This window comes from Tachypleus tridentatus, chromosome 1 (assembly GCF_004210375.1).
Source record: "Tachypleus tridentatus isolate NWPU-2018 chromosome 1, ASM421037v1, whole genome shotgun sequence".
NCBI lineage: Eukaryota > Metazoa > Arthropoda > Merostomata > Xiphosura > Limulidae > Tachypleus > Tachypleus tridentatus.
The window spans coordinates 84,094,757-84,207,359 of record NC_134825.1 but is presented as its reverse complement, the minus strand read 5'-3'; the positions used below and the strand labels follow the sequence as shown (position 1 = coordinate 84,207,359).

The 112,603-nt window shown below is 33.2% G+C and overlaps 3 protein-coding genes across 4 annotated transcripts; 1 reads left to right on the top strand and 2 right to left on the bottom strand.

Moving 5' to 3' along the window:
- Positions 1 to 16,815: 16,815 nt before the first annotated feature.
- On the bottom strand, positions 16,816 to 28,594 carry LOC143254151 (homeodomain-only protein-like). Its single transcript, XM_076508953.1, has 2 exons — positions 28,296 to 28,594; positions 16,816 to 17,218 (listed from the first exon to the last, which is right to left on the bottom strand). Exons 1-2 carry the CDS (start codon positions 28,464 to 28,466, stop codon positions 17,141 to 17,143), a joined length of 249 nt encoding a protein of 82 aa, XP_076365068.1. The 5' UTR covers positions 28,467 to 28,594; the 3' UTR covers positions 16,816 to 17,140.
- A 2,296-nt stretch (positions 28,595 to 30,890) lies between these two features.
- On the bottom strand, positions 30,891 to 56,810 carry LOC143254123 (uncharacterized). Of its 2 annotated transcripts, XM_076508923.1 has the most exons (7): positions 56,460 to 56,810; positions 55,624 to 55,722; positions 48,518 to 49,100; positions 44,812 to 44,953; positions 39,385 to 39,639; positions 38,833 to 38,973; positions 30,891 to 31,091 (listed from the first exon to the last, which is right to left on the bottom strand). In XM_076508923.1, the coding sequence occupies exons 2-7, from the start codon at positions 55,716 to 55,718 to the stop codon at positions 31,081 to 31,083; spliced, it is 1,227 nt and encodes a 408-aa protein (XP_076365038.1). In that variant the 5' UTR covers positions 55,719 to 55,722; positions 56,460 to 56,810; the 3' UTR covers positions 30,891 to 31,080. The 2 variants fall into 2 exon arrangements, with proteins under 2 accessions (XP_076365038.1, XP_076365032.1); XM_076508917.1 differs by lacking the exon at positions 30,891 to 31,091 and having other exon boundaries at positions 38,585 to 38,973.
- Positions 56,811 to 57,902: 1,092 nt separating this feature from the next.
- Positions 57,903 to 89,732, top strand: LOC143254093 (uncharacterized). The gene is made up of 11 exons (XM_076508867.1): positions 57,903 to 58,016; positions 67,773 to 67,863; positions 74,527 to 74,710; positions 75,866 to 75,925; positions 77,668 to 77,721; positions 80,387 to 80,470; positions 81,695 to 81,752; positions 82,688 to 82,752; positions 86,420 to 86,479; positions 86,770 to 86,824; positions 87,759 to 89,732. Exons 1-11 carry the CDS (start codon positions 57,962 to 57,964, stop codon positions 87,830 to 87,832), a joined length of 840 nt encoding a protein of 279 aa, XP_076364982.1. The 5' UTR covers positions 57,903 to 57,961; the 3' UTR covers positions 87,833 to 89,732.
- Positions 89,733 to 112,603: the final 22,871 nt, after the last annotated feature.

The window sequence follows — 112,603 nt, the reverse complement described above, 5'->3', positions numbered from 1 at the left end:
GGTTTAAAATTATGTAGAACAAATCCTTAAATGAAGAAGTTTTATATTTTGTCTCTAATATCATGTATCACAGTGAAAAATATACTTACTTTAAAGTATTTACAGATATACATTTTTAGAATAGAACTGGATGTTAATAATACGCATCTCAATGGGTGAAACAGATACTTGGATAACTTGGTTTTTCTTCTTTGTATTTGTTATTCGAAGTAGTTGGTAGTGTATGCAAAATTGGATTATGTGTACTGCACTTGAACCTGTAGCCTGATTGGAAAATTTGGTATATGATAATTCTATCTGTCTGTGTCTACATTTGAATTTAAACTCTCACCAACTGTGAGATACAACCTTAGGATATAAACCAGGTTGAGATGTTCTGCACATGTCTAGTTATTTTGTTTTTCAAAAGTTATCCTACTGCTTTGATTAAGAATATTAAGGTCAAGCTGAAGAAATTTTTGGTTTCACCAATTTGGTTCATAAAAATTTGCTGAAATGAAAATAGATGGCCCAACAGTTTGACATGCTGCTGAATAATTGCAGTTAGTTGTTTTAGTGCAAAGATCTAAAGTGAGATGTCTGTCATGGGAAACAAACTATGGCGTTTAGAAGTGTAAGTCCTTATACCAAACATTGACTCACCTTGGGATGATTATCATTAGGCCCAGATTATAAGAACATACTGAAAATCTTTCAAATGATATTTCATTGAAAAACTGTATATAAATATATATGTATAACTTTTTATTTTATGTTTATGATTTGACCCTGTATTTCATCTTTCCAACTTTAAATAATGACAGTTGCTGCTTATATATCAGGTTTTTTTTTAACTTAAATATCTTACTTCGAAATACAGATCTTGTTATTTTTTTCTCTGATATCATGATGTAGATTGTACAGGTAATATGTGATTGAATAGTTTTGCATAACTATAGCATCTACATATCCTAATTTTTATTGTTAGTACAGGTGTTGCTTGCACACCTGTATGTTAATTGATTTTTAATTTTGTTATATTGAGTTAATCATACATACAAACCTGGGAATATATTCATATTAATCATATTCTTGCGTTAAAAACTCAGAACATTATAGAAAGCTTTCTTACACAAATTTCATCAATTTTGCAGTAATAACTGATTGCTTGAACATGTATTGATAGAGTACTTTTTAGTTATATTATGATGTTTCTTTTGTTTTCTAGTTATTATTATGTTTAAACAGATAGTCATTGTGGCTTTTTTTTTACCACAAATTGTGAAATATTTTTATTTTTTATAATCCCGAGCACACGGTAGCTTTCCTACTCCTTTCCATTTGTAATTTCACGCTCTTCATGTTATCATGTGATAGTGCACACGATTTATCAATGGTCAATCCTTTGCTATCCCTAATCATTGCTAGTTGTATGGGGAAGAAACTGCAGTCTATTAAGTCTGAGTTTACATATTGTGACTAGACTGTAATAAAATACTCAAGTCAGTAATATTTTATTGCCAAATGTCAGTAGTTTTTAATTAAATACTATTGCACATTATAAAGCAACTTTTATATTTCACTGAATTGATGTAGTGATTTTCTGTGTTAAGCCTGCTAAATTGCATCTACAGTTCTATTGATATTTTTTACACAAAATAATAAGATGATAATCAGAATTATATTTTCTAATTTACAAGTGTAGAATATATAAAAAAAAATAGCAGAATGCTATAATACACAAAATACATAGGCCCAAAACAGTAAAGATCTAGATAGAGTTATCAGTATTGTGCATTCTAAATTAATAACAAATTGAAGAATTATAATTTAATGAAACATTTTACAAAAGATGTGAAAGAATGAAGTAGGAATTCATTAAACTTTTAAAACAATTTACAGCAGTGCTTCAGCTGTTGAAATTTGTTGTCTTTGTTTTTTTTCTCAGCACAAATATACATAATGAACTATCTGTGCTTTGGCCTCCAAGGGTATTGAAACTAAATTTTAATGTATAATCCCTCAGATTTACTGCTGAGCCAGCAGTAGGGTGGGGCACTGAAGGAACTGAATAATACAAGAGAAAAGCAAGTTTTACAATGTTGTAATAATTTGTAGTTGCTTTACATAAAGCAGTTTACTTTGCTTTTATGTCATTATAAGTTTATTGATCTGTGATTGTGAAATAGTTCCATATTTCCTGTATTACTCCAAACAGTTTAGCTGAGTTGTTTGATTGTCATTTGACTTTCTCAGTTTCCATATAAGTATATATAACTTTATTAATGTTGATAACTGAAATTTATGCAGGCCAAGGTATGGTTACAAGTAGTTTATTGGCCTCTTTCTCTTCAGGCAACACTTCACAGGAATTACAACAAGCTTGAGATAGCTGCTTTCTTGGAAGTTGAATCCCTGTCCACATGTCTTGTTCCTAAAGGACTGACATGGTAGATCAAAATATGATTGTACATGCCAGTAATCTGAATGTCATCAGTTTTGTATAGATCTCCATCACAATTAGCCCCCCAGTGGCTCAGCAGTATGTATGCAGACTTACAATGCTAAAAAGTGGGTTTCAATACCTGGGGTGAGCAGAGCACAGGTAGCCCATTATGTAACTTTGTGCTTAATTCAAAACAACAACAACCATCACAATTAACTGAAATACAACTCGTACTTGTATTGAAGCTTCAAGGTTCACTAGGTGTTTTGTGTGATATCTATAGTTCTTCTCTCTACCATCAAAGAAATTATAGTTGATTTTTGCCAAATTATTTGAATTTTATATCATTTGTAAAGGACATTCTGCTTCAGCATTGCTCATCCAAATATTTGAGCCCCCAGTGGCACAGCAGTATGTTTGCAGACTCACACTGCTAGAAACAGGTTTTGATACCCATGGTGGGCAGAGCACAGATAGCCTATTGTGTAGCTTTGTGCTTAATTATAAAATAAACAAATAAAACAAACTAAGTATTTGATGCCTTATGTCCATTTTAGACTTTTGGTTTGGTTATTTCTCCTAAACTGATTTTTGAGTAACTACATATACATTGAAGCTATAGTTACCAACAGGTTGTTCTGTGACAAGAGGCTAATGGTATCATAATCAGTGAACAAGACTTGTAATGAAATATGGTGGCTTATTACTATGTGGTTGGGGTTGCATCTCAGCCAGTGTTGTCGGTGATCTACACAAAAATAATGGCAAACTCACTACTTACAAATACAGACTCATTCAGGTCCATCATGTCATTCTCTCAGGACATCAACTCATTTGATTGCAAGACGGTGATTCTATACAATATTGTAATAGTGAAAATGGTAAGGGAACACTCACAGCCATGACTTGGCCTGCACAAAGCTCTGTTATAATGTGTTATAAGTTTACTTAATAATTTCACCATCCAGCTGCCATTACTTGTATATGACTCCAGCAGCTGTATTGCTTGTTGTTTTTATAAATATGCTATAACTATACACGTGTAAGATCAGAGAAGGTTTTTCAATTAAGAAGTAAGAACACATCTTTTCTTTAAACCTAATAAAGTATAATTCAGCCCTTATACTTGGTTTCTGTAATCCTTTCATCTTTGTAATATTTTACTCAAAATGTGCAGAACCATAAATGAAATATTTGAATTTCAAATGTTAGCTTAACTATATTGTCAATAGGCCACTTGCATTTAATGTTGAATACTTATTCATATGTTACTAATACAGTGGTTAAGACTAGTATAGGAGTTAAGCACTCATAGTGGACCAGCTAAAGAATCATCACCCTGACCCACAATTAATATAAGCTCTATAATAAGGATAACAAAAATGAAAGAAATCAAATCTTGTTGTGTCATACATCTTTATTAATATGTTTACAGAAAATACAAGATTAATATAAAAGTATTTATTGTAATCACCTAAAGAATTGTTACCCAGATTTTCCACCTGAAAAATCATCACCCTATCAAAGTCTAGGGTGATGATTCTTCAGCTGATCCTCGTAGGTGCTATGGTTATAATGAATGGGTTTTATTTTAGAATTTGGAACTGGTATGTACTTTTAAAACAGTTAGCACTGAAGATGTGCAATTTATTTGTAGAGTTTGCAGGTTGAAGGACAAATTGGAAGCTATTTTAATTAGAGAAAAAGCAATAGGTAAAGAGAAGTGTAAACTATGGAAAATGGCAGCACAATTTCAAGAGGAACAAAAGTTTTCAAATGCAAAAGATACATCAATTAATAACAACTTTCAGGAAGACAGAAACAGTAGTGGATTTAATTGTGATGAGTGTGTTCTGTTGAGCAACATGTTTCAGTCTTTACCTTGTGCAGGTGAAGAACTATTGAAGGGAAAGAAAACAAATTAGACAGAGGAGGATATGAACGGCAAACTTAAGGAGGTTATAGTTAATGCATATAAATTGTTTTTAATACGAATACAGCGATTTTTAGGAAAATCTTGTACAACCTAGAGAGAGATGTAGAAACATATAAACTATCATGATCAACTAAATTGGTTTTACTTCTTCAAGTTTGTTCTGCTGTTGCACCTGTGAAGAAAAAAAAACTTAATTACAACTAATAAAGTATTAGAATATTTTTTAAAAAGTAATATTACACAATAAGTATTCAGAAGAGCTGACATTCTTAGAGAAAACATGTAAATAGGATAATTTGTGGAGTAACTATAGAGAACAGAATTAGGGGCAGAGCAAGAGATATAATGAAGGAGCTAGTAATCATGTTGTCTTTTTTTTTTTTTTTTTTACACATTGATGCTACTGATGTAGGGAAAGGTAGATTAGAGGAGCTAAGTGACAAGTACTGAAGGTTTATAAAGACATTTAAAAGAAAAGTGATATAATTGTGTCAGGGATACTGCCAATAATTAACTGGGGGGATGAAATTATAACTATTCAATATGTTTTTCCTCACCAATTTATTGAGGAACCTACTAGGAAAAGTTAATATTTTAGATTTGTTGTTAACCTCTAATATGGATCTTTGTATGGTGAAAAATGAGAAACATCTTGTGAAAGTGATTATTTGCTATGTTAGATTCTTTGCTTTTCTACATATGGAGATCATAAATAATGATATTTTGATTACACAGTTTAAAAAATTGAAGGAATGTGACAAGAGTTATCTCTTGTATATTGGTTAACTCATTTACTTAGAGACTGATCAGGTGTGGAAAATGTTTAAAAATAAGTTTTCAAGTATTGAAGATAAATGTGTCTCATGCAAAGGAAAGGGTAACTGCAAGTGAAATATCAGGCCAGCCCACAAAGGATGTAAGAGATAAAATTAAAGCAAAGCATTACAAATTTAAGAAATTTAAATGTTCTATTGCTACAGAGATTCAAGAAATCAAGAGAGAGTCAAACAGTGAATTAGGATATTAAAAAATAATGTGTAGGAAAAGGTTGGCTGAAAATGTAAAAGTTAACAATCAGGATTTCATTAAATACATTAAGGGTAAACAAAATGTTGGAGTGGGAGTAGGACCTTAGAGGGATGATAAAGGAAGGCTTATATCTGATGATTATGAGATGGGGGTTTTGTTTCAGTTATTTTTCTCTTAATGGTTTAAGCAGTATTCCTCATTTTGAACAATTTGTAGATGTAAACAAGATGATTGCATTAATTCTGAGTTTGTTTAGAAAACTTTGAGAAGTTTAAAGAACATTAATGCTCCTTGACCAGTTAATACTTCCCAAAGGGCTTTTAAGGAGGTTAGTGAATGTATATGTGAGCCACTTGCTATTACTTTGTGTAAGTTTTTAAGTAATTGGCAGGTGCCAGAGGTTTGGAAGTTGGCTAATGATAAAAATTATCCCTGTAATTATAAGCCTGTAAGTCTCACATAAGTTGCAGAAAGTCTAATTCAAAAATGCTTTGCAAAGTCGTATAACAAATTTTAGAATTTTATTGGATAGTCAACATGATTTCATTAAGGGAAAATCTTGTCTTACAAATCTTGTGACATTCTTTTAAAATGTTACTGTTTATAAAGATGAGAATAAGCTTATAGATTGGATGTATCTGCATTTCCAGAAAGCATTTAGCAAAGTGCCACATAAAAAGCTTATAAAATAAAATATATCTATTTAGATTTGGGGTATAAGTTAGCAAATCAGATAGAAGATTAACAAGCCAAGCAAGGCCAGGTGGTTAGGACGCTTCACTTGTAATCTGATACTTGTGGGTTTGATTCCCCATCCCATCAAACATTTTTACTCTTTCAGTAGTGATGGCATTATAATATGACTCTCACTCCAACTTTTCATTGATAAAAAAGTAGTCCAAGAGTTGGTGGTAACTAGTTGCCTTCCATCTAGTCTTTCACTACTAAATTAGGGATGGCTAGCCCAGATAGCTCTGGTGTAGATTTGTGCAAAAATGTAAATAGAAAGTAGCTGAACAGAAGAAAGCAGAGGGATGTTAAATGGAGTTCAGTCAAAATGAATTAATGTCACAAGCAGGTATCCCAGAGCTTGGTCATGGGACCTTTGTTTTTTTATTATTTATTTAATAACATGGATTAAGGAAGGGTTAATAAAGTACTTACATTTTTTGATGGTTTTAATATCTTGGTTGGATGTTGCTGCTTTATAAAATAATTTAGATCATATAGTGAGTTGAGCAAATACATGTCAGGTTGTAATTATAATTGCAAGATAATGCACATGGGTTTTAATAATTTGAATTATAATTTGGATGGAAATAACCTTATGGAAGAAAAGGATCTTGGTGTAGTGGTTGATCAGTTTCTTAAGTAATATGAGCAGGGCACTGTTGCTAATGGAAGGTATATAGGATTTTAGGTTGTATCTACAGAAATATTGAATATAACTCTAGAGAGATTATAATTTTATTGTACAAATCAGTGGTTAGACCACATTTTGATTATTGTGCTCAGTCTAGGGTTATTTATCTTAGGAAGAACATTGAACTGTTGGAGAAAGTTCAAAGGATGGTTGCTAGAATGGTGTATGGGATAGAGGGATTGTCATGCAAGAAGAGGTTGGAATCTCTTAGATTTTTTATCTTCGAAAAATAAGTTAGGAAAGATCTTATTGATGTGTTTAAAATTGTAAAGGAAGCTGATCTTGTTGACACACTCAACTTCAAATTCAGCTCTAATGAATCAAATATTTATCAAGCCTTCACTTAACACTTTTGCTACCACAAGTAGTGTTAATAATTCCTAACCTAGTGACATTCAAGAAATGCCAAGGAGCAGTTACATTGTCCTAAACTCATATGCCACTAGAGAAATATAGCTTTCAAACATAACTGTCTGTGACCAACTGGTAGGGTACATGGCAACGAATGTGTTATACTCCATTAAATTTACTACTTTCACCATTCCTAACAACAACCAATTCCAAAAACCAACTACCATATTATAAAAATAATGTCTTCACTGAAGATGATTTCTATCCTTTGAAAATTTGTTTGTGTCTCTTGGTCCTACTGTTCTGGCCACTGAGTGTGAGAAAAGATGATGCAATGACCCCACTAATTCCCCTCATAATCTTAAATATCAGCCCTGTCCCTTTACATTTCTTCAAGACCAAGCAATTTTTCAGAGATTTTAACCTGTTATTCTATCACAATCATTCCCTCCCAGCTACCATCTTAGTAACATTCCTCTGAATCATTTCCAATGGCTCATTGTTATTCATGAAGTTAGGAGTCTAAGATTGGAAACAATACTCCAAACGACATATACAATGAAATTATAACCTCTGTAGGATCGTATTCAATACTTCTGTATATACAATCTAAAATCCTAGTTACCCTACCACTAATAACAGCACAATGCTAAGAAAGCTTCTATGAACCAGAACACCAAGATTTTCATCCATAAAATTGTTAAAGTTATCTCCTTTAAAATTGTTGTTGTAGTTCAAGTTATAACAATTGGACAAAACCCAACCAAATTTCTATTGGCCAAGACATCAGAAGAGACCCGTCGGTATTTTTGCTGATAAGTATTCTATGGTTAATAGGCGCATCCTTGTGGATTCTTGTGACGTTAACTAACATCCAAGATCTTCAAATATCAGGTCATCCCATAAACATGCTCGCCCTTTCAGCCGTGGGGGCGTTATAATGTGACGGTCAATCCCACTATTCGTTGGTAAAAGAGTAGCTCAAGAAATGGCAGTGGGTGGTGATGACAAGCTGCCTTCCCTCTAGTCTTACACTGCTAAATTAGGGATGGCTAGCGCAGATAACTCTCGTGTAGCTTTGCGCGAAATTCAAAACAAACCAAACCCATAAGTAATGCCCGAAAATTTTAGACAGAAAGTGCATTATCATTTCTGTCTTTGTATAAGGCTTTAATGACTAAAATATGTCATTGAACGCATATAAAAATGTTCAGACAAATAAAACAAACTCACCCAACTCCACTTTTTCAGATCATTAATCAAATAAACCTTTATTAAGATGGATGTATCTGAGGAGCACATAAGGCATATAATGCTTTATGAGTTTAAAAAAGGCAATAGTACAGCAGAAACTACATGAAACATTCAAGACGTTTATGTGCGGAGTCTTTCGATGAAAGAAAATGTCGAAGGTTGTTTCAAAAGTACAGATCAGGTACTTTTGAAAGCATCAGCTTAAGTGATGCGCCACGTTCACGATCGCCCTCTTGAGTTTAACGATGACTTGCTGCTGGCTGCACTTGATGAAGATTGTGCTATAACAGTTGAAGAACTAGCACAGAAGCTCAATTCAATCATTCAACAATTTACCGTAATCTGCAACAGCTTTGTAAGGTGTCAAAACTTGGAAAATAGGTGACCCCATGATTTGACAGAAGCCAACTTCAGAGCACGAGTGGACATTTGCACTTCCCTGCACTCTCATGAACGTAACTCACCTTTTTTGAACAGTTTAGTGGCTCGAGTTGAAAAATGGATATACACTAATGGCCAAAATTTTAAGGCCAATGAACATAAAGAAAAAAATATACATTTTGCGTTGTGATACTCAACCACTTTTTTGAGTAGAGCTTCGAAAGATGAAAATAAGAAAAGGGAAAATAAAAATAAAAAACTCTTTTAGCATTTAATAGGGAACATGTGAACACTATAAAATTAGCCTAAATACTAGCTGGTCAAAAGTATAAGACCATACTGAAAAGAAGCGTTAATTGGTAAACACGTAACGAAATTTAATCATTTATGTTCAAGCATTAGCGTTGTCAACATCTCCCACTGACATCTCCTGTGTTACATTGGGTAAAAACATGGCAAAGGCTAAAAAGTTGACAGAGTTTGAACGTGGCAGAATTGTCAAGCTACAAAAGCAAGATCTCTCTCAATGTGCCATCGCTGGTGAAATTGGGCGTAGTAAAACTGCTGTTGCTAATTTCTTAAAAGACCCTGAGAGATACCGAACGAGAATTTCAAGCGGTCGGCCCAAGAAAATTTCGCCGGCGTTGAGCAGGAGGATTCGACGGGTTGTGTGGCAAAACATCAGCCGATCTTCGAACCAGACTTAGGCCCTTACGGACGCAGAATGCAACTCATATACAATTAGACGGCATCTACAAGAGAGAGGCTTTAAAAAACGTAAACGTCTTCAAAGGCCACGCCTCTTTTCTCACCACAAAACAGCTCGGTTAAACTTTGCTGAGAAGCACCAAACATGGGGCATAGAAAAGTGAAAGAAGGTTTTGTTTTCTGATGAGAAAAAATTTAACCTGAATGGTCCAGATGGCTTCCAACGTTACTGGCACGATAAGGATATCACACCGAAGACATTTTCTACACGACACAGTGGAAGAGGTTCCATCATGATCGGCCCGGCATGGCCAAGCATGTTAAGGCGTTCGACTCGTAATCCGAGAGTCGCGGGTTCGAATCCCGATCGCATCAAACATGCTTGCCTTTTCAGCCGTGGGGGTGTTATAATGTGACGGTCAATCCATCTATTCGTTGGTAAAAGAGTAGCCCAAGAGTTGGCGGTAGGTGGTGATGACTAGCTGCCTTCCCTCTAGTCTTACACTGCTAAATTAGGGACGATTATCGCAGGTAGCCCTCGAGTAGCTTTTCGCGAAATTCAAAACAAACAAACAAATAATCTATCACGATTTGGCATGTTGGAGAGAGCATCCTTATTGACTGAAGGCCCTAGCCTGTTTGGAAATGATTGGATCTTTTAGCAGGACAACGCTGCAATCCACAATGGTCGCTGGACAAAGGACTTTTTCATGGCAAATAACGTGATTCTTTTGGACCATCCAGCGTGTTCGCCCGAACTAAACCCCATTGAAAATGTTTGGAGGTGGATGGCAAGGGAAGTCTATAGAAATGGACGTCAATTCCAAACAGTGCATGATCTTTGTAAAGTCATCTTTACCACTTGGAATAATGTACTAGCCAGCGTTTTGCAAACGCTTATATCGACCATGCCAAAGCGAATGTTTGCAGTTATTCGCAACTCACTACTGAACCTCTTGTTGGACATTTCCTACCCTGTTTAGGACTTCTTTTTGGTATGGTCTTAAACTTTTGACCAGCTAGTATTTAGGCTAATTTCATAGTATTCACATTTTCTTTATTAAATGTATAAAAAAGTGTTTTTTAATTTTCCCTTTTCTTATTTTCTTCTTTCGAAGCTCTAATCAAATAAGTGGTTGAGTCTAACAACGCAAAATGCATATTTTTCTTTATGTTCATTGGCCTTAAGATTTTGGCCAGCAGTGTATTATAAAAATGTTAAGGGCCGCAGACAATGGCTCAGTGCAGGTAAATTGGCTAAAGCACAGCCCAAAATGGACTTTCACCAAAGGAAAGTCTTGTTAAGCGTTTGGTGGGATATTGTTGGTGTAATCCACTTTCAGTTCCTACCACTCAATGTAACTATTATATCAGACTTCTATTGTCAACTGTTAGAGCGCTTGAATGTTGCCCTGAAAGAAAAGAGGCTTCCTTTTATCAATAATAAAGGTGTTGTGTTACACCAGGATAATGCACGGCCCTATACAGCAAGGATCGCATCTGCAAAGATTGAAGAGCTAGACTGGATTAAATGTTATTTAATCAATAATGTATGTGTTTCATTATTATTAATTACTTCCTGCCAACGATTCACAAGCTTCTGAATGTCACTTCTATAACATTAAAAGCGTTTGAAATCCTTTCTCTTTTTCTAAACCGAAATTCGGACATTACTTAAGGGATGATCTGATACATTCCGCCTTTAGAATGAGATAAGCCATAGATAAAATGTCAGAGATGTTAAGATGTCTGGATGTTATATTTTTCGCGAAATAGTTTGGACCATGTCCTTGGCAGGTACCGATTGTTTTTTATAGTTTTTTTAGAGATGAGTTATGTTTAATAGCAACGTAACTTATTAAATAGCCAGAATGCTTATTACTTTGAAAAGTTTTACTTGCAGGCTTAGGAGTAATGTCAACTGTAAAAACAATATTAAACAAAAGTTTATGCTCAATTAGTAAATATTAATTTTGATGAGAATTGCTGATGTATAAGACGACACTATTTACTATTAACACAATGCCTTATTTTAATCTTCGTCTTATACACAGGTTCAAAGATAGAGTTCCAGTAAGAACTAGCCGGTTAACAACACATTTAATCAAAACTACGTTCTTCTTTTACGAGTGTGTGTTGGCCCGGCATGGCCAAGCGTGTTAAGGCGTGCGACTCGTAATCTGAGGGTCGCGGGTTCGCATCCCCGTCGCGCCAAACATACTCGCCCTTTCAGCCGTGGGGGCGTTTTAATGTGACGGTCAATCCCACTATTCGTTGGTAAAAGAGTAGCCCAAGAGTTGGCGGTGGGTGGTGATGACTAGCTGCCTTCCCTCTAGTTTTACACTGCTAAATTAGGGACGGCTAGCACATATAGCCCTCGAGTAGCTTTGTGCGAAATTCAAACTATTGTTTGTTTTTTCGTTAGTGCGTTGATACGTGCCGCATACAGCGTTACAATGACATATTTGTAATTGTATCATTTGTCTTGCTTCTTCATAACCAAAAATTATTTATTTCACATGCTGGTTACAATTATCCAAGACTATTTTGTATTTGAAATGTATTGGTCTCATCCGTCATACTAAAATACTGCTTATATAAAAACAAGTTAGTTTCTGCAAGGTATTTAGGTTTAGTATTTTTTATAATAGTTTCGCTATGATGAATACTTTGTAAAGCTGTTTATTACATGTTTTGAACTGAAGCCGCAATGAGATGACTGTGACGTTTGAAAGACGGAAAAAAACCACACTTGTGGTTATACTGATTACCCTACAGCGCAGTGTAAAAATTACTATATCTTAACAAAAGTAACATCCTAGATTTATTTGACAATAGAGGTAGTCCTATACACCTAACCTCCAAGATATACATTAAATTTGCTCAACTCAAAGATTGTATTATACATCAACAAATGCGGTATTTAAATTTAATTTGTAAGGATATCTCAAGATATATTGCAGGTGGTTGTTGAAAACACCTTTAGGTAAGTTTGTATAAACATTAGTATGAATTTGTTTTGTTATATGATAAGGCTGTGCATTTTGTTTCATTTCCAAAAATTTTCTAATCACTTTTATCATTTGATAAATTGCAGGTGTAGTCCTATCTGTGTTGGCAGAATTAATTACCATATGTTCTGGTTTTGTTTCCTAGATGGTTAGTGAGTTTTTTAATATCTGAGTTTCTGTTAGTCATATATTCTGCGTTCTCTACTTTCCTTGATTGTGTTTGAAAGTATCAGTATTTGGCGACTAAATTTTATTCTGATATTTGGGTTGATTAGGCAAAAACTTCTACAAGTGATCTATTTAGGTCAGGAAACAGTAACCATACAAGGAAATAGTGTCTTTAGCGTAAGTGGTAACGGAACTAAGAAGCTTATTATAAATTACTAATTGAAAGTTTAAACATGAAGTGTTAATACAACGACGATATTGTTACAATGTATAAAGAATAAACTGGGGGTGTTAATATAACGATGATATTGTAATAATATATAAAGCTTAAACTGGGAGTGTTAATAAAACAACGATATTGTAATAATACATAAAGTTTAAACTGTGGGTGTTAATACAACGACGATATTGTTATACTATATAAAGCTTAAACTGGGAGTGTTAATACAACGGCAATATTATTATAATATATAAAGTTTAGAAGACGTAAAGTATTACTATTTGACGACGAAAGGGTATATTCTGCAGTTCAGTTCTCATATTACAATATAGCTGTGACTATGGCCTAAGACGATTCACTAACAGTTGCAGTTAATGTTACAATTGACAGAATAATAAATAACTACTAGACAAATAATGGTATTACTTGTTGCGTGTATTCTAACTGCATTTGTTTCGTTTTTAAAGAATTAATAGTCAATTTCCTAGTGAAACCTTGAGAAAGATTCTCTAGATGTTTTCCCGCCACCAACCCACACCACAAACTGTTAACATGAAATATTATTAAATATTGGTTTTAAAAATAGCTACCTGTTGTTCCTTAATTAACTGCGTCATTGAATTTAGATTTTTGAATAACTGTGTGATGTTCCATTAATAAACATAAGTCTTTAGAATGGTGATAATTATCGTTGTTAACTTAATATATTAATGGACATGACCTGTATGATGGGGCCCTCCTTCAAAGGCACAGCAGGATGTCTGCGGACTTACAACGCTAGAAACCGGGTTTCGATACCCGCGTGGTAAGCAGAGCACGGGTAGCTCATTGTGTAGCTTTGCGCTTAACTATAAACAAACCATTTTGATGGCTATTTGTATTGTTCCGTAATATAATTTGATATTAAATATGAGCTGTTTAATTAATGGTATACATTTTTCATTAAATTAGTTATTGTTTAACATCTTTGGTTATAGTGTTTGTAGACGAGGATACCTGTCAGATTCTTTGGTGTCGTAGCGTGTATGTGATTGACGTACATGTATGTTATCTAGAGGATGGTTCTAATGGATAGGTAATTCAATAAAAGTTTATATATTAATTCAATGTCCAATAGTATGTACTGTCTCTCATCTTTTGTGGCTCGGTGGTGAGTCTGAAGGCTTATAACGCTAAAATCCAAGTTTTGGTACCCGTTGTGGGCATAACACAAACAGCCCATTCAGTAGTTTTGAGTTGAACAACAAACAAACAATCACAGTATCTCGCACTCGCGTTACATTGTTACCGTATCTTGCTGACTTGGAAAGCGTTTTTCAAGACATGCTTTGTAAGATAATCAACTTAAGTTTAAAACAAACGACTACTAAGTTCAAAAAACCAGACCTTAAGGAAGTGCCTCGTAACTTATCAGCTAAAAAAACAGCAAGTAAAAGTGAGTTCTAAATAAAAACATTTCGAAGTGAGACACATAGATCTGCTAAAGCGTATGTTTGCTAGAAATTATTAAACATTGTTCACATAATGCCATATATACATATTTGCTGCTGCTGATGGTTTGGGGGTTTCGCCGTGGACGGCATATTAAAATCTTGTTTAGAGAGATAAAATACCTAAGGCTGGCCCTGCAAGCACGGGTACATCCGTCACTTTTGTATAGTAAGAAGGCGTTGTTTCGTTGCGTAGAAGTTAAGGCAGGAAATTTTGTAAATGCTCGTAATAATCTTAAGGGTGATCTGCAAGCTAACCACTCTGTCCTTATAAGGTTATGAAGTAATCGTATGCTGGTCATGCGAGTAGATGGCGTCAAGGGCAGATCCGCAATACCATCTGGTAGCAGGTATTAAACGGCTACACAAACACACGCACACACAAAAAGTTTTATTCCATTACCACATGCCACCGAACGTGTATAAAACTTTTTTTTTTTTGCGGATTATTAATTATGCGAAGTTTCGTTACAATCTCACTTTTACGAATAGGACTTACGGCCATGAAGGCGAGGGGGCTGTTTTCACCCTGAGGCTCTCTGAAAAAAAAACAAAAAACGTTACACATATATATATCCTACATAATAAAATAATTGTGCACTATTATTACGGCGTACGACGGTCAGTTGACTAAGGTAATTATATAATATTATTCAGGCGTATGACAGTCAACCGACTAAAGTAATTGTACAGTACATTTCCGCCGTACTGCTGTCGGCTGACTAAAGTAATTGTACGATGTTATTCCGGCATATGACTGTACTGTTTAAGCACTTCTTATTCAATGCTAAGTATGCAAAGTTCAACTGATTGAAAAAGATGTACAGGAGTCATGAGTGTAAAATATTAATCTGGCTAAAATAACTTTGCACAGAATTATTCGCGTATAAAGTAACCAGATTATTAAAATAATTCTGGAAAAAACAAGCACCAACATTATTATTCTAACGCACAACAATCTGCTTTACTATAGCATTTTTGTACTAGACATAGTCGCCCCTTTATAATAATCTTATGCAAAATTATTCTACTATTAATATACTAGCACACACACACACGATATGGTACTAATACTATACTGGCGCGCAACTTTTAGTTCAATACGGTATTCTTCTGACGTTGAATACTCAACAAGTTAATTAAGCCTTTTTCTAATAGTTTACTGCTTAGTTACTATAATCTCTGGCGTAGCAAGCAGTACAATGGTTAGCATGCAGAGACTATATATCTGTGATCCGTGGTTCGCGTCCCGTTACAACAAAAATCACGCTCCGCATTTTGGGGCGGTGAGTAGGTTTCAAGTGCGACGGTCATAACTCTACTATCTCGTCTGATAAGAGTTACCAAAGAGTTGTATACAGATGATATTGCATTAGTAACCATCTAGTCTATCACTTCAAAATTACGTACAGCTAGGGACGTTAGCCCTCGCATAAAATCGTGCAAAATGCAACAATTGTTTGTTTGTTTGTTTTTTTGGAATTTCGCACAAAGCTACTCGAGGGCGATCTGTGCTAGCCGTCCCTAATTTAGCAGTGTAAGACTAGAGGGAAGGCAGCTAGTCATCACCATCCACCGCCAACTCTTGGGCTACTCTTTTATAAACGAATAGTGGGATTGACCGTCACATTATACGCCCCCACGGCTGAGAGGGCGAGCATGTTTAGCGCGACGCGGGCGCGAACCCGTAACCCTCGGATCACGAATCGCACGCCTTACGCGCTTGGCCATGCCGGGCCATACAAAATGCAACAAACAGTGACACTTTGCACAACAGTTTATTAGCTAACAACATTATACATTACTGCTTAAAATCATTTTCAAAAAGTCTGCTACATAATGTCAAACTTAAACTATTTTCAGCTCCCTCCACCCCAATGGCTAACAAGGTTGTAAGTCAGTAGGCTAACGACACCAAAAACTGGGTTTCGATACCCGTTGTGGGCAAAGTACAAATAGCCCTTTGTGTATCTTTATTCTTATCAATAACAAAGCCAAGATTTTTCGAGCAATAAATCAGCTGTAACACTTTATATTAAATTCATGTTAAATTTCGCAAGTATCAAGTGTTTACGAGTCAAATCTGTGTGTGAGAGAAGTAATGGAGCAAAGTTTCATTGATTCAAAGATAAGTTGTTTATTATTGATATATAAATTAAGTTCGATATATTTGTTTTTGTAGAAATTAAAAATATTATTCTAACAACTTGTTTAATATGCTGATCTGGTTTTCATCGTGTATATTAGATATAATTTTTAGTTTCGGAATAAAAGTAAGTCGGTTTCTTCTTCTTGCTATGAAAGGAAACGTTTCCTTTAGGATTGTAATCAATACATAGTGGATTTTTTAATGTGTAGTGTTAGTCCACTGTTAATTATAAAAACACTTGATTAATATTTGAAGACAAACACTGGGTCATCAAAAATAATTATTTTATTTTGTCATTCATAAAACGATAATGCTTAGCATTCTACTTCAATTATGATACTAAGACATTGAGACTTTTACACTAATATGAATGTGAAAAATACTGACAAATGAGCTTCTACGATTTCATAAAAAATATATTAAGTAAAACCTTTATGTGTTTTCGTACATTATTCGTTTTAGTGTCTATATACATACACGCATACACAAAGCTACCCTGTTTTCTTATACACTCTCAACCTATTTTTGTTAATTAATTTTTACATAAAGTAACCTAGTCGCCATCTGGTGTTTTTCTTTTTTGTCAGAAGCTCCGTCATTCATTCACCAACTTTCCATTAGCGGGAAGTCCCTGTTCCTGTCTCCAACAAGCCAATCTGTTCTCGAACCAAATCTGGTAACAAAAAACAAACAAAAAGTAAGGAATGGGCATTGGCTGAAAGCAAAAGAAAAAAGAAACCTACACCCTTACACGTATACAGTTATAAGACACGAAATAACTTGATAAATATCTGTAGGTTTAAACGAAGTAAAGTAGTCTTGTACTGAAGAGTTAGCTAAAGCAATAATAGCAACTTAGGAGAAGACTGGGTAAAGAAAACAGATGTAATTACATAACTCATCAGGCCAAGTGGTTAAGGCGCCCGACTCGTAATTTGAGGGTCACGGGTTCGAATACCGGTTACACCAAACATGCTCGCCCTTTCAGCCGTGGGTGGTGTTATGATGCGTCTATCCCACTATTTGTTGGTAAAAGAGTAGCTCATGAGTTGGTGGTGGGTGGTGATGACTAACTCCTTTTCTCTAGTTTTACACTGCTAAATTAGGGACGGCTAGCGCAGATAGCCCTCGTGTAGCTGCTTTGCGCGAAATTCAAAAACAAATAAACAAACATAACTCATCTCCTATGTTTCTTTTCTTATGTAACTACAACTTACTTATCAGTTTTATACTCAGTTCCCAGGTAGTATTTACGAGAGCGAGTGATATCTGGAATTTATTTGGAAGCCACTCCGTAACTTGTATATCAGTAATGCTTACATATATCTATCTTGACGTTCATAAAACTAGACATCTGGATCAGCACTTTTCATACAATCTATACAAAGTGAATTGTTATTAAGGAGTTCTTTAATATTTGCAAATTAAGTATAAAAAATGATTTTGTGTAGAACGGTAAAAACACACGTATTAAATGCTGTCATCTGTGTATTAAATCACAGTATTAAATACTGTGTTTTTAGAATTTTTGTTTCCATACATTTTAGATCACTGCCACTATTTCAATACTATGTCAGTAATAACTACTTTCAGACAAGAGTTTTTTCTCTGTTTCGGATATTCGTGCAAATCTACAGGGTTTGTATACGCTAATTGTCTAATTTCGATACCCGTGGTTGGTAGAGCACAGATAACTCATTGTGTAGCTTTGTGCTTAATTCAAAACAAAACCGTCACTCTGATAACACACCCATGGTCCCAAAGTACGAAGGGACGCGAATCATACATTCTTAGATTCATAGTCCGGAAGACTGACCACTGAGCGACGATGCTATTCATTGATACAACAGTTAGTAATATCACCACTACAAATAATTTATAACATTTTTTATAAGTTGTCAGGGAAATCCAGTGTTTGTTTTGAATTTCGCGCAAAGCTACTCGAAGGCTATCTACGCTAGCCGTCCCTAATTTAGCAGTGTAAGACTAGAGGGAAAGCAGCTAGTCATCACCACCCACCGCCAACTCTTGGGCTACTCTTTTACCAACGAATAGTGGGATTGACCGTCACATTATAACGCCCCCACGGCTAAAAGGGGCGAGCATGTTTGGCGCGACGGGGATGCGAACCAGCGACCCCCGGATTACGAGTCGCACGCCTTAATCCACCTGGCCATGCCGGGCCAGGAAATCCACTGACAATCTGGAATTTACCAGTTCCGCTAAATTATTGAGAGTTATTTGATAAGTTTTGTGTACTTTCCCTTAAGTGACTGGGCAACAATTTTAACCATATAAAGTAAGGTGGTTTTAAAAGCTTCCTATCACACTGATTAATAACACAAATACTAGTAATATTCTAACGATTGTCCTAATACACCGTTAGGTCAATGTACTTTTAAAAACCTTCAACATTTGGGATAAAGAACTTGTTTATGTTCGAGAAAGAGTGTCGGTTGTGAAACAAAAACTAGCATTGTTCAGTTTGTTAGATCCTGGTAGCTGCGAAATAGCAAGACTATAGACAATTGAAAACCTGTTGAGAGGTACTTGTAGTTGGCCTAATAAATATAGGTAGGAACGATTTGTTACAAATGAAATTAACTGAAGCCGAAAAAGCTTTTACAAAGATATTTCAAGTTTCCTTAAGTTTTATCCATTTTAATTTTTACGTTGCACAACAAATATGTTGATTTCACAAATCTGTGGCACAATACTACCGTGTTTCAAACATATCTCTAAGTGTTACATGTCTGCAGATGTAAAGATATAACTTACAGGCCCATGATGTAAAATATTTTAAAATAACTGAAATATTCCCAGTATTGGTAGAATGTGCATAACTTTCGCAGGTAGTCCATCAGGAACCAAGATCAGTCGATAACCGTTGGATGTCCAAAGTTCATTGGTATCATTCGAAAGGTCTATTTGTAAAGATCTCTATTAGCAATGCCACATTACTAGTTTTCTGTGTTTAATTGCTGACTGAAATATGGTTGTCGTTTTGAAATAATGAAATGACAAAACGACAGATTCTGTTCGACCCAACGATAAATTTGTTTTTGATAAAAATATCTATCAAATTACAACAAAAAACAGTTAATAATAATCAGAATAGAGTTAGGTTATTTTAATCACAAACCCATACATTTACATTGTAATACAACTCAAAACAGTTTGCATACATCTGTGTATGCAGTATGATTATCTGTCAAAGTGCCAGGTATATGAAGGTGTGTGCGCGTGTTTTATTATGTGTAGTTCTGATACCAGCAGTGCATATACTATGCAACATACGTGAATACACACTACCATTAATCATTCTTTTTGTTTCGAAGTTGTAATACTAGCCGTTTTGAACAATTTGCCGAAATTCTTTGTTAACTGAAGAAGACCTAAGAAGGTCGAAACTTTGTTCTCTGTTTTATTAGTAATAGTGTTAATACCCATACCAGCCGTCCCGAGATACAAATTTGCCGAAATATTTCATAGACTGAAGATCACCATGCAGATATATGCTGGTTTTTCTTTATTCACTTCAGGCTATATATTAATAGTTAAGGTATGTTCTTTACTCCGAACTAATACACGTACGTAAGGTTACTTAATGTATTTAAAAATATTAATATGAATAAATAGCCCCCCAGTGGTACAGATGTAGGTCTGCGAATTTACAACGCAAGAAATCTGAATCCGATACCTGTAGTGAGAAGATCACAGATAGCTCATTGTGTAGCTTTGTGCTTAACTTCAAAATATAAACAAATGAATATATACTTTAATTTTTTCTCCAGAATGTTTAACATTATACTTTTATTGTTTGCTTTTTTCATATTCGTTTTATATACTTTTGGATACTTAACCTGGTTCACGTATCCATTTACAATGGATGTGACACATGTTTGTCTCATTCATACTTCGGAGGAAGATCTGCACTGGCCTTACATCTACTAAAGATTTAGGCTCCTGGCGTGTACTTCTCAGGGCTGCAAGAGTACGACAGCATCAACTTCTCTTGAAAGTTACTGAAGGCTTACAAGATGGAGAAATTCCACAAATATTTTATCATCTGTAATGTCGCAAGCGTTTCACCTTCAAGAAAGGCTATGAGAAACTGGAATCAGAGAACCCAAAAGCAGTGGGAACCAAATGTAGTTCATTTCAACAAATAACACTTTTCACTTGCACAATGATAATGGATAAAATCTGTGTCTTCTGTCCAACAGAAAATTCATCGAAATATGTTAAAAGAACAAGATAGCATTCAACAAAATGTGTTGAACTACAAACAGGCACTACAACAAGAAACATTACCACGAAGATGTAGGACGAATGCGTTCTTGTATCAAAGAAATAGTACCGAAGCCTGGTACTACAAATGTTGGTACAGGATGTACACAAAACAAATAATCTCGTGAATTAATCTGGTACAGGTGGAGATGATAATGAACTTGATCTTGACGCCCTCCACAGGACTGCTGAAGCTGCTTCATATTATTAACGGTTTAAGACTATCAGATGATGGTCTGTTACAATTTACAAAGGTTGTGAAACTGACAGAATTAAATCCTATCCTTCTAACATATATATATACATTCACGTGGAGTGAGTGATAACAGATTCAACAGTGTAGCACACACGGAAGAAACTGGAAGCAGCATTTGGTGATTCACTGCATATTTTCCCGGTAAGACAGGAAAAATATTGGTTGTTCCAGGCCATCTTAGTGGACAAACTCTTGCCTAAGAAAATCAGTAGGTAAAGGAAGAGCTAAAAGCCTTCCATAACCATTCATCAGATATCTCTATCTTGCTACAAGAAGTAGCTCTTCATCTAAGATCGGCAAATCTCAAGACAACACATAGCAGTGGTTATCCTCCTTTCCTTCCTCAATGAAAGTGTCCCTAAAACACCAACAGAAGTAATACAATTCTTGTTCACTCTTCTAAGTCGAAATCCAAAACCAAAGAACCCACTCATGGTACAAAAATTTTGGTTTACTCATTTTCTCAAAATTTAGTATATTGTGCGTTCTGGGACATAAGTTCCTTCAAAACACATTCTGCCACTATGTGTAGTCAAGTGTTTAACAGGGAACATAAAAAATCATTCAAATGTTGAATTGTCTTGGTCATGGTCATGTGTACACAGTTATTAAAGGAAATGAAACTGTTTACGTCTAAGAAGATGTTCTTTCAGAAAATATCCACTCCTATGTTTTTACAGTATTGGCCTGGATACTGTAAAAACTATTCTGAACATCAAATACAGAATGAGAATTACACAGAGTAACTAGAATCGCTGTTCAGACGAAAATGTTTGGGCCTCTACACTGAAGAAAGAAATGCCCAAAATTGTAAAAGAAAAACGAAGAAACTTGAACGTGAATGAAACGTCTATATAACGATAAAAGGGTTGGTCGTCAAAAGTTAAATAATATGAAAGTGGACCACACATATATCACTTAAAGATCTAGTCTAGTTTCTCACACGACAAGTTGATACTATACAACTGGCTATCATGAGTTGGACTGACTTCATCATCATCACAAAAATGGATATATTAATCTCATAGAACGTTCTGCATTTAAATCTTTCAAAGCTACAGACTTGAAACACATCCACCAGTCATAAAAGTTCATGATCAGCTTCTTAAAGTGCAGCTGAAAACTTTCACAGATCCTAATAAGAAAAAGGTCTGGAAGCGGCAAGGAAGTCATTTTACAAACAACCTTCAGCTTCATTACAAATATGTTAATGATGGTACAAATTAGTCAACATTATATGCAAAAGGTAATGGAGCATCTTCTAGGGTCACTTCTCTGGTCACTGATGGCTTTTTAGGAAATCCAGCAATTGGCTTTTGTAAAATAACTTCAAAAGAACATACCACCTGTGGAAGACTTACGTACTCATTTATGGGTTAAATGGTAATAATACACAAAGTTTTAGGTTAACATAAGTCTTTTGGTGATGTTACATCAATTGTTTTGTCAAAAGCTCTCCAGAAAACCTCACAGTCTTGACATTGTTTTCGATAATAAGAACTCGATCAAGGATGTTGAGAGAGAGAAAAACGCAGAACAAACGTCGGTTCAGTTCAGTTAAAAAACATTACACCAAAGCAAACAGTTGTTCAATGGAGAAATGTTTTCTGCAACATTAGAAAATATCATCTTAATTTACGTTTTTGTATACGAATGGAAGCACGCAAAATACACAACGTTTGAGAACCAAGTTTATGTATGTAATATCTGGTGAGGACAGCTACAGAATGTAAGAGCATGAGGACTGTGTTGTTGTACAAGATCTCAGGAAAAGACAGACATGCGCTTAGTTTTGCATTCTGCACATGTTTCAAATGCAGGATTTGAAGTCACTGTTCTTACTTCTGACGGTAATGATGTTGTTCTGCTAGCCACTGATTTTATCACAGATGTAGAGTCATCAGTGTGTCTAAAATCTGGAACTCAAGCTAGGACAAACTATTGTGACATAAAAAAATCGCTGGTTGCAACAGCGTTAGCACGTTTGCTGGTTGTGGAAAGACCAACTCACTTAAAATGCTGATGCAAAAAATATAGCTTCAACGCACATTCATCGAACTATAAATTGAATGAATGGTGTAATTGTCTTTGCTAAGATACTGGAATCATCCATCTGTAAGTTCTATGCAACTAAGATAATTGTACACACAGTGAATGAATTACAGTATCAACTATTCAGTGCAAAGAATGGTCATAGTGATCTGCGTCAGCTCCTGCCATGCGCAGGCGCCCTGCGGAAGCCTGCACTGAGACCAAGCTACGAACCAGCAATATAGAGAAAGAGTTTAAATGTCTAACCTGATCCATAATCTCCCGGGAATTATCGCTGGAAAGTTGAAACAGTAGATGGCAAAGATGTCTTAGTTGACTGTCATGATGGGGCTTCAACACCGGACACAGTACTAGAATTCCTGGCGGGTAACTGTGCAAGATTGACAACCCGATTGGTACCAATCGACTAAATTTTAGCCTTTACTTAATGGACTAAGGTTCAGACTTAGATGGTATATAGAGAACGTGTAAGTTGTAGATGTACCATATAAGAACCTTAATGACACTGTTGCTAAAATATTTGCTACATTGAGATCAGTTAGACAGTACTACATATATTAAACACTATACAATTATATGTAAAAACGGCTCGTTTGGGTTGAGAATTTTTTTTTTTTTTTACGTAGAGGAGTGAACAACGTTTCGACCTTCTTCGGTCATCGTCAGGTTCACAAAGAGAGAGAGAGAGGTAACTGACCGGAAGCTAATCACATGTTTGAAAGAGGTTGTGTAATGAGTGTCAGAATGTAGACTCCTGCTGTGTAGCTTATTGCTAAAACAACAAAAATCATCACGGTTATTATTTTTTTCTATTTTGTCAACCCAATGTATGCAGCACCACCTAAATTTACAAGGGAAAAAATGCATAGGCGGCGGTAGCAAACTGTTGTAATGGGAGCGAAGTTCGACTTGGATTGATTATTTCATAGGTTAAAGAAAAGTAGCAATTTGAGCCTATTTTGGTTTAGTGCCAATAAAATTAGGGCAGTAATCAGGAAACAAAACATAATATAAACAAACTGAAAATTAACCAGTTTAATGACTCACGTGATCTTTTTTTTTTTTGCTTTGTTTTCTATCTGCATGACCCTAACTTTCGAATTAATTTAAGAACCTTCCATTTATAGCGAGCCGTTATTTTGGATGAACAACCTAATTTCAGTTAAGGAAGACCAATTAAATCTAATTCTAAGAAAGTGATCTTGTGAAAAGTAGAAGATTTGGTAAAGAGAAAAAAAATCAATAACTGACTGGAGTTCTAGTTTTGGTTTTGGAGATCCAGAAGAAGACCAAAGATGAGAGTTGTAGCGTCATTCACTTCATGCTGCTATCTCATTAATACAGACTGAACCAAATATGAAAGTTATCTGCGAAATCACTAAAAACCTACTTATAAAGAAAATATTTTCATAAAATTATATAGAATGGCTCAAGTAATAATATTTGTTATAAACTAAGATTTATTTAAGGCTTGCAATTATTTAACTTGTGTGTGTGTTTGTGTGTGTGAGAGAGAGAGAGAGAAAGTGCAGGAGCAAATATCGAGCATTAACACAGGTTCATAAAAACTTGAAACAGGATGCATAAACCGGTTTATACATATCGGGATCACCACATGTGATAAATATCTTATCGAATGTAGTAAAAAAACAACATATGACAGGGGACGTATGTAGAGTCTTTGGTGCTTACATTATCCTAATCGTTTCAAAATATCCACATTCTAAACTTAATACATAAATATTAGGGTCCTGCTATCACTTCGAATAATTAAATTACGCCACAAACGAAACATTTTCGTACCAATGTTGATTGAGTGCTATATTTTTGTACTTACGATTTTTGTCAAAACCTAGATGTGAATACGTGTTTAAATTCAGTGAAGATATGGTAAATAATAACTATAACTAGTCAATATAAACGTTGTAAACTATTTCACAAATTTTTGCCTATTTCTCTAGCATGTGATTAGGCGAACAAATGAAATCCCAGTGAGAAGAAGACCATCTTGTTTGTTTGTTTTTGAATTTCGTGCAAAGTTACACAAGGGCTATCTGCGCTAGCCGTCCTTAATTTAGGAGTGTAAGACTAGAGGAAAGGCAGCTAGTTATCACCATCTACCGCCAACTCTAGGGCTACTCTTTTACCAACGAATAGTGGGATTGATAGATAATACATTATAACGCCCCCACGGCTGAAAGGGCAAACATGCTTGGTGTGGCACAGATTCAAACCCGCCACCCTCGGATTACAACATCGAATGTCTTAACCACCTGGCCAAGCCGGTCCTCCTACAAAATGCACAATAAATCTGTGGAATATTTTTGTGTGAACGCGCTTTCCTGTTTTGTCTTAAAGAACATTCGAAAACGTTTCTAAGAATAAGATATTACATGTTTCTACTTGTAAAAAAAAAAGTAAAATAACACTAACATAAAAGTATTATAAAGAACTTGAATGCATGCAAGATGGTATTTATATTGATATCACAAACATGCACACGTTTTTTGTAATTGTGTGGAAGATGGATGTATTTTATAACTAAAGGAATGAAATTAGGTTGTTTATTCAAAGTTAAGTCCACTGTTATAGTTTTCAATTCAGTGATGTGGTCCGTATTTTAGTTCACAATGTTAAACATAACATCAGTCAACATATACAGTGATGACGAGAAAACCCACTTGTAGAGAAAAATATATATGTAAAAACGGCTCGTTCGGGTTGAGAAAATTTGTTGTTTGATTTTTTTTACGAATAAGAGCGAACAACGTTTCGACTTTCCTCGGTCATCGTCAGGTACACGAGAAGTGTAAGGTTTTGTGTTTTTCTTTGCGTATTTGTACTTATCTGTTACCATTATGTCTGAACTAACATACCTTACACCACTATTAACATTACACGTGAACCTGACGATGGCTGAAGAAGGTCGAAACGTTGTTCGCTCCTCTATGTAAAAAACAACTTTCTCAACCCAAACGAGTCGTTTTTACATATATATTTTTCTCAACATATACAGTGAATCTATATGAAACACGTCCAATTCATTTTGTACATCCTTTAACTACCAATTTATATTGATGAATTAACATACTTAATAATGTAGATTAACAGTTACACAAACAACTAAATATATATATATATATATATATATATATAAGAATTTAACTGATGTTTCGAGTATATCACTTTTATTTATAGCTATTTTCGTATACATATTTGGTTGTATGAACGTCATTTCGAACTCTAAACTGAGTTCTGTCTTTAAAAGCGTATTTTTATTTAAATAATAAATCTTACATATGTTTGGAATTTTTACTTTTTTTCTCTGATATCTTGTTTATATTGCATTTTAACTCATTTTTGAACTTATTCTGGCACGTTTCATTTTTAACAATCACACTGAAGACCGACTGAAGGAAGCTGTGTGAAAAATAAAGGCATTTTAACTTTCGAACCAGAAAAATTAGTTAACGATTGCTAAAATAAAAGCAGTAATATAAATATTGATGTTGGACCGGCATGGCCAGGTGGTTAAGGCACTCGACTCGTAATCCGAGTCGGAATAGATGATACTCAGATAGGGCAAGATCTGGAGAATAAGCAGGATGTGGAAGTTTTTCCCAGTCTAGCTCTTTAATCTTTGCAAATGTGATTTTTGCTGTATGAGGTTGTGCATTATCCTGGTGTAACACAACACCTTTACGATTGGCCAAAGCAGCCATATTTTCTTTCAGCGCAACATTCAAGCGCTCTAACTGTTGATAATAGAAGTCTGATGTAATCGTCATATTGAGTGGCAGCAAATGAAAGTGTATCCCACCAAACGCTTAACAAGACTTCCCTGGAGTGGAGGTCTATTTTATGCTGTGCTTTAGCCAGTTTACCTGCACTGAGCCACTATCTGCGACGCTTAACATCTCTATTAAATATCCATTTTTCATCTCCAATCACTGACCTGTCCAAAAAAAAGGTGTGTTACGTTTACGAGAGTGCAGAGAAGTGCAAATGTTCATTTCTTGCTCTAAGATTGGCTTTTGTCAACTCATAGGGGACCCATTTTCCAAGTTTTGACACCTTTCCAAGCTGTTGGAGATGACGGTGAACTGTTGAATGGGTTGAATTATACTTCTATGCTAGTTCAACTGTGACAGCACAATCTTCATCAAGTGCAGCCAGCAGCAAGTCATCATTAAACTCAACAGGACGACCTGAATGTAACGCATCACTTAAGCTCTAGTCACCTGATCTAAACTTCTGAAACCACCTTCGACATTTTCTTTCATTGAGAGACTCCGCACCATAATCATCTTGAATGTTTCGTATAGTTTCTGCTGCACTATTGTCTTTCTTAAACTCGTAAAGCATTATATGCCTAATGTGCTCATCAGACATATTCATCTTAATAAGGGTTTATTTGATTAATTATCCGAAAAAAGTGGAGTTGGGTTAATTTCTTTTATTTGTTTGAACATTTTTATACACATCTTACTACATATTTTAGTCATTAAAGCCTTCTACAAAGACAGAAATGATGATGTACTTTCTGTATTACATTTTCGGACATTACTTGTGAGATAACCTGATATATCCTAAAATTTTATTAATTCATAACTGTAAGCTTTTATGTGTTTGAGATGAAATGTCTTATTAAGCTCATCCATTAATGATAAATTTATTATACGCTAACCATAAACTTGAAAACAAACATCGATATTTTTGTGCATACACGATATTTTCGTCAATCTCAGTTAAACTTGTTTCTATACATAGGTTTTTATTCAAGAAAAATAAGTCGCTTACACGTCTGTCAAAGATCTTGCTTATCAAATACACATTTAAATATCAATAGTGACTAATCACACAATGAACAAGCTATATTTTAATTTAGTATATAATGTGTGTGTGTGTTTTCTTATAGCAAAGCCACATCGGGCTATCTGCTGAGCCCACCGAGGGGAAACGAACCCCTTATTTTAGTGTTGTAAGTCCGGAGACTTACCGCTGTATTAGCGGGGGGCTAGTATATAATCTCTGTTCTTTTATAATTAAATATCTATAATAATTAACCGTACAACGAACAAGTTTTATTCCGTATTATTTTCATCATTGCAAATTACATTAAAATATTTTAATTTTATATATTTCACTTTACCTTTATCTCCTCCACTGTCAATCCGACCTCTGCTGACCAAATGACCAGATCACTATAATTAGGGTTCTTGTTTTTCTGGAATATGGATTCCAAGTATTCTTCCTGATGGATCTGAACACGAGGGAGTTTGTAGTAGGGAGCTAGCTGTGCGTGGATCACCGAGACAGACATGTTAGAAACAATTAAAACGGGAGAATGGTCACAGAGACCGAGATAATGCTGTTGAACAACTGCTAGTCAGTAAAAAATGTATAGCTACGACCACGTTCTTTTTGCTATCAGTGTTTATGTTACTTTCCGTGCTTTAAATCTTTGTTACCACCAATAGCACAAGTGCGTTTAATGACGTAATTGTAAATATTTGGCAGTTTGCCAGAACGCTGTATCAGTGAAAAATCGAAATATTGTTTTTGGTAATTAGAATTTTCAGATAACAGGATGGTTACAAAAATCAAATCTTAACCTAAACTCTGTTTTTCACATCACATAGGGGTTTTTTCTTAGCGTTTTAAAATTAATCTGATGTATTTTCTACCTAAAAGCTAGTCATTATGCAATAATTCGTAAGTTCTTTCCAGATTTAATTTGTTACTGAATCAAACATGCTTAAATCATCCTATAATATGTATTTCAACAGTCAACATTTTTAATAACAGTATTGAACCTGATGAAACATATGTACTGCATGCATATTAAAAATATGTACAAATGGCAGGAAAAAACTCTTCATTTAAAATGCTTCTTAAAATTCTGCTAATTTCCTTGTTTATCATAGCTTATTTAACCTAACTATAATTCAAATAAGAGGAGCATTCCTTTTAAATCATAGTTTCTCTATGCTATGCTCTCTAAGACAGCTATGCTCTCTTTCTTCAAGACAATGTTATTTGATACTTATAAACAGAAAGTTATTAAAGCTCTTCCGGGTTCCATATTAACGAATCATAAATGAAGGGTTTTCATACACCCTTGTAACACTTCATTCCCGATACATATTCCTATGAACTGATAATTACTGTATATGGTAGATATAATGTGTTGTTGACATACCTGTACAAATTTTACTCGTAAGTACTTAAAATAAATCGTATGTCTGACACCGTTCTTTTGACCGGAAACTGCGCCCTCTAATGAGCTATATGAAATGAATTGATCAAGAGCAAGCATATTGCTATTCATCCGCATTCAAAAAATAGTTTACTCTGTACACTGATTACATGCATTTAGCGTCATAATTTAAGAGACGTGCTCACCAGCTTTAGCATTATCTTCAGGCCACAATCGACGCACTCGTATGTCCATTTTTAGATATTGCTTAATTTTAGAGCTTTATTTATTTTCTCCACGTGGAGAACCCTGCAGAAATACCGATTTACAATGGTTATTTATAAAAATGAAATAATAATGATTAAGATATTCAAAAAAGAAATATTATCGTTTATCGTAAGTGCCCTCGACATAACAATAATCGTCTATTGCTTTTGTTAAGAGCTAAACAATACTTAAAAGTAAACGATAAAACTGAATAATTTTACTTGCAACAATATCCGACAAATTTTATAAGTTTGGAGAAACAGAAGAGTGAGTAATTTTATGTATAATTTGCTCCTTCTATAGCTAGCCACGTGTGACACATCAATTCAGCAAAACATAAACTAGGTTTAGTTATCTACAGGCCTGTCGTGTTAATGAGTTCGGACAAGGTTGACAACTAATGTTCTGACTTTACTGCCATCTAGTATTCAGTTTAATTAGTAGCCAAATTTAGTGAGCTTGAACGCTGATTATGAGGCTCCACGGTTCGCGGACCGTTGCTACCAAAATACGCTTCAAAGTTTATGGTCTCAGGTATGCTAAACATTTATCGCCAAATCTTACTTCGGACTAGAGTAGTTTAAGTGTTGGCTGTGGGCCCTGTTGACTTACTGCCTTCTTTCTAGTCTATCCGTTCAAAATTGGAAATAGTTATTCATTTCTAAAAGAAGAAAATGTAGTTTGACGACCAAACTGTGTATTAAATTATTCTGTATCATTGACCTCTTGCAGGGACAGCGGTAAGTCTTCAGATTTACAACGCTAAAATCAGTGGTTCAATTCCCCTCTTTGGACACAGCAGACAGCCAAATGTGGCTTTGCTATAAGAAAACACACACTTCTGTATCATTGAATTTGTCCGTTTGTTTTTTTTTTTTTTTTTTAGTTTTAGAGGAAAGTTCTATAAAAACAAGTTACAATAATATGTCAGATTTCCAAAAAGTCATGACAGATGTGAATGTGTAATAGGCAGGCATACAAGATACTTTATACTGCTTTTATGTAGTGAAGTAAATTCTCAAATTTCACCTTGCTTTTGTGAAACTTTTTATTCATTCAAATGCATGTAAGTTTAAAATAGAACAATGGTCAAGACTGAGTTTATTTTGTCCTGTTACCTATTGTTCTGAGTCTTTCTTTTAAGATGTTATTGCTTTTTCTCGTCAGAAAAATTGCTGTAAAGTATAACACGCCATGTAAAAGTGAACAACAATATTTTCATTGACGGGTCAGGTGATATCTTTAGGTTAAAACTTGCCTTAATTTTCGATTTAGGTTACCAAAGGGGTACTGCATGCCTTGAAAAAGTAAGCACTGTAGAACATATTTTCGTGGTAGGGACAGATTTTTCATTCTAATCTACAGGTTTTCCTGAAAACTCTTAATATCCGTTAAAGGTGCTGTTCGTCACACATGCTATTTGTTATCAACTCTGCAAAACATTTTCTGTCGACCTCCTGATATCTCGCTCTTACTCGATTGCTAAAAGGAAAAGAAATAAATCTGAGAATATCACAAATGTATCCAGAGAAACAGTGTCAAAAGTAATGTCAGCGTGGATATCGAAAAATAAAACCACGACAGATAAACATAAGGGTGATAGAAAAACTAAGTTAGCAAATCGTGACAGACTAGCATTAAAACGATTGGTGAGACGAAAACAAAAGTATCAAAAAGTTTGTGCAGAACTAAATGTCATCTTACAACAACCAATTTGTGTCAAAGCAACTCGAAATGAATCGGGCATGATGGATTTTGTTCAGAAATTTCCAAAATATTAAAAATTTTGAAACCCGAGCGAACTGGTGTTGATAGCATATAAACTGAAGATCAATGGAAAAATATGGATTGGTCAGAGAATTCTTTTTTTTTTTTTTTTTTTCTATTATCTTCTTCTTGCATCTCCTGTCTCCCCACACGCACGTACATGTGTATATTCACACTGTGGCACGCGAAACCAAATATATGTAGCAAATAATTAGTAGGATTTATTTAAATGTATCTAAATGAAATGATTTTAATATAACGTCAAAGCAAACACATATGGCATCTCATATCAACTTTCAAAACGGTTAAAGGTTTTTCTTCAAGTTAAAATGGTTTCGTCATAACTGAAAAGGGAAATAATATTTCAGCTGAAGAGTCATGATAATATTTATGTTATTTCTAATCATATTTTGATATACAACACTCTGGTTAGACATTAAAAGAAAGGGTCATTGCTCTGCATCTGTGGGTGTTCCTCAAGGCTAACACGTTCCGCCCAAATAGCAAACCCACGTACATAATCCAAACTGTTTACATTTTAGCAAAATGAGTTTTAAAGCGTTGTTTTAACCACAGTCTTTGTATTGTTTGCAAAATAAAGTATTTTCAAACTTTGATAATGTTAATGGATTTGGGGAGGAGGGAAATGTTACTCTTTGGCTACAGTTTATAAAGTTTACATAAGTCGAGAAATTTCATAAAACGTGGTTTTAATAAATTGAAAAGTCATATTGAAATAGTCCATTCAGGAACGTAGTTCATATCTGAAAGTAGTGGATTTGATGTTAAGAATTTAACCTAGTATTAATAAAGTGATTTGAGTTAATGCAAGAAAATATCATTTATTTATATTTTGTTGAATTCAAAACAAGTTCAACCTTTAAACCTTAAAAAAATATTTAAATAACCATTATTTACCTTTTAATCCTCTTGTAGTTTATAGTATTAGTAATTTTCCATACATACACTAAAGAATACTATCTTAGCAACGCCCCCCAATGGCTCAGCGGTATGTCTGCGGACTTACAATACTAAAAACCTGGTTTCGATACTCGTGGTGGGCAGAGCACAGATAGCACCTTGTGTAGTTTTGTGCTTAATTCAAAACAACAACAAGAACGTCTTAGCAACGAAAGTGTATATCTTTTGTGATCCGATTGTTTTAGAAAGATATATTCTAGTAAACCTCACCAGGTAGAAATAAGCTTGATGAATACATTCACCAAACGCATTGTTAATGTTTATTTTCATATTTATCGATCAAATTTGTTATTAGGTTAGTTATATCACTAAGGCGACTGGATAACGTAGTTTTTGTTTTGTTTCATGTCTATTGAGAGTATATTTTATGGTTGTATTATATACCTTTATGTGTCGTTTTTTCTTATTCTTACTCTCGAACAGTTGTAATTCAGGGTCCTTGATGTGAATACAATAATAAAACTTAATGCCCATTATGTGAATGAAATGGAGATGGAATTCAGGTGGGTGCATGGACTCAAAGTGTCATGGCTTCCGATAATCAAGATAAAGCCCAAAAGAAATGTACCCTAATAAAATGTTCAATCTGTTAACTTCAAAAATCACACTGTACTGACAAATGGCTATAGGGGCAGACGATTTTGTTCTTTTGGCACAGAATGAAAGAAGTGCTCATATTCAATTGGATGCCACATTTAGCCATCTTATTGCGGTAAGTGTGCTTCATTAAACCTTTTTCGGCCATTTATATAGAAACAACTCGCGAAAAACTGCGGAGAAAATGGCTGTTATTGAGAAATCGAACTTTGTGTTGTGCAACATATGCGACCACTACCATGTTTTGTGTGCGATTTTTCATTTGGGCGTGATTTTCGGATTCCAGAATACACAAACTCAAATTCTATTCAAATTAAAAAGAAAAGAAACAAGGGAGTGAGTACAGAAATTTTTTATTAGGAATCAACCCACCAAATACGTTTCATCTTTAGCTTGATCTGTTCCACAGATTTACTTGCTTTGAATTTTGCGCAAAGCTAGATAAATGTCGTCTGCGGTAGCCGTCCCTAACTTAGAATTGATTGACACAAAAAAAACGGGTAGTCATCACCGCCCCCTGGGTTATTTTTTTATCAACAAATAGCATCCCCATTCGGCTGAAAGGGCGAACATGTTATTTGAACTCACAACCCTCGGAGTGCGATTTGAGCGCCTTAACCACTTCGCCATTGACCCACCAGTAAACTTTTATTTGAAACAACGTTTTGGGCCTAAATCCTAATTCAGATAATGTTTTTTTAAAAGATGAATATACAGAGCACACTCGAATATCACTAAAAAAGACAACAATAGGAGAACGCGTGAAGTATAATGAAAATATACTGGTGTATCATTTGTTGTAAATATACTGGTGTATCATTTGTTGTAAAGATATTACGTGCATGCGAAAGTAAAAAGAAAACTGACATGTGAGAGGTTATAGTAGGAAAAGTCAGAGGATGAAAAAAGCAAAAAAAAAAAGAAAATTTCTCGTTTAACCCAAGGGGAGAAATTGTTTCTAGAATATAAATATGATATTATTTTTCGCGTTCACGTAAATAACGTTCTATTAATGTAAATCTTGAAACAAACAAAAAATGTGAGATCTGAGAAGTGTTTGTCATCTGAAATATATCTTAAGATTGATAAGACTACGATTTAATGTGTGTCGCCTGTGTCTGCAAAATTTATGTCTGATTTTGCGAGCAGTGTCACCAACGTTCAGCAAGTCACAAAGGCTACAAACAATGCAGTTTTTAAGATATTATGATAAACATATAAAACTATTTCTAATGCAAAATCGAATTTTTAAGAAACAACTTCAAAATTCGATTGTGAATGTGATAACAAGTTACACAACGATGGTGGAGAAAAGAGCCAGAATAAGTGTCAGTATTAGCATAGTTAGGTAACAGGTTGTTCAGTGAAAATACACTTAGTGTCAGTATAAATATAGTTATTTAACAGATTGTTCAGTGAAAATACGCTTATTGTCAGTATTAGTATAGTTAGTTAACAGGTTGTTCAGTGAAACTACACTTAGAGTCAGTATTAGTTTGAAGAATACGAATGTAGTCCCTAATAATTTTCGTGATTTAAGGAGACAGAATTAGGCGATAAGAAAAAATTAAACATAAGTTTATGACCTTCAGTCTGTTGTGACGATGTCTCAAGAGTATTCTTACGATTACTTTTAAAGAAAAGCTTTCATAAGATTCGTTGAAGATCGCCCCGAAAACAAAAGAAATCAGTAATTTCCTTACTACAAAAACTGTGAGTAAGGAACTGAACGTAAAACGTTGTGGAATATGATTATTCAAGATGTAAGCATGTATGCTTATTATGAACAGTTGTGGAACGATTGTTATTTTCAATAATGATTTGATGGTGGGTGGTCATGACTAGCTGCCTTCTCTCTAGTCTTACACTGCTAAATTGGGGACAGCTAGCACAGATAACCCTTGTGTAGCTGCGAGCAAAATTCAAAAACCAAGAATATGGCGCTCGAAGACACTAAACATGGCGTCATGCACACTCCAATCTATATAAACTCCGTGTTGAAATGATATTACATGTTTTGTCAAAAATAACAGGTCTAATATCGATATCTTATGAAGAAAATAGTTATTCAATTGATTAAAAAAAGTATTTCAATAGTAACTTCTCTCTGCCAAACTTCTAACACATGATTTGAGAAAAATCTTTTAAAATATATATTTAAAGCTCATTACAATAAAACAAGATTAGTGTTAATAAAGATAGCTTGTGCATTTGTAATATTCGATATAAAGTTTTCTAAGCACACAGAGTTTAACACGAAATTAAATATTCGTCTTCAGTAGTAACTGAAAAAGAATATTTAATTCCGTTTTTAATATTCAAAACTAATAATATGTTGATATTATTTCCAAATAAGTATTAGAATATCAAAATAGTGTGCAACATACTAGTAGCGAAATAACATCGAGATGCATTGAACAGGAAGTGTGTGTTTGTAAAAATTGATAAACTGTTTTCTAGTGGTATGTGTGGTTTAAAAGTTTTCAGAACGTGAACAGAACAGTGAAACAATTTTTCATTATTAGGGGAACTTAAATAAGTCATGAACTGTGCTACATTAAGTTCACACTATCTGTCATTGACACGCCTTGTTCAAAAACATTATCCCGTGATCAATAGTGTAATCATTTTGTACCAAACCAGATTTAAACATTCAAAACATGGATACACAAAAAATAGACATTAATATATGAACATGAATTATTGAACGTGCAATTCTTATCATTTAATAACACGTTGAGGAGTATATGGATTTTGGTGTAAGTAACTACTCTACCCAAAGTAATATCATGTGGAAAAAAGTCACTGAATACAAAGAAGCTTTACGAGGCCAGTAAAAGAATGGCGAAGATCGATATATCTTAAGTTAGTCTGCGTTTCAATAGTCCTGTCCTTATTCTAGTATCAAACAACATGTGCCCGAAATACATTTCCATTGTTAACCAAAACCGAGCCTAAGCTTCAATAAAACACTGTGAAAATCTATGAAAGACAAAACATGAACATGTTAAGCAAGATTTTTGTTCTCTTTTTGATACCAGTGTAGCTATTGTTGTAAACTTTTCATAACTGTTTTTAGTTACCTAATTGTAATTAAGTATGAAATTCTGTAGGAAGCTCTTTTTCCCACGTATTTCGCACAATGCGGGAAAAAAAAAACACACCAAAAAATTATTCGGGAGGTGTTCATACAATTGTTACTATTACAGGTATCAACTGTGAAGCCACCAGCTGTTGACAGGAAGCGATGGTAATGTGTTAGTTGACATGTTATGCTAATGAAGAAGTACAATCACGTGATAACCCAGACCCACAAGTGCTAGAGAGAAACTAACCACAACTTGTGATGATAAACCTACAAAATTAATTACTCAATGTAAAGTATAAAAGGGCTTGAGAAACTGTACTAAACAATGAGAAATTACTCTTCAGTGTAAAAAACGTCAGCACTTAATGTTTTATTGTTTACGTAAAAAAAAGAACAAGATGTCCTGGAGGAAACAAATTACCATATACTTTTCTTTCATATAACATTATCAAATATCACTACCATCTTTTGCGATGGACTACCAAAGAAAGGTCCATTTAGACCTAACAAATAAAGAAATTTTATTTTTCCTTGCAAAAGGTTTCAAGACTTGGTGGAAGACTCTCTATTTATCACACATCTAGGATCCGACCTCGTACGATGGTAAAAATACAGACCATTGATCCCCAACCGATGTTACACGTACCCCCTCCCCAACATTCACTGATATCTTCAAGTTACTCCTTATCTTAATGCGAAACAAAACTAAATTAAATAAACTAATAAGAATGAAACACTGTATTAGCAAATTAAACAACACTTTGAGTCTGTGATTGGTTTGAACAAGAAAACTTGTTATCTATGGTTTGAGGTTTTATTGTTGAAGTTGCTAACTGCTTGTTTTAATTGTGACCTTTTCTGCACGGAGTCTCCTGGTGGGATATCAAGAAGTTTAAGAATTTACAATGCTAAAATTGCATTACGATTAGTTTTACACTTTAATATTAGCTCTTTCTACGGCTTTAGCAAAACATCTCATAGATGTTTTCTAAAGTCAAAACACATTAGTATTACGGATATAATATAATTTTCTTTCCTTAACTTGCTTGCTGGAGGCGGATCAGTTCTTTGCTAGAGTTCTAGACTTTGAAGCTGGGAAACCTTGTTCGAATCTATGTGATACAACAAAATATTCCTGTACTATGTGCGCGTTATGAAAGTGAGAATCAATACCTTAGTGTGACGGCGGTGTTAGGGTGTTGTTAATTGGCTACTTTTTTTCTGGCCAGTAGTTTAAAGCAGGGGACAGTGGTTAGCGTTGGTAGCTTTGTCATAAAACGTAAAATATAGATGCAACTAGCCTTCTTTATTTACACCCAAAAATTCATCAATATGAGCTGAAACTTGGAGGTCAGGTCACATGCGTTTACCCGGCCCTGATCTTTAGGTTGGTTGGGATATTATAAGCATAACATTGGTTGAGATGCTATTTATGTTATGAAAATGGTTAAACTAATTAATTTGGTTAAGTATACTTTTTTATTTATGAGACCTACTAACCATATCACAGTGGTGGAAGTGCTTGACAAGAATGGTGATTTGTATTCTTAAGACAGCTGATACTGGTATTAAAACTTTTAACGTTTCGATCTTCTTGAATCATTTTCAGGTTGACAAAGGTCATCACGAATGATGGTCTGTACTGTAAGACAAATTTCATTCAGGTTGTTTTAATGAGGAAGGTTAACGTACGACAAAGTTTCAGAAGTCGCTGATTATTATCACACAGTTTGAAAAAATATACGATTATTATAAATTTAAAATGTAAAAAAAAACCGCACAGGCAAACTAATGTGTTGTAGATTTAATGATTATTGTACACGTATAACGTAAAGAGCTGCTACTTAGTCGACTGGCAAAAAATATAAATGAATTAATATTTTGAAGGCTGTAAAAGTGACTTGTACCATTCAGAATATTATTAAACGCTACTTGGATTACGATTAATATATTTCTATTGACTATATATTATGTTGAATGTAGCGATCTTTTCTATCTCAATGGGTTTAAAGGTACCATCTGTCCTGTGCGTCAACTGGGCAATTTTTAGAACATTCATAGATAGAGAAATAATACAATCTTTCTCTCTGTTTTTCTTTCCGATGAGGTTTATAGCTTTAAAAAGCTGTTTCCGAAAACAGTAGTAGGCACAGTACAGATAGCCTACTCTGAACTTTCACGTTTAATAACAAAATAAACAAACATTCTGACCAAAGATTGTGTGACAAGCCAGTGACATTCACGCTTTTGGATAAGTCCGCTTTCCAAGAAAGAACAAACTTGGAGAAGAATCCTCGATTTAAGCCATATCAAAAAATAAGCTCGTAAATGTAAAATTGAGGAACAATAAATCAGCGTTTCCACTAATATTTTATGAATTTCAATAACCTCAAATTATTTTCCTATGTATGAATAAACCTATATAGGTTCAAATAAGTGACTGTATTCTTATTATTACGCTGACTAGAATATTTTATTTAAATTGTTTACTTGCTGTTAAAAACAGAGCTACAAAGTGGGTTATCTGTGCTCTGACCACTACAGGTATCAAAATCCGAGTGCTTTAGTGTTCCATTCATCTAAATTAGTCATGAGTATTCACGAAAAAACAGTTCAAATAAACCTCTTTTTTTTCTAAGTTGAAATTTCCATTTAATAAAATACAACAATTAATATTTTAAGTGATATTTTACATCAAGTTGTATATTTAGAAGCCATTTACAAAGACTTAAATCACTCATATTCTTGTAATGAATGAAATTTAACCAGAATCCAGTGAAGAAGACCTACTCGTCTTCAGTAAAGATTCTTTACTTCCGAACTTTGTTCCAGACACTAGTGACCGTGAAGTTGCTTTACTCTCCCGTTTAGAACCGTAACTTGTAGATGGAGCTCCGAGGTCTTGCACGGACGAGGACGCGAGTAAACTACCTGAGAACACCCGTAGTAACAATTACCTTATGTTTAGAGACAAAAATAACATTACTACATAATTTGAAATAAATTCATATAAAGCAATATCAAACGTAGGGTATATTTGTACTATGCTTTAGTTCAGATGGTTTTATACATATATATATATATTAAGATCCCTCCAAAAATAATATACTAAATTTTAATGACTCGTTGAAATAACTCTGATTTTTTAAGGAAAAGCTTCATAGTTTACCCACTTTAACAAACTTACTTTCCTAAAAGTATTAATTACTAGTTTGTTTATAATATATAATTCAAATATATGGTATTCAAAAAGGTCGACTCAAATTTACGAAAAGTTATAACAGGAAATCTGAAAGATTTATCAAGTCATACTGAAAAAGATAATTAAAAACCACTCAATACCTGATTTTATTTTAACTCCTTTCAACGGAGCCAGACTTCTGGGAAGTTCATGTTCTTCACCGCCACTTAGACCATTCAGTCCAGGCATGGAAATGGAACTAGTAACCGTCAGTGCTGGCGAAGGAAGGTAAGACACGGGACAGGGGATGACTGCAGGGGACCATTTAGGTCGACTGGAAACACAAGCCATTGTCCTTTGAGGAGTGAGTATAACCTCTGGTCCTCTGTCTCGATGGTTCAGATCTCTCTTATGACCTGGGGAAAAAAACAAGAAAAATTGTTGAAATCACTATAAAACAACGTTGTTTTTTTTATAAAATTATGAAAACCTAAGAAACAGAACCAATAAGTTTGTTTACAGATGCAAAAGACGATAAATACATTCGATTTTTTTTTATAGATTCATGTTGCAGGTGATATGCTGACAATATGTTTACCAACTTTTCCGATCCAATGGCTTTCATAAAATCTATAGCCTAAGCCATCAGATACAAGTCACTAGTTATTACCTTTATACTCATACACTGGCTACCAGGCAGTAATAATACAAGTTACTATTTTACCATTCATACAGTAGGCACCACTTGGTAAAAATTATCGTCATATAGTGGCCATACAACATAACATCTATGCAATAACCTCACGGTAGTGATAACTATAAGTTACAAGTTACTACTATAATACTCGTAATTTGTGCACCAAGTAATAATTATTATAAGTTTCTACCACATCACCTCACACTTGAAACCGTTGGTACTTAGTAAAACGGCGTTTTTATATAAATGAGGAAAACAACGGAACCAAACCATGGTCGTTGACAAATGAAGCTTATGTGAAATGTCGATTATCGTTTTTCCTCGGATCTGTAATAACTATTAACGTTGTAATTAATTGCACTTGATTTAATAATTTCAAGATAATGATATTATTGTTGTTATTATTGATCCAAGACAAGTTATTTTTATGTCATAATACGTAGTGCATGATACAATGATTTTAAGATAATAACAATAACCATGAATTCTAGCTACTGACACTGGATACAGGGGTGTGCATGTAGTAATAACTACAACAATGTATATATAACAAACACGGTTCAATTATTTCGTGGTAATATGAGCTTCTGTACAAAATAAGGTATCTATTTCGGTCATATCTAAAACTCAACTCAGTAATCAACACAGCTAAATAAATAATGTATTCACACTGTTGCAAGCACGTGATTTGGATGATCAAGGATCCAGTAATTTTGGCATTATGCAGAGATAAGGATATTTTGGTTATAAACTTAGGTTACCAATTTATGAAGATTCATTGATAATTTGATTGAATACTCAATGAGTTTATTAACTTTATGTTTAAAAGGTTGTTCAGAAAGACTTATAACGTCTATTCAGTTACCAAAGCGAAAAGCGAGGAAACTTTGTAAGCTTATTTGTGAATTAGGCGTACTTACTGTTTTCTATTGAACGTTATCAGTGTATTAAGCCTGCAGTATTTACATCACTACCTGTTGAAGTGTTTTATATTTGAAGTTAGGTCTACTTGTGTAAGTGGCTGTAACAATATTAAAGAAGAAATGAATTAATTTGTTGGTACTATGTGGACTTGATCGTATATTAGTTTCACCAAATAAATAAGAACGAACCCAACCAACAATAGATCGCATTACGACAATATGTTCTTACTTATAAAGATAAGAATACGTTGTTTCATCAATTGGGTACCTTCGCTGTTGGCAACATTCTACGTTGTAATCCCAATTGTATCTCACGAAGTTAGCGCAACTTGGCATAGTCGGTTAAAAACTGATTCTACATACTAAGCTAATAATACAAAATAACTTTTATAGGAAAGAAAAAAAGATATATTAAATATTTTAATCAGTACTATTAATAAAAGTATGATAAAAGGAAAATAAGATAATATACTCACGAAACACTTAAATACCAGAATAAACTTCTATGAAAACACAACTTATGTTTGCATAGAGATTTTTATTACTAGTTGCCACTGAAACATTTTCTGGTTATATACATATATATCACGCACTACGCAAGAGGGTTCGAAGTAATTTGACGGATGTCCCTACTTTTGAGATGTAAAAGCACCCCAGAAGAAGTGAGCAAGTTAAAGTGTTATTTCAGTAGTGCATACACGTATGTAATAGTCAATTATTTAAATATTTAATAAACAATTGTTGTATAGAGATGTTTAAATTAATAATATATAATCAAACAATTAATAACTACTCTGTATATAGATAGTGCAGTATTTTACTATATTAAAACAAACGTGTTTATGTTAATTCACGTCCAGCTATCAATGCAGTGTTACAACAGAGTAATGATTTGTTGACTTTTCATAGCATCTTTCTAGATTTTATGTGAATGAGCATTCAGTTGTTTAAGTTATATTTAATGCAAAATTGCTTCCAAGTGTAATCTCATGAAACTTATTTTTTACACTTTTTTGGGGAGTATACCATCATAATATTAGCACACTTTGCTTTCACAGTATGTGTTGGTTTTTGTTTTCACAAATTAGAAGTCCTTTTCAAACATTCTGTGTACGGTCCTATGTATAAGTTAAATCTCCAGTGGTACAGCAGTGTGTCTGAAGCCTTACAACTAGCTAGAATCCGGGCGTCGATACCCGTGATGGGTAGAACATGCTTAGTCCATGACGTTGCTTTGCGATTAACTTCTTACAAACAAGTAAAAATGAATAAATAAGGGTGAATGATTTTCTATCTGTGGGCATATTAATTAAATTAAAGTTTCAATAAGAACACATAAACAAATAAGAAAATAACAACTCTTAGTGATCAGTTTTTGTTTTTTAATTAATCAACAAAGACACTTGACGTAATATTTTAAAAGCTCTTCACAGCCTCTTTATTTTACTAATCTTGAATTTTGTTGATTAAAATAATGAACACAGAAGATTTAAAACGATTTCATGATTGCAAGTGCACTCAAACTACGTCACTTGCAATTATACAGTATGATGTACATATGACCTGTTCACTTACCAGCATGTAATAAAGAGTTTAATAGTCATGATTCAGTAGAGATATCATTAAAACTGTTTTGGTTTATACCTAAGATAACCATCCTTTGTTTGTATTATAAACATAAAAACTTGGGGGTAAATGATATAATAAATAACACAAGAATCCTAAGTTTCACCAAATGTTTTATAACATTAAACATTATTAGAGTATTCATTAACACCACGTTAAAGGTTTTGTATAAGATTTAACAACTAAAAAATGTATATATACCTAAAACATAGTACACACGATACAATGGTCAAGATGACTTTGCAGAAGGAAGTAACGACGAAAATAGTGGCAGTAGGGGTGCTTTCTGTTACCCACTTTCAACACCCAGCTATTAATGTCCTTCCACAGTCATTGGCAGCAAAAGTATCTTACGGGAAAATTTTGAAAGGTCACGGGTTAAAGTAAAAAGCAAGTATACCTCAACAAACGGCCCTTCATATCAGTCTTATGATGGCTGATGAAATGGAAACGTCAGCTGGGTTTGTGCATTATTACAATACTATCAGCCATTTCTTCATTATGTTCCTCCCTAGAGAGCGTTAGTGCACTATTTGAGATATTAAAGACGTTTGTGTATCCTACCCCAGACTGGGTGTATTTTGCGTTATAAAAATTAATTAATGAAACGTTTCTGTGTGTGTGTAAGGACGTAGTGTCATCTACGAAGCAAATTAACGTTAAATTACGTCAAATAGATTATGAATGCTCAATAATAGCAATAATAATGTGTGAAAGGATTCTGAATCGCCATTAACAAGCCTCTTGTTTCAAGATATAATTCCACAAACTTTGGCCAAGTGACCTAGGATAAGTTACATAACGAACAAAAAAAAAGACACATATTTATGTTCCTTATATGTACAAATAAAATAATATTTGATAACATAAAAAAAAATTCTATATAACAACGATATAAACCACAGTAACTTTATTTAGTAATTCAAATGATAAACTATTTAGATCATTCAATAATTTATTATTACTAAACTGATTATTCTAGTTTCTGTTTTCCTATGAGATCGCCTGTCCATATTTTTTTTCGTGTTTCGCCCGGTATGGCCAAGTGTGTTAAGGCGTTCGATTCGTAATCTGAGGATCGCGGGTTCGAATCCCGGTCGCACCAAACATGCTCGCCCTTTCAGCCATGGGTGCGTTATAATGTGACGGTGAATCCCACTATTCGTTGGTAAAAGAGTAGCCCAAGAATTGGCGGTGGGTGGTGATGACTAGCTGCTTTCCCTCTGGTCTTACACTGCTAACTTAGGAACGGCTAGCACAGATAGCCCTCGAGTAGCTTTGCGCGAAATTCAAAACCAAACAAACAAACAAACATTCGTGTTTCATGATTGAACACCAACTACAATATTGATCAACGTTTCATTATGGAATACCAAATGTATATAACAAATTTGATAACTCTTTACTTTCAAATAATTACTAAAATCTTTATCTTAATCGGTCGGTGTTTCATTGTGGAACACTTTATATATTCTACAGATAAGAAATACAATGCATAATTTAAGACTTTCATTTTCTCTTACCAAACTGCCCGTCTTCAGTTGTTTTATTTTCTGTAAGTTCATATGTAGTGTCATAACTCAACATAAGAAATTTTTGCTAAAGACAAAAGCAGTATGCTCTTAAGCCTAAAATTACCTGAGGTACTGGAATTAAATTGAGCATAATTGTGTGCTAACATTTTATATTGAACTACTGAGAAAATATTTCTATAATCGTTTTCTATAGTCATTTTCTGAAGATATGTGGAATATTTGTGTCATTATTCACATAAAATCTTGAAATATTAATAAGAATAATAATATTTAAATAATAGAATAAAATTAAAGTGAAATTAACAAAAACTGAATAAATCTCCAGAAATTTATTACTTTGATTTTCATTACGCACTTATATTTTTTCCATCTTTCCATGTTCTTTATATATAGTAAAATGATTTCGGTGCTATGTTTGTTATATTGTCACGATGGAGACATTCCTTTCAACTCAAGCGGAATGAGCAGTGATCGATTCACATTAACCTGTCAAATGTTCATGACAGTATAAAAACAAAACATGTACACGCGTGCGTTGTTTTGCTTTTAAAAACGAAACAAACTTGCTATTTCAACTTAATTATCCTAGAAACTAAGAATCTTACGCTACGTAAGTTATTATTTATAAAACACTTTAATTCACTCAAAAATATAATCGTATGTTCTTTTAACTGTCTGTGATAATTTGTATCGATATTTCGTTATAATTACCTTGTAGGTGAACTGAAAAACGAACATTACGAACGAACACATCGTCAGTTCGCAACAGTTTCCTGTCTCCTATATCATGAAAGAAAACAAACTTACTAGAGAAAAACTTCTTCTTCTGTGACTGAAGTATCTCTTTAATTCCAGGATCTATTACTTCCATACACGGTTTACAAAGCAAAGGGTTTAAATCTTTGGTTTTCTTTGTGTCTCTCTTTTGTAGTGCTTCAACAGATGGGAGCTATAAAAAGGGAATCATTTCTAGTATGCGCAAAGTAAGGCAGAAGTAAAACAACACAAAAACCACTAGAGCATTCAGCATAATTAAGATGTCAAATTAAAACTTTTAGACTAGTTACAACGACAAAGATAACCATTATTTATAACAGTAGTTTAATTTGGGAATAAAAACTATGCACAATATTTTTAATAACAATAACAAAAACAATTACAATAACTCGGGAAAAATAAGAAAACCAATGTTTTATACGTAAAGTTTTTCATATGATTTTTATATTTCCCGAGAAAAAGACCCTTAATATTTAATTAGACATATAAATATAAACCTCTGTTACATATCCAACAGTAGAAAAAAACCCCTCAGTGGCATAGCGGCATGTCAGCGGACTTACATCACTAGAAATCGGGCTTTGATACTTATGATTGGCAGAGCACAGATTTGTGTAGCCTTGCGCTTAACTTCAAATGAACAAACAAACAACAGGCAAGCGGTGTACTACATCCATTTCACATTTTCTGAAATTTGAATAAACTTTTGCCAATTATATGTCTTCAAACAAGTTCAATGTGCTAGATTTTATGTAACAAGAAAAGGTTTCGACTAATCTTTGATCACAATGAAGATATAACGTATTGTCATAAGTAGATTATTATTCTAGAGTCATAATTAAACCTAAATTATAAAACCTGAATAAATGCGAAGCTTGTTTAAGTCGACTGTTGTTATCTGTATCAGTCATTTAATATAATCACTCAAATACTGAAGTCTGGCTTGAAATAGTGATTTTAGCACTCGACTCGCAATCTAGAGATCGTTAGTTCTAACACAGTCAACAAACATATCCTCCTTTACGGTCGTGAGGTATTATTTGGTAAAGAGAAGTCTCAGAAATAGCGGCAGCTGGTATTGACTAGCCGCCTGGTTTGTCACTTCGAAATTAGAGACGGCTAGCGCAAAGAGTCATCTAATACCTTTCCTGAAATTAAAACAAACAATATTTAAACAGTAAATATGCATCATGCTGGTAAAGAGATTTTATGTCCTGAAGATAGGAACTTAAGCCTAAAGGTAATAAAGTAAATCAACTTGTAGTATTTGTTGAAGTTAAGTTTCTTATTTTGTGCATAACATATTGATAATTGTATAGAATTTTTTTTTTTATCTATTTAATGACATCTTCAGTGCCAGAGATCACGAGTGATTCTGAGACATTCCAAAACTATCGGTATAGCATCAGTAGTATATTAGAGACTAGCACAACGGCTCTGCATGGCCAGGTGGTTAGGGCGTTTCACTCTTACTCTGAGGGTCGCTAGTTCGAATCGCCGTCATATCAAACATTCTCGCCCTTTCAACGTGGGGGCGTTATAATATGCGATCAATCCTAATACGTTAGTAGAAGAGTAGCCTTATAGTTGGCGGTTGGTGGTGATGACTAGCTGCCTTCCCCCTAGTCTTACAATACTAAATTAGTGACGGCTAGCGTAAATAGCACTCATGTAACTTTGCGCAAAATTCAAAAACCAAAAGACTAACACATTTAAATGAGTTTCTAAAAGTAGCATTTTAAGTTTTTGTTTTATATAACTAGTAATATTATAGGGGTTAGATTTTTTCTAGATAGTACAGGTAATATTTTCAGTATTTTGTTAAGAAAATATGTTGTTGTTCACAAAATCGAAAGTATTCTGAAAGAAGAAAGAGACGAGTATGGCTGTTCTGCTGTTCTCCCACGTGTTGCCTCCTATCTCTGTCCCGAGGCATAAGAAAATTGATATCAACCCATGCATAGTTGGTTCGCTACTGACATTCTAAACTTTCTAACGAACCTAGTTAGCTTCCCTACTAGGTTTTCGGTTTCTTTCTATTCTTTTCACATATCTTATGTTATCTTAACTGTGTTTTATGTAACTTTAAACTGTTTGTGCTTTTTAGAAAGTTAAAACTTTTCATTTCCAGATGATAATATTATATCTATGAAAATGTGAATAATGTGATGAAAACTCTGAACGTCTTCACTTTAAACGTTTCGGTTATATTTTACCAACAATCTACATTTAAAACTGCATAATTTATGTCCTGTATAATTATGCACCTATATGTGTGTGTACTCATTCACACATGTTGGATTTCATCATCAAGTAAAATTCATACCTGTTATCCAAAGTTACGTTTCCTCCACTCCATACGTTAAGTTTGTCGTATTTGTGTGTCACACTCTCGCGGTAATGGTTTTGTCTTTTGTCTCTTAACCAAATGCTTCTCACCCCTAGTTATTTAATGCTAAGTCGACAGACGTATAGTTTTGGGCTTAACAATAACGAAAAGAAACTATTTGTAATCCTACTTGAGGTGCCTTATTTATACTAGTTTTATTAATCTGTATGTTATTTTCTTTCATTATATACATTTTGTTTTCTAATAGCCTTTCCACTAGCACAGCGGTATTTCTACGGACTTACTACGCTAGAAACCGGGTTTCGATACCTGTGATAAGCAGAGTATAGATATCCCTTTGTGTAACTTTCTGCTTAACTACCAACAACAACATTACTCTATTAGTAGGACATTGCTTATTTCTACGCTCGTTTCTCAGAAAAGTGTATTCGTTTTTAAACTTTTGTACAATTTTCAAACATTCATCTACCATGTAACAAACACGATGACACTAGCCAGTTTATCAATGTTTTAAAATCATCCGTGGTCAATGTTCGTAATAGAATACTATCGTTAATAGCTCGTGTTTGTTTGGCAGCTTCGACATAATACTGATGAAAGGATATGGTCCTTCCCATAATGAGATATTTCGTTATTTACATTGCAATAAAATTTTAACATAGTATACACGTGAAAACACTGATTCATTTTCTTTAAATATTTTTAATATTTTGTCTATTTTATTCACTTAGATATATGTATATTAGCCTTTTTAATTCTTTAAAAAGTATCACATTTTTTCAAGGTATGCTTCAAATGAATGTTTCTTTAATTTTAGGTGAAAGGATATTACACATAATACCCGCACCTTCCTAAAAACAATTCTACAAATATTAAGCTTTGAGAACTTATTTCGGTCGTTTGTGAAAGTAACTCTTCAAGTATTACATTACTCGAAAAAGAAATAATTGTGAATTATCCAAAATTCATATTTTAGGCAAATAAAATAACTGAAAACAATGAACAGTTTTCCTTTTACATTTTATTTCTCGTTTTTTTCTTGTTCGTCCTTTCAATAAGTCAAACTGTATAACAATTAGCAAGTAAAATCCAGTTAAAAAAGTTGTTGTTGTTTTTAACATAAACATGCAATATATTTTGTCATTTATATTTACTAATTATCATAATATTTCTCTCCTTGGTCTTTGGAGAAAAAATATTCGAATTGTTTTATAAATTTCTTTGTAAAATACATATACCTCGTCAGTTTTCAAACAATAATACTGTATGTAGATGCTATTTTGAGTAAGGAATCCAATGTAATACAAACAGCAGAATATAACCAATTCGAGCGTAACTAGCTGTAAGAAAATTTTTTTGCCATGACTGAAATATAATGCTACTTACTGATGTTAACAAACTCCGAGTTCCTATTTGTGGAGAAGTGTATTGACTTCTGATTCCAGGGGACGCCGTGAAGGTAGTTTCAGTGGGATAGACCCCCGATTGAGTGTCCTTTGGTCTGTGTCGTGGGGAATCGCTCTTGTCAGGAAATACGAATTCCGCAATTGTTCGAGGAAAATGTGGAGGCGGACTGCGGATCAGGTGAGCGTGCAAGTTTTCGTCAATCTCCTCATCACAAGGAGATCCGTCGTTTTCAACTAACTTCTCTTGATCCGACTTGGAAGGTGATGAAAACCCTTCTTCATAGCAACTGATCTTCTCCAGTTTTTGCTGGATGTAAGGATTGTCTCCTCGAGATAGGCGGAGGGCTTCCATGTCCTGATGGATGGTTTTTCCTTTCCTCGGAGACACGGGTGAACGAGAGAACATGCCATCATACGAATTAACTTCATTCCAGTTCTGCGGTGATGCGAAGATCGGACTTCTTTGGTGAGCCCTGTTTTCAGGAGTAAGTCGACTTTCGCTTCCTACTAAGGACTCTTCACTTCTATCTGTACCATCTGTTTCTGAACCCTTGTTTTTTCTCCTGCAAATTAAAGACATCGATGCACATAGGTGCATAGAATTGGTTGTTCCGAATTATATATATATAGATGTGTTTGTGTGTGTAAATAGAAAAAAAAATATGTAAAAGAGCTTATTTAAACATACTAACACATATCAATTAACAAGAAATGAAAATGAACAACTAATTTTAAATATAAAAGAAGAAACATGTAATGCAAAATATATAATATATATATACATATGTCAGAAAAAGAACATCTTAACCATAACAGAATGCTACAAAATCAACTTATCATAACCTAAACTGATCTAATTAAACCAACCTTACTTTAATTTTCTCAAAATGTTTAGTCTTAAATATAAATAAATTAATAGACAAACACATTTGAAACTTGCCTTAATGTCCCAAAGCAAAGTAATAACTTTAAACTAAGAAATAGGACAAAAAATAATTTATTAAGTAACCTTAAATACTGCTCTTTGTCTTATTTCACTGTTTGGACGAATCAGTTGTAAGCTGTTATAAATAAATCATCCAAAAAAGATATCAAACGACATACGGAAAAATAATATTTTATAATAAAATTCAATACATAAGTACATATGCATTAATAATTAGTCTTTGAAAATCACTACCTTACACCTTGACATGTGCTAAAGACAAATATTCATGTAATTAATAGTATCAAATAGTTAATTTAAACAAGGGAAGTAAAACAGTAATCCACCCAAATGTCTGAAATAAAATAAACACTTTCATGTAAGTTTAACGATTACCGAACACATGAATATTCCTTATAGAAGTGACATGCTAGTGTAAGTATAGGTTTACTTTAAAGATGATATTTGTAGAATATAAAAAGGGTAAGTATAGGCTTACTTTAATAAAGGCATCTATGAAATGTAAGATCAGTAAGTATAGGTTTACTTTAATGATGGCATCTATGAAATATAAAAACAGTAAGTGTAGGTTTACTTTAATGATGGCATCTATGAAACATAAAAGCAGTAAGTATAGGTTTACTTTAATGATGGCATATATGAAATATAAGAGCAGTAAGTATAGGTTTACTTTAATGATGAAATCCATGAAATATAAGAGCAGTAAGCATAGATTTAACTTAAAGACGGCATCTATGAAATATAAGAGCAGTAAGTATAGATTTACTTTAATGATGAAATCCATGAAATATAAGAGCAGTAAGCATAGGTTTACTTTAGGGAAGGCATCTATGAAATATAAGAGCAGTAAATATAGGTTTACTTTAATGAAGGCATCTATGAAATATAAGAGCAATAAGTATAGATTTACTTTAATGATGGCATCCATGAAATATAAGAGCAGTAAACATAGGTTTACTTTAATGAAGGCATCTATGAAATATAAGAGCAGTAAATACAGGTTTACTTTAATGAAGGCATACACACAATACAAAAATGTAATTATTCAAACAAGAGAGAGATGCTTTAGTATAGGTAAAGGTTCAGTTAAAACTTGACTTTTCGAATACATCAATATTCTTATTGAGAAGGAAAAAATTTTAGTGTAAACAGAATTTCAATTGACGATTAAGGAAATTGATTAATGGTTTATTTCAGAAAGGACCACAATCCGAAGTGAGAGCTCGGTTTCAAATGGCAAGTATGTAACTATGAAAAACATAAATCCAGTAAAACTGGGTTCAATAACCTTCTTAACTCTGAGACACGCACAAGTTACGTCGACACATATAGTTTGAGTCAGTTATACAACTCATAGGGGTGTTGTGGCGCTGCATTATCGTCTTGTCTGTGTTCGTCCAGTTTTTATTGCCTCTAAGTGAACTTTCATCGATTTATCAGCTCTTAGAAATGAACCGCGAAAATAGTTAAAACAAGTAATATATATCTGCTCTGGATTTCATCCGTGAAATATTTATATGAATATGGAATACAGGGACCAAGTGCGGAAGTTTATGGTTTGTTATGAGAGTATTTGGCATCCTTTAAACAAATTCATGAGTTGTTGTTTTTTTTTCTATTTGCACCGACAAAAAGAAAACAGTTACATTAGTTTGCATCACATAATATACAAATATACTGAATACCAGTTAATAGTTGACAGAAAAAATATTTATGTTTTTTTGTTTAGAGAAGATCATCATAATCAGAAATATAAATAACGCTATTTTTATTTTGGAAATTTTGATTGTATTACAACAAAAAATAGGTTTTCATTCATTTTTTTTCAATTTTTGAATCTCCCATCACCTCTATAAAAAAGATGGTGTATTCATAACGCCTGATTAATAAATGCAAAAAGGCCCGGCATGTCCAGGTGGTTAAGGCATTCGACTCGTAATCTGAAGGTTGCGAGTTCGAATCCCCGTCACACCGAACATGCTCACTCTTTCAGCCGTGGGGGCGTTATAATGTGACGGTCAATCCCACTATTCGTTGGTAAAAGAGTAGCCCAAAAGTTGGCGGTGGTTGGTGATGACCAGCTGCCTTCCCTCTAGTCTTACACTGCTAAATTAGGGACGGTTAGCGCAGATAGCCCTCGTGTAGCTTTGCGCGAAATTAAAATACAAACAAAATAAGCGCAAAAAATTACAAAATTATAACTACTGTCATGTCTTCGAAAGCAGCTATTGACTTTTGGTCTTCAAATTTAGAACTATTTTACATTTATGTTGTCTTTGATGAGCCAATTTTTTTTTTGCAATGATTCTGACTTGTCAGGGAACACTCTGCTACAACATCAGTTTGTTGTTACGAAAACCTTGCTATTACTGAAAACACTATTTAAAACCATTGATTGCAACTGAAAAGGGCCCGGCATGATCAGGTGGTTAGGGCACTCGACTTGTATACTGAAGGTCGCAGGTTTGAACCCCGTAACAGTAAATATGCTCTCCCCTTTCAGCCATGGAGACGTTATAATGTGAAGGTCAATCCACTAATCGTTGGTAAAAAAGTAGCCCAAGATTTGAGCAATGGGTGGTGATGACCAGCTGCCTTCTCTCTAGTCTTACTCTACTAAATTAGGGACGGTTGGCGCAGATAGCTCTCTTGTAGCTTTGCGCGAAATTCAAAAAGAAAAAATTAACAAAAGAAGCAATTAAAACTTTCATCCTGAATGGTAACTTATGGATAACCAGGTCAAAGATTCCTAAGGTTCAAGCATAACCGTTTATAATTTTGAGCTAGTGATTAGGGAGACAGTCAGTCAGCAATACCCAGCACCACGAATGCTATGTCTGACTACCATTTAAGAATGCATCTACAAATGAAAGTGCTGAGAGTGTTCAGTAGCATAACGTTTCGAGCCCTAGACTGTTTGTGTAGCCTAAATGCTGATCAGTAGGCCACACACGACAAAAAATATTAGTGAAAAGACATTTGTACTACAGTGTTAACCTTTATTATGAGTTCTCGCCTCCTTGATTTTCCTAAAAACTCATTGAAAATTGTGAAATGCAAGTTAATCTTCACTGATATGTTAACACTTTTTACACGATTCCATTTAAAATTACCGTGAGTTAGTATGGTAAAACATCGGGCTATCTGGCGAGTCCACCGAGGGGAATCGAGACCCTGATTTTAGCTTTGTAAATCCATGAACTTACCGCTGTACCAGCGGAAGACTAAAATTACTGCAAATACAAAGTACTGACAGCACTTATAACAGCATACACCTTTCAATAAGTCCTGTTAAAACTCTTACAACTGCAACAAACCGTAACATTACCCTTTAATTGAATATTATTGACATGGGTGGTTTCAGTTGTTATAGCGACGCTGACTTTTTCGTAAAAACCTTGAAAATTATTGTCATGAATACTAGTCGTTGATCTTTCTATAAACACCTTTGAAAATCACTAACTTATTGCTAATCTTCGTTATTTCGTAGAACTTCAAAACATGTCACTGAAGTGACATTTACTTTCTATTATGACATTGAACGTTAGATGTTTAGATGTACAGGCATGAATAAAACGACGGTTACTATTTGCTATGACATTGATTTTAAAAAATACCACTAAAACAAGAGTTAGTATTGCCGATACAAGGTAGACCTAACTATAAGTGCTATTGAAATTACTGAACAAACAAATAGTATTGCTTTGACTTTGATATTTCTTTAAGTTTTCTCTGAAAACCCTTAAATGACTCTTTTTTTTGGACCATTCGTTTCTACAGGCGTCACCGAAAACTAGAACTGGGTGGCCCGACATGGCCAGGTGGTTAAAGTATTCGACTCGTAATCTGAGGGTCATGGGTTCGAATCCCCATCACACCAAACATGCTTGCTCTTTCAGTCATGGGGGTATTATAATGTTACAATCAATCCCACTATTCGTTGGTAAAAGAGAAGCCCCAGAGTTTGCAGGGGGTGATGATAACTAGCTGTCTTCCTTCTAGTCTTACACTGCTATATTAGAGACGGCTAGCGCAAATAGCCCTCGTGTAGCTTTGTGCGAAATTCAAAAACAAACAAACATTCAATAATTGCTGTTGAAACTACTGAACAAACAAATAGTATTGCTTTGACCTTGATATTTCTTTAAATCTTCTCTGAAAACCGCTAAAATGACACTTGTTTTTGGACCATAAGTTTCTGCAAGTATCACCGAAAACTAATAATATTCTGCATTGTTTCAGTGACTTATCTTTTAATACACTTGGTACTTTAAGTAGTCTTCACTTCGGCTCTAACTTATTAATAAATTCAACTAGAAACATTAAAGAAATGGTTATTAGTTATCTTTTTTTTCAAAATTATTGTAATAATAGTAGCTAAAATCATCTCTGTTGTAATTGTTATACTACCAAAATTCAGGGGCGGTTTTAAGCCTAAATGCCTAATCAGCTATAAAAAAAGGGGATCCGGCAGGCTCTATTCATAACAGTATTATACATCAAGCAAAAGTGGCTCGGTCAGCTTTAGAAACTCGCCCCTGCCAAAATTACTGAGAAAAGCACTCTTTCAGCTAAAAACGTTCTAATCCCAACTGAATTTGCATGTATGTTTTGGAATTTCGCACAAAGCTACTCGAGGGCTATTGCTAGCCGTCCCTAATTTAGCAGTGTAAGACTAGAAGGAAGGCAGCTAGTCATCACCACCCACCGCCAACTCTTGGGCTACTCTTTTACCAACGAATAGTGTGATTGACTGTCATATTATAACGCCCTCACGGCTAAAAGGGCGAGCATGTTTGGCGCGACGCGGATGCGAACCCGCGACCCTCAGATTACGAGTCGCACGCCTTAACGCGCTTGGCCATGCCGGGCCCAAATTTGCATTAACTCCCATGTACTATTTAAAAGGGTTAGTCTCAAACAACCAGTCTGAGTAAATACATCACGAGAAAATAGAAAATAAAGTTGTTTCGTTCTAAATACAAACTTTTTGAAAACAACGATTGCGGTGTGAGTGTTCAAAGCATTTTTAGTCCCTATATATGTAATGAAAACCATCGAGTATTATCGATTCAACTACCCAAAATTAATCACTATAAAAGTGTTAGGAAACAGAAATTCCCATTTGGCATTACATCTGTATCTAAAATTTGAAAAAAAATTAAGATTACAGATGATCAAACGCACTATATACAGGAAAATTAAGGCTGATGGGTTTTATGGAGGGTCTACATCTCATAAGCTACTCATAGCAGCCTTGAATCCAAGACATCGATTTCATGTTATCTTGATAGTTAAAACTTAGGTAAAAAACTATGAAAAAAGCACACCCACTGAGCAATGAATCCCTCTACTTATTACTGACTTTGAGGATTCGATGGCAAACTGAAGAACGCTTTAGATATGACTGTGTTATTCAAATTGTAAATAATAGTGTTTTGTGGATCCTGTTTCAGCATGTTTGAACTTAATGGAAATGGATAAGGGAAGCATGGATACTTTACCGCGTTGTGAGAGTCTACATAACCCAACACCATTTGTGTTCAAGGAATTCCACGTGAAAAAACTTACCTTTTTCATCTTAGTGATGCAAAATATATAACACTCTAGGTTCAGCAGTAAGTTGAGACACGTAACTTTCATAATTTGGTTTAGTCAGTCTAGAACTTTTATAATGTTGTCTGAGAGACAGAAAAGATTACATTTGACACACGTATACTAATTGTTGTCGGTAAGTGATAAATATAGAATTCAAGCCGTGAATTATATCACTTCTTATAAAAATGGAAGTATTAGTGAAAAAATTTGGCATCCTCATTTTTATGGGGTTCTGTCCCATTACTTTAAAAGAACTAGGTTATATCCACCAATTCTAAATTACTAAATTTTTTAATGGTATGATAACTAATCTTCATTCATAAACTTAAAAACATCTCTTGATGTTCCAATGTTAACCCTTACTCATGAAGACAACCTCAGATTCGTAAAGATTTGCTTTCTTTTCTTTTTTTATGTTGACTAAATAGCTACTTTAAATTAAAATATATTCAAGTATTTAAAACAGTTCGTGTATTTATTCCCTATTTTTAAAGTTTGTGTTAAATTAAATGTAATCTTTAGAACATAACACACGACCTTACCTAAAAATGTTAGAAAAGAAATCAAACGGATTTTTCTTTCCACTAGGTGTCGCAGCACTTTCCGTTTGTGAATGGTCCATGTTTATGTGTAGCATTATCCTGGAAAAACAAACACAAACGTCACAATATTATCAGGTTAAATAAAGCTTAACATTCTAAAGTTGAATTCTAATTTTTGTTTATGGATACAACAATTATTTTACACGTATTATCACTTTATGTATGTATGTGTGTGTGTGTGTGTGTGTGTGCATTATCATTTTATTATGAATTTAACAGATGAATAAAATTCCTTATATTAAAACTCGGAGTTAATACAATGTACAGAAATCATTTCAAAATACTTGTAGCATAACTAAGTTAAATGATATCGAGATTAATAAATAGGTAATTGCAAAAGTGGCTTCACAGAGAACCTGCAGAGTATTGCAAGATAAATAACTTCTCCAGTAAATTAAAGTTAAAATAAAGCATCTTAATATTAGTTCTAAATTACATAGAAAATTAAAATAGACAAATCGGTTACTTTTGAAAGTACTAACGGACTTACATTCGTTTTCTCGACATTACAAAGTCGAGTCAATATTAAATATTTTCGTTTCGTTCCACTATATGTTTACCCATGGCAGTAAGTAACCTTGAGAACTGCTGACGAAAATCGATTCCTAAGAGATCTGATAACAACACGTTAACATTTACTCTTAACATCTCGTATTAAAACTTCGAGATTACTGAAAATCATTCCTTACTGTTAGAAATTAAAACTATTGATAAACTTTTCTTTTTACAAATTATAATTTTTACTTTAATTTCTATAAGTAAAAGTATATTCTTACCTGATATGTTATATCGGTAAGTATTGTTATTAGAACAAAACATGTTGATTGTTTTCATAAACTGTGACGGCTCTGTGATTTTTCCAATACATAATGGCAAACTACTGTCGGTCTTTTGTTTGTAAGTAAACCTCATTGTCAGAATACATAGCTAGTAAAGCAAGTGATGTTCTGTGTAAGCTTCATCTTCTGGAACAACGATGTACCTAACCTACGACAATGCACGAGTCACCAAAGCCTGTCACTAACACCAAGAAGCCCACACTATATGTTTTGGATGTGTTCAGCGCTATCTTCCGACAAGTTGCTGCTAGCTCCAGACGAACAGTTCTTCCTATCGATTTTAGCTCCACTAACCTTTGTCGTGAACAATAAACAGCTCGCTTGCGCATATTGACTAGCTCTGACGTATTATACAATACTGGTTTAAAATAACGAATATAAATGCATAGTAATTTTTGAAAACTTATTTTATTTATTTTCAAAGTTCAAATCGTTCCAACTTGTTAAAAAGTGTTAACAGACTTTAGAAGATTACATAAAAATATGTTTAATTATTCATATTTTTTTTTAAATATTCACTACACCCGGACACTATTTAGTGTTAATAAACATTAATTAGATTTTCCGGAAAAAATGATTGAAGAATATCGATTCGTTGTATTTATCTTTTCAGTAACATTATTCGCAAAATAAGTAATCTACAGTAATAATCATATTTTGGACTCCTTTTACACGTGCATAAATAGATTTGTTTAAATTTGGGTTTCGAAAATTGTGAAGGACAGCTTTTGTAGCCGGAATGTGCATTACAGTATTTTATTTAAAATATTTTATACCCTTAAAAAATTCTAGAGACCTGTTCTCCTCGTTTTCGTAAATAATCACCTTGCGACAAAGTAGGCCAGATGTTGAAAGTCACTGTAAAAATAAACTAATAAAAAATTTGGCTTTTATATTTTTGTTTGTAATTAATCACAAACAATGCACTATCTGTGCCTTGTTCGCCATGGGTATCATATCCTGGGTTTTAGTGTAGACTTACAGCTGTCTCACTGAGAGCTTCAATATTTGTAAATACTATCGCAAAAACAAAACATCACGTTGGAAGATAATTTATGCTACAATGTGATACTTTTTAAAATACGAAGAAATTAATTCTTTTAGAGCAAAGTGAACGTGTAATGTTTTATAAAAAAATTTACATGGAAAAAGAATCATTATCTCTAATGAAATTCTCAAAGTACGTAAAGCAAATACTATACAAGTCCAATAAATAGGATTTTGATGATACCAATTAAACTATTTATTTGAAGAGCAAATAAAACGTTTAAACATTAAATTTGTGTGCTCAAACTTGTTTTATCAAATACTTATTTTTAAGTTGAAATTATTTTATATCTGGTAAATGAAAATTGTGTTTCTTATATAACTTAAGTTGTGAATAATTTTACCCTTAGAGGGCATGTTAGAACCCACGTGTGCCTGAAAGAGCGGGTAAAATGGCGTCTATGGGAAAATCGATTAATTCAGTGGAAATTCGAAGGGCATTGAAAGGTACAAATTTTAATTTCATATATTTGAAAAAGAGAAGTGTGTATAACTTTGTTGATAACTTTTTGTTTACTATTTTTGTTAATAATTTATATTAGTTATATGATACATTGGTACAGTTCATGTGTTCATTTGCTTAGTAGTAATGCTACTATATATTGTTACTGTTAACACTACTGTACTGCTAGTACAACAGTAATAATAGGTAAGATTAATGCTAAGGTACTCATATCTTATAGTTATTCGCACAATGCAAATACTGTACTGAATATTACTTATTACTATAGTCATGCAGTGAACGAAAGTTTAATAATAAATTTCATATTGTTTTAAAGTTATAATTTTATATTTGTAGTGTCATATTTGTCCCATCATAATCACCATAAATTATGAACACGTGTGTTTGATTCTAACATGAATACAAAATATAAGACATTACCACAAGGATAAAAACTTTGTAGTGTATACAAGATTGAATATAAATTATAATGATATAATCATCAGTAGGAGAATAAATTCAGTCTATAATAATTTCAGTAATAAGTGCTGTATGTACACCTCAGTGCTTGATTAGTCATCATTTCTGATCACTGCTTGATACTTAGGTTAACAGCTACAGCACATTTTGAATACTACCAGTGTGTTTTATCAATTTAGCTTTAAAGTTATTAATTTCAACCTTCACTTACTTAGCAAGAATGCATGGCATACCCACAACACATGCTCCCAGCAAACCACATGTATAATAATAAATTTGTTAGTATCTGTCAAACAGTTTAATATTTTTTATTTTGCCATTTGTTACTGTTAGTACAGTTCCTTTGTAATTCTATGCAGTGATAAATATTAAATATTATGACTGTACATATAATTTGCAATAAGTTTCAATATGAAAGGGTGTGTCATAAATTTTTCAGATAAAAAAATGATCAATGATAAATTTCATACACTGAAGTTAAGACCTCACTGCCTATTTGTTAGGCTAATGCTAGGTATTTTCAACATTTTACCATGCTTAAGATTTTTTCTGCACAGCATTGATATGCTTACACATTTAAGCCATTTCAAAGTGTCTGTCTGTAAACATAAAAATGCATGTATATAGACTTTTGAAACAAAAAATAAAATTTTTAAAAATTTCTTGCACTGTTTTAAACATTTTATGAGTTGCAACTTGTATAGCAAGGCAACATTTATTAGCCTGAAACATTCCTGCTGGTAATGTACACTAATTATAAAAGGAGAACATTACCACTAATGTTATTTTTTATGGTTTCAGATGAGTTTTATGTTTAAGACAAGCATTGATGTTAAGTTTGGTAAATATTTCATTTGTTGCAATTTATTTTTAGGCTTTTGTGAACTACTGATATTCAATAAACTAAGTTTTGAGAGTTGGCATTTGAACATGAATACAAACTTGTCATTAAGTCATATTATTAGCTATTTTAACTAATTATATGACACACATTTGACCAGTGTTTAATAATTATTCAGTGAAAAAGAAAATCCAATGAGAGATCATGCACAAAGGCATTAGTTTTAACTAAGTACACTTGACATGAAGTCACATTTACCATTTATTGTAAGAAATTAAAAGGTAAGATAAATTAGCACATATAACAAATTTCAACCATATGCTATATCTGTTGCCAGTAAGATTTTTCATTCAATAATAAGTTTTATCAGTCAGCTGGAGATGTGACAGACACAGTAGTAGTTAGTTTACTTTTTCCATCATGAAATTGCATGAAGAAATATAATGGTATAAACCAGATTAAGTTAGTGAAGTGTAATCTTTTAATCTGTTTCACATGAGTCATTTGCAAATTGAATTGTAAGGATTAATAATATAATATTATTTATTTAACAACAATTATATATAATTGTTTTTACATGAATTAACTTATCATTTAGAAGAACTGGTAAACCAGTAAGCTAATATTACTGTTCCAAGAGTGAGATGGGCAAACAGTTTGAATAGAAGACTACATCAGGAATGCTAAGGACTTGGAGAGTGAAAGTAAAAAAAGAGTTTATAACAATGTATCCACCACACAAAATTATATGTTCTTAGCTGTCAGTCATTGAATTCTAGTTTGTTTTTAATCAATAAAATCAGAATTTAACTTTGTATTAACCATTGTTTAAAGCACCATATTAGTGCTTAAAAAAGCCAATATCTTCAGTAATGCTTCATATATAAAAGGGGAAACTTAAGCAGGTTCTGAAAAATGTTCTGGGTTCATTGAATTCTTAAGTGATATCTAATGCTAGATTTTCATAGCTTTATCAATAACAAATATCAAAATGATAAGCAGATAACTTCCCCCAACTTCCTTAATGCATTACTTTTTCTAGACAGAAACCAGTTTGGCAATTTTTGTAGAGCTGGAACAAATGTGTTTTTTTGCATTGAAGTGTCATTTTTCAAGAGTCTGCAGCAAAGGCTTCAAAGTTTTGTTTTTGTTTGTTTGTTGAATTTTGTGCAAAGCTACACGAGGGCTATCTGTGCTAGCCATCCCTAATTTAGTAGTGTAAAACTAGAGGGAAGGCAGCTAGTCATCACCACACACTGCTAACTCCTGGGCTACTCTTTTACCAACAAATAGTGGGATTGACCATCACATTATAATGCCCCCATGGCTGAAAGGGCAAGCATGTTTTGTGCGACAGGGGCTTCAAAGTTATTAAATAAGATAAAATACTGAATAGTAATGTAAAGATGTACTAAAGAAACTTGTTCAATTGTGTATATATATATATATAACTAATTTTTTGTGTACAGTTAGCTTTTATATTTTACTAAAAGCATACTTCTTGTAGGTAAACATAGTAAATTTCAAATTGTAGTCAGTATTCCTTTCTTACTATGAATTTGGTTCAATGGATGGATCTTGTGCATATTGGGTTAATAGATATCCATTTGCCTACTGTACAAGAAAACATGTTGAGTTTAGATTAATAGTTCTGAAGTTAATAAGGATGTACACTTTTACATGAATGAGTGGCTATTGCAGACTCTTTTAAGGAAATCGGACACTTGGTGACATGAGACAGTGATTTACAACTCCAGACTACCAGACATTTTGATTCTTATTACTATCACTGTGATGGCTATATCATGACTTCCAACTTTCCTACTCTTTAGTACTATGGAAAAATTCTAATTTGCTTAATAGCTAATAGAATGCACCAGTTTGGATGCTTGTGAAAGTAGTATAACCCTGTATAATATTAAGAAATACTGAGGATGGAAATGCTATTGTTCTTAGATTGGGTCAGGTGTTTCTTGTATTAGTATTACCAACTGTAAAAATAGATGCAAAAATACAAACCAACAGATCTGACATTGTTAACTTGTAAGTAAGTGTAGTTTCTAAATGCTTAATGATATGCTTAGAGCAAAATATATTAAATGTAAATAAAAGATAAGAACAGTATAATATTAATATTAACCATGGACTTACCTGTTTGAATTTTAGTGTGATGGGTGCATCTGTTTTTGTGAGAAGAGTTCTGTATGTTAGATACAATGTTTATCTATTACCCTTGAGATTAGGTTCAATGTCCATCCTGCTTCTCTATTTGGACTTAAGCTTCAAAAGTGAAGAAAATTCTGTTTCTCACAAGTACATATTAGGAAATTGCAGTAGAAAATTAACTGCTTTGTCTGCAAATTTTTGGTACCTTCATATTTACTGAATTCAAAATTGTAGTAGTGGTTTTATTTTTACATAAATCTTAATGTTCTGTTACACAAAAGCTCTAACAAATACTCTTCTCTTCTTTTTTTTTAAATTAAGAAACCAGCAGGGAAGTTATTTTATAGATGATTCCTAAGTAAAAAATACATTTTTGTCTTTCCATAATTATGAAACATTTTCCCAATTCAACCAAAGGGAGCTTGATAACCAAAACTTTGAAACCTCTGCATTAGACTAATAGATTGGATTGTTATACCTATACAGAAGTATAAAATAACAAACCCAGCTTTTTTACACAAATACCTATCTTTGCAATAATTTTTTTATGTTAGAGACTTTTAATAATCTTTGCATGTAAGAGACATAAAGTGATAGGACAGAATTGAGGAATAGAAGGCCATCTGATTCATCAAGGACACCTTTGTATCCTTTGTATCCATATGACCTGTATTCTTATAGTTGATGTTGTGTCAATGAGTAAAGGGGCTTATCTGCAAAGTTCCTGATCATCTTGTTAATTATTAGCTTGTCTGCTTATTAATTCTGTTGTTATTGAAAAGGCTTACTATTACTGGATTTTATTAAATTTAGAGAGTTGACTGGAGAACTTTTATCCTCTTTCTATGAAGTTAGATAATTTGAGATGAGAAGTATGCAAGAATGTATTTGAATACTAAAAAATAATAAAATGCATTATTACCTTTTATACTTGTAACAAATCAAGATGCATTGTCTTGCCATGAATTTTAAGGAACCTGAATTTTAAAAATGACCAGCTGAGAAAGAGGAGAGAAGACAATTTAAATGAAGCTTATAAAAGTCTTATTAATTTGACTAACTTAGTTATAAAAAAGGAATATAAACTACCAAAATAGTCTGTTTAAGTTAAAAGGCCATTTCTCTATTAACCATATGCAGGGGTGGAGGTCAGTGTACATGTCTCAACCTTTAACTGAGTGGTATTCAGTTTAGTATTATGTATGTGATGTTAGTTTTATCAACATCACATAATACCCTACATTACAGATTTCACAACAGCTCATCTTAAGAATAAGTACTAGCTAGATTAAACAGATATACTGAACAAAATCTTAGATATACATTTAAGAGACCTTTGAGGTTATGCAAGTGCAATTTGCAAACTGTATAATGGAAAAATTATTTTATTATTCATATAAACTTCTTGAACTTTGACTTGTGTTATGAATGGTATTGTGCAAATATATTTGTAGTACAAGATCTTCAGTGACGCATCTGATTTTTTGTGTACGACACTTGTACTGTTGGTTGAATGCTTGCAACATTTTACAAATTTGGAATTATATTCAATATTATAACCCTATGCACATTCAGTTAATGCAAAAAAAAAGTTATTAATAAATATATAGAATATTATGTAAAGAAATATAACTTCAATGGAAATGTAAACTTCATTGTAAGATATCTATTAGCAATAAAAGTTCACCACCAGTGTTGGGGTGATGCTACCTCCATGCACAGTGACTACCCTTAAGCATTTGTATTCAAAATAACATCCCTGATCACAATTGTTTAAACTTGCACATCTCTCTAGTTAGACTCACATTATATGAGAATCCTTTTGATTTTCACTGATATGTAGTCAGTGTTAATTGTTCTTGACAGATGTGATAAACTTCATCTTTCGTTAGTATTTCACAACTTATTTACAGCACATCCTAATTCTATGGTTTATTTTGTTTGAAGCATGTGTTTATTGTAAAATGGCAGTTCAGCTTTTCAGAAAGAAAGCTGAAACATTTAATGTTTCATATGTTCATAGGCTTAAATACTGTAAAAAAGTATAGTTTTAACTACTTGGTTGTTTCAGGGTGTTTCATTTGTAGTCCAAAAAATGACCAGGGACTAGCTTACAGTTATTAACCAGTTGTCTCTGAACCAATTTCTAGTTGTTCCACAGCTTCAGGTGAAGATTTTTGTTTCTCTCTGATGGTGTTTTTTTTTCAATTAGTCTGTGTATCATCAAATTTGATATGTCAGACACTGTCTTATACATCCCAATTTCACCCTCCTCCAGATGTTTTCTATACTTTATCCATCAGAATCAAGTTTTTCAATTCTGTGCTCTTCTCTTTGATATAGTCTTGGCACCTGACATCTTCAGTTGAGTTATGAAGACCTTTGCTTACCATCTTTATGGACCAGAGCTGTAATTCCATCTCTACATGAACATTTAGCTACTACTTGCACCTTCCCAAGAGGTGTCCTTCTCTCAAACTTTTCCTTTTATGCAAAAAGCTGCTCAGTTGAAATGGCTTGTCAAGATTTCCAAATCCTTTTTCATGATAACATAGTATTTAGTACATCTGGGTATTTTCTTCAACTCTTATCTCAATCAGGCTCAGTCTTTGCCTATGAGCTATGAAATGTATGATCACCAAGGTTTGTACATCTGATTTTCATCATGCATGAGATGTTCTTTTACTTTCTGGAACTGCTTTTCCTGTAATCACTTTGGGTCATACACATGTGAGGAAATCAATTCAGGACTTTGCTTTCAGGTGTTGATCTTCTCTTATGGATTCATTTTCATTGAGTTTGCCTCAATGCTAGTCATGTGTAAAACTGTCTGTCATGTGGAATTTTTCCAGTCTTTCCATTTATGTAGCCTTCTTTTTTTCCAGACTCTTTTCTGATCCTTCTTTCTTCACTGACACCCTTGCCTGAGTCGGACTTTATTGTGATGTTGCACTTACACAAATACATGTCTTGTGTGACCTGTTGGCTTCTTGTTCTTCATACCACCTTTATCTAAAGGCCTACTTTCTTCTTCTCACCTTTTGACATGTATATAAACTGCCATATTTTATCTGTGTTTCATGGGAACTTAACTAAAAAATACTACAAAGCCTGGAACCCTCTGGAGCAGCTTTGAGGCCAGGAACAACCTGTACATTTCACGCTTCTTGCACTCTGTTCAGTCACATTTATTTACTTCTCTAATTGGACAAACCCTTTCTTCCTAAGACTTCAGCTTCTCAGGAGGGTGAACATTCTCCTATTTCTCTTTCTTCTATCTCTTACCTCTGTTCATTTAGTACCCAGAGCAACTGTTTGTTCCAATTCAGGCTATTTAGTTTCACTTCTACCTTTCAAGATCAATATCATTGTCTGATTCTACCCTGGGATCCCTTTTATCCACAGACCTCTTAACTTGCTACCCAAAAGATAACACCGTGTCAATTCTACCAGCAGACAAGGGGAATATTGCTGTAGAAATGAAGAATACTTCAGCAAACTACAAAAAAAAAAAAGACCAAATGTAACTCAGCTGGTAGCACAGAAAAAAAGTTATCTAACCCCTCAAGAACCATCAGCACCATCCTACACATCTATTTAAAATTCTGCAAGGAGTGTTAAATAGGTTTGCTTTATAATGGGAGGATAAGAGGAATAAATTACAGAGTAATATTAAACTTAACTAATGGACTGAGTTTAAGCTAAGAAATTAGCATTTGTCAGGATGCGTAATGCAGTATTTATTAGCAAAGGCAAAAACACTATGTAACTGCTTGCATTGGACACTGGACTTGTGAATTAAACACTAGATTTCCTTCCTTAATATTTCTTAATTAGTATACATTGGGTTTAGCCATATAGTAACTAGTGTTATCCATATAACCTTTAGAATAAAAGTTAATTATTTTCATGATTTTGATTGATTTAATTATAGTTTTAATTATTCAGTTACTTTACATGACACTAATCAGTTTACTTAATGGTTGCAGGTAATTAATTTTATCACCCAGATTTAGTTATGATTTTACCCCTATTTCAGTATCCTCTACAATTTGAAAGTTAATGGCTTATAAACAGCCACTCAGCACTGAAATTTGGTTCTGATATGTTATAATGCATATATAGTATGGCAGCCACACACACTACAGACAATGTTCAAGAATCATAAACCACCTGAAAAGACATCATGTCATAATATGACTTAGTAGAAATAGAAAATTAAGAAACTTCCATTTTTCAATATGACAGATACCAAGACACACAACTCCTGTTCCACAGAAGCTTACAGATATAGGTAAATACCTTGGGTATAAACCAAAAAAACCTAAAGTTTAAAAGACAAGCATCGTAGACAGTTTAGTTTCCAGAATGAACAAGGTTTGTAGTACTAAGAAACTAATAAGTTAGAAGAGACTGCATCACTACCTGAAACATTTCATAAAGAAATTAACCACAAGAATAAGCAGAAAAAAATTAGACTTAGCCATATTTTCTTATGTCAGAGGTTTATGAAAATATACAGATGATATTTAAACAACAGGAAGTCAGAATGGTATTCAGAAAGCCACAACATAATACAAAGAGTAGGTACACACCAAACCACCTAAAGACCTTGTGGATAAGAAAAACACCTATAAAAAAAATTTGAGGGTGGAAACCAGTGTACAAACCAACAAATGTTATAATTCATTAGCATAATAGACAAACTGATAATAGAATAATACTGATGTGTCTTCAGTAGCTCATCATAACAAAGAAGAAACCTGTATGATAAATTTTAATAATATAAATATAATAGAATGCGAACCACATACATAAGAAAGAAAGAGCAAAAGTAGCTTTCTATATCTTTGTAATTAATAACACATTCAGACAAGCCAATGTAGAAGTCGGGAAAATCTGGATACCCTTCCTGAAAACATTCAAATGTATATTCATTCAAATTCTAATAGGAAAACCCCAATCAATTGGGTAGTGTATCAGACTTTAAAATATTTTTAAAAAGTTATATCTTAAAACTTAAGGATACAACTAAACAGATATTGCACTAAAACATTTTATTTTTAATTGGATTTTATTCATTTGAAGAAATTGACAAATATCAAATGTAACTGTGCATTATCACAGCACAGAATCAACCAAGTTTATATATAAAATGTTTAATTTTTATAACCTTGTCAGACTTTAAGGGTTAATAACAAAATTAAAGTGGTATTATTTAAAACTTATTCCCCCAATACTGACAAACATTAGTCATTTGGCACATATGAAATAATATTTTGTGTTCTTTTGTAATGCCAGTTCACTTTAAACTTTTATAATGTACACGAGCTGTCTAACATTGCCATTCCTGTATAACCACAGTTTTGATAAGAAATCATACAGTTTATATTTTAAGAATGTTGAGTTCATATTAATATTTGTAGTAATTGTTTAGTTTTAATATCACCAGCTACGTGTAAATGATAATGGGATAATTATTTGTAATAGAACAAGCTCAATTAATAAATCAAACTCCAAACTCTATGTAAGAAAATTACAGAGAAAAAACAATTATATGAAAAAGTATTTTTAAAACATTTGCTAATTGGAAATAATGTATGAATTGTATAAGGTGTGCATAAAATTCATAAAGTAAGCTAACAATTTAGCACCAATACAATAAATCTTAACAAATCTATATGCATTGTTAGTTTTTAATGTGTTATTCATGTATATACAAAAATACTGAGTGTAGGGTTAAAGGCATTTTTTACAGTGTGAAATTACATAAATATATATAGTATTTGAAGATGTTGATTCATTCAGTATTGATATTTTACCTCTCTAAACATATTTCTAAGTTTATATTTCTGTTGATTAAAGAACCACACAAAAGTTTCAATGGAAGTGTTGAACAGATTGAAATTTGTGTATGTTAGGGCTACTTTAAGTAAAGTTGAGAATAAGAAGCAGTGGAGTTTGGATATTGACTGATATTTGGCTTTCCTTCTTCTAAAATTGTTAGCTCTGACTTTTTGTAATGATTTATTTATTTCATTTTGATTTCCACTATTAATTATTTCCATAAACCAAAGTGTTAATTTTAAATTTGTAATGCCATTGGCAATTAACTACGTAAGCCTAATAATTTTTCAAAGATAAAGAAAATTAAGTGTAATGGGTACCAAAAGAATACAGTAGTTTAGGAAACGAAAACATTTTTTGAAAAGTTTTGTACACATCAATTTTTTTTAGGTCAAAGTACAATTTTTAAGGAAGATTTGTTTTTTAGGAATCCTTAAAGGTGCAGATCTCAACACATTGTCTTCTAAAAAAGCCCGAAAGCAGCTAGAAGAAAAGTTTGGAACTGATTTAACAGACAGGTGAAAAACGATTTTTTTCACTCAATTTTTAAAATTATAGTGTTTACAATTAGAGACGTATATATATATATATATGTGTGTGTGTGTATAATTTGTAAAATTATATACAAATTAGCTAGAGGCTTGACATGACCAGGTAAAAATGGCAGTCTTAATTGTAAAATCAGTTGCTGACTTTTATCTCGTCCTTCATTTTTGTGAAAATTTTCATATTAGGTTTTGATTTTGTAAGACTGTTAATTTTGTTTCTTTTGTTTTTATTTGAAAAACATTGCAAGTCTTATTGTTTTTAAGATTACTAGAATACAATAAAAATGTATTGTTCCGAGATTATATGCAAGCCAACAGCCTTTGTTAGAATTTCAAATTAAAATTGTTTCATTTAATGTATGTAGTAACTTTTAAATTCAATTTATATACATTGTGTGTGTGTGTGTGTGTACATATAGAAATAATCAAAACACAATTTTTACATTTCAATAATATCTCTGCTTTTTGTCAAAACTTGATGCAGTCACATCCAAAATGACTTACAACCTTTCTCATCTTGTTTCATGGAAGATATTTCTTTTGATTTTATACTGCAACATGATAATTCAAATAAAGTATAAAATGATAAACCAAGCTTTAAAAAATAAATCAGGACTGTAACTGTGACAGTAATCACTTTTCTAGCAACATATTGCCAAACTAAACTGTTATCACATTATTCTGTTTTCTTTGTGAATATCCACAAAACTAGAAGCACATTCACTTGTACAATTAAAATAACAGCAGAAGAGTTTCTGATACAGTACTTATCTCCTCTCAACCTTTTTGGTTTTTCACTTCCTTCCCTGATATTTGGGATCATGCTGATCAGTTAAGTGAGTGGATTAGCATGTCTCCCTCCCCCAAGGACTTTTGATCTGTACTCCCTTTCTTACCATCATGCAAACTTTACAGACCAGCAGTTGTTTGGTTCCTTGTTACCTGTTGGGATTATGGCTCCCAAATCAAATATCAGTCTTACCCATGTCTAATATTCTTATATGCATCTTACTCCTACCAACTTCTCATGGTATCTTTCTTTCATACTTCCTATCTGAGGCTCTCCACAGAAATCCTGCAGATACACTTGGCCTTTTCTCCCCCACTTTAACCCACATATTGGCTTTGGCTCAGGCATTACGTACATGATTTCTTTATCGTTGGAACAATATAGATTGTGATGCTATATCGGCTGGATTCTTTTATCCTCGACATATAACTTAATTTCTCAACACATTACATCTTTGATACTGTCCCAGAAACTATCGATTCTTAGGTGACAGTCCACCCCTATGAAAATTGTAGCCCATTTGTCTCAGTCAGAGCATCACAAGTTTCAATTTCCTGTTCCTCTCTTTCCCAACTCTTACCTGTTCCTTCTACTCAGGGTACTGTTTTTTATTGTTGGAGTCCTTCATTGGTGATCAATGGGTACTTTAGGTTTTGTCAGAAGGATATGTTATAGAGTTTCTTTCTCCACTTTCTTCCCTCCTCAAGCTCCCGTAACCAGTCAGCATCTGTCATAAGCAGTTCAGGAACAGGGCAGTTGAACCTATTTCCCATCCTTCCAAGGCATTAGCAACTGGTAATCAATTTATCTTGCTTCAGCTGCTTCATATCACTGCCAAAGTTTGTTCATCATATGGAGTCTTTTCTCACCCATAAAAAGGCATTTTTTTCCAAGGTTGTGGATCATTTCAGTCTTATTTTTATCTTCAATTTGTCCACCTCCTGGTGGTTTATCAGTTTTGGGCCCTTTCCTTCGAATTTGTCTCAGCACCATACATGTTTTGTCAGATAGTCCATGATTGTGCAAGTTATATCCATGCTTTGGGGCTGTGATTTCATTATCACCTGAACGACTAGCTTTTTCTGGCCCATTAGGAACTGGAATCAGCTGCTCATACTTAGCATCTTCCTTCTGAGGTGGCTCAGGTGGGCTGATTTTGATCAAATTGTAGAAGTCCTTCCTCAGTCCCATTCAATATTTAGTCCATTTGAGTATTTTTTTTTTCAACACAAATATCAATTGAACACTGTTTATTCCTTTATGACTTCATTCAATGAAACTTTTGGTTCACCACATCCTCTTGGCTCAGTTACTTACTTCTCATAAGGTTCTATTAATTTTGGAGATTTGCCCATTCATGGCATCACTGATCTCTTTCAGTTGTGCCCATATGAGATCCCTTCAGTCTGTGCTTCATGAATAATGGAGCCTTGCTTGTGATCTCTTGTCCACCCACATTTACTTTCCTCCTTCCCTGATGACTGGACAAAGCCCACAACTCAGTGTGCAGTAGCATCTGGATCTACATATTTTCGTAGATACATCCCTCCATGTATGGAAGGCATGGAGTAACCACTAGAAACTGTCAAGCTATTAGTCTGCAGCTGAAAGAACTTTACATATTAGCATTCTCAAACTTCTAGTCATTCATTAGGCATTGCATCATTTCATTCTGACAATTCTATGGTGGTGGCATGTATCAATTACCAAAAGGGCACTCAGTTCAGAGAACTGTGTTTTTGAACATTGAATCTAGCATACTGAGCCCAAGCACATCTCATTTCCCTTATTGCAGGTCATGTGCCAGGTGCTTTCAATTTGGTTACAATTCATCTTTCATGCCTCAACCTGATACATACCATGGAGTGGACATCAGATCCCCTTGGTGTCAGGGTTCTTTACTATTAGTGGGGTTTCTCCCCAAGTGAATGCCTTTGCTGCAGGTCTCAATATCAAGTTACATCTCTTTTGGTTGCTTGTACCTCAGCCACAGGCCCTGGCAGTGGAAGTTTTCAGCCAAGATTAGTCACAAGTTTCATTATGTGTACCTACCCATCTGATTACTTCATTGAATGTTTTCTCTTGTCTACTTCACTTCTTGTTGAATCCTTCTGACTGCTCCCTATTAGCTGTCCCAGCCATGTTTTCCAAGGTTACAATGACTGCCTCTCTCCTCCATATCCCTCTTCTGCATTTTCCCTCCCTTCTTTATCAACTTGATCCCATGTCCTGCATCTTCACACCTGTCCATTGTCCACTCCTTGGCAAGATAATCTGGTTTCATACAGTGAGTTGCTTCCTTGTTAGCTAATTCCATCCATTGATCTTCCATGGAAGTGTACCAACACAAGTAGAAGTTATTCCACTATTGATCTGCTACCAGGGCTTTCTCTCTGACAATCCTGCAATGGTTCATGTGGCAAACTTTCTCACCTAGCTCTTCAACCCTTATTTCCTCTCACCAAATCTGGCACCTCACATTTTCCCTTGCTTTTCATCTTTGTCATCCATTAGAGGAGATTCTGCAATCCAGCATGTTGACTATTAACAGTACCTTCATTTCTCATTATTTCTGTCATATAGTAGAGTCATCTAGTAGAGGAGGTTCTACAGTCCAGCATGTTGACTATCCACAGTACCTTCATTTCTCATTATTTCTGTCATATAATGGTTTCCTCTTTGTCCAGACTGTCATGGGATTCTAACTGGTAAGTTTTTTATTAATACTTTTTTGCTTTCAAAGGTTTTTCACATGTTTCCTGCTCTGTGGTAAGTGGTGCCTGTTGCCTGACCAGGTATTCTCTAACATAAAATATGCACTGTCCAGCCATATTGACTTGTGCTTTATCTTCCATGGCTTTGCACATTCACTGTGGAGGTGGGGTGCTCCACGAGATTGCTTGATGGTGAATGATCTTGCAGTATTTTACTTCATAGACATGCCTGTCCTGGACTGTATAACTTATGGTCTACATGGGTAAACAGAAATGGATTGCTGTCCATCCCTGCCATACCTAGAGTGAATAACTTAGTATGGTTAGCTTTTCAAAATAAGGTTTTGTGGTCATCCATTGCACTGTCACCCTTCTTTTTTCAAGTGGTGTTTGGGAGTGTATACTGCTTTCCGTTTCCAAACTACTAGCATGCTTGACCATGGAGGCACCCTACCAAATGTATTCAGTACAATAACTGTGCAGCTACAGAGTAGAGAAGTGGTGTTCTGCAGGTGTAAATGGTGTTTCATACTTCTTCTTTGTGATAACCAATACAACAGAGTGAAACATCAGAATGCAGTTCACCCCTTCCATTGCAAGCCCTCATCCTACCCTCATTTGGATGTCAGTACCCTGTGAGGAGATTCTGAGTTAGAGTGAATCAGTCATAATAAGTCATGTACATCCGAGGTATCTCTCTTCTCGATTTCCTCCATCTGTATTGTGGACCACAGTGCTGGTACATGGGACTGCTACAGTTCTCTCCATGACTATGCCTCATTCTCTTTGTACTGGTATGTTCTTGCTATTTGGATGGCCTGGTCTGTGCACTAGTTGAAGAAGTTGATTGCATGTGTCATATCCAGGAATAAGAGTGGTTCTTAATTTCTGGTTCTTGAGATTGAGGTGAATATGATATGATCCTTATCATATCCTTGTGCCTTTGTCAGTATCCCACAAGGATATTTTGGATGTCCTTGACTTACTGAGTACAGTTCGTTGCACCCTAACTACTCTACACCCAGGGACACATCCTTGTTTATCTACCTTTCTCACTGTGGAATGGAATTACAATATTTTACTTTCGTCAGGATCAGTTTCCTGCCATGTTCTTTCTTGGATGTGCTCCATTAATTTTCTGTATCCATTACACAAATTGGCTAAGAATGCACCTGGCTCAGAAAAGATACAGTTTCTCTCTTTGGATCTGAATCTCTCATTTTTGGGGGTATCCTACAATGTAACTAATCTTGTGAGAAGAGGTAAGCACTGCTTTGGAAGTTTTAATTTACTTCTATTAAAAATGTATTTCTAATAGATATGTAACTTCTCTCACACTTTCTACCTTTCCTCTCTGCTTTTCTCCAGTGCTGAAATCTTCTGGAAAACGTTTGAAGTGATATTTCAATAGAAGAGTGTAGTGGGAGTTGAATCTCATGAACATGTCAAGTGTCTGTTGACAAGGGTGTGATACATGGTTATTTGCATGAAAACATGTTGGAATCTTACAATTCCACTGGGGGTGAAAGGATTATGGCATTTGTAAAGAAATATTTTGCATATAGGTGACAGCACTAAATGGGAATAGCTAATCTTCTATTGGAAGTAGATTTACCATATAAGAAAATTATAACTTCAGATCACTAGAATATGACTTTTGAAAGCTGAAATATAAGCAGTTACACCACCTTTTGACAGTGGGGGTTGAGAAACAGAAATAGGCTAAAATCAGTACAACTTCATGCATATTAAAATCACAATGTTCAAATTAACAGTTTTATTTGATACAATTTTGACTTCCTTGGAACTACAATTGCTGTATTATGCTTAGAAAAATTTAAGGATATTCATAAATGTTAGTATTATAGTTGTTTATTTTTATTTTTTCCTTTAGGGTGGGATGCACTTATCCACACATGATAGTTAAATTTTATTACTAAACATTTTTGAAATATGAATTGAGATAAGAACTTATAAAGTATTTTAATGGAGAAACAGAGATGATGAAATTTTGAAAAATAAACTTCTCATCCAAGGAAGAAAATGCTAGGAAAGTCCAGTCCACATAATACATAATGTGTTATTGCAGTTTGTTTGTTTTTATTTATGCAATAATGTAGTAGTAAAATGTTTTGTGCTAGACTACTGACTAAGTTTAATCAATTTCTTGCCCTTGAATAATACGTGGACTGCATTTCAGACATTTAATTTGTTTATATTTACCAGCTGCTTACCAAGTTTATATAAACTATGTATATCTGAGTTCTAAAAATACAGTGAACATATTATCTGTAGTTTATTTGTGTAGTATCCCCACAATGTAAAAGATTTATAGGTGTATTACTTTAGTACATTTGTGAGTTATCACCTTAAACAGAATTATTTTGTGTTTTAAATACAGTGTTTCATCCTTTTAAATTAAATATTATAAAATACCTGCAAATTAAGTTTATTGTACGATTATATGTATGTATGTGAATCACAAAAGAAATAACAGAAGCAGCCTTCTGATCCTACTGCATCACTGCTTGTGTAGGAAAATACTGTATTTCCAGTTTTGTTATTTTGAGCAAGGTTTTTATTTTATTATTTCTCATATTATACCAAGAACTGATATTAAAACTTTTACTGGGGTCTTACAGTAAACAAAACCTATATAATAATATTGTTGCATTCACTTAATGTGTGTAACTGAAGAGATGAATATTTGTAATATAGGTTTGTAGTTTATAAATATACATTTATAAATTTTCGTATATCTATGTTCTTAGCCTTCTATATTTTAGGATTTTCAGGAACTTGCATGGCTCTCTAGAAAGAGAACTGGGATGTTTGTTTTGACAAAAGAATGAACAGTGCTAAAGAAATTATTGTTCAATGGATAAAGTATAACATTACAAATTGCTATCCTGGCAGTTGTACAATATGAGTTGCACATATCTGCTAAAAGCTTTTGTAATATGTTTGTTATTCAAAAAAAAAGAGGCAAGAGAGCACTTAAAAGGTCAGTGGAAGTAAAGATTACCTCTATCCTTTTTTTTTCCTTTTTTCTTGTGTAAGCATGATGTTTCCTAGAGATTTGGTTGCCTGCAGCAAATAGCTGTAATCTTCTCTTTTTTAATAAAACAGGAAAAAAGAAATAGACAGCATGTTGATGGAAATGATCACAGCCAGTTCTCAGGAGGAAACAGCAGATTCAGACAAAGAGAGCAATCATGAGACTGCTGAATCAGATGAAGAAAATAAACAGGATGGTTCAGCCTCTGAATCCAAAGATTCTAGTTCTAGAGAGGAATCTGGATCAGACAGTGAAGTAGGATTGATATCAGTTTCAGATATTTTTTGTGCTCTGTTCGTTTGAAAATCCTTTTGCAGTTTATGAGCACTTTCAGATATCTAATTTTAGGATACAAAATACTTATATATCAATGTGTGTAATGAAGTACTAAGATTTATATGTACAAATAATTATATACATGTAAACAAAATGCCTACGTACAGTTATTGTGTACTAGGTTTACTGCAGCAAACTCTTTTTATTTATTGTCCCAAATAAATATACCAAAAAGAAAGTTGAATAACATTTCTTGTTTGGGACAAAAATAAAATTCAAAGCAAAATATCTTCTGAAAACTTGTAAATTTTATTTAAGTTTATTGTTATTATTTATATTATTTTCATTATTATTTATAAACATGTTTTATTAAAGATTTCATAACTGACCTTGCTTTTGAGTAAAATTACAATTCCTAAAGTGATCCCTAGTTCATCCCTTCAGACTTTTATATTTGGGGTTTTTGAAAACAAAAGACTACCATGACAAATCAAGGAATCTCGAGGAATTAAATCTCTATCCAGGATGCTTTAATGTTGTCTTTTCAATTCCTACAAATGTATTGGAAAAGTTAATCTCAAAATTTCAATGGAAAATTAGATTGATTATAGTAAATGATGAAAGATGTAGAAGCATATAATAATTAAACTTATAGTCTGTCAGAACATTTTTTGAATTTTGTTATTTCAAATAATGCAAATGTTATTGAACTTTATTTTTGGTATATTCATTTTGGGACACCCTGCATATCTATCTATATGTAATCAAGTATCTGCACACTACTGCAGATATTTTATATATTCTTTATATATTCCTTTTCTGTACATCAGAACTAAAGTACCCAAAGTAGTTTTTATGGATTAATCTTTGTGGGCATGTAATAAAACATATACTCTAATTGTATATACCAGCTTCTAAAAGAAGGTTTAAAAGAAAAGTCACACTATTAAAAGCTTCAGAGCCTAGATAAAACCTTTTAAAATTTATGCCAGCTATAATGTGTTAGTATTTGAATGTATATATTAATGTACTTATATCAGTTTTTTGTGTCATTATCTATGTCTTACTAGTTAAATAACTAGATCCAGAATTTATCTTATTAAAGTTTTATTTTAAAAAATGCATTTCTTTTAGGACGATGAGTCTCCACCACCAAAAAAAAAATCTTCAAATTCCACAAAAAAGCCTACTGAGGTATTGCATCATATATTGTTCTGTTTGTAATTTAAATGTTCAAATGATCCAAATTGTAATCATTAGATAGCACCCAAACTTCTATTGATGATGCCATTATAACAGTGGTAAAACTTAAATTGTGGCATATTCTTTATTTTTAATTTCATTTGTATACTTTTTAAATATGTATTTATAGTTGAACAGCATTTTTCCACTGATAATATGAAAGTGAAAATTAAAAAGAAAGTTTTAAACAGTTGAGATAGTTTTAATTACAGTTTGTACGTGTAAAGTGTAAACAAGTGAAAATGCAAAGTGGAGATAGATAATATGTACAATACATGGCTTATTGTATTTAATGGAGCTTATTTCAGAAAATGTTTCTTTGAGAAAAACTGGTTGTAATTTTCTAGGGTTCATTTTTTTATGTTATTGTCAGAGAAAATATGGTTTGTGTTTTCACGTTAATAATGGGGTTAGAAATGCCCCCTTACCTCAATGTTCTTAACAAAATACTGTTATACTCATGAATTCTTAATTCAAATAATGTATCATTTTACCAATACAAGTAACCTAAAATGTGTCACATATATGAGCACAAACAAACTTTGAACACCAGTAGGTTGATAGATCTGTAATATTTAAACACCTGCAAAATCCATTAATGAAAAAAAAAAAATTCTTTTCCAATCAAAGTTGGGGTGTAAATCTGTTTTAAAAGTTGTTTTCATACAGTTTTATGCAGATAAGATAAATTTGCTTTATTGTATGTGTGTGTTTGTGTATGTATATGTGAATTCCTTCTTTTTCTTGTAAAATTGACCTAGGATGTCAAGATGGTTAGGGTGTTTGACTTATAGTCTGAGTGTCATAGGTTTGAATCCCCATCCCACAAAACATGCTTGTACTTTCAGCTGTGGGGGCATTAAAATGTGACACTCATTCCCACTATTCTTTGGTAAAAGAGTAGCTCGAGTGTTGATGATGAGTGATGATGTCTAGCTGCCTTCCCTCTAAACGTTTTGAACGTTTGGCACAGATAGCCTAGCTGCTTTGTTCCATAAGACATTAAATCAACCAACCAACTCTCTAGTTTTTCACTGCTAAATTAGTGATGACTATCATAGATAGCCTTTGTGTAACTTTGCATGAAATTCAAAACAAACCAACTCTTATCAAATTATAAATTTTTCTTTGTAAATCAAATTTAATATATATATTGTTTTTGTGCTTTTGTATAAATAATCAATAAAATTAATTTAAAAAGTATTTTTCTGTAGGTAAATTACATTTGTTTTTTTATAAGTGAAACTACACAGAGAAATAATATTAATATTTATACAACATTAGTTATTAATTGTATTATAATAATTGATTATTATCATTTTGTTTTTATCTATCTATTACAAATTTAGAGGAATACTGAATACATTTTTAGGCTAAGACAGTTATAGAATGAGTCCTTCATTTATTCATTCTTACACTTTAGTAAGAGAGTAGACTTTAATGCTTTCGATATATCAGTAGTTTCATTGTAAAGTAAGACTTTCAAATTGGCAAAATGTATATATAATTCAACATTTACTTGTGGTCAAGAAAAGTTGATGATTTTTATGTAATTCTAAAAAAAAAACATTGCTAGGTTCTGTTAGAGTACAACAAAAAATTAAAATATTTGCAAGAAAGTTATGATACCAGAAAATGTTTTATCATTATAATAAACATGTAATAAAGTATATCTGTATTTTTGCATCTTAAAGTCAAAAAATAAGAAGGCACCACCACCACGGAGAAAGGTTGATAATAGTGATTCAGTAAGTGTTCAGCTTTTTTTTTTTCTGAAATGGTTGGAGTTAAGATGAAAATGTATTATAAGTGGAATAAAAAAATACTAAAGGACACTTTCTTTTTGCAACTAAAAATCTTTGTTTAAAAAAAAAGGCTTTTTTATCATAGTAGTATAATAGAAATATAAAATAAAAAGGATGATTACCTTGGTGATATATGTAGAGTTGATTGCACATAGTAAGAATGATTTATTCACATGCCATCACAGATAGGAAGTGATGGGTAATATATTTAGTATCTTTATTTTCTGAACATGGCAAAATCCCACCATTTTAACAATGCACTGCTGTCGCATTTATGACTGGAACATAAAACTGCAAACATTTCTGATGAAGGATTTTTTTTTAATAAGACCATAAAATGACATTGGGCTACAGGACATGGTATTGGAGGGAAGTAACCTTAAATGTTCTCCATGGAATTGCACAAATGCCAGATAAGAATATTTAGGACAACAGTAGGCTCCAAAAGTTTACTGCAAGACAATTTAAAAAAAAAAAAAAAACTTTCCAATTTAAAATGCCATTGTCATGAAGCTGGGTATATCTCCTTGTATTATTTATTAGAAATATAAAGATTTAAAGCTACATATTAAAATTGAAAGGCTGCTTAGATAGGAATGACGAACAAAGACACTGCAGACACAATAGTTCCATTTTACTACACATCAGCCAGGAACCCCAGTATAGCTCCAATTAGCTCCTGTCCCTTTGGTCTGCTTAAACATGGAGTTAGACTCTGATGTCCATGTTTTTGAAAATGTGTCTCTTCTTACAATGGAAATAATAGTGTCAGGCTTTAGTATTTAATCATGACCATTGGTGAGCACAATCAGAAATGGAAATAGTATTTTCAAAGGCAGAACAAGCACAATAACTTAAACATCATTCTTGTGAAGTACAATTAACCTTCGACAGTCTTAGCATTTTGAAATTACTAAATAACATTAACAGAAAAGAGACAAATATTGTTGCATATGTTTAACCATAGATTAATGTGTTCATTCTTTTATTATTAAACACTTCAGAAAAATTATTAAAAACATATTTTAGGCTTCTGCTGGACAATGCTTGTTTTGATTTAAAATTTTATCTATTTGCTTTATTTTTTGTATATGTGTGTTTGTGTGTAATATATAAAGTATTTGGTTGTGAGCTAACTACAGAAGTAAAATTTCACACTATAATAATGAACAGAATCACTTAGACAAAATACGTGAAGAATAATAAAAAATCAAAATTCTTCACTTAATCATATGTGTACGGGTAGAGGTAAAAATGCACCAGTTGTGACCCTTTACATAAAGCCATTTAACATGGTATTGTGCACTTAATGTCAAAGTTATCAATTATTCATTTTACCCTATATTGTTCATTTAGCATTAGTTTATGTTAGAGGATAGTGAATACCAGCTACAATAGATAAGGATTTTGAACAAAACCATATTCATGCATTATGGAGGTTCTAGAGGTTATACATGTACAATATGTAAAATATATAATGGACAAAAGTATTTTTATACTTTTGTGACACGAATTTTTGCATACAACAGGCTTGTACATTTTACTAAAAGCTTGCCATATTTTATATAGATTCATCTAGTAAATCTGTAATGTACTCAACATTCCTTCTCCAACAAGGAGTCGATCACGTGTACGTTCAGTTAAAGTAACAAACAAATAAAAATGAAAACTAAATCAACTGACTTATAATCAACATCTTTCTGCTTGGTATGCTTATATTTGTAATACAATATATTTCTTTTGTAGCTTTACCTTTTATAAGTTTGACTTGACCTATGACTTGAAATTATGTATTGGTTTCATCCTTGAAAAGTGCTTAATTTGTAATATAATTACAAAAATTTTAAATATCTTATGATGTGTCACATTTAACAGCAAAAGCTTTCTCTTTTCACATTTAAAGTTATGGATAATTGAAACATTAAGCAGCCATGTTTTCACATTTTAATGTCTATACATGCTGTGTGTCTATTATTTTTTTTAATTTTATTGAATCTATTATCTTAATAAAGATGTATTTAATTGACTTCAACAGTTTCGATAATAGAATAAAGATTTAGGTTAAAATTTCTGCAAGATCCAAGCATTTAATTCAATTTTTTTTTCATTTATTATGTTATGCTTGCAGATCATGAATGTTTCATTTTGTGTGAAATATTTGAAAAGTTATGACTAGGATTTGTTTCCAACTTAATTGTATGTGTACCTCTTGAATGACTACCATACTAAATTGAAATATTTTGGGTTTGTGAGTTGAACTTTAACAATTCTCTAAGTAACAGTGTTTCTATAATTTTTGCTTTATGTATATATATATAAACATACTAGTTAAGTTTTATAGGGATATTGTGTGTCTTTTACATTAATGATTAATATGATTATGTATAATATCACATAAATACTTATTTCTTCTTAATAACTCGTAAAGGTGTACTAATAGTTTAAGTGCAACTTCAATCATCAACTTTGGTAGGGTTGTGAAGGATTTATAGGAATATTTGTATTATTATCAAGATTTTATAAAAATAAACTTTTGCATTTGGAAATAAATGGTTTCCACTACTTAATTTGAATGTCTTTATTTTATTTTATAATTCACTGATTATAGGAAGTTGATGATGAAGCTTATGCTAAAAAGCTACAAGAAGAAGAACTGAGTAGTAGACGAAGAGCTGTAAAAAGACGGCCAGCTGTACGTTTTTGTTCAAACATCTTTCATTTGTATTAGATGTAGCACTAACTAATTACTTCCTTTTAGTTACTTACATTCAGTCCCATGAATTAAAAACTTAGAATATCTTATTTGTGTCTAACATATATTTTTCTTCAGAAATGTTGATGTTCTTGCTGTAACAGTCCAATGTCTGTTTATTTTGTTTTTCCTTACCAAATGAGGATTTCTTGATTTAATCTTAAACAGTGTCCATTTAATAGTTGGTGTTTCTACCTGCCAACTTTTCCAAATCCATAATTTGTTGGAACGGTTTGCTGTCACTGTATTTGTAAACTTTAAGTATTTGGCATTTTGTCATAGAAAAAAATGTTTTATATCTTTTAAACAGACATAATTTAATACAAAAACATTTTCAAGAATGAAATAAACATTCATCAAATCTATAAATAAAATCTCTGATCTGTTTGTTTCAAAGTGTAAACTTTACATTAGAATCCTTTGTTAACTTACAGAAGCAAATGATAGCTGGTACTTTAAGAAGTTAGAGTTGCTCAAACTATTTTATTTATTCTGCATTGCTATAGATAGTAATATCTTTTCTATACAATCATTTTTAGCCATAAACTAGATATTTTTAAAGCTGAGCTTCATTTGTAGTTGTTGATGTCATATGCTGTAATATCGTAAAAGGGAAGAAACAAAGGGCTAGAGAAATAAATCCACTGAAATAAAAGGACAGTCGTATATAACATGTTTTCAAGAGAAGATAGTTTGTTAGCTAATATTAATATAAGCAAATTTTGTTTGTTTTTTATGGTGAGTGACTGTTACTAAAACTTTACAACAATAAGCTTGATCATTTTTGCACACTGTTCAGGTCAGTGTTTTGACTAGTGGGCACTTGGCTTGGAAATGTGTGCTACAAAAATGCTTTGAAATCAAAACACTGATGTTTTTATGACATTTGTGTTAGGTTTCAGAGGCACATTTGTATCAAGTTTGGAAATCAAGTAATATTTAATGTGTTAATAGTTTAATGGTACATATTTTGTCATTTAATAGGTAAAGTTTTTTCACAGCATTTGAATTTAATGAAGTTTGCTAAACTTCTATAGTTAAAGTACTTTTTATGTATCATAAAAGCCTTTGGCCTAGTTTAACAACAAAGCCAGTGTTGTAGGCTACAAGTGGTGTAAATTTATTTTACTTGCAGGCCTAATTTTACATTTACTCTCTTAATAGCCAGGTAAAAAAGAACCTAAAGAAAAAAGGAAAAGCGACAAACCCAGACAAAAAAAAGGTAATTTCAAGGGAGTAAATGTATAGTTCTGTTCTTATATTCTCAGGCTGTAGTTTATGGACCAAATTCTTGCAACCTTATGTAATAAGTTTCTTTAAAAATTATTATACAAATCTTAAATATAAACATACATATGACTGTATGTAGGTAAACTTTTCCATCAGTATAAAGTTTGTGCTGCTCTCATACAAGGTAAATCTTCAGGAAGCTGCAAGAAGACAATGGCATTAATCTCCTGAAGACATGAATTTAAAGGTACTTTTAATACAAAAATGTATTAGGTTAAAACCTGTAGAGGATGTTAATTTTATCCAGAGAACCATGATGAGGGAAAATTACAATCTTTGGCATTCTCTGGTAGGATAGAGTTTAGTTTATGGACTTAAAATGCTAAAATTGCAGGTTCATTTCCCTGTGATGGGCATAACTCATATAACCTGTTGTGTTACTTATCATTAAAACAAATGGACAGTAATCTATGCCAAATCACTGTAAAGAAAAGCTTTATTTTGTTCATTACATTAATATGTTCTTTAATTAAAAGGTAAGAATGGTAGAATTCTATTTTTCTCTGCTGTAATTTCATAATGTTCTTATAAATTGAAAACAATTTCTTACTGGCAGATAGTTATAGATCATAGTTTTATGTGTTAAATTTTTGCTATAACATATATTACATGAAACACTCAAGGTTAACTCTGGTAGCTTTTTTATTCCTTTTTTCTTTTTAAGATATTTCTATATGAATAATTCCATAACAATCAAGCAATTTGAAAACTAAGTAAGGTGATGAGTAGTTGTGTAGTTTCACTAAACATTTTTGCTATACAGTCATAAAATTTGCATTTCAGTCTTATTAAACACTGTTATTTGTAGAAAGATGATTTAGCTTTTATTCAGGAAAATATGAGTTGTTGTTTTTTTTTCTGACACAGAAACTGCATATACAAGGAAGTGTCTTCTCTCTCCAGAACTAGCAGGGCTTGTTGGTGCTAATGAGGTTTGTTTTTACATGTTTTTGGTTTACATCAAAAAAAGTATCAGCAAGGGAGTACATATATGTACTAAATTTAATTGTTCTTTAACAAACATTACTGTGACACAGTCAAGTTTGCCCAAGCATAGTGTTCAAGTCACTGGTCAGATTGTTAGTTATTAGACTGGAAAAAGTAAGCTAAAATAGTGTTTTGAGATCACAATTACGAACACTGAAAATGTGCTTGGCCGTTCAATTTCAAAGTTACAGTAAATCAAGGAAGAGCATTGTGAGCTTTTCCTTGCCTCTTTGTTGTGGGTTCAGCTTGATAAACTTATAATACTGTTTTAAGATGCACTGAGAAAAAAAATGAATTTAAAAGTATACTCTTTGTAATAACACAAAAATATTTTTGAATAAATAAGAAATTTATAAAAATTAAGTTGTCTTTTCCTGCATAAAGGTAATTGTGATGTGTAAAGAATTCATACTTCTTCAACTCTTTATAGAGGTTTACTTTAAAACCTTAGGTTTGAGGTTCAAGTTTGCATGTCTACATATTTTTATTATTAAAAGAATTATCCTTTATTTATCAAATATGATTTCCCAAGTTTTCAACCCTGTTGTCATGGGTCAAAGACCATGTCATTGCATTTGTTTACATTCAAAATTCTGTTGAGTTACTACTTTGTAAATTTACATCAGTAAGTTTAGTACCAAGTTATGAATTATAATTTTTAAATTTAAAAGAACACCCAAGTATGAAATTTTGTGTTGAATGTAGCATTTATTCAAATTATATATTTGTGATGTTTAAATACAAAGTATTCAGTTTTGTACAAATTAGGAACTCAAATTATCATTATTTACAAACTAGAATGCAAAGTAATAACCTCATGTCTTTTCTATTTGCTGAGATATTGCTTCATGTACTGAATCAAGCACAATGGTCCCACCCACCTTTTTCCACTTTTCAAGACATTCGATATAAACTTCTGTTTATGACATGAATAACCAGTTCAAAGTTATATATAAAACTTAAAAAAAAATTCATTTCGCATCTTCCACATGTGAACTTTAATAAGGCTTAGCAACTGAGTACAAAGGTCATAACTGAAATATATAATGGTTTGCTATACTTGTGTATTTACTCTTTAAAAAAGTATAAAATTTATTTGTAAATAGTATTAATACTGTGTTATTGCAACTTCTTTAATGTTAGTCAGGCACAGCTGGAAGGATCATATCATTGTTGAGAGCTTGACAATGTGAGTCGATGCACTCTAGAACATTAGTCACTTCCAAATGTTCGAATCCAAGATTGTGTCAAATTTTGACAATGTCTTTTGGACTCAAAGCTGCAGGAATCGCTTGCAGAATGAGGCATAACGTGCTTACACACTGTTCTCATGTTATTCTTGCTAACTTCGAACCACATTTCATTAATGTTTTCAATAGCATTTGTGATGTAATTTTTCCAGAATTCAGTCAAAGATAGTTGTAGCCTTTTTTGCTTGAAAAAAAGTCTGCTTCAACTAACAAGCTTTAAACGTTGCAATGACACCTTGATCCATTGGTTGCTGTAGAGATGTTGTATTGGGTGGAAGAAAATGAATTTTGACATTTTCATTAAAGTCACAAAGTTCTGTTGGATGGACTGGTGCATTATCTAATAACAACAAAGTTTTTAAAGTCCATGTTTTCTTTGCAGTAACATTCAACTGCAGGACTAAAATAACTTTAACCAGTTTTGTGACCCATGCTTTATTTGATCGCCAAACAACTGGGAGAGTCTTCTTTGCACAGCTGCTAAGTGCTCGGGGGGTTTCCGCACAATACAGAAAAGTGGGTTTTAATTTAAAATCCCCAGATACATTTCTGCCTAACAAAAGTATCAAACATTCTTTTGATACCTTGTAACTTGCCTGAATTTTTTCATTTTCTGATAGAAAAGTTCTAGAACATTAACAATTTGGTCATCTTTGTACTCACTTTTTTCAATAATTTCTATAAATTCATTAGGAAATTTTTCAGCAGCATCTACATCTGCACTTGAACTTTTGCCTACAATGCAAACATTATGAATCCCCTAGCAATATTAAAGCAAAAGAACCAACCATGGATTGCTAAAGATCTTTCATTAGTTGCCCCTCTTCTATTGTATTCTTCTGTTACAATTCTTCTTGCAGATGATCCATTTATTCTTTTGTCTCATGCGAGTTTGGCAAACTGAAGCACCTTCTTCATGGCATTTGATGAGTTCAAGTTTCTGTTCTAATGTCAGCCATTTATGTTTCTTTTGCTCTGTATCATCACACTTTCTTTTTTCGCTCGTAATGAAGGGATTTTTCTTAAAAGATTACAAAAAGGATACACCTATGCTTAAGAAGAAAAAAACTAAACTTAGACTGTCGCTGGAAGCAAGTGATGCTCAGTTATATACTGTACAGTATATAAATCTGCATGCACTTTGTATGGGCTTGCAGAAAGATCTAGAATAAATGAGTGATGCAAATTCATGGAGATCATTCTAGAAAATTTTTAAAAAATGTCATCTATAATAAAAAGGACCCAAGGACTTGTATGTATATAAATATAGTCGCATTATAGTGAATCATTCAGTACTAATTGAATCATAAGTATAAATACTTAATTTATGCAACTGTATATATGAACATGCATATTTAATACTGATCTTGTTGTAAGAGTTACTATAAATAAACTGCAAGGTTAACATAATTTTGTCTTATCTAAAATCAGAGGTTTTTACAAGAGACAACTTCAGTGTCTTTGCATATGTAACTCAAGTTCAAATGTTTTCAGAATTTACTACTTTTATTGGAAAAATTGTGAAGTTAAATCCTAAAATAAACTTGGAGGACTTTTATATAATCATTATACAAAATGGCAAATTTCATGGCATGATGAATGTGAAGTAGTTCGAGAATAAAATTTTATCCATTATACAGTTATGAGTGTTTTGCTGTGTTCCAGTTGTGTTCAAAGTCCATGTCATTGCATTTGTTGACTTACTTTCAAAAATCTATTCAGTTAATATTTGTTATTGTTTCTGTAATTTGAGACAACACACATTTTTTATGTTGATTCTGAAAAAACTAGGAATTTTACTTATGGTAAAATTTATGCTTTATTTTACTATACAAGTTTAACTCCTATAAATTTTCATAGCCAGGTATCATGTTGGGAAAATTAGTATACACTGATATATAGTAGCATAGACTTTGTTAGCCAATCCTAATATTTACCAATGGATATTTACTTTCACATTTTTTATAACACATCTTTTCTCTAAAATACCATACTAAGTTAAATTGTTTTTTTCATTTACTTTTCACTGATAGCAAATCAGCAAGTAGAGGAAATCCACTTCTTATGAGCAAGATTGTGTAATGTGTCTAACACTTTTCATGTTTTTGGCACAAGGTAGCTCAATTTTTGATATTTGCAAGGACTGGATCTGTCAGAACCACTTTTTTAAGTGAGAGTTAGTATCACATGCAATTAAGAAATTGTTCGTCTATAGGTATAGATTCAGAATACAATCTTTAATTTTCAGTAAAATGCACGATAAGAGCGTTATTCGTATTTTAATTTTGAGATTTGACATTTCAGATACTGAAAATTTAACCATAAAATAATAAAAATGGATTTATTTTCCGACATTTTACAGATGGCAAGACATGATGTTGTGAAGAAAATGTGGGAAATAGCAAGAGAAAGAAACCTTTTTGTAAGTGATATAAGTGGCCTAAACATTCCTAATGGTTTAGCCTTAAAATAATGGATGTTTTAAGTACTTTCTAATTGTAATTTCTTTTATTTTAATGTTTGTTACATATTCATTCTAATAATTAAAACATATACAAACCTAAGAAATTTAGATTATCTCTTTTTAGCAATTTTGAATTTTTAATTTGATTATTAATTACCCAAATACTTTTTATTTCACGTAGGATTTAATAGACAGTTAGCAGTCTTCAGTTTAAAAGTCTTGTGTATTTTTATTTTTGTTTCTTATAGGATCCAACAAACAAACAATATGCAATTTTTGATAATCAGCTACAAAATATATTTGGTAAGTAAGATAAACTTTGCTCTAACAGCAGAATTTAGGCTTCACATTCTGCTGTGCTTTTATTGTTTGGTACTTATTCTAAACATAAGTAACTTTGTTTAATTTATGATAAGAATTAGAGATTTTTTCCAAGTTTTTCAGTTTGATAATTACAATGCTCATTTGATTTCTTTAATGGATATTATTGAAAGCATTGCTTTGATAGCAGAATATGGGTGTCACAGTTTATTCAGTAGTTTTTGTTTGTTTTTTACCCAGAACATCTTTTCCATTTTAACAATTCACATAAACAATTTATGTGATTACCAGAATTTACACATTGGTTTTTTTAAGTTAATGTGTACAAAAAACTTCTTACCACCCTTCTAGTCTTATAGTTAAGTAAAAATCCACTTTTAATGCTAGACATATATTTTTGAACAAGGTTTTTAATGTATTAGTATTGTAAAGTTAATTGTCTTTGTTTTTTTAAATATATTTTGGTATCAGTACCAGAAACATTTTGATTTACATATTTCAGCATCTAATAGTACTTGTTAAATATAGCCACCTGTTTGTATTACTGTTTGCAGTGTCTAGTTTTAATGATCTTTGCTTGGCAAGTCATGGTGACTATTAGAAGTTAGGCATATCATATTGGTTTTAGTTTATTATGTAAAAACATTAACCTGAAATTTGTATTATTATTCATTTTTTTGTATATCATGTTCTTATGAAGATTTCTATAACTGTAATTATTATAGAATGAAATTTATTTCTGTCAGTGTAAAATTTCAAGTTGTTGTAATAATGTTTGTTTGTATTTAACTGTAAGAGGAAAATTTTAAATTATTCTAGTTTTTCCCAATAAGTGTAACTAGGGAGAGACAACAAAACTTAATGTATTTTTTTTGTACTCTTTATGCTATTAAAATATTACTTTGTGTACTTGCAGGTGTGAAACGTGTTAGAATGTTTGCCATTATGAAGTACTTGAAGAATCACATAAAGGATCAAAAACATACTTAATGGTTATAATGAATGTTTGTAATAGATCATCCAGCCTTTGTTGGTTTAAGTGTACATTTTTGTATTTTTAAGTGTAATACACACTAGAGAACTAAGGAGTTTTACTCCATGTAAACCAGGCTTTAATTACAAATATTAATTAAGGTCTAAAGTTAAGGCAGGGGGAAAGAAACAACAAATTTAAAGTAATTTTTTCCTATTTTTTGCATATATTTTTTTTGAGGGAAGGAAGGTGAGGTTAATGTCATTCTACTCTGCATCCTAACATTTACTGAAGTTGTATTAGTACATTTCATTTTATTATGATATTCATATTAATGTTCAGTGCTTTATTTAAAGTACTTTAACTAAACACTATGAAAGACAGGCATACAAATAAAATGAGTTGTTATCTTTTTAAGTCTTGAGAATAGCAACATATGGTGGTGTTGTAGTGTTTAAGTTGTCTTTGAATGAAGTGTCTGCAAAATATGTCTGTTATACTATCCATAAAAAATAATTTATTTTGAAGTACTAAAGTTATTTTTATGTATAATAAGATCAGACCCTCAGATAAATGTAAACTGTTAAAAGACTTAAGTCTTATCAGTGTGAACTGCTAATTAGACATACTCATTATTACTGTGTGAAAAGTACAGTACAATCAGTACTTACTCCTTTGAATAATTAACAAAGTATTAACTATTGTGAATAGTTAACTAAATTTTATGCTGTTTAATTTGGTCTTAATGTCTTCCCATTTTACAGTTAGTTAAACCTAAACTTTCAATACATAAACACTGAAAATAATTCTTAACTGTTATTTGTGTGTGCTTTTACATAAGCTTGTGAACATTCAACTCTCACTGTTTAGTCATGAGGATTATTAAGTGATAATCACGTGAAAACAAGTACTGCTACAGTGGAAAATCCTGTAGTTAGTTTTTTCAATTATGTTATGTGTCATAAAAAATATAGCTCACTGCTATATTTGACAGCCTCAAAATTTCTTCCTTCAAAAAGGATATGTTGTCTTTTTCTGTTAAGTACTTGAAAAGTAGGTTTTGAAACTCAGAACAAAGTATTTAGAAATCAAGATGTGTAAACTTTTTTGGGCCATTAAGAGAAACTCTGGTTTTGAAAAGCTGACATACTTTATAAAAAGATTTATTTCTTAATGTGTACATAATGCAAAACTTTCTTAAAATGTTCATCTCGTCTATTTTCACAGTTTTAAGAGCATCACTTTTCTACAATTAAGAAAATTTGTGGATATTAACATTTTGGAGTTGTACATATATAACATATATATATATATATATATATATACACACCCTGAAAGTTTGGAAGATAATGTTTTAAGTGTTATAAAAAATGTATGTACCCATTTTTCTGTGTTATTATTATTACCCTGATAGTTACAAGACATTTGCAATTTGCAACTGTTAATTAAACAGTATCTTGTTTTTATTACCATCATTATTATAAATACTTTTGTTTGTCATCAAAGGGTGTATGTTGTTTGTTTTTGCAACTGTTTTTCTTTTATCAGAATTTTAATTGTAAGAAAGTAGCTGGTAAAGTTTCACACGTTAACTGTAAAGCATATAACATTAGCTGTTGCAACTTTTGTAAATTTGTCTTGTAAAAGTGTATTTTTCTATCATTATTAATTCTTACGGAAATGAAGTAATATAGTTGAAAGAGTAGAGTTGTAGGTCCTATTTTCAGTGTTCTCAAGTTGCCTAGTGATTACAAAGGAAGCATTTTTATTTTCCATTAACATCTTATTTTATTGTTTTAATTTAAGTTACATAATCATATGATAGTTTTTTTTTCTCTTTGGCTTCTGAATACCCATTAAATTCTCAAATGTTTACTTTTGTGTAACTTTGTTGTATTAAATAATTTCTTTAATGACTGAAGGACTTTCCACGTTTTAAATAATACACAAAATTCACCATATTCCTTTTATCGTTTTGCTAACCGATTACCAAAAATAAAAGTGACATAAACTGTTAAGAGCAGTAAAATATGAGCATGAAAATTGTAGACTTTCACAAATTATCTGCGAGTCTTTCAAAATCACACTTTCATGAGAGCTTCATTAGGAGGAACCTAATTAATGGCTAATTATTCACGTCAGGTCTTCTATTTAAACAGAAACTAACTGAATTATTAAGGTTCATAAATAACATAATGATAAACGTTAAAAATTGGCATAAGTTAAAATATTCGCAATACTATCGATTTCACCTTTCGTTCTTGTTATGGGTCCAGTCAGTATGTCGGTAACAGGTACATACAGAAAAATCTGTAGTTAATCGTTCTTTTCAACATACGAACATTATTTGCTGGTATACGATCCTGTAAAGTAAGAAAATTACTAGTTTGCCTGTAATATAAATTAAGGAATAACATGCATTCGTTCAACAGAAACCTATTGCCCAACAAAGAGCGGGCAACTTAAGCCTAAGGTTATGGACCTGTGATGCTATATAGCTGTAGGCGTCTTTTAAATTTTTCATTTTGACACTTCTTGATAGTAATAATTTAGAAAGTAATTTCGTAGGAATGCTAAACATGAAGAAAGAATATATGAGCTAATCTTATTCATATGTGGGTTTTAAGATACCTGAGGCACCAATACAGAAGTATATACTAAATTTAAAGAGAATTTTGCATTTATATAAATATATCCAAATATAAAATATATGCAAAATTCTCTTTAAATTTAGTGTAAATATACATAAAATAGTAATAATATTTTGAGCGTAATATACATTAATTTTTTGTTATTACAAATTCATAAGCAGTGTAATATCACAAGAAATATTTAATTACTAAACACTATTGTGCTTAGTATGTAGGAATAGGCCAGGGAAAAAATGGCTGACGCATATATTATATATTGCACAGCATAGTCTCAAATTTCTCTTATACTCCTATAAAAATATAAGATATTTTTAAACAGATAAGTTTACGAAAGCTATAAAGATGTCAAGTTTAGCCAAAAAACATCGCTAAAGTCTAGAACAAGCGAGAAGCGGAACAGTCGACTATTGCTGATTATTCTGATTCTAACATCAGAAGGGTGAGTTCTCCAAAGCTTTAGATTGTTGAGATTATATTCACGTCAAAATGTGGCATTTTAACATGGAGAGTGCAGAAGTAGTATAGCATTTCATTAACTTCAACATATGATGTCCATCAAGTCAATTCGTCATGCCTAGCGACTGCCATTCCTTGTAAAATAGTTATTGGTATTGTTTAAAAGAGGAGGGAAAATAAGTAATAACATGTGAAAAGGAAAGGATGATGTGGGGCTAACTAGGCCAACAAACTAATAAATACGAAAAGCCGTCCAAAAATCCATACACAAGTAGTCCGTGTTACACGCTGATGGGAATTAGGCATTGATAGACTTTACAACATAATTCAGTTTAGATATTTTTATTCAAACCTAAGTTCGTGCAGATGAAAACAATTTAACACTTTATATACATATATAAGTAAGAGGTTTCTTCGAAAACGTTTGACTACGTATGTCGGGACTATCTTATGGTTTTATGTATGTATTCCTCCATCATCCGTAATTTTCACGTTTTTTATTACTTCTATCCGTAAATAAAACGTAACTGGATACTTATGACATTAACAAGTTATTTACGCAAAATTCAAATTACTTCAAAATTTTGTATGAAATAACTTATAATAAAAAAAGAAAGGTTCATGTAATATTCCAACCAAAAATATTTTTAAAAATACAGTATTTCGAACTAATATTTATAAAGAGATAAGTTTCATGGAATTATGTATAAACTGGTATAAATTAAATTCTTTATAGATGAGCGATACAAAACTTGATTAGATTATGTTAAATATAGATCAACTATACAAGATTTAGATTATGTTCTGAATAAATCAACTGTGTAAGGCACTTCTCTAGTTTAAGTTATATGTAGGTCAACTATACAAGACATTTATATTATGTTCCATGTACATCAAGTGCACAAAACTAGTTTAGATTGTTCTATGGAGATCAAGTACACAATTTACTAGTTAAACGAATTCTAGTGCTGTTTGTTGCTCATGAGAGCAAACTTTAAATACTTTTTCATTTTTCAAAGTTTTATTTGATATCTTAATACAGACAGAATATAACTGCTCACGAAGTGTCACTACTGCTGTAGAAATATGCAGATTATCTGTGCTGTCCTAATCTTTCTATTTTGTTTTAAACGATTTATTTTACGGATGTTATTTGTTTTTAATCACACTTAACTCTTCCTGTAGAATTATATGACATTTTAATTTCTAAAGCTCAGAACCGCTCAAGATGAAAGATTTTGTTGTATTTAGGGTCAATATGAAGAATAATATGTCATTTTCTGGCCTCAAGAAGGAGTGGGGCTTTCTTTCAACGGCCCCGTTAGTGAGAAAGCGCGATTCATTAATGTGTTCTAACATGTCGGCTGAAATAAACAAGACGTTTAAATTATTTAGTCCGGGAAATTGTGTTGTTTACTTTACACACGGCCTGGCATGGCCAAGCGCGTAAGGCGTGCGGCTCGTAATCCGAGGGTCGCGGGTTCGCGCCCGCGTCGCGCTAAACATGCTCGCCCTCCCAGCCGTGGGGGTGTATAATGTGACGGTCAATCCCACTATTCGTTGGTAAAAGAGTAGCCCAAGAGTTGGCGGTGGGTGGTGATGACTAGCTGCCTTCCCTCTTGTCTTACGCTACTAAATTAGGGACGGCTAGCACAGATAGCCCTCGAGTAGCTTTGTGCGAAATTTCAAAACAAACAAACAAATACTTTACACATATGTCTCAATGTGTCCTAGATTACCCGGGTGTGTGTGGGTTTTTCTTATAGTAAACCCACATCGGGCTATCTGCTGTGTCCGCTGAAGAGAATCAAACTCCTGATTTTAGCGTTGTAAATCAGTAGACTTTCCGCTGTCACAGCAGGGAACAGATTTTCTGGGATGTTGTAGTATTTTTATATACAATCGTTAATGAAGAAAAAATTTAATCGTCAAAAGTGCGGGAAAAGCTTTGTTTATAGGAATAGTCAAAGACTTTGAAATGTAATATAATTTGAAAACGAAAACAATTAATTAAATATCTAACGGGTTTTGGTGGTTACAATATTTTATGAAGTTTATGAAATGGTATATATGCAAAAACGGCTCGTTTGGGTTGAGAAAATATTTTACATAGAAGAGCGAACAACGTTTCGACCTTCTTCGGTCATCGTCAGGTTCACAAAGAAAGAGGTAACTAACCGGAAGCTGACCACATGTTTGGAAGAGGTTGTGTAACTTAGTGTCGGAATGTAGGGGGCGGTGTTAGATGTTTGAATATACAATTTTATGTAGACACCTGGACAAATTCATAATCAGATCTAGTACTGGCCAAAGAGATGAACCAACACCAGATGCCAGGAGACACGCCTTCTATGCCACCATAGACAGGATGCTCAACGAGCTAAATAGAAGATTCTCTTCTGATGCCTGCAGTGTTCTGATGGGTGCAACTGCATTGAACCCCAAACACTCCACATTTCTGGACAAGCAAGCATTCTTAAGAATGGCAGCAAACTATGGTGTGGCAGAGGATGACCTTGCAGTGGAGGTCCACCAGTTGAACCAGCTAATTGCCAGGAAGAAAGACAGGGGGCAGAAAGTATCCACACCATTGGAGCTTTCAACCATGCTGGAGCCATACAAGGATGCCTTCATGGATCTTCACAAACTTGTATGCATTGCTGTGACTCTACCTGTAACTTCAGCTGCCTGTGAGAGAAGTTTCCCATGTCTGAAGCTTCTCAAGACATACTTGCGCAACAGCAGTGGTAACAACCGCACCAGCAACCTTGCTGTCATATAGTAAACTCCAGGAGGGCAAAACAACTCGATATTGATACTGTTATAAACACATTTGCTGCCAATCACCAGAACAGGCGCATTGTTTTGAAGTAATATTGACTATAAACACAACATGATGAAAGATAGTTAACGTGATAGTGACCTTACTTTTCCTCAGAATGTATTAACTTCACATGGGATAATTCGTTTCTGCTATGTAAACTATTTATTTATGTTATATTTCTTTTGATTTGTAGCTTTACTCTTCATGGTATATTAAATGTTCAATCTAAGCTAATCTTGATTTTCTTTATTATTATGTATTACCTTGGGTGGAATTTAGGTGAGTTTCCTCTTTTACATATACGCATATTTTCATAAACAGATTATTGCTAATTTATAATAATGAATTATTAATTAGAGTATGAGTTTCCAATGGAAACGTCATTGAAAACACAGTTCAAAAATAGCACACCTTTCTGAAATGTGCCTTGGTATTTACATTATTATAATTTACCATCTATACTTCAAATTGATGGCATTTTGGGAAGCCCCTCCACAGTTTACCTTAGCCCCCCTCCCCCCAACGAAAATATCCTAGCGCCGCCACTAGTTATCGTATGGAAACATTACGTCATGAAAGCGCGTATGCGACTCGTAATAGCATGCCGCCAGCCGTGGGGTGTATAATGTGACGGTCAATCCCACTATTCGTTGGTAAAGAGTAGCCCAAGAGTTGGCGGTGGGTGGATGACTAGCTGCCTTCCCTCTAGTCTTACACTGATTACAGATTCAGTAGCTTTGTGCGAAATTCATGATCTTGGTTTTAATGACAGAGCTCATTGGTTCCATCAGTGCACTACAATGTTTCATTTCTATCATCTCTTACCCAACATTTTAAGAAGAAAAAACTATATAAATAGTTTATCTCCCCAGTCTCTTGCTGTTGTCAATATTTATTGCATTTAAACCTCTTCATTCTGTTGAGACTATTTTTCAGGATGGTGGATTGCCGAATTAGATTGTTTACAGAGGGAGGGAGTGGGAAAATTTCTGTGAATCTCTGTGCATTGTATTTTGTTTCACTGTCGTATGTTGCATCTTGCCGTCCGTATTAGTGCGAAGTCAGCCCGGCATAGGCGGATGATTAGGGCGCTCGACTTATAAACTGAAGGTCGTGAATTCGAATCCCCCTCACACCAAACATGCCAGCGCTTTTATCCGTGGGGGCGTTATAATGTCACGATCAATCCTACTATTCGTTAGTAAAAGAGTATCCCAAGAGTTGTCGGTGAGTGGTAATGACTAGCTGCTTTCTCGATAGTCGTACACCGCTGAATTAGGGACGACTAGTGCAGATAGCCCTCGTGTAACTTTGCGCGAAATTCGAAAAGCAAACTGGTGCGAAAAAAAAATATATAGAGGAGGTAAGATAATTAGCATACTTCTAAACAATTACTAAGTACTGGGGTGATTTCAAATCTACTCAGTGGTGGCTTCTGGACTTCCTGAAAAGAAGTGGGATGCTATCCAACCCCATTTGAAACCCTGGTTCTATCATGACACAAGGTCTCAGCCATTGAAATCATATACTGTTTACTTTTGTAGCTTGAACAGTCAAGGAGCTTCCGTATTTTTTCATGAGACACTTGTATTATGTCTTACTGGACCTTCTGTCTGTATGATTTCTTTGATAAATTATAGTTGCTACATTGACCAGAGATATTTTCGCATTTTGGTGCCTTCTTTTCTGATTAGTCAATTGCAGAAATAGTATTGTTTCTATGTCTTTTTGGCACTTTTAGAGAAGTTTAAACCCTGATCTTAAAAAATGTCTAGATACACGTTAGTTGTCCTGTCTGTATAATTTCCGATTAATGTGCTTCCTGTTAGGCTTGGGTTTAAATTACAGTTAATTTTATATTCTGATATATTTATATCACTCCTTGGGTGTCATGATATAAATAACTGTTTAGTATAAATATTATTAATTAATATATTTTTTGAGTAAATATTTTGTAATTGTTTATTTTAGTCATAACAAGAGAGTTAGAAGCAATTATTTCAAAGTAAATGTTATGGCAAATTTAATTGCGATAGTTGGTAAGAGCCGTACCTTGTGTTTATAATTCATTGACGTAGAGATTATAGAATGTTGCGTGAAATTTATTTATGTTAAGGATATATTGTGAGTAGACGATTTAGTAATAAGCATATAAATAGTATGAGATGAGCAGGAAACAGCAGACAAAGCAGACGAGAAACAAGTCGCCTAAAAAAGACGTTCGGACAGAGAAAGAATGTCGAACAGTTGATATATATTAAAGCAAGACTAAATATTTTGAAAGAGATAAGATGAACAGCTTACTTTATTAAAGAAAGTTTTAAAGTAATTGAACTTGCCTATGTGAACTTTGACAAAAAGTAGATGTTTATTGGAAGTAGGCCTAGATACGAGTTTAGAATATAAGGCTACACCTTGATAACTTGACGAAACGTGAGAAAAATATGCTCAGATAGTTTGAGAACAGTAATTAAAAAAGTAGTTTGGCAACTGAAATTCTAAAGCAATTGAATTGTCCCAAGCGAACTCTTGACAAGAAAAAAAGAACTATATAGCAATGATCACTGTAGAGAGAATAATTTGTTTCACATACATTTAACCAGTTCCAGATACATATGTTATTTTAAAAACGGGTGAAGTAAGTACTGTTATTTTTTCTCTTTTTTTAATTTACCGCTGACAAGTCACAGACACCTGCTGTAGAAGAATCGTAACCCCAACGACAACAAGAATACAGTATATATTTACACTATTAGAAATATAAATAAAAGCTTCTACTTGACAGTTGATTGACGAGCACAGTCTTAATTGAACATCTGAAATTGAGGAATTCTAAAGGTATATACCAAGTTTGGTTGATACCTGTCAAAAGAACTATATATGCTTCATATAAATGAATAATGCACAATATTTTTAATACTGTATCTCACAATACCGTATATGTTTTGCACACCCATAAATAATTTAGCGGCTTTAAGACATTTATGTCTTTCTTACTGATTTTACCAATGAATCTCCAAGTCAACAAGATCACAAATAATCTTCCATCTCTTGAAGGCACACATCTAGTAGTCCCTGAACCCTCTCGCAAATGTTACTGTATACGAAATATCCTCTGTGAAACTTAAAACGCAAATAAAATATTATTATGATAAAACAGTATAGAAGTTTCACTCAAAGTAAGTTTTGATATCACGCCTTTTTTTCTTTTTACTTATGTCTGTTTGCAGTATCAGCTCCTAGTATTTTTGAAAGGACTACTGAAAGCTGTTGTATATCAAAACTAAAGTCTTCAGCCATTCGTAGAACTTCACATTATATCTAATGTGAAATTAATATATGTAATATAACGCTACTTCTCTCGTTAAATCTCTCTTTTATTATTATGAGAATAACTGGCTTATCCTAGTTTGCTTAAGGTATGAGACTTCTTTGTTTTGTATTGTTTATTCATTATTTTATGTTTTCTTTGTTGTATGTTGATTTCAAAGCTTGTCTCTTCATTTCAGTTTGTTTTTAGCCAAGTGCAAAGCTACACAAGAGAGTATCTGTGCTGTGTCTGGAAGGGTTATAAGACTTCAGGTTTTCTGCTGAACCACTGAGTGGAAGGAGATTCTTTCTGAAGTCCACATAAAACTATATAAGGTCTGTATGCGCACAGTAATCTCTAATGTTGAACTAATAGACTAAAGGGAAAGCAGTCAGCCAATAACACTCGTTACCAACTCTTACGTTGCTCTTTCTGCTTGTATTGTAGGAACTGACTGTAATTCTTATAGCACATCCACAGCCCCGAAGCATAGAAGCTTTTTTGTGGCAACGGTTTGCAAACCGTGAATTTTCGGATTAACAGGCGGTCATGCTAACGTTAAGTTGAATACTTTTAAGGCCTGGCATGGTTAAGTGGTAGAGCGCTCGACTCGCAATTTGAGGGTCACGGGTTCGAATCCCCACCACCCCAAACATGGACCTCCTTTCAGCAGTTGGGGGTATTATAGTTGACGGTCAATCTCACTATTCGTTGGTAAAAGAGTTGACGGTTAATGATGATGACTAGCTGCCTTCCTTCTAATCTTACACTGCTAACTTAAGGACGGCTAGCACATATAGCTCTCGTGTAGCTTTACGCGAAATTCAAAACAAACAAGGAAACACTACTTTCAAAAAGATTCATTCACTAATATAATCTTAATAAAATTGTATAATTATCAAACTGGTGGCTGTAGATTTTCCGTTGTAATATGTGTGTATATATATATGTTTAGCACAACGCTACACAATAAGTTATTTGTGTTCCCTTATTGTTTCTGTTGGCTGTTATGAAGGAACTGTATGTAAGTCTTACGATAACAATATAGGAAGAGGGTTGTTGTGTTTAACCGATAACCTTAAAATGAAACAAATAAGTAAATTTCATCCAAGGATATAGACTGGTGTTCTGTAGCTTTGCATAGTTTGTTGAATATACTGAGCTAGTTAATAATAGAGAAAGTCACTAACCTGTGGAAGACAGCTGACATATCCTGTTTGGTGATGTAATGATACTAGTGAATATAAAATAATATGCTGTGGCACTACTGCACTTTTTGTCTCAAATTATCTACATATTTCAATGTATTAAACTACAGGCTATGAAAGAATAATGGGCTCGTTAAGGTAAAGTTAATCCGACATCATCCAGGTGAAGAGGAGAATGCACGATCTCTTTTTTGTTTGTTTGAAGTAAACTTTGCCCATGTTGTATTTGGACAACATGGATAATGTCTATCGAATTTCTTGGAATAAAATTGGTTGACAATGTTCATGGGCAAGTCCTGTTTGCCATCGGGGGACATTTATCAATCACCACCCCAGAACCATTCGTTCTGATATATTGAAAAGTAATAACTAGCTAGAATTTGAAGTTTTTGTGTAAAAACGCTGATGAAAGGTTTCGTAGAAAGAAGCGGTTTATGTTGTAGCAGCTGGATGTCGTGTTAAGTTAATTTTTTGCTACAAATTTTGTCCAGTATTAAGGAAGAACAAAGAATATTAGCTTAAGTCAGCTGTTCTGCTGGGCGTGAGTTGGCAAGTCTTTCTTTCATACTGCTGAATATGGTAAAACATGGTTTGTGAAAGCATGCTATATCGCCATGTATAGGCTAAGCATCGTGAATAAAATATTATATATGCTTTGAGTCTCTCTGCTATATTCATCTGTTTAAGTTAGAGTGTGTAACTTTCAATACTACACTGAATATCTAAAATACTTTTAGAGATAATATTAATAATGTCCAAGAATATGAAACTTCAAGGAATTAACCAACTGAGTAAAATGTTATTAAAGTATTGTCTTATATAAAATTAGAATATTTGGAAATATATACAACGTGTAATAAATTGAAAATATTTGCAAAGTTTTGATTTTGTGTAAATTCGCGTATTCGGTATGATCGAACATAACAATGCTTAGGGACAACAAGAGACCTATTGGTCCATTTAGGCTGCCTCTAAACTAAACTAAAATTACTGAATAATTTAAAACCCTCAAAACCAGTCCTTATCATTCACTTAGTTATTAAGCTTTTCTTAAACTCACTTAAATTTAAAGCCTTCATAACAACTCGTTCCAAAGGCCAACTACCTTGTTAGAAAAATAAGAATGTCAAACGATTTGTAGGACAAGACTTCCCTTAATGAAACCATGTGCACTATTTAATAAAATTCTAAACTTTGTTAAATGACTTTGGAAAGCATCTTTATCAGACTTTTCAAAACTTTGCCCACAACTGGTACAATATTAATTGGTCTATAGTTTCTGGAATAATTGCGCGAAATTCATAAACAGACAAACAAATCTTATTGTTATAGTTTAATGTATAACTTGCTATTAGGTTATTTTCCACACACAGCACATATACAGAGGTCTGAGTTTGGTGTGTTATGACAATTTTGAAATGTCATCCCGTGATTGCAGTACATGCCACCTCATTCGGTCATGCTCTATCTCAAGATCTTGCATCGTGTAAAATAGTATTCGTGAAAAAAAAAAGCAGTCAATCGAGATAAACGTTTTCTTTCTTAGACTGTGCTACAATTTTCAGAACATGAGTTTTTAGAGAAAGAACTATTTATTTTGCCCAGTAAGACTGTACCCTGTAGTGCAACATTCGTTAAAGTTTCCACTGTTAAGTTGTCGTATCTAATCCACACCACAACTCCATGCTTACTTTCCATAATCCATCTAAGTGTACGAGAAATCCATAGGAGCTGTGTCTGGCGACTTTACCGACATATCTTCGTAAGAAATAGCATGAATATACATCTCATTCTTCAACTGCTTGAGGTAGGTAACAGCTGAACGTATATATCACATCTAAAATATATTTACGATCTATAATACGCTAACTAAGATACAATGTAATTTTGATGCATTCTGTTCCACAATGGCTTTGGTACTCATGTGACTTGTTGATTTACATATACAAAACAATTATTAGTAATATAACATACTCATATCTATTTTCTCTTAAGACAATTAAGAAAAGCATACTTAGCTCATGTTATCCATGTATTTTTGTTTAAAATATCAGTAATAGAAAGGTGGATTTTTCCTAAAGCATAATTGTCCAGCTTTAAGCAAGAAAGGGTTCACGAAGTGTTTTGAATGCAGCCTCATTGACAGGACACCAATTATCAGTGAAAAACTGTATCATAGCTTTATTTGAATTTATTTGTATTAAAAGCTAAGGTAATACAGCGGTAGGTAACAATAATTTAAAAACGAAGCCTGAGAGTCAAAGCTATATTTTAGCTTCATTTCTTATTTGTTTGTTATTAATTTTCCCCTGATGACTGACAGGTTGGTCGGAACTACCTCGCAGACAACTTTTTGAACAACACAACTATAGGTCATTGGGTATGAAATGTGTACGTGTTTTTAGCTGAGCGACTGTAATAAATGTGGAAATATTCGATGAACTATCAAAAGTATTTCGATCGCCAAATAATATAAAAATTCAGCTCACTATATATTAATCCCACAGCCTATTGCTCCAACGGCGCTTAGATCAAATTTAAAATAACCAACTGAGCGACACATTTTATTTTTTAATATATTATGAGTTCGTTTTTAAGTAATTATAACATACGCTTCCTAAAATTATCTTTCACAGGCAAAAATATCACTACGCGAAGAATGTGAAACTGCTTACATAGCAAAAAATAAACATTGACTTACAACTATAAATTAAAGCAGGAGGCGCTTTTAGGAAATGAAGGATTGAACCTTACCATGGTGTTAATCCCGACAACAGAACGAGCGCCAACATCAAACAACTTAATTAGGAAGTTAAACCTGTGTTTTGTTAGCAGTGAGACAATGGGACGCTGGAGGCGCTTATCTGTGATGTTCAATAAACACAACAGCCCTTTGACTGCACCTCCCTTTCTACCCAAGGATTAAGTCATCTTATATATCAACCAAAAATAATGATTCAGACAGTAACAAAATCACTGTAATTATATGTTTTAAACTGACTCGAATACAGTTGTTGTCAATCTGGTGTCTTCAGTAGTCGACCAATGAAAATTTCTTTGATGTGTATGTGTCTCTGAATGAGATGATATTGTCAAGAGAATCATGTTACCAGGGTTTTGTTCCTTCACTATAACTTTTTGGTCGTTTGGAGTCGAAAATAGATGGTTACAAAATAGATGATCGTTACAGTAGATTAACGACTTTGTCAAATTATTGACGATAATTTATAAGATAAATTATAAGTAAATTATCAGGCCTGAGAAATGATGGTTCCATTAGCGGATTGAACATAAGGTAGGTTTATATGTATAAACTTGTCTGTTGCCACATACAATGTCGCTCTCATCTGTAGTCTTAAAAACTTGTAACTTATTAAAATAGCGAACTCATCTAGTTTAGTTCTGGTTTAAGTTTGTTAACGAATAGCTTCCTTTTGTATAAAGTTTCAAACTTTAAACATATCTAAGATGGTGTATATATGTTTGTAGTTAAGTACAAAGCTACACAGTGGGATGTCTGTGCTTTGTCCACTACAGGTATTGAAACCCGGTTTTTTAGCGTTTAAGCCTTCAAAGTTACGTTCAGTGTCGTAGATATAACTCTACCCAACATGTTTGCTCATTAGACTGTTAAAAAACACGCTTCAAATAACTTGTAAATTTAGTGATAAATAATGGAGCCGGTGTACGTGATCACGCGTTTAGCGAATGTGACATTGTTGTACATTATTGTGTAGTTTAAAATTTTCATTATCTATCACTTCAGATTTAGAGTACTCATCTCTCCGTAAAATTTCAAAATTTAATTATAAGCCAGCGTTTTAGTATTTCTTCAAACTGTTGAGTTACATACCCAAACTTCCCCTAGGTGGACTCAGTAAATAGCCTGGTGTGGTTTTGCTATAAGACACACACACACATACCCAAACTTGAACTTTATCAAAACCTTGTGAGGGCGTAGACTACTTCGTGTACGTTAAAGATAACTTTTGTATCAAAGAACGTGTTCATAAATAATCGGGGCTGAAATTATACCAAACAAATATTTTTGTTTATGAGGTACTGTCAATAAAATAAATGCTTATGACCGATATGTGACCTTACCTTATAGCACAAAACCCTTGGGTTTCCATCTGACCGGTGTTTGAGTTTGTTTATTGTTTTCATAGATTTTCTGGTTGCCATAAATATAATTTATTCTGCCGTGTTTTTTTTTTTTGTTGTTGTTTTTTTTTAAGTGGACGTAACGATTTGCGTTGTTATCAGATAGGAAGGAAATATATCAAGTTAACGGTTCCTTTGTCCAAGTAAAGATCACTACTATAGTGTTGCCACTTCCCCAGTTTAAGAGATAACGGATGAAAAATGCTGAAAATACAACTGTTGTCAGTTCGCCGTTTATGTAAGAGTCTGCAAATGTATTGCTATAAATGATTGTTATAGAATATCAGCATAGTCTATTATCATGGGCCTGGCATGGCCAAGCGCGTAAGGCGTGCGACTCGTAATCCGAGGGTCGCGGGTTCGCGCCCGAGTCGCGCTAAACATGCTCGCCCTCCCAGCCGTGGGGGCGTATAATGTGACGGTCAATCCCACTATTCGTTGGTAAAAGAGTAGCCCAAGAGCTGGCGGTGGGTGGTGATGACTAGCTGCCTTCCCTCTAGTCTTACACTGCTAAATTAGGGACGGCTAGCACAGATAGCCCTCGAGTAGCTTTGTGCGAAATTCCAAAAACAAACAAACAAACTATTATCATACACGTCTGATTTAGTCCTGTTATTCACTGTTTGAGGTGTTCGCTCTCTCTCTGTCATAGTTATTTGGGTATTGATGTTTATATACCCAGGAGGGTCAGGTTTCGTCGACCTCTTCCTCCTTCCTTCGTATTTGTTTCAGCGTCTATCAAGTGTATTTCCACATTGTACACGAGGGTCAGAGTAACCTGCACTTACTCAGACCCTTATCAGGGCAATGACCATGCACTATCTGCACATACACTTGGTGCAAATAAATCATTTCTATTTATAATTCCATAATTATTTGTACTTTCTTTTGATAGGCATCAACTATAAAACATTTACATAAATTCCTTTCAGTGTTTATTAGTTAACCCCTAAACTAATGTGGAGTCTAGTTTATAGGTGGCCTTTTACTTTTATTTTGAAAATATATATTTGTTTGAGGCGTACATTGTTTGTTTTTGCTTTATGAATTTCGCGCAAACCTACAAGAGGGCTATCTGCGCTAGCCGTACCTAATTTAGCAGTGTAAGACTAGCGGGAAGGCAGCTGGTCATCACCACCCGCTGCCAACTTTTGGGTTACTCTTTTACCAACGAATAGTAGGATTGGCCATCGCATTATAACGCCCCCACGGCTGAAAAGGCGAGCATGTTTGGTGCGACGTGGATTCGAACCTGCGACCCTCGGATTACGAGTCAAGCGCCTTAACCACCATGCCGGACCGTTGAGGTGTAAAACTAGTTGCCTTCTCAGTGGAGGGTTGTTATGTTTTTTTCAATTCAAAGGTGATAATCCTTATTAGATCCCTCTCTGAGGCCTCCCGCTAGTACAGCGGTAAGTCTACGGATTTATAACGCTAAAATCAGGGGTTCGATTCCCCTCGATGGGTTCAGCAGATAGCCTGATGTGGGTTTGCTATAAGAAAACACACACACACACACACCTCTTTGAGTAAGGATGTGTAACAAGAATAACAAATAAGTATACAAAGAAAGACCGTTTGAATTACTAGAAGGAAAAACATTCATTAAATGTGCTTAATAAGTATGAATATCTGTTTATCTTTGGTGACAAATATTCGCGATAACTTTTTCTAAAATTTATGTCACCAAAATTTAAATACATGTAGGCATTTTAGATTTAATATCAGGCTCTGAAATTCACACTGTTTAATCGGGCCTGGTCAGCTGGTATATATATATTACTATCAATTAAGCGATAATATTATTTGGCTACTATGTATAACAGTTATCTAAGCTGCAATAATGCATATTAGTGAAATGAATTTAGGTGACGTGGAACTACCATGTGACTAAAGCCATTAAATGTTATCCTCAAGACTATATCATTCAGGTATTTAGTTAATATTTATCATACACTCGCAATTTCAATGGAAAACTGTATTAAATAACAAACAAAACATTTTAAACTAAAAATGGCCAAAATCTTCTTCAAATTTAAAGAACAGGCGGGACTTTTGCAACACACATTTAACAATATGAGTTACATGCGTTTCTAAATATATATTAAACTGAAAGAAAAATAGATATTAAAATAAATATATATTAATAAATCAGTTACACCTCCCTCCTTAGAGAATTAAAAGTAGGTGTTACACAATTTGCAATTAAGATATTATGTATATATATTGTGAACAATACATTAAACATAATACATCGTCAAGTAATTATACAAATTCAATAATCATGACTGTAAATAACGCAATCAATATAAATAACCTTATGATCGAAGAATTATATAGTACGTGAAAGTGCTTAAACATAAATGTTCTACTTTTGGTCAAGCGAGTCAACCATCACACGACTGAAGGATCCTTCGAAAGTTGGTATAGGTTTCAAAGAAGAAATAGTAATTTTGCCAAAGAGAGAAACATCTTACCTAATTTTTGGCCAAAAGAAACGTTTCATAATTCTGTCACATGTCTTGTTGGTACCTAAATGACCTCCCATGGAGAATCCAATGGAAAACTTTCTATATTTCAGAAAAATATGCTTTGGGAACAATGAGTGGGTAAACTATAGTCCCGTCCTCTGAAGCTGGCGCATCCGGAGGTCTTCATTTCCTCATGAACACACCATTTTTGAAATGTAACTATTTGAAACTTTATTCAGCTCATTCTTTGGGCTTCCTTCTAGACTCTAGTCTTACACTGCTAAATTAGGGACGGCTAGCGCAGATAGCCATCAAGTAGCTTTGCGCGAAATTCAAAGACAAATACGTAGATTTTACTCCAGCTACAGTTGGTCCGGAAACTAGATCAGATGTCAAATAAATATTATCAAGTGGGACATTAACAAAGTCATCCTCAATACTCTGAACAATAACAAATTCACCAATGACATAATTCGAATATAAAGGCAGTATACCTTCTAACAGTAGTGGATGAGTCGTCCGATATCAAGTAAATAGAATACGTACGAGTATAGGATTGGCAGTGCTGTTTTGTTAAAGGCATCGAACCAAAAGACACAATAGGTTTAAATTCTTCCCTAACTATAGACTTTTTATCAGTGGGCAAATCAACAAGACATGAACGCGCTGGTGTTTCCTCCTTTTTTTTTTTTTAAATACCAACAATCGTACATAATATGACCAGGTATTTTACAAAAATGACAGACAGACCTTAATTGTTTTGATCAAGTTTTATGCTAACTGTTATAATATTTCGAACTAGAGTAGCTGGATTTTTAAAATAATTTTCAACTTTAGTTGATTGAGCACATACAGGTTTGTGCTGAGATGACAGAAATATCTCTTTAAGGAAAATGATTTTATGTGTTAAAGTATAATCATCGAAAAGAGCATCTGCTTCTTGTTGTGTTTCAACTTTCTTTTCATCCAAGTAAGTTTTGAAGTTGTTACATGCACAACGTTTAAATTCCTCAATTAGACATAATTGTATTAGTTTGTTGAAATTGTTGCCAATACACCATCGATCAAAGAAACCTCTTTTCCGTGGTAAATTTCATATAAATTTGGACATATTGCTTGCAATAATCTCGAAACTGTTGGTGATAATCCTCTGATACTAACTTATATGCTTTGGGAATACCTGCCTTAACTTTATCGTAATCCTTACAGTCTTCTAGAGAGAATGTGGAATAAGCTTCTTGTGTTTTACCAGTTAAAACACCCTGTAATAATAATGACCCCTTTCATTGGTTTGGGTAACTTTCTCAAAAGTTTGAAAACCTTTACCAACTTCATTTTCATTATATGGTGATACTTTAAAATGCTGGTTGAGTTCAAAATTGAGTCTAATTTCCATTTCCTTCAGCCTAATTTCTTTCTCGGCTTCGATACTAGCAAGTTCAGCCTCGAGACATTTTATTTTCTCTTTCAACTTCGATACGGACTTGTTCAAGCTCGATTTCTTTCAGTTTTAGCTGGATCTCTGAATTATCTTTATCACTCAACTCTGATTGACCAGTGGAGACACTAAAGTATTCCACTAATGCTTTCTCAGACAATAAATCATCATCGAATAGTATTTCAAACTCTTTTTGGTTCATTTTTTCATTAATTTCTTAATCTCTAATTTTAAAATGTTGTCAATTTCGAGCAATTCACTTTTGTTATGTCTTTCTGGTTCTTCGAGAAAGGATGCTTCAAGGAAACCTTGATAATCAGACATGATCAAATCTTCTTGGCACTGTTAAATATAAAGTGAATCAGTATTTGAATTTTAATTTGGAATGAATTTTGCCTCTGATTCAGACCTTGGACAAGAATTTCCAATTTATTATGTTACGTATTATAATTTGTTCCGGATGAGTTTCGATTTATTATGTTACGTATTATGATTTCAAATAGCTTGATATATTAATTTTAATTTTGAAGGCAACTGAATAGCAATATGTATCAAACTTATCATACTTGCGAACAGGGACGTAGATTTTTTGCACCCGATGGGGGAAGGGATGATTTTTGCAACCACTTATGTGGACTGTTTAATTTGCAAATTGGGAATCTCTGATTACGTGAACCTGAAAACTGTAAACATGCAGTCACAAAGTAATCTTGTTGCCACAATACTTGCATGTATTGCCTACTGACTGATACTTACGAACTATCGCTTAGAATGAAAGCTTAGAAGCACGCCTATATTAAAGATGTACATTTCGGCTACTGAAAAAGCCTACATCTAGGCCTAATTATGTAATTCGATTGGTAAGAACATGAGAATCACAAGAACAAACACAATTTTCAGGCCTGTGATGCAATAACACAATTCAACAGATCAAACTGTGGGGGGATGATTGTATGCACCATACCCCCCGCCTAAAATGAAGGGGGATGTATCCCACCCATCACCCCCAGGATCAAGATCGATGTACACAATTTGCTTTCATAACTCAAATAGATTTTAATATACAAACAGTAAAACAATTTATGATAACGGTTATTACAAATAATAATTTATATACAAAAGTTTTACAACCTTACAAACAATACTGAATCTTCTATCTGGTCTGGAACTGAATATTTAATCGACTGTTCACGATGAGCGAATTAATTCTGACTTAATATTGTTATGCTTTGCTTAAGGGTTAGCTAACTAGCTCTCTGTTCTTGGCTGGCCTCACGTCATTTACAAGCTGACGTTTTTTTTCGACAAAGATATCTAATGTCCTCGTAGGAATACCAACGGCTGAAACTAATTTACAAAAGTTAAACGGTTTGTAATGTTCGAAATCTATAAACGTTCCTGGTGAAATATCTGTAGTTTTCCGATTAATAAACTTTTATCACAGTTATAGCTTCCGATGTTTATAGTATACTAACTGCAGCAGACCAACAATAACACATGTCTCTTGGGGCGTCGATTTATAAATTTTAGGGTGAGGTTCTCAAAATTTCAGTTGGCAACAATATTCAAAGATACGCTAGTGCTTTCATAAAACATATGTTGTTTATTGTTAAATTCGAAAATCTTCTACAAATTTATAAAATAGGCAGGATTTTCCCAATATACAATTAACAATAATATTTACATATATTTATAAATATGTATCTAACTGGAATAAACGTAAATATTAAAATAAATATATATTAGTAAATCCGTTAGAGTACTTTGCAATTCTTAATGTGATTTTCCCTGTAAGTTGGCTACAGGTTACGAATTGAGATGGTTTCTTAGTTATTTATTCTTATCTCATTGATTAAGCCATATAGATCTACCTACAGTTTTGTTAGTTGGCTGTGTTATTGTTTTATGTCAGTCCTTTGTTCATCCAATAAGGTCCTCTGATACATTTATTTTTATATTTCAAGTATCTTTATTTTATTTTGATTATTCCACATTAACACAAGATACTGTGAGTTCACTTACAGGATTTTTAATTGTTCTCTAAACTTATCTGTCTCTTGTCTTTTCCACTTTTGCTGATACTAGTACGCCATTAACTAAAACCTGGAATTTTTTGTTATGCGATAGTCGTTTATTATATACCACACATTCCTTGTTTTGGCTATATTAACATCCTAATTACTGTATTAAACTCTGAGAATGTCTAATCACGCATTTATATAAAGGGTAAGTATTAAATGAAGTTCCTGTAAATTACATCAGATATAAGAATCAGAAACACACTTAATTTGCTATATTTATGAGTCACAACAAATGTTGGTACATTTCCTATTTGTGCAGAAAATGTAAACAACTTTAATTGAAGCAGAACGAACTTCAAAGCTTGTAACACAACAGATAAAACAAAAAAAAAATAATCTGATATCCATATTAAATAAGTTATGTGCGAACTCCTCCAATAATTTTGGAATAACCGTGATCATGCTTGTAAGCAGACTTGGGGCGTGCCGAGGGTGGGTATCCTTATCTATATGGCGTAGCCCTTCAACAAAAAACACTAAAACTTTCTTGTAAGGTAACTTAAGCATGATAGGGTCTAGGCGTAGGTTTCAGGGTCGCTGAGACTGGATACAGCATCAGATTTTGCGTTCCTGGTGTGTCATCCTAGTCATCCCTGGATGCCATCTATGAAACTGTGTTCAGAACCCTCACTCGCAAGTTAACGAAACCTTGTGTGACATTCGTGCTTAGGTAGCACAGGTAGGTGTCCTAACGAAGCTTGTTTTCGGGTAACTGTAGAAGTAATTGGGAATAATGGAAGAGTTTGATTGGTGCAGTGGTATTTATGGATCATGACGGGGTATTTAAACCCTGCAGCAAAGCGACTTTTGAATGACCAATACGATTCATAGGGTTGGCTCAGCAGGGCTTTATGAAGCTTAACGTTACTGAATACAAGGTTAAAGTATGTAAGTAAACGATCGTTAATTGTTTCTCTTTATACATAGTCCTGGCCGAACCATAGTAAGCAGACCACACAAGAGTTGAAACTGGTACTGAACTTAAGTGAGATTATACTACATCACATACACAATTATTACATCAAGACTTGAAAAAGTAACAAACTTAGTTGTACAGAAACTCTAAAGTGTAACATTAACTAATATATACGTGGAAGAAAACACATTTGAAAATTATTAGTATATAACTGAAGACTAGCAAAACTTCAACAAGAGCAAAAAAAAGCAGTTTATCAGAGAACAAAACAATGGTTCTCAAACGTTTTTCTTACGAGCAACCTGTATTTTTGTTTTGTTTTTATTTGTAGACCACAATGGGATCTATACTATGTTACTTCCTTTTTGTAATTACGGAACATTTACACAGACCACATGATGAGAATCGCTGCCAAAAACGAAAAATATTATAATAAAAATGGAATATAAAATAATTATGCGTAAAACAGACACGGTTATAGAGATTCTGAAGAGATTATACACGAAACAGTAGTGTTGTAACTAAAAGAAAGAAAGTATAACTCTAACTATATTAGAGAACTTCAAAATCTTCAATTAAGCATTTCTGATTACTGAAGTATTACCAGATGCTTATCTGATCATGCGGTTCTGAGCCTGATTTCAATAGCAATTTATGTAAATTGTAGATTCAAAATAATTTAGTTTTTTTTCAGATTTGATACAAGTCTGGTAACGCCTTTAATATGTTTACACATGATTTTAATACTTATGAAATGAGAAACCATCGAAACGCTTGATTTTGGTATTCTTTACACTAATCTTCCTATTGAAAAAAAACATTCATAACCATTATCGGGTTTTTTAAACAATTCTGATAAATCAGTAATTCGTGTTAGTAAACACAACTGTTCCTATGGTAAGTACTGTTTTTTGGTTTTCTTTTAGCAAAGCCACATTGAGCTATCTGCTGCGTCCACCGAGGGAAATCGAACCCCTGATTTTAGCGTTATAAATCCGAAGACTTACCGCTGTCCCAGCTGGGAATCAATGGTAAGTAATAGTGATTACATGAAAGATATTACAAAAAAAAATTAAAAATTAATACCAAACAATTAACTAATCTTATTGTTTGTTTGTTTTTGAATTTCGCGCAAAGCTACACGAGGGCTATCTGCGCCAGCCGCCCTTAATTTAGCAGTGTAAGACTAAAGGGAAAGCAGTTAGTCATCACCACCCACCACCAACTCTTGGGCTACTCTTTTACCAACGAATAGTGAGATTGACCGTACATTATAACGCCCCCACGGCTGAAAGGGTGAGCTTGTTTGGTACGATGACGATTGGAACCCGCGACCCTCAGATTACGAGTCGAACGCCTTTACCCACCTTGCCATGCCGAGCCAAATAATCTTATAACAGGGTCTTTGGTAGAAGAATTTTCAATATTAACGTACACAGTCGTCAACAAAACAACAGTAGCAAAAATTCTGATTGTGAGAGAAAATCGTCTTTCATTTATTTTTCTATCTGTCAAGTATATATTAAGTACTCATCAATGACCTTTATATCATCAGTAAGTCATAGCCACTGGCGTAGGAGTCGATTAGTAAGGAGGAAATAGCCCCGCAAATTCTGGCTCCAATAGTTTTGCGGTAAAAATTACCCAAATTATTCGAGCATAAGCTCCGTGCGTTTCCATAACTTTTAAATTTTCAAACTGATTATGCCTTTTCAGAAAATATATTACCCACACGTGACATTTTCACTTACACCTTTTTAATTCTTTAGTGGCGTATGGTTGCGCATGAATGACATTGGAACTTTTTTTTCAAGCAACTTTAACTCATATAGTACAAGATTTTAAGGCGAATTTTATATTTGAGGGCAAAACTTGCTTGCTCCCAGAGAAAATCAAGCCTCTACACTTCTGTTCATGGCTCTTAAAGAACAAAGATTTTAAAGTCGCGATAAAGTACTAAAATTAATTATCGCATTTTAAATAGTTAACTTCATAAATATATTGAAAGTACAGTGTAAGGATACTTTCGTTTATACAATTATGTATTAAATTTAATCATTTCCTTAATAAGCCACTAATTATTTTAAAATTAAAATTTTACAATAAGTTTGTATAAAAACATCAAGAGTAAACTAAAAATCAACTTTACCAACAGTTGATGGAGAGATGGACATAATACTTGACACATGTGATTAGCACAGCTGCAACTGCACACACGTGTTGTCATTGAAACAGCGACTTCAGTCAGCGAAGTCGTACTCTCGAAACGTTTTCCCATGCGCATGATTTATTAACAAAAAAGTTTTGGAATTTCGCACAAAGCTACTCGAGGGCTATCTGTGCTAGCCGTCCCTAATTTAGCAGTGTAAGACCAGCTAGTCATCACCACCCACCGCCAACGCTTGGGCTACTCTTTTACCAACGAATTGACCGTCACATTATGACGCCCTCACGCCTGGGAGGGCGAGCATGTTTGGCGCGACTCGGGCGCGAACCTGCGACCCTCAGAGTACGAAGCACACGCCTTAACGCGCTAGGCCATGCCAGGCCCAACAAAAAAAAGACGAAATTTATATATATTTTAACTAATGAAACGTTGAGGTTTATTCTCAATTCGAACTCTCATTAGAATCACGCAAATAAGTAAATATTAAATCTCTCAAAAGCGTTTTACATAAATGTTTTTAAAAAAAGAAAAACCAAAAGTTAAAAATTAAAGGTTGAAAAAAAGAAATGAAGACATAAATGTATAAGATACTTTAAAAATCACATAATTAATAATTACGAAGAAGGTCCGAGACAAAAAATACTTTATCGAATACGTTGTAAGTGAAAAATTCCCTTTACTGGAAATCTACTAAGAGCTTTGTAAAATAATACGTATTTCAAGAATATATGCAAAACTAGAGTTTAATCTATAAATTCTATCATCTACATATATTGCTCTGAATCGCAGTCAATGGTTGTAGAATAATTACTTCCATGAAACATCACAAGAAATAAATTATTATAAGTGTGGAAACATGACCAGTACAATCGAAACTGTGAGTAATAAACAGTCGATAACGAACCAAAAAGACAATACCATATGAATGAGACTTCAAGCCCAATTAGATCAAAAGAGCAATAAAGATTTAACAAGACATCAGTGTGTGTTTGTGTGTTTTTCTTATAGCAAAGCCACATAGGGCTATCTGCTCAGCCCACCGAGGGGAATCGAACCCCTGATTTTAGCGTTGTAAATCCGGAGACATACCGCTGTACTAGCG

What these genes read in the sequence shown, in the direction of transcription:
- LOC143254151 (XM_076508953.1), bottom strand. Translation starts at nt 28,466, where the DNA reads ATGTCTGTCTCGGTGATCCACGCACAGCTAGCTCCCTACTACAAACTC. An exon ending in TGACAGTGGAGGAGATAAAG is followed by an intron (nt 17,219 to 28,295) that starts GTAAAGTGAAAT and finishes TTTTGTTACCAG; the next exon opens with ATTTGGTTCGAGAACAGATT.
- LOC143254123 (XM_076508917.1), bottom strand. Translation starts at nt 55,718, where the DNA reads ATGCTACACATAAACATGGACCATTCACAAACGGAAAGTGCTGCGACA. An exon ending in CTCGGAGTTTGTTAACATCA is followed by an intron (nt 44,954 to 48,517) that starts GTAAGTAGCATT and finishes CCCTTTTTATAG; the next exon opens with CTCCCATCTGTTGAAGCACT. An exon ending in AGGAGTTAAAATAAAATCAG is followed by an intron (nt 38,974 to 39,384) that starts GTATTGAGTGGT and finishes GGGTGTTCTCAG; the next exon opens with GTAGTTTACTCGCGTCCTCG.
- LOC143254093 (XM_076508867.1), top strand. Translation starts at nt 57,962, where the DNA reads ATGGCGTCTATGGGAAAATCGATTAATTCAGTGGAAATTCGAAGGGCA. An exon ending in GGAACTGATTTAACAGACAG is followed by an intron (nt 67,864 to 74,526) that starts GTGAAAAACGAT and finishes TTAATAAAACAG; the next exon opens with GAAAAAAGAAATAGACAGCA. An exon ending in GGCTTGTTGGTGCTAATGAG is followed by an intron (nt 82,753 to 86,419) that starts GTTTGTTTTTAC and finishes GACATTTTACAG; the next exon opens with ATGGCAAGACATGATGTTGT.